Below are 126,199 nucleotides of genomic sequence, written 5' to 3' on the forward strand. Positions count from 1 at the left end.
AGCTTCTGAGCCTCATAAACATTTATAAGACCCTGCGTCACAACAGGAACTGGACAAATTGTTAAAATCTGCTTGCCCAGAGGAAACTGTTTAATTCACAAAGACAATATTGCATGCCTGTGAGATCTCTGTTTTGCTAATGCAGTGCAACACAAACCAATAAAAAGCTGCTTGCAAATCACATTCATCCATAACCTTTCCTGATAATCTCAAAGGAAATTTTACACACACCTTGTTGTTCTACCTATTCTGTGCATATCATGCCACTATCCATTGTATTTATCAATTTCCAGGTCTTATTAATTTTCTGCATATGCAGTAAATGTTCTGGTTGGATAAATAGTCAATGTATGAAGGTTAGATTGATTATCACCAGTCCAGGAGAGACAGGCTTTAATCACTTCACAGTAGACTATTGAATGCTGTGCAACATAATCACCTGCAGAGTTTAGTGGATTGTGTAACAACTAGTTCGGATTAGGCTGATGCCTCAGAGGCTGGAATTTGTGCAAATTTGTGAGATTCAATAAAAGCCTTTCCTTATTTTTCACGTTTTGAAATAATCACCTTTGACATTGCAATGTCTTGTCAATATTCTTGAGCAGGAATCTAGTGGAAGCACTGCATGCAAATAGGTCTATGTGTTGACAGCTTTAGTTAAAAGTGTCTTCTGTTTTTAGGTTGACGTACTGTTGTTTACCTTGTGTTGTTGCCTTGTGCCATCTCTGCTCTTGGTGATAATAGCGTCATGTCTCTCATTTTGGATATCACCAGGGGTTGAATGGGAATTCAAATGTGGAGGAGCCATATTTGGCTTATGCCAAGATTAGGGTTAGGGTTATGCTACACACTTAGAAAAAAAGGTGCTATCTAGAACCTAAAAGGTTTATTTGGTGGTCCCCATAAGAGAACCCTTTGAAGAACCCTTGATGGTCCCAGGTAGAACCCTTTTGTTTCTAAGTAGAACCATTTGGGGTTCTATGTAGAACCCTTTCCACAGAGGGTTCTGCATGGAACCCAAAATTGTTCTACCTGGAACCAAAAAATGTTTTAACTGGAATCAAAAATGGCTCTCCTATGGGGACAGCCAAAGAGCCCTTTTGGAACTCTTTTTTCTAAGAGTGTAGGCCTGACACTAGCCTTATGTTCAACCCTAATCCTAACAGTAGCTTAATGTTCACATCCCAGTCAGTGGAGACTCCTCAGAGGAGGAAGGGGAGGACCATCCTCCTCAGTGAATTTCATAAAAATATAAATTGTAAAACATTAAAAAAGTTATCCTTTTTAGATGAAACTATATTAAATATAATCACGTAACCAAATAATTTATTAAAACACTATTTTTGGCCTCCCCAGTGGCACAGTGGTCTAAGGCACTGCATCACAGTGCTTGAGGTGTCACTACAGACCCGGGTTCGATCCCAGGCTGTGTCGTGACCGGGAGACCCATGAGGCGGTGCACAATTGGCCAGCGCCGTCCGGATTAGGGCAGAGTTTGGCTGGCTGGGATTACCTTGTCCCATCGTGCTGTAGCGACTCCTTGTGGCTGTCCAGCAACAGCTGGACAGTGTTTCCTCCGACACATTGGTGCAGCTGGCTTCCGGGTTAAGTGAGCAGTGTGTCAACAAGCAGTGCGGCTTGGCAGGGTTGTGTTTTCACCTCTCCCGAGTCCGTAGGGGAATTGCAGTGATGGGACAAGACTGTAACTACTAATTGGGGGGTAAAAAATAAATAACACACTATTTTGCAAAGAAGGTCAACAGTAGCCTCAACAGCACTCTGTAGGGTAGCACCATGGTGTAGTCCGAGGACAGCTAGCTTCCTTCCTCCTCTGTGTACATTGACTTCAATACAAAACCTAGGAGGCTCATGGTTCTCACCCCCTTCCATAGACTTACACATTAATTATGACAACTTCCGGAAGACGTCCTCCAGCCTATCAGAGCTCTTGCAGCATGAACTGACATGTTGTCCACCCAGGATCAGAGAATTAATCTAGTACTACAGCTAGCTAGGACTGCAGTGTATAAAATGTGGTGGTTAGTTGAACAGTTTTGAACATATTAATTTCTTCCAAAATGAAGGAGAAGCAAAAGGGAAATAGAGAGAGAGAGAGAGAGATTTCCTCATTTTTTCACTTTCAGTTTCACTTACTTAGCTAGCAAATGCAGCTAGCTAGTTTAGCCTACTGAAACACCCTGCTCAAACAGAGGGATGCTATGTTAGCTAGCTGGCTATGACTTTCCAACACAACACTGGAACTCTTCCAAGTCAAGGTAAGCTTTTGGTATTACTAATGTAATGCCACTGGGGCGTTGCACGAATGTACCTAACCATAAACATCAATGCCTTTCTTAAAATCAATACACAGATGTATATTTTTTTACCTGCATATTTAGTTAAAATAAATTAATGTTAGCAGGCAATATTAACTAGGAAAATTGTGTCACTTCTCTTGCGTTCATTGCACGCAGAGTCAGGGTATATGCAACAGTTTGGGCCTCCTGGCTCGTTGCGAATTAATTTGCCAGAAATTAACATAATTATGACATAACATTGAAGGTTGTGCAATGTAACAGCAATATTCAGACTTAGGGTTGCCGTCCATTCGATAAAATACGGAACGGTTCCGTATTTCACTGAAAGAATAAACGTTTTGTTTTTGAAATTATTGTTTCCGGATTTGACCATATTAATGGCCAACGGCTCGTATTTCTGTGTTTATTATATTATAATTAAGTCTATGATTTGATAGAGCAGTCTGACTGAGCAGTGGTAGGCGGCAGCAGGCTTGTAAGCATTCATTCAAACTCTACTGCGTTTGCCAGCAGCTCTTAGCAATGCTTGCTTCACAGCGCTGTTAATGACTTCAAGCCTATCAACTCCTGAGATTAGGCTGGTAATACGAAAGTGCCTATTAGAACATCCAATAGTCAAAGGTATATGAAATGCAAATGGTATAGAGATAAATAGTCGACGCGTCATAATTCCTATAACTACAACCTAAAACTTCTTAACTGGGAATAGAAGAAGTGGGAATATTGAACCACCAGCTTTCATATGTTCTCATGTTCTGAGCAAGGAACTTAAACGTTAGCTTTTTTACATGGCACATATTGCACTTTTACTTTCTTCTCCAACACTGTGTTTTTGCATTATTTAAACCAAATTGTCATTATTACAAATATATATATATATATAACATTTAAAAAATCATCTGATTAATCGGTATCGGCTTTTTTGGTCCTCCAATAATCGGTATCGATATCGGCGTTGAAAAATCATAATCGGTCGACCTCTACTCTACACACACCCTCACATTATTATTCTTTAGTTGTATTGCTTCTGAAATGTGTGTACATTTGTGTGTCTTTAGTTGTAGTTTTTTAAATGTTTTTTTTATATACAGTGCCTTCAGAAATTATTCACACCCCTTGACTTTTTCTACATTCTGTTGTGTGACATAAATTGAGATTTTGTGTCACTGGCCTACACACGATACCCCATAATGTCAGTGGAATTATGTTTTTAGATTTCTTTTAACCAATTAATAAAAAATGAAAAGCTGAAATGTCTTGAGTCAATAAGTATTCAACCCCTTTGTTATGGCAAGTCAAAATAAGTTCAGGAGTAAAAATGTCACATAATAAGTTGCATGGATTCTGTGTGCAATTATAGTGTTTAACATGATATTTTGAATGACTACCTCATCTCTGTAGCCCACACAATTGTCTGTAAGGTCCCCCAGTCAAGCAGTGAATTCCAAACTCAGATTCAACCACAAAGACCAGGGAAGTTTTCCAATGCCTCGCAAAGAAGGGCACCTATTGGCAGACACAGGTTATCCCTTTGAGCATGGTGAAGACCACTGTATCAATATTTTTATTTATTTCACCTTTATTTTACCAGGTAGGCCAGTTGAGAACAAGTTCTCATTTACAACTGCGACCTGGCCAAGATAAAGCATAGCAGTGCGACAAAAACAACAACACAGAGTTACACATAAACAAACATATATTCAATAACACAAAAGAAAAGAAAAATAGAAAGATCTATGTACAGTGTGTGAAAATGTAGAAGATTAGGGAGGTAGGCAATAAATAGGCCATAGAGGCGAAAATAATTACAATTTAGCATTAATACTGGAGTGATAGATGTGCAGATGATGATGTGCAAGTAGAGATACTGGGGTGCAAAAGAGCAAGAGGGTAAGTTATAATATGGGGATGAGGTAGTCGGGTGTGCTATTTACAGATGGGCTGTGTACAGGTACAGTGATCGGTAAGCTGCTCTGACAGCTGATGCTTAAAGTTAAAGAGGGAGATATAAGACTCCAGCTTCAGAGATTTTTACAATTCGTTCCAGTCATTTGCAGCAGAGAACTGGAAGGAGAGGCGGCCAAAGGAAGTGTTGGCTTTGGGGATGACCAGTGCAGTATACCTGCTGGAGCTCGTGCTACGGGTGGGTGTTGCTATGGTGACCAGTGAGCTGAGATAAGGCGGGGCTTCACCTAGCAAAGACTTATAGATGACCTGGAGCCAGTGGGTTTGGCGACGGATATGTAGTGAGGGCCAGCCTACGAGAGCATAGAGGTCGCAGTGGTGGGTAGTTTATGGGGCTTTGGTGATAAAACGGATGGCACTGTGATAGACTACATCCAGTTTGCTGAGTAGAGTGTTGGGGTCTATTTTGTAAATGACATCGCCGATGTCAAGGATCGGTAGGATAGTCAGTTTTACGAGGGTATGTCTGGCGGAATGAGTGAATGAGGCTTTGTTGCGAAATAGGAAGCCAATTCTAGATTTAATTTTGGATTGGAGATGCTTAATGTGAGTCTGGAAGGATAGTTTACAGTCTAACCAGACACCTAGGTATTTGTAGTTGTCCACGTATTCTAAGTCAGAACCGTCCAGGGTACTGATGCTAGTCCTGTGGGAGGGTGCGGGCAGCAATCGGGTGAAGAGCATGCACTTAGTTTTACTAGCATTTAAGAGCAGTTGGAGGCCACAGAAGGAGAGTTGTATGGCGTTGAAACTCGTTTAGAGGTTTGTTAGCAGCACAGTGTCCAAAGAAGGACACTGCTTTCCACCAGACACTGGGAGATGAATTCCCCTTTCAGCAGGACAATAACCTAAAACACAAGGCCAAATGTACACTGGAGTTGCTTACCAAGACGACATTGAATGTTCCTGAGTGGCCAAGTTACAGTTTGGACTTAAATTGTCTTGAAAATCTTTGGCAGGACTTAAATATGTCTGTCTAGCGATGATCAACAACCAACTTGACAGAATTTTTTTTAAAGAATAATGTGCAGATATTGTACAATTCAGGTGTGCAAAGCTCTTAGAGACTTACCCAGAAAGACTCACAGCTGTAATCACTACTGAAGGTGATTCTAACATGTATTGACTCAGAGATGTGAATACTTGTGTAAATGAGATATTTCTGTATTTCATTTTCAATAAATTTGCAAACATTTCAACCCTAACCCTAGCTTTTATGTCAACCCAAACCCTAACCTTGGTTTATCATACTTTTTATCATACTTTTCTCGTTGGAATTGTAAGTGCTAGAGCCTAGCTCTCTCTGTGACCCAAGGTGCAGGAGCCTGGCTCCAGGTAGCTCCTGCACAATTTAAAAACTGAACATCACTCCAAGATAAATGAGACGTTGTCAAATGACGAATGCTGTGATTTCACTTTCTTCTGAGTTTCCTGTTGTCGATTAGGGCTGAAAGCTAAAATGAAGTACAGTAATCAGTTAAATCAGAAAATTATGTAAAAAGGAATGCAGTCCTAAGGGTCGGCGGGATTTTTCTGGGCAATGGATGTGGCCACGCAGGCCCAGTGACTCACAAGCAAACCACGACTTGGCAACATCTTTGTTACAAACTGAGATTATTACAAAGATGTCCCTTGGCAACTCATTATACCATCAGCTCAGGCCATTTTCTCCCCCAGTCTTTAATTAAATTTGAATTATTACAAAAATAAAAAAAGAATCAACAGCTACATGGCTGCCAGCTAGTCTTGTATTGCGCCAGAAGGCAGGTGCCTTATCTTTTTAATTTGTCTGTTTTTTTCTGTCCATCTCTACAGCTCATTCTTATGCTCAGTATCATTTGCCATGTCTCTCCACACTTTCCTCTTGTCCGAAGCCCATAAACCTGTCCTTTGCTTGTTTCTTTGGATGTGGGGGTGGTGGAATCTAGTAGGAGCACACACAAACCTCTCAATATATCGCTCATATGTCTCTAATCACGCAGTCTCTCGATTTCAGACTGTCAAACGAGAAACAGGCCAAATAAGTCCTTTTGAAGAGGCATCTTACAACACAAAAGAACCAAGCCTTCACTGCTAACTGGTGACAGTTTTGCACTATTGTATACAGAACATTACTCAAGATAGTTGATTATAGTGGTGCTTTGAATGTAATCTATTCTTGTCTTGTAAAACATCTCATTCCACATTGTGGAAAGAAAACAACGCATTTGACTCATTAAGAGGAAAGAATTGACAACGTATTTAATTGAGAAATAAATAATTGTTACAACTTGTCATCACACTGATAAGAAAAGCATCCAGACAAAGGTTTGAATGTTCCAAAGCAAAACAAGATGTTGTCAATAAGACGTCTCTCTCTTTACCTTCCTGAGCATCAGCAGTGTGGAAACACTGGCTGTCAGGCTTTGTTCCACAACGAACCCTTTGTGAATGGCTCTTTACTCTAATAAAAGACAGTAATTGCTGCAATGGTTGAAAATGTTGAAAACCATGTAATGTCAAGGTTGCATTTGAATGGTTGTTGATTAATTTCTCCTTTTGTGTGTCAAGCTCGTTATGAAAGCTGGAGATTGAAGGAGGGAAAGAAGTACACAGTCCTCCATCTCTCTCTCTCTCTCTCTCTCTCTCTCTCTCTCTCTCTCTCTTTCTCTCTCTCTCTCTCTCTCTCTCTCTCTCTCTCTCTCTCTCTCTCTCTCTCTCTCTCTCTCTCTCTTTCTCTCTCACTCTCTCGCTCTCTCTCTCTCAAGGATGTTGGGTGCACATGCTTTCCACTGTGGTACACAATAACCAATAACACAATGTCCTAGAAAAAGGAAAAAGGATGGACAATTAAAGATTTCAATTTACTTCAATAGAAATAGACAACCATATAATACCTTTCTGTTTTATTTCCCCTATCATTTAATTTCAACCTGAGTTTCAGTGAAATAAGTTTTAGAGAGTCAAGCTAAGAGATGGGGAGCTCCACACATGACAAGTTGCCATCTCTACACAATACCTAGTAGCATAGATACGTTGAATAATCAGACATTTTAATAGTGAATTAATATGATTTATATATAGCAGTTTGTTCAATAGTAGTAATGTAGGCTACAATAATGTCAGGATAGAACATGTGAGAGAATTACTGTAAAATGTGCGTTGGTCAAAAGCTACGCAGACAATTTACAGAATGTGTGTGTATATTCCAGCGGTTATAAAGGAATACTATAGGCCTACACAACACATATTTTTGTACAAAGAAACCCCATTTCAAAATCGATATGCTTATTGTAGGAGTGATCTTGACCGCATAGCCAGTGTGAAAGCCAAGCTTACGAGCTCACTGGGGGGCAGACCTTTCCCTAGGCCTAACCCATACTATAAAACCATCCCAGTGACACCCAGGAGTGCAGAAACACTATTCATTACACTGATGAACAGGAACCTGTGATTTATTCATTAAATCTACATCTGGAGCAAAGATAGCTGGGGTTCACCTCAGACAAAACAGCAATATAGTGACACATAGCATATGAAACACACTGAATATAAGAAAAGCATGCATATTGTATCAGGGCAACCATTTTTTATTCTTACCATCATTAGTGATTTCTTTATTACTCCGTATCCTGACCTATTCATGATATTATGTATGTTTCATCTCTACTATGTTAGTAAAGCATGAATAACCTGCTCAGGTTGCATAAAACCCAGCTAAAATTAGAATGTTGGTGTACTGCACTACTCGCTGCAGAAAAGGAGACGCAATCGTCAAGGTCAAGGAATGAATTGAAATGTTAGAACTACAAATGAATGGAGAAGTTGCGGTCTTACCAGCCAGGGGCCCTCTCCCTGAGCAGGGCCCTGTGCTGCAGTCAGAATAGGAAGCAGAGAGCAGAGACAAGGCTGTGTGTGTGGGAGAGTGAATTATCAATCTGCTTTACATTTGAAGGTAATTCAAATTCTTAATTTCTTTTGAACAGGCCCCGCAGAAAGACGTGGGACATGGTGGGGTGACAGGTTAATTGAGGAATAATACCCTTCAGAATGATGGATTTTGGTGACTTGAGATGTCAGAATCCATTATAGGAAATTCAAATTTGCAATTAAAGTGGGAGGTGGGGTGCAGAACTCCTTCATTTTAATTTCCCCCTGCTCCTCCCCTGTTATTATTAATGTTCTGCGTTAAATGTCCGGCCCCTCTCACCCATTTTGTATCCTTCCCAACACGTTGCGTTCAAATGGGACTTAATTAATATTCTAATAAATAAGTACAACAGCTTTTACAGAACAGGGACATTGGACAAGAGGGACAGGCATGAGGTAATTTAACACATTTTACATGAGTAAAAACACATGGCTACCATTCCCTACTCTCATTCTGGGTCACACTGTAAGCTCTGTGAAAGTATTCCTTGTTTGTGTTGATATGACAAGCCTTTATTTCCCATGTTATATACAGTAGTGTGGGGGACTGATACTGTGTGATATTTGATCCCCAACCTGAGTGGAATCTACTCAGGCCCTCTGTACATTGGTGAGTGGTTAGGGAATTGCTGTCATTGGGCAGATTTTTGTGGTTAGGAGCTGGCATATAACATGTACAGATGTAGGATCTTAATTTGATCACCTTGATGCAGGAGAACTTTCCTGAAATGCTTGATTTTCCCTTACGAAAAATGTACAGTATCAACCCCTACAAAAATGTTCATTATATATAATCTACATAATAATTCAAGGTGACTCAAATTAAGATCCTACATCTGTAGTGTAATGTGATGCTGGTCGACAGGATCATATCTCATCAGAGCTCACCTGTTTACATATCTCATACCCAGAGAATGTTGAGCTCCTGGAACAAGTGACTGATGTCAACAGTTGTGTCAGTAAATTCTTCTATAAAACTATCTCCGCTCAACACACTCTGAGAGTAGGATTATTTTTAGACGTGATTGATGGTTAATGAATAGCATTATAAAGTTGTTTCATCCTGAATTGCATCATTTCAAGCATGTAATAAGCATGTTAAAAACAGACATGTAAGCTATTATTGACATAGAGTTGCTGAGGTTTGGAGTGATAAGTCTTAAATCGAACTGATCAGCTTATCAAATAACAATATAGCTAGTCTTACTTTGTGTCATCACATGTCTTCCTCCCCTACACAGGTAAGAACTAATGGTGGACTAGTAACCGACACACACTTTTGCAGCAGTTAGATTCAACCAAAGCTGTTGTTAGAGTTATCTCAAATATGATTATTGTTCATCCAGATAATTGCACTATATTGCCTCTTCTGTTACCTGTATACATATTCTTTTCACAGAGCACCATACAATTGGAAAGTGCTGCAGAGATGATTTTCCTTATGTGTGTTTTAATCGCCTGGAGAGGAAAAGGACTGATGATGCACAGTATTTGGGTGACTGCTCTCCGAAAAGAGGAGTGGGGTGAATAAATGCAGAATGTCTCCTGCGAAGGCAATCTCCAGCAGCAGCACACTAACGCAACGGCTAGTGTCAGCTACTATTTCACTAGTCAAGATGACGAATGGGAGACAAGAGCCTCTCAAATATTCAGGGTACACAGCAGCAGAGGGCGGGGGACTGTTCAAATGAGATAGAAGATGGATACATACACTTTGTTTTCCTCATTTTGAAGGGAGCTGGTGGGAACAGGAGAGATGGAGTGAATAACAAAGAAAAAATATATTTTGTGTGTGTTTTGGTAAGTGTATGTTAACATGACAGTGTTTTTGGATCGGGAACAAATGCATATTTTATTGTCTCACCCCTTCCCTGCCCATCCCTTAGCCAACCTCCCCGCTGCTACTGGCCCCCAACACACATCACCCCCCAACCCCTCCCCCCACCCCCATTCAGACAGCTGGAAACAGAATTCATCCGATTCGTTCTGCTGCTTCTCTCTCTCCCAACTGCCCCTTCTCTCCCCCCAACCCCTTCCAACCCCCTCCACCCCCTCCTCACTGTCGTAATAGGATCTGCAGGAATCATTCAAAGGCTAGATATAATTTACTGCTCGCCGTGCACAATGCCCCCTCCCCTCTCACCCCCTTTCTCAATCGCACAAGGTGCCCTGCGGATGAACTAATCATACTTGAAATATTATTTCTGCTTCTTATTCCTCCATTTTATGAACAGCTCCGGTTTTATGGTGCAATGGATTTAACCCCTATGTGGTTACACTCATACCAGTCTGTGCAGGAGGGGGGGTAGATGAGGGAGATGACAGAGGGGACCTATTTAAATAAAGATCCTTGTTTATATGTATCCTTTCCGCTTGTTTTGACAGCAAGGTCTTCTCTCTAATTTTTGTTTCACCTAAACCATGGTTTCCCCAGATGATGCTTCTATCTGTAATGAAAGCACAGGCGTTACACAGTGAACATGGAAACACATAGTCCCACAGCCAGGAACCATAAAACACAACTCCTCAGGGCTCTTTACCCACAATCCCCATTCTCTCTTTATACAATCCACATATTTAGACTGTTAACCTTTCTTCATATATAATATATAACAGCTTTCATGTGAAAAAGCTAGTATTAACATATGTACTCCTCTTTAAAAAAACATGAAAGTAATACCCAAGACACATTTGTAAAAAAAAATATAGCAAAGTATTCCATATTTCATGTGCAATATGATTTAATATTGTATTTTGTATGCAAACCTTTTCTTTTCCTTCAATGTTTTCTGGTTGTCCCTCTCATTAACTAAGACAGAAGTATGTATGTGTTTACCATTGTGAGTGTCTATTGGAGTCAGCTAGCCTGCTTTGCCCTGCTGTGGAAGTTGGCTTGGCAGCTGGCAGGGAGATAGATCATGTGCCAGCACAGTTTGGTGGGAAAGTGACATAGATTTGTATGTAATGCTATTGATCTGGCACCACCCCCATTGATGTCCTGTGGGACAACGGAGGTCTGGATTAAGAATAAAGTCTTCTAAACCTGTATGGGGCATTACATCATCAAAGCGCTCCCGGGGCCTCATTCTCCAAACATGGTAAATGGATTTGGAGAGAATTGACTCGATTACAGGAACATCATTTGGAGAAGTATAAATCAGCTTTATTGTTTTGATTTTGCCTCCAACGTATGCTTCCTTCGCTTTGGCACATTCACAACTACGCCCACATGCCCGTTTCCTTCCCACACTCTCTTATTTGTTATATTTCTTCTCTGTTGCAAAAGGTGCCTTGCTGCTAACTCTAAATGATACGTTTGAAAATAATTGATATCTGTATGTGGCCCTTTCCTTCTGAAGGGGAGAGGAAAGCAACACAATCAGGCTCTAGGGCTCCTCTCCCAGATTGAACATAACCATTGGATATATGCTTTTAATTGTAGGCTATATTATGTTCTGTGCTTTAAATGGTAATTTTAAGTATACTGCAATTGTATACTGCTGAAAACACCCTGGTTTCCGAGATCCTTATTATTCTATAAGATTCTACTCTCTTCTGTTTTGTTCCATTCTATTCTGAACCATTCTTTTATATCCAATTAAATCTGTGGTTTTGATGGTTCATCTGAGTGGTTGTATAAATTATCCAGCCCAAAATTTGCCAGGAGCCTCGACAATAAAAGCCCATCAGAGCAGATGTCAAGTGCATACGCCCTGTGCCTCAGGCTAAGAGGTCCCCAGATGAAAGGGTTAAATGGCATTAGGGACTGCTATTCTCTTAACCATCTGGGACCCAGTGTTCAGAGACCAAGGTTGAACTGAACTAACCCAACACATCATGGCCGTAACGCCCCGTTCTCTGTCAGACAGATTCTTTGGCTACCTGTACTGAGCATCTCCTTTAAGGTAAACCTGTGACTTAAAGATGCACTCTCAAACTTTTGTATAATTTCAGCCAATAGTTTTGAATGTGGTGCTCATGAGCCAAAACGTGTCCCCGTTTTTTGTTTACTACATCATCCAATTGTGTACTACGTCATCCATTTTGTGTGATATGTTACGAATTTTGCAGTTTGTATGATATCATATGAATTTTGCAATTCGTGGGATATGTTACGAATCCAATTTGTGCAATATGTTAGAAATGTATTATGCTTAAGATCCCGGAGTGCATCTTTAAAGGAGATGGCTGGTAGGCCTACATGACCTATCCCTCATCACAGTAGCCAATCAGAGCAACGTATGGCCAAGCACAGCTGGAAGTACTCCCTTGGCACTTCCTCTGCATCCTTTACAATGACCTGGCCTCCGCACTGGGGAATAGATTGTCTTTACTGCTCCATTTGGACGGACACACACACACACACACACACACACACACACACACACACACACACACACACACACACACACACACACACACACACACACACACACACACACACACACACACACACACACACACACACACACACACACACACACACACACACACCAGCCACTAACAAGCCGTATCAGCTATCTTTTCTCGACTGTGTACAGGTATTGACTCAGCCTGAGACAGAGATGGAGGGAGTGAGATAGGGAGTGTGTGTGTGAGAGAGGGAGAGAGGGAGAGAAAGGTAAAAAGGAGAGAGGAAGGAAGAGATAGAGAGGGAGAGAGAGGGGTAGACATAAGGCCGCTCTCCGCTGTTCACTTGTACTTAAGGAGCGCATTTACTTTCCATTGATTTCCAATGTTTTAGTCAATTTCCTGTCACTTTTCATTGCAAGTACATGGGATCTCAGTTTAGTTCCTTACAGGAAAAGGGAGAAAGTCCAGAGGGGAGATGTGGGAAAGGTTTAAGAGAGTCCTTTTCATTTTGACACACACACAAAACAGGATAATTCTGCCATACCCACAGACCTAATGTGTTTTTTAATCTGTCATTAATCCTTACATTATTCAGATGAAGTGTGATATATTGGGTATGCAGTTGATCGAATTGATACATCAGTGACATTGTCTCTATAATCCAAGCAAAGCATTATAATTCTCTATGATTGTGTTGCTTGTGGTTTGTACCAGTACTACACAGGTCACAGAGTTTGTTTCTGCCAGTGGAAGCACTGTGAACAGAAACCTGAGATAGACCTGTGTTGTATTCATGTAATAATGGTCTTCAATTGTGGAAGTTCTTATAGCAAATGCCAAAACTCAAGCCATATAAACGTTGCCGCACATATGTTGCCAAGACAACCACTTCATAGATCTCCTGTCCAAAACTAACATAGATGCCTCAATGGCCGTGGCTGTAGGGCAAAATTATTTTACCTTGTCTGTTAATGTATCTCTCTCTCTATATATATATATCTCTGTTTCTCTCACTCAATTTCTCTCACCTAATTTTCTTTCTAGTTTTCTCTGTCTATTCAAGTCTTCAGAGAACAGAGCCAAGAGAATATTTCCTTTTGAAAAACAGCACAACTCCAAACAAAGGCCATTTTTTCCTAACACATCTGCCTGTGAGCGAGACAGGGCCTTAACACCTGGAATAAATAAAGTAGCAACACAGAGAGAAAATAAGGTAGATGAATGTTTTGTGTGAGGAAGAGATTATGTTCAGAGAGAAGACAGGGAGGAATGCTGCTACACTTTCACCCCGAGACAACAGGACTAGAAAGCAGTGCCTGATTAAAACGGAAATGAGGGGAAAGGGAACATCTGAAAACACGGCACATACTTTCATCCCAAGACAACCAGACTGAACAACAGTGTCTGATTAAACCTGAAGCAAAGAATAGAGCATCTGAAAGCTACTGCACCACTGGCACTATAACTACAGTATTGTTACCTGTCCACAGCCAAAAATAATCTCAGTGCTGAAAAAACACCAGTAGATTTTCTCATTTTTGATAATATCCTTCTATTGCATTTCACTTCATGATTTTTCTTGTTCAGTACCTTGCATATGAGTTATTGTTCAATTTACTTGGTTAGTAGAATACTGTAGTTCATATTCAGCATATCACCAACCAGAGATCTTTCACCATTGAACACCAGAGGCAGACCAGTTCAACAGTTCACTCAACGCTTATGAGCATCTTTCTCTGATGAATATTAACTAGTTATTGAACATTACAAACTCTTTTCACTGTCCCTGAACATTTATCCAGTCTTACTAATTGTCTACAGCAACTGGATTGCACAGTACACCTATATATTGTTTTCACTGTATGTACTATGCAATGCCTCCTACACAATTGTATGTAACGGGAACAGTCCAAAATGTTTCATACAGAAATGTCTGCTACCATATGTTAAATTGTGTCAATGTCCTTTTGTTTGTATACCAGAGGTGCGTCTTGATTTCCTCGACCATCTAGAGAAAATGACCCAATTGTTCCTTAGAAGCAGAGACGGACGAGACGGTGTAGAAAGGGAAGAAAAGGACTAGAGAGAATCACAGGAACAGGCAATTATTTCAAGACATCCTGACTCATCTGCAGTCCTACCTTGAATCATTGAAAGGTTAGAAGGAGACAGGGTAGGAGGTACACACTCCATTCTTGCTATATATTCTTCCCAACTCCCCCGCCCTGAGCACACCAGAAAGGGAATGGAACCAAAACATTATATGCAGCAAGCCATTTTCTCACTGAGGAGCGGGAGAGAGATCCCAGCACACACACACTCTCTCCCTTTCTCATCGCTCTCCCTCATGTTGACTGGAATGACATTAGATGCCAGTGCTTGTTTGTGCTCTAATGACAAGTAACAGGGGAATGGGGTCTCCATGGCAACAGCCAAAGCTCAATACATCATACCTCGTTACAGTAGTCAAGAGGGGACATTTGGTCAAAAATTCATATATCAAGGGAGGAGGGGAGGGAGGGAGGGGGGGGAGGAATTGCCCTGCATTTGTTTTATGAAGCTGATAACCCGGCATTTAAAAAGGTGGCCTTATTAATTTCAAACAGTGGCCATATACCAAAGTTAAATTAATGTGCAATAACCTTGGTTTGATTTTCCTGCATGTAAGTGTGTGTGCATGTGTGTGTGACTGTGCATGTGTGTGTGTACGCATGTACAGTATGTGTGTGCATCAGTGGAGGGTGCTGAGGGGAGGACGACTCATAATAATGGCTGGAACTGAGGGAATGGAATGGCATCAAAGTTTGATGTATTTGATACCATTTCACTGATTCTGCTCCAACCATTACCACGAGCCTGTCCTCCCCGATTAAGGTGCCACCAACCTCCTGTGGTGTGCATGTGACTGAGAGGTGTGCATGTGACCCAGAGGTGCACTTACAAAGAAGGTGATTGGCTGCTCAGCAGGGCCATAATATGTTGGGTATGAAGCAGGCCAAAGCAGTAACAATAACAGACCTTGCTAGGAAGCATGCTCAAAAACATAACAGCCGTGTTGCAACTAACATTCTATTATAGAAGAACAATAAATTCATCACATAGGTGGACGTGCTTCATGTCGGTGAAACAACATTTTGGCTCTGAGGAGATTTTCAATCTCTGTACAAAAAAGGACTATGATCAGAGACACATCTAGAGGGTTACATTATTTTTTACATGATATAAACATCTACTTACTCATTATAATATTATCTTCAGATGAGTGTGAGCAAGATTGACTTACCACGCACTCATCATATCAGAAGAGAAAATGTTTGTGTAGGAGTGTTTGCCTTTTCATTGTTTGAGCCCATATGGGGAGGAGGAGAGAGGACCAATGTGCTTCTTATTAGAGTTGTGTTTAAATATCTCTCAACAGTATTAGTCAGAATGGAGACTGTAATGGGAAGGGCAGACAAGGCCAAGGTGTGTTCCTCCAGCAAGGAGACAGAGAGACAGAGAGACAGAGAGACAGAGAGACAGACAGACAGACAGACAGACAGACAGACAGACAGACAGACAGACAGACAGACAGACAGACAGACAGACAGACAGACAGACAGACAGACAGACAGACAGACAGACAGACAGACAGACAGACAGACAGACAGACAGACAGACAGACAGAGACAGAGAGACAGAGAGAGACAGGGACGTTGGGACAGACAGGGGCCTGGGAGGAGGCCCTGACTCCTGGCAGCACAGAGCCAGACCCATAGACCTCAGCCTCCTAATCTGCCTGCCCCAGTCAATATTTATTCTATCAGTGCCAGTCAGGTGCACCAAGAGCAAGGGAGGGGCAGAGAAAAAAATGTAATATCAGCCACTCAATTGGCTAACAGAAAAGCTCACTTTTCTACTACAAACAACCTTATTCACAAAGTAATAGGGATCTGTCTCTGAAATCCTATTTGCCTGTGTTCAAACTCTCAGCATGGCTACCCCTGTCAAAGTGCTTTTTGCAAGAATATCTCCAAATGTCTGTAAACAATTTCATGTCAAGATGATACTGTGCAGTGGACCTATTCAGAGTGGGTCTGTTCGCAGTGTGACAGTAATCTTTCATTAAAACAGAGAGACACCTACTGACAAGACCTCACCACCTCCCTTCTCTCCATTCTCTCGCTGTCTCCTCACCTTCTCTCTCTCTCTACCTTCTACTCTCTTCCCCCCCATCTCTTGCCAACACATAGCCCCTTTCATTTTCTACTGTTCTGTATCATTTCAAATGTTTTCTCATTTGGAGGAGAACCATGTTTCTCTCCTCTTTATAATTCTACAGTAAACACAATGCCAATATTTGATTTATAAGGTATAAAACTGACACACCAAAAGTAGAATTCCATTTTATCGCACCAGATAAGCAACCCTGAGCGACAGGCCTTTCAATAACCAGACCAAATGAATCAAATAGAAATCTGCTTCTGCAATATTCCCATATTCTTCTGACTACTTCTGATTACTGATTACTTCTGTATCTGTCAGCTCCTTGTCCATGTGACTGAGAAACTGATTGGTGCTTTTCCTCCTGGAATAATCAAACTGTCTCCCTCTTAAATTTAAGGGCCTATTTGCCCTCCTATTTGAATGAATTATGTGATAATCTGGTGGAAACTATAGCCACTGATGATGATAAGGGTCATAATCAGTCTCATATTTATACATAATCAGAATGTAATATTTATCTGAGATGGATTGGGCTTTTATGGAGGAGGTCCAAATGAGGACTCATTTTCAGCCGAGTCCCTCTTTAGGAATTTTAACTCTCTCCAATTGACATTTACTGACCTTATATGGAAAAAAAGGAGGTAGGGGATATCCAATGTGTTCACTCTAGCATCTGCTTCTCTTTGGGCTGTGGAGTACATGTTCTTTGTAGAGCGCCTGTGAAGGGTTAAATTATTGATGTTAAATGGCATGCCGGATTCTGTCTGCTGCCTGCTAATTAGATTGTAATTACAGCGGAGCTTTGCAAGCCTGTCTGCTCTGATTAGAAACACTTTTGCGGCCGATCCGCATGACCTTTCCTTTAAAACTTCACTACTTCAGATTAACAATGGCTACAAGGGGTAAACGCTCAACAAGTAAACTTGTTCTGATTGAAAGATAATGCAAATGCTCTTCTTTATGGTACCAACACCCCACACATGCACATCCATGCTCTCTGACCAAAAATCACTGTGTTCCCATGCAATCTAAAGATCGGAGATTGCTTCCCACCCGTATTATAACTGCAAAACCAGATGTGGATTGAATTCATTGCATTAGCCCCCGCCTAACAAGACATAATTCCCAGTTTTAATAATTTACATGCTGGATTTAACACTTATTAAGTTAGACAAGGCTTCCTACTTCCAAATGAAGAAACAAAGGAATATCTGCCAGCATTGCACCACTGGGGACTGAGGAGGTGAGAATCATCTGTTGTAAGGTTTGTCATAATTCCCTTTGACTGGCTGGTCCTACAACCATGAGGAAGGAGCGGATAGCTATGCTCAGGCAGGGGCAAAATCTACAGACACCTTATTCCTTCAGTGTCAATGTAATAGTGTATTAATGTTTCTTAAAACAATTATGTATAGATTATACTGTACATTTGCAACGTGTAGTCCACTGGTCAGGTGGACACACACACAACAAATTATTACACTGCATTACTTTAAATACTGAGTGTGTGTGTGTGTATGTGTGTGTGCGTGCGTGTGTGCGTGCGTGTGTGTGTATGCCAGTGTGCCAGTGCCAAATACATTTAAACTCTGTTTTTCACAATTCCTGACATTTAATTCAAGTAAAAATTGAACCTGTTTTAGGTCAGTTAGGAGAGAATTATTTATTTCAGCTTTTATTTCTTTCATCACATTCCCAGTGGGTCAGAAGTTTACATACACTCAATTAGTATTTGGTAGCATTGCCTTTAAATTGTTTAACATGGGTCAAACGTTTCGGGTAGCCCTCCATAAGCTTCCCACAATAAGTTGGGTGAATTTTGGCCCATTCCTTCTGACAGAGTTGGTGTAACTGAGTCAGGTTTGTAGGACTCCTTGCTCACACATGCTTTTCAGTTCTGTCCACAAATTTTCTATAGGTTTGAGGTCAGGGCTTTGTGATGGCCACTCCGATACCTTGACTTTGTTGTCCTTAAGCCATTTTGCCACAACTTTGGAAGTATGCTTGGGGTCATTGTCCATTTGGAAAACCCATTTGCGACCAAGCTTTAACTTCCTGACTGATGTCTAGAGATGTTGCTTCAATATATCCACATAATTTTCCTGCTTCATGATGCCATCTATTTTGTGAAGTGCACCAGTCCATCCTGCAGCAAAGTACCAACACAACATGATGCTGCCACCCCCGTGCTTCGCGTTTGGGATGGTGTTCTTTGGCTTGCAAGCCTCCCCCTTTGTCCTCCAAACATAACGATGGTCATTATGGCCAAACAGTTATATTTTTGTTTCATCAGACCAGAGGACATTTCTCCAAAAAGTACGATATTTGTTCCCATGTGCAGTTGCAAACCGTAGTCTGGCTTTTTTATGGCGGTATTGGAGCAGTGGCTTCTTCCTTGCTGAGTGGCCTTCCAGGTTATGTCGATATAGGACTCGTTTTACTGTGGATATAGATACTTTTGTACCTGTTTCCTCCAGCATCTTCACAAGGTCCTTTGCTGTTGTTCTGGGATCGATTTGCACTTTTTGCACCAAAGTACATTCATCTCTAGGAGACAGAACGCGTCTCCTTCCTGAGCGGTATGACGGCTGTGTGGTCCCATGGTGTTTATACTTGCGTACTATTGTTTGTACAGATGAACGTGGTACCTTCAGGCGTTTGGAAATTGCTCCCAAGGATGAACCAGACTTGTGGAGGTCTACAATTATTTTTCTGAGGTCTTGGCTTTCTTTTGATTTTCCCATGATGTCAAGCAAAGAGGCACTGAGTTTGAAGGTAGGCCTTGAAATACATCCACAGGTACACCTCCAAATGACTCAAATGATGTCAATTAGCCTATCAGAAGCTTCTAAAGCCATGACATGATTTTCTGGAATTTTCCAAACTGTTTAAAAGCACAGTCAACTTAGTCTATGTAAACTTCTGACCCACTGGAATTGTGATACAGTGAATTATAAGTGAAATAATCTATCTGTAAACAATTGTTGGAAAAATTATTTGTGTCATGCACAAAGTAGATGTCCTAACCGACTTGCCAAAACTATAGTTTGTTAACAAGACATTTGTGGAGTGGTTGAAAAACATGTTTTAATGACTCCAACCTAAGTGTATGTAAACTTCCGACTTCAACTGTATGTGTGAGTCTGTGAGGGAGCTCCCTGTCAGTGTTCATGAAGCAGAGGCAGTGTGGCGTCCCTCTCAGACAGAGGACTGAGGAGCAACTCTGGCCCCCACTGCACACCTGGTCTCCATTATCTCCCCATTTCACAGGCCTGCACCCCCTAACAGGGCAGCCTGGGAATGAGCCTGGCTCTTTCATCCTCCCATCATTACTGCTGCCTGCCCAGGGTCAGGGCCCAGTCTGACAGGAATTCCAGCAGCAACAGACAACAACTGATTTTGGTTAAGGAAAAAAGGAGGATGAAAAAAACCTTGAAAAAAGCTGGAGTCAGAGAAATATTAATAAGAACAAGTCTCAGAACAATTATTGCATTAAGAATTTCTTTCGGAGCCCTTTTCCCTAAGCTATGCGTAACTTGAAGCCGCACCTCAAAGGCTCTGGGAGAGAGAGATCCCTCCCTCCCTTTGCCCACAACTAAACCTGGTTCTGCTCACACACACACCCTCCACCTCACATAGATACACTCAGAGTACTGTAAACTGTTTCACACACACACACACACACACACACACACACACACACACACACACACACACACACACACACACACACACACACACACACACACACACACACACACACACACACACACACACACACACACACACACACACAGGGAGTGTAGATTATAGTAAAGCATACAGAAACCTACATATGCCACAGATATTTAATGTAGGAATGGTGGTCCGATGCTGAGTGTTAGATTTATTCTGTAGGTCTATCCTTCTTAAAACCTCTCAACAGTACAATGACTAGAGACATGTGGATCTACGTAAAGGCAGGATTCTCTCCTTGACTTTTTAACTGTTAAAGTGATTTAGCAGACCCCATCAGACCAGGACAACCTGTGAAACACATTTATGGAGGAAAAGGATAGACCAAAAGACAGTGGAGCTCTTACATGGTCTAGCCATTATCATTTTTACATACAATAATAAAATGAGGTGTGATAATTTATCTCTCATGTACTCTGACTTACTTTCTCATGACTTTAACATCAACGCAGAGCTGTGATTTTCAGGGGTTAAAACACTCTCAAGCAGAGGTCTTGAAAAGCTCTCGATGCATAACATTACTTTGAGGTTACAGAAATGACACCTAGGGAAGAACTTTGAAATGATTTATTGGATAAAGGAGAAAAGAGGGTGAAGAGAGGGGAGGAGAGGGCAGGAGAAGGAGAAGGAGAAGAGAAGGACAAACACATTCCCAGCACATATTCTCCTCATTACGATTGAGGGGTGAGCCTATCACTCAATTATTGGCTGCCGTCACAGGCTAATATTTCTGCCTGTCAGGCCTGATTCAGGCTCAGTTTTGGTCAGAGTTCTTCTGATGGACCTCATTTCCTGTTAAGCAGAACCAGAAGGTGCTGTGAAAAAGGCGACACCTGATCCTGTGTCCAGGAGATGGGAAATACTCCAGCAAGACCCAGTGCCTGCCAAGGCACACTCCACACCTTCCACATGGCTCCCAGGCTAGTGGGGGGCTAAGGGCCACTAGTTTGTCCTGCACAGGATGGGGGGTAATAGACTGATATGGGTAAATGTCTATGCAAAAAACAATTTCTCAAGCAACAATTTTGCTAGGACTGTCTGGGAGTGGTCTGAGTGGGGAGGAGAAAACTGAAAACGAGCTTTTTAATGCCAGAGAGGTTTGGAACGCTCTTTGTTATTGGTCTATTAACCAATTTACCGCATGGTGATGTCACCATGGAAAGCTGAAACTCCCACCCATGCAAATCTACGGATTAGAAGGTCCTGTGTAGATTGTATTTTTTCAACGAGCAACTATCAGAAAATAACACTGATTACATTTTTCTTTACACTTTTATAGTGTTAGTTTTATCAGCTGTTGTACAATATGATATAAAACACAGGATAAACTGAATTTTGACTGCACTAAAACAGTGTTTAATAATGGCATGTATTAGGCTGATACATTTACAAATCCTGCATAACTCTATCCATTAACAGTGTCCAGTTAGAGGTCAGGACTGCCAGCACTGACCCTCAGAGCCCCTCCCACAGACCTGTGTGTCTGTAGGTCACATGACATTGGTCTGCTATCAGTGATGTGCAGAGTCTGAGCCTCCTGATAAGGTCTTCCTTCCTCTGACATTCTCGTCTATCCCATCAGATTCCCTGGAGGTGGGAACCAGGCCTCACCCAGCTGTCTTCAATTTAAAAAAGGAACCAGTCTTTGCGTTTTAAATGTTTTATCACATTCGCCTTCCCTCGGATCCCCCTCACCCATCATTTCTCCTGACAGATGAGATTGAATTAGTTTGACCTGTCCTCGCGGCTCTGGCGTAATTTGGCTTTGACATTGATAGGGGAGGAAGACATTGTGGCACTGCATGGATGGAGATCCAGGGAGGTGGGGAGAAAAGGGGGAGAGCTCACTGGGCTAGGATGTGGATGTAGGATGTGGTAGTCCTGTGGTTTTTAGGCCTGGCAGTGAGAAGAATCCTTAGCCTCATGGTGTACCCTGTTATTGTCCCAGACTGGCTGTCAGAGGTAAGCCCTCAACAGCAGAGAAACCTGTTCATGTGTAAAGCAGCCCTGCTTAGCCAGGGCTTTCACTGGTGGAGCCACAAATGCATACAGTATGTCCACAGTCTTTGCTGGTGACATACTATAATTTGTTCTTTCGATACAGTTCAGAACAGTTTACCTGCAATTCCAAATGTAACATGTTCCCAAAACCTCAAAAGGTTTGATAGCAGTGACAGTCCTGGCAAAGGATCCAGAACTTTGTTCCAATTCTCAACAAATTATTACACTGCCTTACTTTAAATACTGTGTGTGTGTGTGTGTGTGTGTGTGTGTGTGTGTGTGTGTGTGTGTGTGTGTGTGTGTGTGTGTGTGTGTGTGTGTGTGTGTGTGTTTGTAGGGTGGTTTCATGGCATCTCGTTATGGGTTTGGAGTCTTTAGGACTTTGTGTTAATGTGACAGAGGTGAAACACCACAGTCGGATGGGTTGGTTGGCAGCAGGATGCCCTGACCAGCCCAGCGTAGGATTGAAAGCCATGCTGGGATGTTTGGTAGCGTGGTTTCCCTTCCAGCTTCTGCTCCTCATTTTCTGCCTTTGTGGTCTCCAGGGCCGGTGCCAACTTCAAGCCAAACAACCATTTAAGAGCCATGTTTCTCATTTAAAACAATGCCCGCGATTACATAGTCATGCTATGTACAACCATGCCTTTTGTAGTCACTTTGGCTTCAGTTGTCCAAACTTCGTACCCTTGATTCACTGCAAATGTTGAAAGCAGATCCTAAAGAGCTTAAGAAACCCCACAGAGACATTAGTGGGACCAGGCCTTAACCCTCTACATGGCATTACCACCCAGCTCGAGCCATCCAGTCATACAGAGCGACAGAGCTCTAATCTGCCTGTAGGGCCTGAGAGGGAGTGAGCTCTGATACATCAGAGGCCATTTCTGGGATATGTACAGGGCAGACAGGGGTAGAGAGAGAGAGGAGTGGCAGACAGGATCCTGTGGAGCTGTCACTCAGATCTAGGCCTACATACAGACCCCCTCTACTCACTGTGGCCTTCTGACAGGCTATGTGAGGGGCAGTTGGGATGATAATTAAATATTGGGCCCCTACATTTTGTAATGTGGGGCCTGTTCCTCCAGGCCAAGGGAGTATGAGATTGGGAGCTCCCCTTGCCCATGGCCAGTGTTAGACTCAGGCGCTAACCCAATTTCACACTCTTGCGACTTGGGCCTGGGCTGTTACAATGCTACATGTGAGTGTGGGTGCCATCTGGTCCATGGCTGGGGAGGAAGCGGCCTGGTTTTTCACTCTGATCCGATTAGGGTGTTTTTAATTCATTCGGGATGTACCCTTGCGTGTTAATTGGCTCAGCATGGCCGATGAATCAGGCTCCTTGCTCTAGACAGGATGGCCCCTGCTTCCAACTCTCTCTCTCTCTGGGGCTTCTCGGGAACCCTTTACCCCCTTTCCTAGAACCCCATCGTGCACCGTAGTTAATTCAGCATGCATGTTGTATGAACACACACGTTCACAGCACACTTCTCTTTTATAATATTCAGTTCAATACTCAAATCATATTTCAATGAAAATCCTTTAGAAACTTTCAAGAATTCAGTAAGGCTCTCAAGGACTCCGCCCACCCTCTTCATCCCTCTTTATAGTAAAACAGACAGCAATTCAATCAAATCTTTTCAGACTGGAGCTCACTAAAGGTCACAAGGCAATAATAGCGTACTCCTTTATTAAAGGAAACTTCCAAAGGGGAGCGCATGCCCTCGTGTGTCACACCGTTCCTGACTGGGGCTGGCTAGGAGGGGGCCCCACTATCAAGGTCCTCCCTTGTTATTTCAGTTTGGTTTCTCACAAAAAGCATCTCGTTTCAAAAAGTCCTCCAGCATTACAATCAAACCAATATGGTGGAACCGTGTCACGTTTGTGCATGCAAACCTTGCAAGGACAAGAAAAATGCAAAGAACGCATTGGAAATGTGTTACTAATGCAAAAGGCCCTTTACTGTTAATATTGTAGGGTGAATCGTAATGGCCCCCTAACCTCTGTGACTCCTGTGCATAAAGTAAGGGAACAGCTTGGAGCCTACTGCATGCCAAAAACTACACAGGATAACACTGAATATGATACCTACTCTAACACTAAATCAATGTCAGATTCATAAGTCTGATGTCATGGTGTTAACAATCCCTGTTGAAAGTGTTTTAGTGCTGATTCCAGAGTGAGCAAATAAGAGGCAAATGCTAGGAAATGTATGTTTTTTGTGAGCTATATGTGGTAGCAGGTTCCTGGCCTATGGTTGGCTACAGGAGTTACTAGGTCTACTTGGACCAGAGTGAGTCGTCTCTTGGCCACCAGGTTGCTCATTAGGAATCATAGAACATCCTGTCCCTGCAGCCATTTGAAAGGTCTCTTTCAGAGTCACATATTTAGAGAGTTGGGACAACTTTTACAATGTTGAATAGTGTTCTAATTCTAGACATTCAGTTACATAGCATTGTTTAAATCATAGAGATCATACCAAATTACTATTGAAATGTAGCATTCTAATTCTGTGGTTTAAATATTCCCCATGTAATGTTAATGGGAAGCTAACATGGCTGCCATAGAATGTTGTAGTGTCATGTAAATGCATCATAATGCAGAAACCACATTGGCCCAACTCTCTAAATACATGGCTCTGGTCTCGTTGTGCCATGTGTGATCTGGCTCTGGTCTCGTTGTGCCATATGTGATCAGGTACAAGCTAATTTGCCTTTCATTCTCACAACCTCATTCCAATAGTCATCAAAACACATGTAAAACAATGACACACACAGACACTCACACTAGCAAATACTCCATTCAAATGCACACACAAGCACCAATAATTAGAAATCCAAGCTTCTCAATTACTTAATTTTCAAATGAGTGCCCAGTAGTAGTACACAATGCACTTGAGTTTCAACATCAGTCAAAAGGAATTAAAAAGTACTGCTGTTCATAACATACTTCACTTGGAGTTATCATTTTTCTCAGCCTTAATCAACTTGAATTAGTCACAAACAGCCACTTCTAATTAAGTGAGATCCTGCATTCGTTCCTTAATATGTTTTAATTAATCATGTCCAGAGAGCATCCCTACCAGGGATCTAAATATGAAGGATGATACATCTCAGGGCATGGAAGATTTAGAAGAGGCTAAAGGGATTTGACAAGATCACACTTTTACGCATTAATTAAAACAATGACGATGCAAATGATGTTTTAAGATCATTATTACCCTTAATGAGATACAAATGTGAAGGATAAGGTTTGATAATAATAGATATTATGGAGAATACTGCTAAGCTATGGCTGTGTAAGGTTACTGTATTTCAACTCTACACTGTAAATACAGAAGAAAGCATAAAGGATCAAATGTTCATGGTTGGTACAGAGAGTGCAGCTATAGTAGTATCAACGTATACAAATCATTCATGGCAGGAAAGGCATTCTGATTTGAGCTAAATGTACAAACTGCTATTCAGTGTTCAACATTCTCTCTCTCTGTATGTGACACTTGACTTTTGCACTATTCATCTGCCGTCTTCATTCATACAATACAACTGAATTCAAACAAAACACACAAGGATGAGGCACACAAGTAATGCATTTTATGCTCATACTTTTTTAATGTATCACAATGAGCAAGAAACATACTTGATGAAATATTTTCAAAGGAGTATATTCAATTACCATCTACAATCAACTTAACTAGGACAACAAGGTTTTTGTGACAAAAGTTTCTTTAAAAGTCTGAAGTTCCATGTGGTTTTATGTATGTTAGTTTCCATGTAATTTGGTACAGTTTGGAAATCTTCATCATATAATTACAGTAACAAAAAAGCTAACAAGACTACAGTATAGAAAAGACATCAAGAACAACATTTTTGGTTTAACTTGCTCTTTTTTGTACATTGCAAGGCTGTTTTTTCTACCCTCAGTGGGCTGCCTGGAGCCACGGAGCCATGCTTGTGAGGCTCGGAGGAGGAATAATTCAAGGAAACAAAAAGAAAAAGAAAATGCATTAAAAAAACATTGTGGCACCAGGAGTCACAAAAGGAACAGAGAGAGCTCCAAGTAACAGTTCATCTTTGAAGTTGGAGCAAATGGTTTTGTTTGGTTGTTTGTTAGTTTGGTTGTTAATTTTGGTTGATTCGCTTTTTTTGTGTGTAACTGCCTCTTTAGGAATGGCAGCCTAGAAAACCCTTCCCCTTTCTCTCTGGCTCATTTCTCTTTTTGGTTGGTGTGATGAACAGAGAGAGGGGCGAGCCGCCATCTGACTGGAGAGCTTATACTTGTCCATCAGCGAGACAAGCTGGAGGAAATGAAACAGGTAGCAACAACATGAACCGGGAGAAATGAAGCGAGCATCTCTGTCCATCCCGTCCAGAAGTGCGGAAACATGTCCGTAAAAGAGCAGAAGCAGAGGCAGAGCTGGAGAAGAGAGAGAGACAGACAGAGCAACAAGGAAGCAGCTGGAGCCACTATAGTTCAGCTTCTTTATCTAATGTCTTTCCTCTCTGTGTCACACATGTCCACTGGTTCCAGAGTCCATTCCCATCTCAGAGATGTAAGCAAATATGGTTGCCGCCTTGAGCCTGCCTTTGGCTCCCATGCCCAGTTTTGGTGTGCCCACAGCCTCTCCTGTCCTCTCAGCAAGATCTCCAAAGTTTCCCAGAGTTCATTTCTTCTTTTCATTCCTTCTTTATCATTTCAAACAAAAAAGTTGATGTCTTGTTTTAAATATATCTATATCTGTATACATGTTCATTTTCACAGTGGGCAAAAGATGACCTCTACAGCAAAACCTTGTCTTTTTCTTTCTTTGTAATTGTCCATGAAAATCAAGTATCCCAATGTGAGTCAAAGGATCTCAGTTATCTATTGTTTTGTGCCACAATAAAATATACACTTATCTGGGGCACAAATTGTAATTTTAAATTTTGTTTTTAACTGCATAAAGCTTTGGCCACATTCATATATTCAATCAAAATAAAAACTGCTCAGTGCTTCGGTATCGTCGTTCTCCTCTTTTTGATTTTTGTTAACTTTAAAATTCAAATTTCTAAAACTTCACCACTTTATTCATAATCCAGCTTTCGGTTCAGTACGTTTTGGTGCGTAAATAAAAGTACAGTATAAAATAAAATGTATAAAAACTCAAAACTGATGCTGGCTCTTATGAAACACACTCACTCACTCACACGCACACATACAAACTCACACACACAGTCCATGCTGGCTGAATCTGTTGTGAAGAAGACCAGGACCGTCTTCCACAAAAGAGCCCAAAACAAAGATTACACTTCAGAAATAAGAGATCAAACAGTGTCAAAAAAGACAAACAAATATAAGAACATTATTACACCATAAAGTGGCCAGGTCATAGAATAAAGTTGTTTTTTAAATTCAGCAATTGAAATTAAAGCTAGTGTTAATTTATATGAGGAAAAGTAATATACATAAACTAAAATAACATACAAATAGTTATAAGAAAATAATAATACATGTCTGACATCTGAAAACCAAAATAAAGCAAACGCATTCAAGAATAAACTGTACAACATTAGAATTCTCAAAAATAATCATATGAACAATATTCTAGAGAACAGGACTAGAGGAGTGGCAAGCTTACAGACCAAATCAACCGAATTTCAACAGCATGCGTAAGGAAGTATTAACACCAAATCACATTGCTCTGCAAGACGTAACACTTTTAACACACTTCCTAGATTGCAGCTTGTATCAATTGGGGCAAATACACTTGCTATACACTAGTGGCCGAAAACCAGTTATTCACAAATTTAAATATGCCTTGGTTTTGGTGTAAAGGATTTAAATAAACGTTTTTCATCTATGAGAGAGTGGGGATAATTAAGCACATCCATTTCCACTGCAATAAGATGGAGCGAGTGACCTCTTTGGACATGAAGGCATGACATACCTCTTAACTACAGTATCTGAACACAAGGGACATCTTCAAAAAAACTCCTGCTTTTTCCAGACTTATAACGCTTTGGAATGAAGACGTCCCTTAGAAACCTGTAATCAACATTGTGCGTGAAAATGGCTTAACACCTGGGGCAAGTCACAATTGGATGTCCCAGGAAGTTGGGCCGGCACTCCAGACTTTATTTCCTTCTGAGACTTGTAAGTTGAGAGGCATGATGATGTAACCTAGGAGACGCGTCAGTACCAGATGTATTATATACATGTATTGGTAACCACTATTACTTGCTGATCAAGTGAGTAACAAACTTAACTGGAAGGAGGGGTTCTTATCAACTTTCCATGCCAGACACAAAATGACAGATCTAGGTAATTTTGTTCAGCAAACAGAATGCTAACTTTACACAATAGCTTACAGTCACCTTAGAAATAAAAAAAAGGGGAAAAAAATCAAATTAATTCAAATGAAATCAGTCCTTGCTTAAGAAAAAAAAAAAACTTTGATGTGATATTTGGAATGCACTGTTCTATACTAATGTTATATATCATTGGCTTTAAACATTGGTCTGTTCAAAAAGAAAATCGGCAAAAATGTCCTTTGGAACATATATTCACAGTCTTCAAAGTTCCGTTTTTGCAAGAAGAAAAAAAAAAAGATGTCGCAGAGGCAAGAAAATGGTTTATTGTTGTTTTAGTTAAAGCTTAGCCAAAAAGCAAAATGAGCATGCATCTAGCTAGGTATTCTTTTTTCAAAATTCTACATTAGCAGCAAAATGTATGTCCTTGAAGACCAGACATACATTTTCTTTAAAAAAAAGAAATTTTTGTGAGTGACAGAAAAGTTAAAACAAAGATTTATAACCTCTATCTTACAAACTGCAATGGCTCTGTAACGGTGCTACTCCACAATGCAAGGACAAGGGCCCTTTTTTGGTTTTTGGTATTCTTGGTATTTTACGTAAAAAAGCCACCTGTCTGCTTGCAAAGAAGCAAAAACGGCAACTCTGATGCGTACTCCTTTATTTTAAAACTTTGTTTTCTTTCCTCTAAAAACAGCAACAAATTCTCAAGTATAAAGAAGCCTCTTTTCTCATCTTTATGCACCAATGGTGAAAGTGTTTAGTCTTTGGATTTTCTTTTTGTTTTAAAGCGTGAGAATTATTATTATTATTATTATTTTTTAATTTTCATCTATGACAACAACAACGTAAAGTCTAAATGAAAATAAAGCCGAAAAAAGACTGTAGCCACACTACATGAAGAACAAAAGGACTGCTTCGTAGTGCACGAGGAGGAGTAACTATCTCCATATCTACAAATGCAGGGGAGGAGAAAAACAAAGTGAGGAGAGAGAGGAACAAGTAAAGTGAGAATTATGAGTCAGACAGTGTTAAGTGCACAAAGGTAACAGAAATAAAAGTAAATATTGTTTAACATTTCACCCCAGGTCTTTTTTTCTTTTTTGGTTAGAACCATACCAACCAAAACAGAGAAAAAACATTTTGAAAGAGAGGATCCTGCCTAGTGGGAGAGTGGCAGTTGGGTGAACGTTAGCCAAGAAGCCGAGAATAAGACAGAAATAAAGTTTAGATAAGTTACTGCTCCATAATCTAGTCTATCGGAATGACCAAGACAACATCAAATGAAGCGCCTTAAAGTTGGACGATACAAAAGCTAAATGTACACAAAGTTTTTTTTCAATCTACCATACTGTTTAAATTCATTTCCAATGCAACAATCTACTTAACACCAAAAATGTTCATATCTATCATAAATACAGAAAGTTTTTTTTATCAAAAAAATCTTTTTTATCCCCCATCAACATGTCTGCAATGCTCTCCGTGTCTGGGTAAAATGGGATTGCTAAATTTCCCCCTTTAAGAGTATTTCAAATTTTTAAAATCAGCAGATCAGCTACCCTTTTAAATGCCCAGAAAGCTATGCCTTTATGATATTTTCACTCATTTTAAAACTTTCTGTCGTTAAAATCAATTTCTGGAGAAAAAAACAAATGTTTTTCCTGTTCGGAACAAAAGGTGTAAAACAATGAATTTCTGTAACAGAAAAACGTCTGTGAGCTGTTGACCTGAGAATAAAATAGACATTACATTATTCTTTTTACTTTTGCAAGCCATTGGTATTTGAACGCTTTGACAGCAGAAAACTGTTAGACTATTCTCCCATACAGTACATACTGGCTTTTTGTGACTGTGCTATTAAGTGGAAATAATTACACAAACAAGGGACAGCTTGTTGACTTTGTCAAAAGGGTTCTTGGGGCATTTAACAACTTTGAGGCAGTCCATTGCTATACAGCATTCCTCTATCATTACCCAAAACTTAACTGCAGTGATCTTTTCTATTCGTATACATATATATGTATATATTTCAGTTGAAAGAAATGAAAACCAGCATGTTGATATGGGAAAACAATCCAGTAACATTTAAATTTTTGGTTACAAGCTTTGGAATTGCAGTTAGTCTTTACACATCTTTTTCTGAAATTGTTTTGTATACTTTTAAACGTATTTTAACATCGCTGCTTTTTTGTTTGTTTTTTCCCATTTGTGTTTTTTTTTGTCTTTTGCGTTTTTAAAATATTGTCCATCACCGAAAGCTCTTTTACAATCTGATGGAGTCCGTTCCTACACTAGCAAGATTACTACTACAACTACTACTGTCTTTGAGACAGCCGGGCTGTTGCGGCACCTCCGCCGTCCTGCCCAGCCTGTCTGCTGACTTCTGACTGCTGTCAGAGTCAGACTCGTCGGTAAAGACGTCTGTTGGTATCGAGGTCTGAACTCCTGAGGTGCTCAATGAACTTGAGGTAACCGTTGAATGTGAGGATACTGGAGGAAAAGAAGAAGAAGAAGAAGAAGGAGTGGCATTGGGCTTCCCAGCTAAAGCTCTGGAGAAAGGGGCCTGGGGCCAGGGTTTGCCGGCAGCTGTGGTGTTGAGTGGGGTGGCAGAGGAGGAGCACAAGGATGAAGAGACAGAGGAGGATGGCATGGTGGCTGATGTCGTTGGCGGGGGAGGGGGGGTGCTGATGAGATGAGTGGCAGACTGCGAGGTAGATGCGGTGTTAGGATCGGGGAAGCAGGCTGAAGAGTGAGGTAATAAACTAGTAGCGTGCTCTTTGGCATTTCTGGCTGATCGCTTGATTGTTCTGTGTTTGTGCAAAGCCGAATCCAGGTGTTGACGAAGCGCTTTGTCCCCATCCAACGTGGTGTCGCAGGCCAGGCAGTCGTAGAGGCTGCCCACCCCTGCACCTGTGCCACTGGGGACACGCAGCAACACCTCTTGCAGGTTTGCCACAGACTGACCGAAAAAGCAGATAGACTTCAGGTGATTGACGGCCGCTTCTTCCTTGCTGAAGACTGCTTGACATTTGCGACACGCCAGCCTGTACTGCACCTTGGGGACGATGTACTGGTCTAGAAGGGGGTCTGCGACTTTGCCATCCATCTCGTTCTGCTTGGAGGGTAGGTTATTGTGAGAGGAGGAGGAGGAGGAAGAGGTCTCTCTGTGGGGGTTGCCTTTCTGCTCCTCTGTTTTCGCTGGATCTTTGGCAGATTCTTTGCGGTCCCCCAAAGGTTGAAGGGGAACTGGAGTTTGGCTCGCTTTGGGTTGCTGGATCTGCTGAAGCTGCTGCTGCTGCTGCTGTAGTGCCTCCTGCAGGCTCTGCTGATATTGCTGGTAGTGCTGAAGCAGGGACCCTGGGGACAGGCCCATCAGCGTTTGGGACAATGTTGGGTTGTAGGGGAACATGCTTTCCATGCCGTACATTGGCTGCAGATAGCCGCCTTGGAGAGCTCCAGGTATCTGCGGGGCGTAATAAGGGGAAAATCCAGGCATGAAGTAGGGCAGGAACTGACTAGTCAGTAGAGCTGTAGGGTCCGATGCCAAGGCAGCCTGCAGGGCCTGGAGCTGGGCAGGGTCCACCACATACTCCATACCCGGTGTGGGCATGGAGGTGGCGGGCACAGCTGCGTCTTGTTTTTCTTTCTTGGCGCTGGCAGCAGAGGTGGATGGGGCTGGGGTGCCTCCTGTGGAGGATGGCGTTGAGGGCTTCTCTGTCTTCTCCTTGTGGTGGGGCTTCTCCTTCTCTCTTGACCTCTCAACATTACGCTCTTTGGGATGTTCAGGCCGGGAGCCTGACTGGGTTGTTGTGGTGGTGGAGGTGGAAGTAGGGCTGGAGTGGGCGACAGATGTGTTGGCCTGTGCTGGGCTGGGTGATGCCAAGGAGGAGGAGGAGGGAGGCTTGTTGGGTAATCCAGATGTAGGGAGGCTGGGTGAAGGAACACTGGCACCAGGCATGTTCAGGAGGTTTGGAGGTTTGGGAGGAGTTAAAGCTAGAGGAGATGAAACAGAGAAATAGTAGAATTCAGAGTTAGAGGGGGATTCAAGACATTAGTTATTCATAGATGCATGTATGTGTTTTTCTAAGGTGTTCCAGAGAGCTACTGTACACACTAATTATTGGAGCTCAGTGCATTAATAACTGAGCACTTTATTAAAGATAAATGTTTTTCACCAGAGGTAATTCATTTGATTGCATTTGCTGATTCAACGTTGGCCAATCAGAAACTCAGCCTTTCCAGGAAGGCCCATGAGAAGAGGTCTCAATCACAATATTTACTAGAGTTAATCAATCAAGAAGTAGCTGGGCAATAACAAAGAAAACAACTGACAAACTGAAGATTTAGATACATCTTAACATAATAAGGACTCCAGTATCTACTACTTCAAACATGTGCAAATGGTTTCTTTACATAAAGTATGACACTGACCTTTAAACAAACTTAGGAAATCAAAACATGTCATTTAAATGATAATAAGGTCAAGTACTACTAATGTTCCCAAGGTCAAAGAGGTTAGAGAAGGAGGTGACCTATTAGTATTCATTTTAGGACTTTGTTTAATGTTCTCTAACTGAGTGGTAACAGTTCAAGTAGATCATAAAGTTGACAGCAGATGTCTGAAGATGCTCATTCAGATTTTATATTGTATTTGTTTGTTGTAGCAGCGTCTCTCCAATAACGCAGGCCAACACTGTCAAATGAACAAAATGAATGACTTTTACTAGAATGTATGATTCATTATGAAATACAACGTTATGTAAAAATAACCTGTTTACAGGTGCCTGGCAAATCCAGATTAAAATGGAAGGTGCCCTCACACTGTTATATTGTATTACATGTATGTATTCCAATGTGAATATTTCCAGATGACAGATTGATTGATGACAAGGGTATTTCATCTGAAGAAGGTCGAAACGCTACATACTGGAAAATGTAGGAGAAATTCAGAGCCTTATTTATTCCAAAGTGCTTACTAGTTTTCCCAGTAAAGACCTAGTTAATGGTTTTACTTGAATGAGACCCTACATTTCCCTCTCCATACTGGTACAGCACTTCTTTTCAATTATGGATATGACAAAATATTACATTTGATCCAAGAGTGCTTCATCGGTTTAAGACAACTCTGATGAAACAGTGATCTATGTGACGTCTGAGCGATGACATACCTGAGTTTGATGAGTTAAAGCCAGGTAGGGAGGTGCTTCCGACACCTGGCAGAAGTCCAGGGGGCATCCCTTGCAGATTTGAATAGGCAGACTGAAGGTTCAGGGCCTGCAGGGCGGGGCTATCAAAGATCCCCTGCTGCTGCATGGCTTGCTGCTGTGCCAGTCCCAGGACCTCATTGGCTTTCTTGATGCGATCCATCTCCTGCTGGGCCATCAGCTGGCGGACAGTGGCTGGGTCAAAGTACTCCTTCTCCTTGTCCAGTTGGCTCCCAATGGTGTCCTTTACCTTGGTGATGTGTTGCGCAGAGAAGATGTGATCTCGCACGGAGAGACGGGAACTGTACTTGACACCGCACAAAGAGCATTCCGTCTTCGGCCCCTCGTAGGATGTGTGGTTGATCCCGAAGTGCTTAGCCATGCTGAGCTTGGCCTTTTTCTCCTTGGCGCGAGCATTCTGGAACCACACCTGAACCACCCTCTTTGGAAGTCCGATATCATTGCCAAGTACCTCACACTCCAGCATGGTAGGTGTCCTGTAGTCATTGAAGCAGGACTTGAGCAGCTTCAGCTGGAGGTTAGTCATCTGAGTTCGGAAGCGCTTTTGGCCAGGACGGTCTCCACTGTCGATGCTCCTGCTGCCGGAAGCTCCGGGGCTTGGTGAGCAGGGATCAGCCAGACTGGAGGTCTCACTGTAGTCAATTATATTCTCATTTTCATAGTCTCTAGCATAATAGCTTGTCGCAGGGCTCACCAGCCCTGAGGACATCTGGTCGTCATTTTCAAGGGAGGGGGCTGTACCCACAGACTTAGATAGATAATCACCACTATTTTGACCATGCTTTTGATCAGCACTGTCATTGTCAGCATTGGCCTCATCACCAGTGGTGGTATCTGTGATGGCCGTATTCACTGAAGAACAGTCGTCATTATCAAGTTTGTTCTGGTCAAAGCTAAGGTTGACAGAGGACATAGATGGACTCTCAAAGTCCTCCATTCCTCCTTCAACTTTAATGGATGAAGGGCTCAAAAGGGCCCTTGGAGACAAGTCCATGTTTTTGCTCACTGGTGACAGAGAGGAGCATTGTCCATCATTGTTAGAAGGGGCAAGCTGGGAATAGCTGGAGATATCCAGAGGATCCATCTTCATTTGCATCCCTTCCTCAGTGAACATGCCAGAGAGAGCTAAGTTGTAACCGGCACGTTTGGCTTCATGCCAATGGCGGGAACGGATATGTGCCTCTAGTGCAGTTTTCGCCTTGAAGAGAGCACGACAAAAAGGGCATCGCCGGTGAGCTTGAGCAGGCCCTACAGCCCGAAACTGCCCCTTCCTTTCCCTGGCTCTGGTATTTTGGAACCAAACTTGCACTACCCTCTTCTTCAGTCCCACCTCATGAGCGATGTGGTCAAGCATTTTACGAGTGGGGTTTGAGTCCAACAGGTATTTCTGGTAGAGGATCTCCAGCTGCTCAGGTGTGATGGTAGTCCTTAGGCGCTTGTCTCTTTGTGGCTCCTCCCCACTGTTGGTGCTGTCATTCTCTCCTGGGCTAGTTCCTGCTTTCTCCTCCAACTTCCTCTTCAGGGAGTTCATGGTGGAGGTGGGTGTTGATGGAGAGGTGGCAGAGCTGCTTGGGATCTGTGGCATAGCCCCAGAGAGCAGTTGACTGGCCAACAGGGGATTGCTAGGATCAAACAACATGAAGGGCATGTCCATTGGGCGGTCCAAGAACTGAGGGTGGATGAATTGGTTTTGCACAGAGAGGAAGTGGAGTTGCTGGTGCTCCTGCCAGTGCTCAAAGGATGGGAAGCCAAGCTTGCACTGCTCACACTGGTATTGGATCATTTGCTGTGCCAGCTGTTGCTGTGATGCAGAGCTCATGTGAGGGTTGAGGCCCATGTGGGAGCTCTGAGAAGCTCTCTCAGCCTGGCTTGTCTGAGAGGCTGAGGGACCACACTCACGTTGCTGCTGAGAGAGGGAAGGAGAAGAATGCTTGTTTGTCTTTGGGGCTGTTTGTGGCTTCTCATCTCGTGCTTCTCTTCTCTGATGTTGAGTCTCAGATTGGGGCTGATGCACAGTCTCCTGTTTGATGGTGGTCTGGTGCTCACGTGGATCTGAGGACATTTCAGCCAAATGTTTGGGCTTCTCATCATAAGAGTTTGATGTGTTAGCTGGTGAGGCTTCCTCCTTTTCAGAGGATGAGAGGTGGGAAAAAGCTGAGGTGGAGGGAGGGAGAGGGCAGAGGCTTGAGGAAGAAGGCATAGGGGTGTGACAGGAGGACCCAGAGGGGGTGTAGTATTCATGAGAAAGATCCATAGAGTCCTCGTTTTGGCTGTCGTATTGCCCGTCATCGTCTTCATCTTTGTAACACAGCTTCTTTTGGTGCTTTATGAGGTCAAATATACGCTGGAAAACCAGACTGCATTTCTTGCACTGGTAGTTCAGGTTGGTGGTGCGAATGTAACGGTCATTGGACAGTTCTCTTCGTTCACCATCTTTACTTCCATCCCCCTGGTTTTCATAATTCTTGCGTGCCTTCTGACGAGCATTTTGGAACCAAACCACAATGACACGAGTGGGGAGGCTCAGAAGGTTGGAGAGCTGTTCAAATTCATCATCTTTGGGGTAGGCGTTAGCATCAAAGAAGTCCTGAAGCACCCGCAATTGGTAGTCTGTAAACCTTGTTCTTGAGGATCTTTTACTCCCATAACATTCCTGTCTTTGAGGCTCAGGGGAAGGGGGTTTAGAGTCAATTTTGATATCCTCCATAGTGGTAATGGGTGGGTTGTTGAAGTTGTAGGGTGAGTCTTTGTTGCGCTGGCGCTCTTTAAAGAGGGTGTTGCGGAACCAGTGTTTGATGACTTTCTGGGGCAGCCCTGACTTATCTGCCATCTCCTTAATATGCTCCTCATTGGGGGAGTTGTTGATGTCAAAGTACTGCCGAAGGACCCTAAGCTGGTCATCAGTGATACGTGTCCTGGGCCTCTTATTCTGCTGCTGCTGTAGCATGGCTGGTGTAAGTTGCTGTTGGTAAAGCTGGGCCAGATCATTAGCCAGTGACTGTGACTCCACAGATGACATCTGGGATTGCATTTGGGAGGGCATGGACTGTAGAGACATTGACTGCATCATGAGTGGTGAGAAGAGGGGCATATCCATTGGCATGGAAATTTGAGCCATTTGAACAGGAGGCTGTGGGGTCGACACAGTTGGGGGTGTGATGGAGGGAGCAGAGACAGGAATATTTGGTGTTGGGGCTCTCTGTGGAGGGGGTGGAGGTGGAGGAGGAGGAGGAGGAGGAGGAGGAGGAGGTGCAGGAGCAGGAGGAGCAGCCTCTGGTGTCTGGGGTCTGAGTGGATACAGTTTGTCATACTGCTCTCTATATTCCTTGGCAAATCTCTCCAGGGAGCGGAATGGGAAGAAGGCCTGATGGATGTGCTCCTGATGACTCTTCAGAATTAGTATGTTGGAAAATAGTTTTCCACAGGCCTCACATTCCAGCTTCTCCAATCCCTCGATGGGGTCCACCACTCTTGTGATCCCACCAGGCGTGCTTGTTCCAGCTGGTCCAGGCCCCGCTGGCTTCTTCTGAGCTTTCTGCTTGTTTTCATTGTATTGAATCACTAGCTCAAACCCAAAGTTCTCCAGAAGGGCTTTAGTGGCATTTCCACGAGCATCTGAAGCAATCCTTGGTGGAGGAAAGCCAGGATCGTGGTTGGAGTTCATTGCAGTCTGTTGCATATCCTTTTTTTCGTTTGACTTGTTGTCAGAGCTGTCTTTTGTGACATGTTCCTCAATTTTCTCTCTTAAGTCTTTTTCTCTTTGTATTTCCCTTTCTCTCTCTTGCTTCTCATTGTGGGCGGCAGCGGCCTTCTGCTTTTTCTCAGCCTGGTGAAGGAGATTGGCACTCTGCTGAAGCAAAGCCATCTGGCCCTGGGCCTGAGAATGGGCTTGGGCCTGCTGCTGTTGGTGCTGCTGCTGAAGGTGGTGGTGCATCAGCTGTTGTTGCAGGCAGCTCTGAGCCTGAGCCTGCTGGGCAGAGTTCTTCAGGTCCTCCAACAGAGAGTTGGCAGTGGAGCTTGACAGGCCAAGTGCAGAACTGTTGAGGTTCATCTCTGGATTCAGTTGGAATTCTGCTCCAGGGATGTAGAAAGGGAAGAGCAGCTGCTGTTGCTGCAGTGAGTGAAGAGCATCAGTTGTCATGGGGAAGTGCTGCAGAAGTGCTGGGTTGAAAAGCTGGGACTGGATGAGGGCAGCTTGCTGCTGGAGCTCTTGTTGAAGCTGGGCCTGGGCTTGGGCTTGGGCCTGAGCCAACTGCTGTTGCTGTTGCTGCTGAAGCTGCTGCTGCTGCTGGTGCTGCTGTCCCCTTGCAGAGAGCATGTCTGCAAATTTCTTCTTTTTTGATTCATGGTTTTCAGACGGATGACAAGTCATTGAGGAGTTCCCAAGGCTTTCAATGCTGTGAGACTGGCTCATGTGGTTGCCTCCAAGAATACTCTGTGTAGTCTGAGCCCCAGAAGAGCTGTGGTTGCTGGAGCTGGTTGTTGAGTTAGTAGCTGGGCTTGGGCTTGGAGTTGAAGTGCTGATGGAGGATCCACCGCCACTTAATCCAGAACCACTGCTGGAGCTGGTGTTTCCTCCTGCTGCTTCAAGCTTGGCTGCTCGGGCCTTGGTCTGGTGGAGGACAGAGCGCATGTGGATCTCTAGAGTAGAGCTCTGGCTGTAAGCCACGTTGCAAGTGCTGCACTTGAATGGTTTGTTGTCAGGGCTGCTGGTGGGCTCTGGTTGACCAGTGGTGGACTCCTGTAGGGCCCGCTTGACCTTGTGCAGGTGTGAGACAGAGTTGTAGTGAACCAGAAGAATGTTCTTCTGTGTAAATGACTCTTTGCACACTGTGCACTTGAAAGGACGAGATGGGTCCAGGAACTTTTCCATGGTAAAGTTAGGACCTTTCCTGAATGGCAGGGCACGCTTGGGCTCTGATCCAAAATCTTCTAGCAATGAGCCAGAGTCGCTACCTGTTGGGCTTTGCTTCTCCTCTTGGTCACTGTCCTCTCCCTCTTTGTCATCTTCTCCCAGTCCACCGTGGTCCTCTCCAAGTGATGGATCTCCCATCACCATAAGGTCTCCGTTCATCAGTAAGCCTCCATAGAGCTGTTGGATGTCAGCCTCGCTCAACTCTAGGTGGCTGGTCTCCAAATGTTTCTTCAAGGCCTGCAGGGTCCTGAAGCTGCGTTGACAGAGGCAGCACATGGTGGCTGCTCTGATGACGTGGTACTGCGAGTGCAGCTGCAGTTTCTCCACCGTCTTGAAGGCCAGGCTGCACTGGTTGCAGCGATACTTGTAGACATGCCGGTCTGAGACAGGCAGCTGAGGCCTTTTGTTGTGAACCTCGTTGAAGTGCACCTGGAGGGAGTTAGAGGACTTGAAGACCTGGTTACAGCCTTTCTTCCAACACAGGAATCCTGTGTCTTCCCTCCCAGACTGCTGATCCTCCAGAGGTGACTTGCGAGCTTCAGCTATTTCTGTAGGCAGTGAGACCCCTTTCTCAGGCTCAGCATCTAAAGGTTCTGTCAATAAATAAAGAGAAAGAAAAAAATGAATTAAAGAGGCTCCCACATAAGCAGAGTCTTCGTGCAAGAAAATGTAATTTCAACAGAGGACATCTTATCTCTACTTAGGAGTCCTTGACGCATGTATCATTTCAGAATCCCCAGGGAAGGGGGAGGTTGCAACACACAGAAGTAATAACTAATTCAGACTCCCGCAGATACAGGAATCATTATTTTTCCTTTGTTGTCAATGACGGCCTTGGCATGATCTCCTACATTTTCATTACATTGTCCAAAGGGAGAACCGTGCCATCGCTATCCTTCACATATAAATGAAAGTAGGAACAATTAAAGCATAGGAAAATACATGGTGCTATACTGACCGGCTTGTTTCTTGATATCTTCAGAGCTGGAGTTAGCCGTGGCCTGTGGGGTGCTGCTTTGTGCCTCTCTGTCTGGGCCTGGTACTGGTATGAACATGCTTTCTGGCAGAACCTCTGATGCCGTCACCTGGAAAATCAAACACAAGACACGTCCCATGTTAATTACTGTCTGGTTCTATTATACAACTGAGTTTCTGTAAGCTCACAAAAAGATGATGTTGTTATATATTCTTTCCACTTAAAACTGCACACATATTTTCCTGATGGAATTGATAGACATCTTAAAAAATCGTGGAAACCCTTGCACAAGGTTTCTCTCTCACATGCACTAACTCACACACTCACAAATAATCATATTACTTTTGACTTTATTTGCCATCCCTGGAATTTGCACTTTGATCACTGCTGGTGTTTTATCATGCGACTGGAAAGTTCTGCTGCAGCCAATTAGTGAGATGGCCTGAAAAGCATACCTTGGCCAACTGAAAAGCTTATTAGGCCACCTAATTAAATAATTATTCCATGAAAAAAGCACATACCATTACAATGATAAGAACCAGAGCAGACAAGAGGCATTCTGGGTAATATAAGCACTATCAATTTGGGGAAATAGTCTGTGCCTTCCAACCCTGCATAAGTCACAATATAGTGGTTTAATGTCAGTTACGTTAGAGTTATTTCAGGTGCATTAAGAATACAAAATTAGAGCTACTATGGATAAATCCAAACATGAACAGGTTCAATAAAGATTTCTGAAGAAATACGCAAAGAAATGACGTTTCAGGAGAAATGCTATGCATTTTTCCACTATACAATGGTTTAATTTGTTTCTACCATTTTAATTAGAACATTTCAAGGAGCAATGAATATTGATTAAAAAACTGCAGAGAAGCGACCAGGTTTTCTTTGCTCTCAAAAGGTTGAAGTCAATCATGGGTGAATGACAGCCACCTCCCTCCATATTACCTCCCCCCACCCCTCCTCCTCTCCCATATCTCCCCCTCATAGCCCCTCTTTCCCCTTACAGAAATGCAACAATTCATCAAATGCACTCATTAAGCGGCTCCTATTTAACAATAATCAGTGATTGAGATTGGAAGAGGCCGGGAGATGAGGCACTGTCTGCTTCACCTTCCTTCAATTAACTCCCCAAACAGAATAATCAGCCTCACTCCCCACGCTGCATTTCAATTCACAGTACCCCAACACACGCCACCCCTCTCCATACTCCCCACAGTCTCTCCCCACCTCTCTCCCTACAGTCCCTCCCCACCCCTGTCTCTACTCCGCACAATCTCTCCCCACCCCTCCACCCCTTCAGGTACTCCTTACTGCAATGGACCACCCTTCTTCTCTCCTATCACCCCATAATGGTCATCCTGGCTTTGCCTCTTTACTTACATGTGGATGTGTGTATGATAACATCAAACGAGGCTAAACAAAATGAAAAGGAAGAATATCATTCAAATAGCTGTTTTGACCTTTACTATCTAACACAATATTCATATTCTTCAAAAATAATCAGTCAAATCTTATCAACATATATTTAACCTTAAGTCACCAGGAGTAATGTATAAAGGCATAATGGATTCACCTAGTCATATGAAACATAAAATAAACTGTTTACTCTGTCTACATTTGTGTGTACCTTTGGTCTGGCCTGTGCTTCTAAAAGGAACAAACTCTCTGTCAGTCTGCAACTGGCAGTGTGTACTGCAAATAGTGACAATGAGGACGTGTCTGTAAACAAAGCATGGCACACAGCTCCAAACAGACCCGCTCTAGTTCTACACAAGGCCGAGTCCTCCTCAAGCAACAGCGGGTTTGCATAGGGCTCCAGGGTTAAGTGGAACAGTAAACATTCTCTAGTCCATCACTGTGCGATTAGTCTCATCAGAAATTCACTGGAAAATATTCAGATACTTTCTGTTTTCTCCTCCCTGCTCTCTCTCTCTCCTCCAAACAGAGAGTGGCAAATTAATGCAACCAGCATGGAGAATACCACAAATACAAAACACAGCAGCGATTTACATTACAAAGTGGACTGTTTCTAGACAACTGCTTCATTAGACAACGAGAGGCAAGAGCAGAGAGTATCCCAAGGTCACTTTTAATTTGGACCGCCTAATTGGCAAACATAGTTCAAAATGGCTATCATCTAGCCAGACTCAGAATTAATGAAGCACAATTATTTTCATTACCCCTATCTTAGACAGACAGAAAATGAGACATAGAATGAGAGAGGGAGGGGAGGAGAGAGGAAGAGAGGGAGTGAGAGAGGAGAGAGAGGGAGGGGTAATGGAAGGATGGGGCTGCAGGAGAGAGAGAGAGAGAGAGAGAGAGAACATGGTGGATAAAAATGAAGGTTGAGAGAGTGTGTGCATCTTTATGCATGGTCGACATGAAATAAAAGTCTCCTATTTCAGAATTCATTAGGCTCGTCTGCTACACATGTGAAAAAAATAGAGTACCGTTCCATCTATATCCACCAGTAAAAATAAAAAAAAAGGTGCTGGTTTTAATGTGCATTATATTACCTATGGTTCTCTCCTGAGTCTTTGCTCAGTGCATTATTATCTCTATAAAAGATAAATACTGCTGCCTTCCATACTAAAGTGTTCGCCATTTGCTTTCTAGCTGGGCCAGAAAGATGGCTAGGCAGCTAGGCAGAGCACCGTTCTCCTGGATGATTGTCCAGCGAGCAATTCTGTTCCACAGGCAAGAACAAACGTCAACATTTGCACAGTCATTTACAGGAAATCAAAGGAGAGAAAATAAAACCATATTTCCATTTGATGCTGATTAAAACAAAATGAGCTGGGTTATTTCGCTGGGGTAATGTAGCAGAGGTAGACAGAGTCAATGTTGTAAATACTGATATTACATGTGTGTGAGTCTATATCTAACTTCAGAACGTATATTAATGCTTTAGGCTTTACGTTTTTTGTATCGCTCTGGGTGGAGATAGTTCCTAGATAGTGGTATATGTATAGGAAACGTTAGGGGTGATTGTACAGACACACAGTCCCTATTGTCTCTTTGTGAAATTGGTGCATTCATTATTCACGTGAGATTTGAGTTTGGCACGCTAGATTAAAGAAATAGTGAATAATAATATTTCCATTGCATGAACTTGCATTTCATTAAAGGGAAAAAAGTATTCATTCAATTTAAATTAATCTGTGTCACAATAACTTGAATATATTATTAATAAAAGCCTTTGTTTTGAATAGCGCTAAGGTGATCACAGACACTGAGAGAAGATCAATGTGCTCCTGAGAATAAATGGACTGGGAGGTAAGAGTGCAGCTCATCTAGCAAACAACAGACTTATCTGTCTCTCTCTCCCCCTCACTGTCTCAACTGACTACGATAACAATGAGACCGAAAAAAGGGCTCATTGACCATAGGCACATTAGACAACGCCACATTAGAATATGGCTAAAGCATCTGAACCTAACCCCCATAATATGTGACTGGCAGTGAGTCAATGGGATGCCTTGGAGCCATTTCACAATTAACAGTTTCCTTTGTATTTTGATAAAGCTTCAAATGTCATCAATTTGGAAGAGAGAAGACTGGAGAGACATGCTCCATTACAAACAGCCAGCCAGGCAGGCAGGCAGGGTGAGTAACAGTCATCTCTGGGTTGCAGAGAAGAGACACAGCTAAGGCCTCCGTTGACCTGATGGGGCCCAGCCGGCCTGCCTACATTGCCTTTTGTGTACAGACATACGCTACATGCGCTAAGCTCACACACGCAGAGCAACAAAAAGGCTGTGCGTATTCCCATGGCCTCTTCATCACTTCCCACAGAGAAAATAAATGACTAAACAGACACAATGGTAAATATAAATGTGGTAAAGGATGTATACTGTACAGGATGGGCTGGGTATTAAAGGCTAGGTGGCAGAGCCATGACATCCTGTGTTGTGCTTTCCTCTCAATGTATTCAGTGTGTTTAAAAAGGCCCATGAAAAAAAGATGTCATGAAGTACCCATGCAATCCAGTGGCCATGGATTAGGAGGATAACAGTAATCAATGTACACATCTCAGAGGCAGGCGCCTACCTGTATCTTCACAAACAGAAAGACCACAATGCACCAGGAGAAAGGGAAGGAAAACCCAGCAAGAGGATTACGGACTGAACTGTTTAGCTTATAAAACACCATATTTGTATTTGTACAATAGCTGATGTGTGGTGAGCCTTCTGGTATTAAATGGTTGCAGTGCATCCCCCAAGTGGGTGGAAGAGGTGATTTCCCACCCTACTATGTAAAGCTCTTTGAGCACCTACTGTAGGTGGAAAGGCGCTATATAAATGCAATCAATTATTATCATTATTATTACAACAACAGTTGTGTTCACCCTATTTTACAGAGATGGATGTGTGCAGGAGGATTGGCATTGATATTTTAGGATGGTTTCGTTTAGCTTGAGGGAATGTGCATTCCCTGTTATAATTGAGCTGACTGTTGGTATGTAACAGCATTGCAGGGGCAATGGTTAGATATTTCTGAAGAATACAGTACCTAAGGATGAATGTATACACATACTGTATCCACAGTCCACACAGACACACACACAAACACACACAAGTACCGTGGCGATGAGCTTTTCCACGCAGTCGGGCGCCACGCTGTGGAGGTGTGTGAGGTGGAACTGCAGATGGATCTTGTTGTTCAGCATGTCCTGGCAGAGCGGGCAGCGGAACATGGGCTGGACAGAGTGCTGCGTCATCACGTGCATTCTCAGGCGGTTCAGGTCCGTGTTGCTGAACTTGCAGTAGGGACATTGGTACATCTGGAGGAGAGGAGGAAAGGGGGGAGAGAGGAGGAGAGGGGGGAGAGAGGAGCACAGGGAGGCTAATGAGGTGAGATGGAGAGCTGTAGGTCTGCTTTGTGAGAGAGAGGAGTTGGAATGGGAGGATGGAGGAGTGTTGCCCCCTGTGTCTCTACCAGGCAGGTCCCTCTGATCATGGACCATTGGGCAATATGGAGAGCAGCAGTCCTGGCACACACTTCAAAGCTCTCTCATCTGTCAAATACTATATTGATTTTCCACCTTTTGCACAATTAGCAATGCAACTGCAGCAGGAAAGCAAAACTAATTTTAAGGAGATTTCCAAAAAATCCGTCTTTATTCAAATGTCTTTAAGAAAAATGCTTAGAAGTAGCTACATCTTTACATTCCTTTTCTCAATTAATGTGTAAGTTTTACTGCTTATAATGAGGGCATGGTAATTGGGGATGGGATAACCTTGAGTTGATTGGCAAGTTCAAATAGTTAGAACAGTGAGTCTTAATATGACCATCCTCTATAATTTAAGAAACCAACTTCTGGAAGTGGTAGCAGGCTGTGTGTTAAAGATAGAGCAGAAGGAGTGGGCTGTTACCTGCTCCGCAGCAACACTCTTCTCAGCCGTCCTGGGACGCTTGGAGGAGAGGGGGCTCCCTGTGGCCCCTGACCGTGAGGAGGGCCTCTTAGAGGGGTTCGGGGAGTCTGTCTGGTCCCTCTCTGACTGGCTGGATCCTGCTGCACGCACGCACGCACACACGCACACGCGCGCACACACACACACACACACACACACACACAAACACACACACACACACACACACAGGGGCAAAGAAGAGAAGCAGACTCATCAAAGCAAGGTGAAGACTTGGCAGCCAGAGAACAAGTCAATCAATAAGTGTGGATAAAGGGCTTTGAAATGTCTTTCTTCAATGTGATATAACCGCGTTTAATGGGACTTGGGCAGGGAAGCAGTTGATCAGCCAACCCACAGCTCCCCATCCAAACCACCAGTCTGTATACTTCTCCTCCCATGCCAATGCAGCAACACACAGCCAAGGTACTTTGACGGCCTGTCTCTCCCCATGTTGGATCGTTAGGACATCAGACAGCGCCACAGATGGCTAATCAAAACATTAGTTTGCCACATTGTGCAGCTTTAGGTTTCTCTCTACCTCCGATTTGCAGTTTGAAGTGGCGCTGGAGATAAGGGATTCGCCAAACTTGAGACGAGGCAAACATCTCCTCGCACTCCAGCATTAAGGTAAAGAGATCAGTCCTCAGTTCAACTTCAAATGTGACCGTTTTCTTTACTTAGTTTCTCCCAGGTACTCCTTTACAGCTGCTCTTATACAGGTACCCAGCTCTGACTAACAGAGAGGTGTGTATTCATTCACACCTCTTTTTCTATGGTTCCATTTACACAGCTATGATAGAAATAACACCAACTATAAATAGTTGCATAACATTATTATTAGATTGTTATTGTCTACAATGATAGATAGGTCCCCATTGATACAGTACATCCAATTAGCTAGCAAGAGTGCCTACTATAAGTGAGTGAATCTACTGCCAGACTTTCATCAAGAGGTGTAAACCTCAGCAATTCCCAACTGTATTTTCAATTTCTCCAATTCACACAATTATCAAAACAGACTGTCATGCTAGGCAAGGCCATGTATATTGCTGAGGTGGCTGTGGACTGGTTGAGAAGGGAGCAAGAAATTGGATTTTCACTTTCAAAGCACTCATGACCAATGACCACATAAGCTTGCTCCTCATCAAAATACATTTCAGTTGAAATTGCTACCAAAGAGGGGTGAGGTCCTTGGATTCCTCTGCCAGGAATGAAATAGGAACAGTGACAGAGGAAGGAGAGGTGCAATTTGGCTTGGCAGTTAGAGCTTTAGAAGTTGTGGACCCAATATCCTCTGAAATCCTGCTGGAAACACTGACCTATAGCTTGACCCCGCTTGGGTAAATCCTCCTGCTCTTTGTGCCTACACAGCAAGTGAGTGCCAGTGCAACTCTCGACTTAATTGGAATTTCTGTAACCAGCTAAGCCTCCTCCAGTGGTTTGTGGGTCGGGCCAAGTGGACTGTGACAATGAGAGAGTGGATAGAGAGACTCATTCACACCCCAGCCCCTCAAAACCCAACTGTGGGTTCCCCCCTTCACAAACCAACACGGGCACCAGGCTTCACAACCACAACACGCCATTCAGCTCTTAGAAAGAGCAGGAATTTTGAGGAGAAACAAAACTTTTTTCCCAAAACTCCCTTGGGGGGTTCAATAGGGAATTAGCCTACTGATTAGTATCCATATGCACCACAGGATGTACAAGACAGCCATGCTTTGGTACACACAGTGGGCTGAAATGTAAAGAGCGGCTAATTGTCAGGTACCTGCCCATCTCAGGCAGGAATACCCCCTCTCTACTGTCACTGCAGGCTCCAGTGTGCTCTGCTCTACTAGCCGGCTGAACGTATCACACAGCTAATCCTTTTAATGCAACCTGCAGCAGCATTAACAATGCAGCCAGCCTCTCCTCGCCTCCCGCTCCCTGTCTCTCTCTGTCTCCACTGAGCCAGGCCCCACAACAAGAAGCTTCTGCTCAGCTAACCAGAGAGGAGAGCACTCCCTGTTAGAAAGCCAAAAGAGAGGGAGGGAGAGAAAGAGAGGGAGGGAGAGAAAGAGAGGGAGGGGGGTAGACAGAGAGAGAGAGAAATAAAGCCAAACAAAATGGGAGCGGCAAACAGAAAAGAATCACAGCTGAGTAAAAATACTCAGCTAAGCCGGCGCTCGTAAAGGAGCTAAATCCACACGGAGCCGGTGTGGGGGAGCCAGAGCACCACAGTGCCCCGCCGCCAGCGGAAAGAATTCACTGTGAAACATAAGGAGGTGTCTTGCCGGCCCTTAACAAGGCCATAAAGAGTTAAATTTGGCCTGATTTGTACAGTCCTGGAAGGGCAAATTGAGAACAGGGGGCATTGGGAAAGGGGGCAAGGGGGGGTCAGGTTAAGCAGGGCTGACCATGCTCCTGCTCCAGACATTAAAATGTCAGCTCCAATCAGGCCGGGGGCAGCTGAGCTGATTACCCAGTGGGGGCCCTGCCTTGGCTTTTCTCGGAGCAGCCTGCTAGATCTCCCAGAGACACTGGGATCGGCCAGGGAGGCCCTATTTGGTCCAGTCAGACACAATCCCATTAAACACATCAACCAATAAACAAAGGAAATGTTAAACAAAGGCACCTCCCCATTCCCTGACATTAACCTCTCAGTCATGAACTGTCCTCACCACTTCCTCCTCCACTTCACTACACTTCACTGCCTCTTCACTCACTGCCCCCTGTCCTCACTCCTCCTCTCTCCCTATGTCTCTTTCCTGGCCCACTCACTCTCTGGTGGTAGTCCCCCCCTCGTGTTAAAAGACTATGAGGTAAGCCCTCCTACCAGATCAGGTCCTTGCTGCCTTGCTAAGCGGTTAGTTGTCTCAGAAATCAGACTCTAACGGCTCACTATCAGGGTGGAAATCAGGCCCATAAATGCCCATATGTGGCCAGGCCTTCAGCACAGGGCAAACAGCTGGAGAAGTGCAAGCAGCTGAAGCCTGCTCTGCTCTGACAGAGGCAGCGTTACTGGACAACAGTCTTCAATGAGGCTGATATGATCAATCAGGCCAGAGTAATGGACAACATAATGCATGGGCTATGGAGTCCCGAGGCCAACACACTTAATACCTATATTGAACAATACACAAGAAGCCCTCAAACAACAACCACCAGCTGCCTGGGTCTACCAGTGTATAATGTATGTGGGTGTACATGTACAGTGTGTTTGAGTGTGTGTGTCTGCGTGTGTGTGTGTGTGTGTGTGTGTGTGTGTGTGTGTGTGTGTGTGTGTGTGTGTGTGTGTGTGTGTGTGTGTGTGTGTGTGTGTGTGTGTGTGTGTGTGTGTGTGTGTGTGTGTGTGTGTGTGTGTGTGTGAGTGCGTGCATGCGTGCGCGTGTGTGTGAGAGAGAGAGTCAGAGAGCGGGGTGGGAAGGCTTGTTCAGGGTACAGCCTTACCTTGTCACGGCCTGTTAGGAGTTCATAAATCTGATCAATCACTCTCTCCTAAGAATCCAAAATCCCACTCCTAACACCAGCCCTGTGACTAAAGTCCAGCTACCGTATCCTGTTTTCGTTGTCAAGTGAAGAGGAAAAAAAGAGAGACCAACACAGAGCGAGCCTGGGAACATACCGGAACGAAAAGGAGGCTGATAAAAACAGAGAGTGAGGGGATTTTAGCAGCGTGTGAGGTCTGAGCGTGGCATGGTTGGGCTGGTATCAGAACATGGCCGAGCATCGGGGCCGACCAGATCCATTAACAGGGGCTAGAAGCAGAACATTGGCTCCTGATGGAAGGGCCTCTGCCTCCTCCAGGACCCACACTGTAATTCATGTGCACTGGGCTCAGCACACAGCCACATTCTGGCTATGAAAGGCTATGAAAGGCAAAATAAAGACATTGGGTTCAGTTGGAGGGAAAGCGTACAGAAAGGTGAACTCTATTGCTCTCTAAAGTCTCACTTCTTTTGGCCTGCCCTTGGGAGGCAATTTGAAGTTAAATATGCCGCATAAAATGGCAATCAAGGATATCAAGTTCCTTAATATTCAAATCTCGCTGTCTCTCCTTGTCAAATTAGCATCGGAGGACATTCTGAGCTGTGCTTTCATATATGGAGTCCCTGTGTGACCTTGTCCTGGAACTGTCTGTGTAGCTCACTTGTGATAAGGTGTGAATCAGTTTGTCATCAGAGGGGCTGAGCTCATCTTCATGGCTTCATCCATACATGTGGATCACTGTGGGGCCTCCCCAGTGACCTCTCTGACTGGGAGGACCCTGTGTGTGACCCTGACCTCTCCTCTCCGCACATTACACACCCGCCTCACATCCAGCCCAAAACAACTCTGACAGATACACAGAGTGGACTTTCATCTGAGAGCACAAAAGGTATAGCAGGAGGGAAAGAACCCTTAAGAGTCAATTAGGTGATTATTAATTCATGGGCCTTTTCCGTAAACCAGGGGCTTTTGTGCTGTCGAGTCCCGTAAGTGAATTGGACTTTGGCACCTTGTCTCACCTCCCTGGGCTGGGCTGCATTACTCAGGCTGCAGCGAGGGGGCTGTCAGCACACAGCCTGGTCTCTGTAGCAATCACAGCCTTGTTGTGCTTTCAAGGGGGGGAAAAGATGGCAGCTGGAGTGAGTGACCGACACAAGCCAGGCTGAATTAACACAACAGGTCTTCTGCCATTGAAATCTTATAGGAATGCAATCACAGCTGCCATTGTGTCATTGATCTGCCTCTACGTCCTTGGGAAGGGATATTCCACGAGTTGGAGCTAACAGGATGGAGAGGAGAGGAAAGGAGAGGAGGGGAAGAAGAAAGGGGGAGAGAATGATTTCCTGTGGCGGGTGTCTGGGTCTGGGATGGTAGGCCTGGTGGTGCCCTCTTCTCTCACCACTGGCTGAAGAAGCCTGACCTTCAGTATGGACACTGTCCCTCAGGAGGCCAGGGAAAAGGATGCATGTGGTCACTAGCTCCTCAGTCTCCTCCCCTCCTACCGACTGGCCCTATCCTGTCTGCAGACCCAGCCCTGCCTCGGAACCCAGAAGCCTCCGGTCGTAAAAACATAAGCCACAGTTTAGGCTCCGATGGAGCCAGGCCATATGGCCCTACTGCCTGATACCCACCACTCTGCCCTGGGCCCAGGCCCAGCCGCTTCCTACCCACAACCACCCCTCTCACAATCCCTTCCCACAATGGCCTGATCATTCAGGGACAGACTCACAGCCATCTAATGTACTGGAACTCCCTCCATTCAGTCTCCTCCTCACCCCCTCCCCACTAACCCTCCACACACTCCACACTTCACAGGGCCAAATTACTGAAGCTCTCTCTCCCCATGTCCCTCTGCTCTTCACTCGCCTCTAGTCCCTCAGCAATTGAACCATTAATATGGAGAAGCAGGTTCAACTCCCCAGTGCTACAAGTCATTCACTTTTAATGCATATGCTAACAATAACTGAATATTATCTCTCTTTTCCCCTCCCCTTTCTGCCGTCTTTTTTAATCTACAGGCCATGTTAGAGCCCTGAGCGACAAAGGGCTATATTCCACTTCACCTCATATTTCTCAGGTAATTACTCTGCATCAATTAATTTCAAATAAAGAAAATTACAACCAAAGCCTAACGCCAAAGCGACTCTATATCGAGGCTCATCATTCCTCAGTATCCTTGGTGGATAACCCTGACTTTTATTAAATGAAAAACCAGCTCCACACTGCATGGGAAAAGAAGAGAGTGGTTTATATAGGCCTACAGGCATGACTGCAACAAAGACACATTTAAAATGAAGAAATTAAAAGGAGATAGTAATTAGTGTCCGCGTTATTAATCTTCAGGCCACTGAGCAGCCGGCTGACATGGCGTTCACCTTTAAAGGACACTCCTCCCCGCCCACCCGGCCGGCACAGCGGCAGTAGCAGCAGCAACATGGCTGGCCCATAACACTACAGCAATAAAACTCAAACACTGATCTTTCAGGGAGTTGGCTCACAAACAAGGACAATTTATGGTCTATAATCTTCAAAGACAAAAGGAATTATAATTTGAGGGATGACAAGCACTCAAAGGACATGATATGAATATGTTTTTAAAAAATCTGCTCTCCTCTGACTTCATGGGATAACAGTTGCACATTATTAGAACTCAAGGGAGACCATTGGTATAATACATTCCTTAGGCTGAACTGTTAAAAAATATGAAAATATGAGATATAAAAAATAATGAGCACTGTCCATTGCTAACCTTACCCTACTGGCCAGCACAGCATTTCTGACAACTCATGAGACTATTACTAAACCTAGAGGTGAAAACTACCACATCCCCATATGTGTACGTTCCAGTGTGAGCCACACACCACTCCCAAGACTAGAGAGCACAGACCATTATATGTTCAGCCTGCAGTATCACTCCTCTGCATCCAGGGGCTGCTAATGTTCACTGCACTGACAGAGACGCATCCATCGTCTAATTTCCCTTCACTCACACACACAGACACACACAAATCTACACATACAAACAAACCCACACATGCATACACACATACATAAACAAGCATGCAAGCACACACACTCACAACCATACACACACTCACAGCACCGGGCTCCTCCACACTCATCAAATCACAGAGATTCATAGGTAAAAGTAAATATTTAAGGGAAAAGAGATGGGACCAATTTGGTTGGGTGCTCTGCCGGTGACAGAATGCGGATGACCCCGCGCTGTAATATCATTTTCCCCTCCCTCGCTCCAGCTCCCATAATTTGAAAGTCAGGAAGGGGGTATGAGAGGAATTATTCATAAACCTCAATTGCAAAAGATTGCAACCCCCCCTCCCTCCCCACACACACACACTGCACCCTTCCCTCCCATTTCTCCATATAGACCACCTCAATACAAACCCTTCCCATACATTTATGTTAAGCATGTCAAATCATATTGTGGCCATTCCTCCTAGCCCTTAAGTGTATTAACAATCCCTCTTTCCTCTTTCTGCCCCCTCCCCTGTCCTCTCCCCTCCTCCTCTACCTTTCTCCTACCTCCATCCCTGTGTATTCACCCCCTGCATTAATACTGTCCTTCTCTAATCTAGGTACAGCTCCCCTTGCCTTCCGGACCCGAACCCCTCCATTTCACTAATGCTGCCTCAGCTAGGTGAACAAGGCGTGAGTAGAAGGGGAGCAAGGCTCGAGGCTGGCCATTTATAAATATTTCATTGGCCACATTATAAACGACCCCTGGATAGCTTATTGGGGAAGTTGGCTAAATCGCAGCTTCTGCCAACATTCACTTTATTGTTTAAATAAGTAATGAATTCAATATACAAACTAAACTTGTGGTTGTATGTCATCCCTCTCTCATGGAAAATAATTACAAAGTCTGGTGTGTGTGTTCACCTGTGTGAGCGGCATATTGCAGAAATCTTTCAGCAGGAGTAGACATGCAGAATACACATGCATTTCTAAATGGCTTTAATGAATTTTGAAGCGCTGTGGCACTAAAAAGGGAAAATAAGATTGACAGTAGCTTTAAAAAGGAAGACTCCTTTCTTCTGCCTCCGCTAATGCCGCCTGCCTGATAGTGACTGTCATTTGTAAAGGGAACAACGTCTCCACACCAAGTTCCAATGGTTGCATGACAAGGATGAGACGAAACACTTCAATAGTTCTAATGACGGACCTTAGGAGAGCGGCACACCATCAGACAGCGGGAGACAGAGCACTTTTCAGACAGTCCTTTAAATAACAGGTTAGCTCAGTCCCTCACAGTCTAGTCCAACAAACAGCATCAGTGTGTTGTCTGCCTTCTCAGACATCCTGAGACAATCATCAGCCACAACAAGCATGCCTCTGTTTACCAAATGCATTCTGTGTTCCTCTGTGCTGTTGTTCATACAGGGTTATAGAGGGTCTCTGTATAGGCGCTGTGTCCATCAATCATACAAACATAGAGTAGAAAAAGCGACCTTCCATTAAACTAGCGCTCCCGTCTCCTTTCTCAGCTGACAACACACCCGTCCCCCCATCCCTTCATCCCTCCATCCCTCCACCTTATCCACCCACCCACCTTTTCACTGACATCAAACAGAAACCCAGACCTGGTTTCCTAATGCACACGCTATTTTTAACTAAGCGGTTCTAATAAGCTGCTGGGAAGCTGTACATTTTTCATATGCAAGCCCATCTTTCCTTTGTGAAAACACAGAAACACACTTATTTGGTGATTAGTGACTGACAGAGGGGAGGAAAGGAATTGAATATGCTTGTATCAAATGGCATGCCTTTCAAAAAACAGGACTGCTAATGCGAGGACTCTTCCTGAGCACCACAGGTATGAGTGAATTATTAATCGCTTGACTCATTTTAATGCTTTTTAAAGTGCTATATTTTGATGTGTTAAAATGTACTTTCAGCCATTTTTCAGGCAGGCATGCATATCATTACTTCTCCCATCAAAGAGGAGCGTCACCCTTTCAAAGAGCACAAACAACTCATTTAAAACAAAAGTTAGAATATCAAAGACCTTTTTACAACGATGGGGCTTCAAGTGGTGTGATGAACTTTTTTGTAGAACTTTCTTTAAAAAAATGTAGGTATGCAAAAGGTCTGGATTGTTTTCCAGCTTTTAACCTCACCAATGTAAATGAAGACATCAGAACTCTAACCATCCCCCAGATCCAGGGATGGAGCTGGTCTAGTTAAAATGCCATCTCTCACTCTGCCTGCTAGTCTGTGATGTTGGCTTTCATTACCACAACTCTGTCTATTGGATGGGAGGAGATTACAAGAAATCCCCCTACTCGCTTCCATCCTTGTCTGACAACATGAAACAAATAGCTAGATCAAAACTAATTACTGATAATACTTATTCCCTTTTCTACTTCATAACAGTAAAAACTCAAAGTATAAAAAGGACCTTCCATTAACCCAGTGCTGACAAGCAGGATTCTACCCTGAACATTGTCCAGAGAACCATGCTGGTGCTCCCTGGTGAAATATGTGCGCCAACAGTGTTTGGATGGATATTTACACAGTATCTGTCTCAAAAAGGTGTGTCAACGCTCCCCACACCCCACCAAGAACCAATGGAAAAGCACCTCAGGCCTCAACGCTCTATGGGCTCTCTTTTATTAACAAACCTAACACAATGGTAAACCTAAGCACAGGCGGTAGCGCTATAGGTTCAGGGGTGTATCAGAACTATTTTTGCTATTTTCACTATCACAATTATAGGCTTACTTGCTGGCGTTGGTGCGAAAGGGCTGGGCTTTGATGAATAAACATTCAGAACCAATCAGGCCAATCAGAACGTGCTCCCTGGTGAAATATGTGGTTGCTTCAAGTTTTGTATTTACAGCCTTTTATGTATTGCCTTGGAATCAACTCCAATTCCAATGCTAGTCCATTATAGTTTATTAAATGGCTTACAGAAACGAAATAACAAAATGTAGACCTAACTTTGCTAAATACGTTAACTTGAACCCATTTGCAGTCCACATTGTTTTAAGTAATTGCATGTCTTCAATAGCATTCACACTGATATAGGAGCTCGGCCTACTGTACATTACATTATGGCTGAGCAGGGACATGCCAAACATTGTCAATAAGCAAGATTACATTCATTATTGATAAGGCCTAAAAGAGAACAAACAATTCTAATCAAATGCTAAACAAAACAACAAACTTGTTTTAAATAGGCTATGTCACACTTACAGGCACCATCACTTCTCCCCGCGGGCATATAATATTAAAACAACACAGAAAATGGAGGGTTTTATGCACATCCAAAACAGGACCTGCATGGCTAAAATAATGTGGGCCTGCCTACAATGCAGAGATAAAAAGTGAATGTCAGCTCACTGTTTTACTCCTCTCAAACTTTATATTTCAGTAAAGATTTGGTGGATTAAGATTTATTTCCAAGCCGTCTCAGGAGACAAACCCTTTATCTGCAGTCTTGACTACTTCGCAATTGCATAGGGCAGGACAAAAAAAGCCTAATTGAGAGGAGGGTAAAGCTATGCTTGGTTTTTAACCAAATAAAATGAAATTGGAAAAAACGGAATGTTTTTTATGTTTCTAAAGGCCCCAAAAGCACATGAGGCTACTCTTGTTCCATGTGCTTATGGGCAGTGTGCGTCCCGGCTGGATTGGCTGTGTTTCCACTGTCAAAGTTCATGCCATAAGCAACTGCGTTACCATCTTTTGGTTGGTCTTAAATATCCCTACCGGCGCTGAAATTACAACTTTGGATCATGTTTTTAAGGACACGCCTCAAATATTTCCACCCTGCCCATCTGAGCCCAAGCGAACTGATATAAGAAAGGTAAATTGCCGAACCTGGTGTTAGGGCTGAAAAACAAAAAACAACGGCAGTCGAAAATAGAGCCCTATATAGTTTACTGCTATTACTAATGACTATTACTGTAACTATTACTAGATTGTTACCTAACTATTATTACTATAACTTCTAACTAATTCTACCAAGGAAGTTTAGAATATTCCTGGTCTAGGAGTGCTGTGATTGGATATCCAGGCCAAACCCCCAACAGGGCTTGACACAAACCCTAGCTATGCTCTGACGTGAACATATGGCCAGGTAGGCCAAGCAGTGGGGGGCAGTCACAAACACTTCCTGTCTGTGAACCTCCTCCTCACACTCATACACCCACACACGTTCAGCCTGGACCTGCTGACCTCAACTAGCAGCAGAAATCAGCTAAACCATTTCTAATGCACGCTGATGTAAACCAATCACATTAAAAGTTGATAGGATTCACCCTAAAACCTACAACAACAAACAATCATGGACTCTCACCAAAACACAGGCCTTTAATCTGCAGATAAAAGTAGGCCTCAGGTTAGAATAGGCCCGAACACTAATGTCTCGCCTCAGCTCAAGCCCCACCTCTCCATGGAACTCAACACCTGCACCTGGCATCAGAAAGCCCATGGAGAGAAATATCCCTATCTGATAACATTTAACACAGGTGTGTGTTTCTGTCACACACAATCAGTGCAGTGCAGGCGGGCAGGCAAGCCCGCCATATGGGCACACACACGTGGCTGAGCTTGAATTATGCGCCCAGGCCCCTCTCCATAAAATCCACTGACAACTGACAAAACATGAGTCACCTGACCAGATTAGCTCAATTGACAATTTGGCCTAATTCATCAGATAGGATTTGATGTGAGGAGACCTGTCTCCCTCCTACAGTAAGAAACAGAAAGGCCTCCTTTAAAAAAAATCACTACAAACTGATTTGTGGATTTGTAACAGAGCAATATTAAAGGGACTCTGACATTTGTGTAGAATCTCTATAATTATTTGATACAAAAGGCCTTCTGTTGAGAACAAATCAGGTGCAATAGCACATGATCCCTGAGGGCAGTGTTGCCTAAATGTGTGTAGTGTAAATATAGGCCTTACCTGTCCCTTTGGTGAGCTCCTTCTCCCCCCCACCTTCTCTGTCTTTGGTTTGGTCCTCCTGCTCTGTGGTGGTCTCACTGGCAGCCTCCACATCCTCGCTCAGCTCTCCTGAAGGGGGAGGAGAGGATGGGATATGTAAATCAACACGCCATCAGAATTGGTGGAAGCACTTAAAGGGACAGCAGCGTTTTTTTTCTATAGGAGCTTACAACAATTACATTCGCTGACACAGTTAAAAGGTTACCAGACAAAGAGGGAGGGATCTGCTTTCTGTCCTGTGCTGCTTGATCACCATGAGTGCATTTTGCCATTTATTTTCATTAAAACAATAAAATTAGAGAAATCGTTTTCGTTCATCAAAACAGAGATAGAGGAAATGTATTATATTTTCTCATCTATTTTCTCTGCTGTATCCACACTACTATGAACACATTTAGAAAATAATTACAGTTCATTCGAAAATATAATAATAATAATAATAATAACCATCATCATTTTTTATACAAGTCCCAAAGTTATAATTCTTAATTTATTCAAGACCATGACACAAATATCTTTATGGCTTCCTCTCTTTAATGTGGACATAAAACTGCAGAAAACCGCACACATGTGGTAGAGACATACACACGTTTTCCAAAGCGGTTTGAAGTATGCAGACAGGAAAAATAATTGTGTGAGGAGTGTGTTTCTAGAGAAAGACCTCTCTCTCGTTCTCTCTCTCTCCCTCTCTCTTTCTCTCGCTCCCTCTTTCTCTTTCTCTTCTTCTCACTCACTTTCTCTCTCTCCACATGCATTACTGTCCCCAGCTGCAGTCTGCTAGGCTACTTACCAATACAGGGCTCATTTCACCTCTACTTCCTCGCTACTGCGAAATAAAAAAATCATAAATATTTAAAACTTTCAGACCGGCAATTCATTAGATTTTTCGACCAAGTCAAATACAGAAATCCCCTGTAATGACCTTAAAAGCCTCAGCTCAATATATCAGCCCATTTAAAAGCATTGAACTCCAAACAATGGATATCTGATAATGCCATCTGTAAGTAACGCAGAGAGGGAAATATGGCATAAAACTGATAATAAAAAGGGCATCAATCTTCTTTATTTCTCTCCAGTGCCCCCCGAGCAGCCCCTCGGCCTGTTAAGTTTGTTTAAAAGTAGTGCGACTAGCACGCAACAGCATTGATTTGACAACAGTAAACTGGGCCGCAGTCAATAAGGCCTATCAGTTACTACACAAGTCAGCTAATTCTCAGCAAATGTACTTAAATGTTCTTTTGAAAATGCTTCCACTCTCAGGTCTCTACTCTACAGTCTATTGATATATTGACAATGCTACAACAACAGCCACTGAAATATCCTGTTCACATATTCAGCCCTGCAGTCAACACACATCTGATCTGAGCTCACCACTAGACAAGCCACTACGTACACGACTTTTATGGCCTCATATGATCTACTACAGCACTTACACCCCTATACTGTAGTTACCAACTATGTAACCTGGACCGAAACACAAACCCAAAGCCCCATCAAACTTCACTAGCACAAATAGCCTCTAAAAATGGTTTCTTGGTAGAACATTTTGAATTAAATCAAAGATGTACATTTCACTACCAGCACGGTATGGTATTATCTCTATTCATTCATGACTGGCAATCCGTGAAGTACTTCAAACATTTCAATCTCCTTCAGTTCTCATGGTAAATAGATATTTCCTGTGCTTCCATATTCACATGTAAATCAAAGAGAAATGAAAGCTATACGACGAGAGACACATGATAGCGTGTGTAAAGTGATTACACATTTAGATCAGGCTGAAATTGCGATGATAATGTGCTATTGGAGTTCTGCTATCCTAATCACTGATGCACCAAGACAAACACACTCACTAAAGACAGCAATAATATATAGCTCAATAATAGAATAGAAATGTGTGATTTTCTCACTAACTTAACAAAAGGTTGGATTTAGAGGCCTGAGAAGTGCTTCTTACTGTAAACTGAAGATACCATACAAGCATGCATCATAATTGCAATAACTATAATTATTCCAGTTATGATAATAACTACAGAATTGAGGAGATTGTCATTGACAAAGCTTTAACTCAATAGAAAACACCTTTGTGTCATGAGGCAAGAGCAATATCCAGGCGTTCCTGACTGTTTCCCAAAGTAAGAAGCCCCTCTCCTCACAACAGAATGATTGGTGTATAGATTATGTTGTTAGACATTATTGCTAGCAGCAGATGGGGATCCTGTGTATAAATGAAGGTATTTAACAGGGATAACTGGCTCCCAGTAAAAAGCACATTTAAGTGATCCCCAGATCCCACTTGCATAAATACATTTTTTCATTATTTTATTATTGACCATGTTTCTGTTACGTTTCCAAGGCAACCTGCAAGTTCCGTCCAGTGTAGCCCATCCTGTGCTGGCGAAGCGGTCCTAAACCGTTGCCCGGTAAACCAGAGGAGAGCCGCAGCCTAGCTCCAAAATCCCATCTAACTCCAGCCTGCACAAATCCACACAACTCCCGGAGAATTAGAATACCATACAGCCGCACAAGTGCTCAGATTACAAAATAATCCCCAGGTAAATTGTACACCTTTAAAATGGTCTGCATGTCATTCTGAGCTGTCCTACTCTTACAGTGTGTCTAATTCCACACCTCCACACTTCAACATGCTTTTTCAGAAACATTGCAGTGATCCACAGTCCAGATTTTAACTCTATTCAACGTAACTGAATACAACAGCTGTCACCTCAGCATTCTCCAGACGGATCTCTTGTGGGACATAGCAGAGAGAGCTCCCCCCAGCCTCTGCTGCCTGCCTGCCCCCTCTCGCTCACACTTCTTCATTTTGGTTTTTAATCAAGATGTATGACACTTCCACCACACACCGCACAGTAACCCCCCATGATGAATGTAGAAATGCAGACATTTAAATCCACGAGCGGCAGTACATCTTTAAGTGGCAAATGACTGTGTCTATTCCTCATCTCATCTCCAACGGTATTACACAATGATTAAAGCCGGATCCAGCCACAATTAATGAAAGGTCACAAGTGGCCTAAGAGTAGGATGCAAATGGAAGAGCCACTAAAACGGACTCATAGATTAGGACTGGAAATAGACGGGGAGAAACACTCAGAGCTATGGCAATAGGCTATTTCTAACCTCAATCGTTCAAATGTAAAGGACAATAGCCTGGAGGTTGTCGTCTATTGAATTGTCTTCATTAACCCTCCTCATACAGCGATATTAAACTGTTCCGTTAATCTAATCAGGCAAGCTGAATAAGCTTCCGCTGCAGACACACAGATTACACCCATAAAAATATCAGCCCTCCACTGCATGTCAACGGAGACAGTCCACAGTCTCTCCATCCTACCAGCTCTCTGTCTGCAGAAGGCATCACAGACACAGCAGCCAGGTGAAATGGTGTGACATGGAGATGAAAAAGACAAACTGAAGCATCTATTTCCCCCTGGCACAAACACACGCTCCCACATACATTTGTGCGCGCACACGCACAACCACAAGCGGCTGCTGCTCTCCTTCCCTCGCTCTCCCTCTGCCTGCCTGTAAGTGCAGGGGCTTAAGCAGACCCATAGGTGTCACCCTATACAAGCCGGGAGAGAGCGAGGTACTCACACACATTAATGGGGGGTGGGTGGATGAGGAGAGAGAGAGAGAGAGCAACAGAGACACAGGGAAGGAAAAAGGAGAAAAAAATATGTGGAGATGTACAAAGCAGATGCTCTGCAGGAAGCGGCCGGTGAAGATGAGACGGGGAAGACAGTGCGATAACCTTCAGATGAGGCCGAACAGCCTTCCTTCCCCCAGAAGAACAGTGATTACACTAATACTAATCCCACTGACAGGCACAAACGGACTAATAAATAATGGATGGTAACCACTGCACTTTCCAGTACTCCTTCTGAGTCTGAAATAATGATATATATATATATATATATATATATATATATAGACAGTGTACATAGAAATCAGCCAGTCAAACTCCTCCTCTGTTGCAGCTGAACACATGCTAAACTAATAGCCATTCTATTAACACATAATCCAAACCTACCTGCTGCAAATGGCTCCAGTGCTCCTCACACACAAGTGAATCCCTGCTCATTTTTTGTATGTCTGTCTGTCTCCCTTTCATGCTCAGCGGCAGACTCCTCTGCCTGCCCCTGTCTATCCCGTTCTCCTCTCCCCAGTCTTAGAGTACCAAGAGCGGGGGTTGAGCTGTGCCTCTCCCTCTCCCCAGTCTTAGAGTACCAGGAGCGGGGGTTGAGCTGTGCCTCTCCCTCTCCCCAGTCTTAGAGTACCAGGAGCGGGGGTTGAGCTGTGCTAGTCACTGGTGCTCCTCTGTGGTGTGGAGCTGGCTGTGTGTCGGAGCTCTCATTACTCTCATTATGATTATTGAGGCTGTTGTTATCATTTTAACCAGGTGTCACAGCGCTTCAACTGGAAATCAGGGGTGCACTTCCCCCACTTTATCCAGCTCTGGACAGCTTCCTTTTCTTTAACGCCGCGCTGTCGGATAAAAAGCAATCTTATTTCACACCTCACAGACTATCTTTCTCCTCTACCTCTTTCTTTTAAAACCCCCCCTGCTCCCCATCAACCCTTGCACCCCATCCCCATATCAAAGCTGGCCTGACTCCGGACTGGGGGGTGTCAAATGAAAGTGACAGGAGGGTACCATGGGACAATGGGACACAGGCCCCATGCTGGGGGCTTTCATGCATTGTCCGCTCCTCATATCAGCACCTCTCTGCCCCATATGCAAGCCCCCCTCCTCACTCCCTTAAACCACAACACAAGGAAAAACACTTCCACCCCCCCCAAAAAGTATCCTTGCCCCGGCCCAGACTCCTCCTCATGCCCTCCCTGATGAGCTAGCTGTCAGAAAACCACGACTGAGTAAAACACGGCCCACTCCCTAACCAGAGAGGTGAGAGGTTAGAGAGGTATGGGCCATCACTTAGTAATAATAGTCAACCACAACATATGATACAACCACAGTACCACACAGCAACTACACCGCCATTCAAACAGTCCAACAAACTGCTGATATCAACATAAGATATAAACAAAAAAATATATAAAAGTGATATACAAAATATAAGTGATGAATGCCGAATTTGCTATTAAAAAAATATTCAAATGCGTATTTAATAATATTTCACACTTAGTGGATGTCGACAGGAAACCTCCAAAGTAATTGTAAATACAAGCATAAGATACAAACGGAAATTAAGCAAGTCAAACATGTGGTGAGGATTGGGTGATTCCCCTGCTATCATAAACACAGTGTCTGACTCATGCGCTCTGAGACCTAGCGTCACACCAACACACTGCACAAGCTGACCAACTGACTGCCCAACACTCCACTAGTCTTACACACCCCAACACACACCAACACACTGCACAAGCTGACCAACTGACTGCCCAACACTCCACTAGTCTTACACACCCCAACACACACCAACACACTGCACAAGCTGACCAACTGACTGCCCAACACTCCACTAGCCTTGCACACCCCAACACACACCAACACACTGCACAAGCTGACCAACTGACTGCCCAACACTCCACTAGCCTTGCACACCCCAACACACACCACACACATTCAAAGAGGAGTGTCTTGTATTTCTAATGCTCTTTCAGTCTCTCAAACCCCTCTCTCACACACACATACACACACATACATATACGCTCCTCACATTTAGGAAGGAAAGAAGAGTGCCTTGGTTAAAAGGGCCGCGGTGTCTCTCTGGCGGTGTGGGACTGAGTTACGTGCTAGATTCCTGACCTGTCTAAGGGAGGACATGGCACTCTCTCCCCACTGGCCCTGCCGTGACCTCACCATCTAAATGTGAATGAATACTTTGTGTCTCCATGGGGCTGGGGGCAGGGGGGGAGGCGCAGGAGGAGCAGGTGGAGGAGGAGGGGTAAAGGGGGTCCGGGGCTAGGGCAGCTAATAGCTAAAAAACTTTAAACAGCAAGTTAATCACAAACAGCAGGGATAGCTCACACTGCCTTAGAACAATACCAGTGGGCCCCATCCCCTCTCTCTCGCTCCCTCTCTCTCTCTTCCAGCACCCCCCCCCCCCCCCCCCCCTGCCATGCCCGGCCAACCCCCCTAAGCCTTCCAAGCAACACTTAATTTGATCCCCCTAGCCTTTCAAAGTCACTGGTCATTTCAGTGGACATTCAGCCCTTATTCAGGTCACCGAGGGTCACGCAGACAAAATAATTTTATCTGTCCGCAACGGCAGCAGCGTCTAATAGGGGGAAATCTAATTTACACATGCCACCGGAATATCCTGTTATTCTAAATAGACATCACGACACCGCATCGCAAACATGACATGTCTAATGCAATGGATGCTCTGCATGTCCAATAAGTAGGGAGCTGTAAACAGGACATCAATCGTGATGAAATAGCTCCTCTCCCTTCAAAATAGAGCTCACATAAAACCACATATGACTATCTAATTGGGCAGTATACTACACACAGCATATGCCAATTTAAAAAATAGCATGTAATATTTTCCCTAAAGTAATTATCTCATAGGAATTAGTACTAATTAGTAGAATTATTGCTTGTGTTATTGATATTTAGACACATTATATATACATCTGTGGAGAGTGGTGTTCTATTTCTCTTCTCTTTTGTGTTTTGGTGGAGGAGAGGAGGAGAGGAGCGGGGGATGTAGGTTAATGTGCCTGCACAGGGACTGAGCATTCAGGGATCACTCTCTCCAGCTAACCTCTACACACACGTATACAGACAGAATACACACACGCAAACAGCTCTGACCGGCCATTACGCGGTGTCCTGTATGACGGTAGCCTTGCCTATACACACATTATGGACAAAGGAGGATGCAGACTGTGCTTTTCCCTGGCAGGCAATGAGCTAAAAGCCTGGGCAGGAGGCAAAGACATCACCGGACACACTACTGCTCTCAAGTCTCTCATCTCCCCCAGGCCTGGGGGAGATCTGTCCTGCACAAAGACAGCATAGACACAAACACTCTCACTCGACTAACCCCCCACTCTCCCTGTTACCCACCCACCCACCCACCCACCCACCCACCCACCCACCCACCCACCCACCCACCCACCCACCCACCCACCCACCCACCCACACTCACTCACTCACTCACTCACTCACTCACTCACTCACTCACTCACTCACTCACTCACTCACTCACTCACTCACTCACTCACTCACTCACTCACACTCACACACACACACACACACACACACACACACACACACACACACACACACACACACACACACACACACACACACACACACACACACACACACACTCACACACACTCACTCACTCACTCACTCACACACACTCACACACTCACACACACTCACACACACACACACACACACACAGATTAATCTTCCACCCCTTCCTGTCTTTCTTTTAAAATCAACCCTTTTCTTAATGCATCGCCCCTTTTCCGTCATCTCACACCACAATAGCTTTGCCTATTTCTAGACTATTGAAGGGGGCTAGCTAAGCAGGATCCAGAGGGAGGGGGGTTAGGAAAAATGCATCACCGCTGTCATGAAGGGCAATCACATCAACTCTGAAGTATTCACCAGTGGGTCGGAAAATGCGATGGTACAGTTGTGACAGGCGAGTAGCCTCCCCTCATCCTCCCCCTCCCTCTCCCCACTCCCCATCAGGGAGGAAGCATGGCGGGCACTCTGAATATGTATAACCCGGAAAAAATTTATTGATTTTTCATTTGGCAAAAAAGGGACATAAAAATCACATAACCCGAAACTGTCACAGCTCTTTTGTTCATAGCTCATCTCTCCCGATGTCTGGCTTTTGCCACAAACTCCCTTTAATTACCAGGTACAGCACAGACACACACAGAGCCACACAACACAGACACACACACACACAGCCACACAACACAGCCCGCTGTGCTTAACAAGACAGCACCTATCTTACAATCACACATGTATTAAATATGATCAACACCAAGCTGCTTTTGTTTAATATCTGACAAATAAAGCAGACTGAATGTGAATATACACACTGCAATGTTATATACACACAAATTATATCTGCTGTAGAAATTGAATGCTAACAATATCCTTGATTTAATATACTGTGTGTGAGTATTTTTATATTTAAGTTGATGCTACTTTACATTCACATTCCGTAGCCTAGTTTACTAAGGGGCTTCATTTCAATGTGGAATTATTGAAACAGGTTTCTTCAGTCCCACCGCGCAGCAAGCTGGCAGGTATGTGTGCATACACGCGTCTGTGTGTCCATTACCAGGTACTTATCTGTTTACGCCTCTTTTTAGAACTACCGACCCACCAGTACAGCGGGCCGTCTGAAAAAGATCTCTGCCTGTCAGTTTATCGAATGCTCCATTTGCATATCTTTGTAGTGCATCCATCTGCCTGTGGATCGCTCTGTGGAGGCATCAGCTGAGAAAATCAATGTGGCCATGGTTGGATGTATGTAGCACCCACCTCCATGTGTTAGGAGTCCAGCTCACAGCACACAGCCCCCACATGGCTCAGTCTACACCAGTCCTCCCGGGCCTGCCACGTACATAAACATACACAAACACACTACCCACAAGCCCTCTCTCTCCAGACTGGGCCGCTCCAGCCCTCCCGCCTGCCTGCCTCTCTGGCTCGGAGCACGCGGTCAGCACCGGGCTTGACGGGCTGCTTGTTTATAAAAGCGTACGCCTAGCTAGATAAAACAGAATTGACTAGGCTTCTGAATACCAATATGGCTAATCAATTTGATTAAAAATATAAAATATGGGGGCTATCATTGATGTGTTTTCTTTCTAATACTATCTGTCTGCTATGCCTGCTAAATCAAATGTGTTGGAGGGATATCTTACTGGGGAGAGGATGAAGAGGGGGTTCAGCACTGAACTGAACTGGACAAGTGTTTCAGTTGGGTCAATGTGACAGGGTGTCAGCCAGGCACTGCCAGGCCAGCCCACAGTGTGACAGCAGTGTGTACTGTATGTGTGACTCACGGAGCACAGTGACAGGTCCACCTAAATGTACCATCCCTCAGGATAACACGTACACTAAAGCTCAGTCCAAACAGTAGCACTGTGGCCAAGTACTGAGGATATGATGCATTACTGTAGAGGAGAATATAGTGGATACACTGGGTACCTTCCTTTCCATTACTGGATCTGTGTCATCAGGATTCAACCCCAGTTGGCTGCTAATAGCAATCCGCTAAAGGAATTCAATGAATACATTGTGGAGGCACTTTAAAACATCCACAAGACTGCCACCACTTATTGAGAAAAAAATTCCGCTCCTTCTTCCCTCTATCAGGTCGGTTTCTAATACAAATCAAACACGGGAGCTTACTTTCTCCATTTGTCTTTCTTTCTGGTCCTCTTTGCATATCCCATCCATTACTTTCACATGAAATATGAAAAGGCAATATCCTCTCTGTGTTTCTACTGAAGCGTAATGCGATTGTGTTGTCATTTATAGGAAATAATCGCAAACCTCTCTTTCATTTTCCAGTTCAAATAACCATGAAAAATTAGCCTGCAATGTCAGGGGGGACAACAAAGGGACGCACACAGACTATCGCTTCGCCACCGCGCTTGACATTTCTCCTTAATAGGAAAACGGGCGGTTGTTTCTAGCTTTCTTTTTTTAACCTCTCCTTTTCGTAATTAAAAAGTTCTGCACTTTGATCGGAATAAATCTCTCCTTGTTCGTTACTTGTTGTGAAGGGGAGGTAGGTTGGGTTTGTATGACGGGTTGCGGGTGAAGTGGGGGGTGGATTGGAGGCGGATCGTACTCTGGTCCCCCTCTGCCCCTCATCAGCACCTCCACCCCTCTCTGCTAATTGTTGTCCGTCCGTCCATCAGGAGGAGAGATGTCGCCAGACAGCCACGGTGGGGCCTTGGTCTCCGTGGCTACGTGGCTGCAGCCAGGATAAATTATTTAGCAGCTATCAGACTCCCTGGCAGCAGAGCAGAGCCAGTCCCAAAAACACACACAAACTCAGGATGTCATGTGTCACAAGGCCTTCTCCACCCATCAGCATTTAGCCCTACAAGTGATAACAATCCACCAGATCTCTAACTGCACAAACACTCAAACAATTATCCCCTATCAGCAGTTAGTGGATCATTTCTAAATAGAGAAATCTTTATTTCCAGTGTGAGAATCTATTGGTAATTGGATTGCTTTCTGTATTACTGCCATTCGAGAGCAGCTTAATAGGCACTGTTTTTTCCACAGTAATTATGCACAACATAATCAACCCATCTCGGTTTAACAGTGCAATTATTACAGATAGGTCTTATCAACTCCGCTTATTTTGTGTTCACAGCACCTGATAAAAAAAATAAACAATGATATGCAACATATTGTCGCTCGTGGATTGTAAATAGGTACTGTCTAAACAAAACTGCTGTCAGTTAAGTGAAGTCTTTCACTGAGAGCCACACGTCCCTATCATCTACCATCGCTTCCAACGAGCCAATCACGTCTGCCTCTCTGAAATCATCCACGAAAACAAATACATTACTTCATGAAAAGTCATTTAGCAATCCTAAACCCAAATCTCAAAAACAAATGTACCCCCAGAATCTATATGCAACTACGCAGCTATGCAACTTTTCAGGGAAGTTAGGAACCAATATACACAGTCAGTTAGGAAAGCAAAGGCTAGCTTTTTCAAACAGAAATTTGCACCCTGCAGCACTAATTCCAAAAAGTTTTGGGACACTGTAAAGTCCATGGAGAATAAGAGCACCTCCTCCCAGCTGCTCACTGCACTGAGGCTAGGAAACACTGTCACCACCGATAAATCCACGATAATCGAGAATTTCAATAAGCATTTCTCTACGGCTGGCCATGCTTTCCACCTGGCTACCCCTACCCCGGTCAACAGCTCTGTACCCCCTGCAGCAACTGGCCCAAGCCACCCCCGCTTCTCCTTCATCCAAATCCAGACAGCTGATGTTCTGATAGAGCTGCAAAATCTGGATCCCTACAAATCAGCTGGGCTAGACAATCTGGACCCTCTCTTCCTAAAATGATCCGCCGCCATTGTTGCAGCCCCTATTACTAGTCTGTTCAACCTCTCTTTTGTATCGTCTGAGATTCCTAAAGATTGAAAAGCGGCTGCGGTCATCCCCCTCTCCAAAGGGGAGACACTCTAGACCCAAACTGTTACAGACCTATATCCATCCTGCCCTGCCTTTCTAAAGTCCTCGAAAGCCAAGTAAACGAACAGATCACCGACCATTTCGAATCCCACCGTACCTTCTCCGCTATGCAATCCGGTTCCCGAGCTGGTCACGGGTGCACCTCAGCCACGCTCAAGGTCCAAAACGATATCATAACCGCCATCGATAAAAGACAGTACTGTGCAGCCATCTTCATCGACCTGGCCAAGGCTTTCGACTCTGTCAATCACCGTATTCTTATCGGCAGACTCAACAGCCTTGGTTTCTCAAATGACTGCCTCGCCTGGTTCACCAACTACTTCTCAGAGTTCAGTGTGTCAAATCGGAGGGCCTGTTGTCCGGACCTCTGGCAGTCTCTATTGGGGTGCCACAGGGTTCAATTCTCGGGCCGACTCTTTTCTCTGTATATATCAATGATGTCACTCTTGCTGCGGGTGATCCTTTGATCCACCTCTACGCAGACGACAGCATTCTGTATACATCTGGCCCTTCTTTGGACACTGTGTTAACAAACCTCCAAACGAACTTCAATGCCATACAACACTCCTTCCGTGGCCTCCAACTGCTCTTAAATGCTAGTAAAACGAAATGCACGCTCTTCAACCGATCGCTGCCCGCACCCACCCGACTAGCATCACTACTCTGGACGGTTCTGACTTAGAATATGTGGACAACTATAAATATCTAGGTGTCTGGCTAGACTGTAAACTCTCCTTCCAGACTCATATTAAGCATCTCCAATCCAAAATTAAATCTAGAATCGGCTTCCTATTTCACAACAAAGCTTCCTTCACTCATGCTGCCAAATATACCCTCATAAAACTGACTATCTTACCGATCCTTGACTTCGGCGATCTCATTTACAAAATAGCCTCCAACACTCTACTTAGCAAATTGGATGCAGTCTATCACAGTGCCATCTGTTTTGTCACCAAAGCCCCATACACTACCCACCACTGCGACTTGTATGCTCTCGTTAGCTGGTCCTCGCTACATATTTGTCGCCAAACCCACTGGCTCCAGGTCATCTATAAGTCTTTGCTAGGTAAAGCCCCGCCTTATCTCAGCTCACTGGTCACCATAGCAACACCCACCTGTAGCACGCGCTCCAGCAGGTATATTTCACTGGTCATCCCCAAAGCCAACACCTCATTTGGCCACCTTTCCTTCCAGTTCTCTGCTGCCAACTGGAAGGACTGGAACGAATTGCAAAAATCACTGAATTTGGAGACATATCTCCCTCACTAACTTTAAGCATCAGCTGTCAGAGCAGCTTACCGATCGCTGCAGCTGTACACAGCCCATCTGTAAATAGCCCATCCAACCAACTACCTACCTCATCCCCATGTTTGTTTTTGTTTTTCTGCTCTTTTGCTCACCAGTATTTCTACTTGCACATCCTCATCTGCACATCTATCACTCCAGTGTTAATTGCTAAATTGTAATTATTTCGCCACTATGGCCTATTTATTGTCTTACCTCCTTACTTCATTTGCACACACTGTATACAGATTTTTATATTGTGTTATTGACTGCACATTTGTTTATCCCATGTGTAACTCTGCGTTGTTTTTGTCACACTGCTTTGCTTTATCTTGGCCAGGTTGCAGTTGTAAATGAGAACTTGTTCTCAACTGGCCTACCTGGTTAAATAAAGGTGAAATTAAAAACAATTATCACTAAAAATTATTCTTACTCCTGCAGACTGAACCACTGGTGGTCTGAAACACAGAGGGGTACAGGGTACAGTAGAGGACTGAACACAGGTGGACACGTTTTACTGAGTAAACAGGCATGTCTCTGCACAGCCCTAGGGACCTGGGCAGTACTCCGTGTGTACAGTGCACTACTAACTGCACAGTGTAAACAGAGAGTGTTTGAGACTACAGCTGTCTCTTTGGAAACTGGGGTCGTCACTCCACTCTGGTTGGTAGTTTTGCTACCCGCTTGTGATTTCCTTCACTCAACAGAATGTTTGCTAATTTACATATTTCTAAAGCAGGATTTCATCTGGCATTATAGTTTGTGATGCATATAATGAGATTTCCCCTGAAAAAGCTCATGAAAAAGACTCATCTCATGCAATTAGCTGCTGCTTGCTTTCTTCACTTCTTGTCATGTATTAATTCATTATCACATAATTCTTACACTATTTATTTATTTGATTATGCACACACCTTAAAACCTTAATTACAAAAGGGACTAGGAGCCAGAGGAAGGGATGCAATGCACCAACTCATCTATCAGTCAATCTATTTATCTGTTTAATCTGAACAGTATATCCATCCAATCTCTTATCAGCCTGTAGTAATCTGAAACTCATCAGTTAACCAATTTGCTGTATGGGCGCAAGCTCATCTGAGAAAGAAGAGAGACTCAAAAATGCCCTGAAAAGATAATCTTGTCAAAGTAGGCAGAATTTGGCCTCCATATTTCCCTTGCCCTCCCATCCGAACCCTCTCTCTCTCTTTTCATCCTCCATCTCGGTGCATTTCCTTTGGAAGTACTCATAATGTAAACTGACTGCAGTTCCACAGCCGGTTCAGCTGCATTCAGCTACACCAGCTTGGGTCACATGTGTCAAGTGAACACACTTAATTTCTTTTCAATTTTACCCTTGCTCACCATCTGGCTTTTAACAGACTCCAATTGAGACTTAATTCTTAACTGAGACTCCCAAACCCTACACATTTTACAGTAGTTTGTTGTAATTTACACGGGCTAAGTTACTGTCACGGCCTGCTGTCACCTAAGACAACTACTTCCTGTAGTCCAAGACCAGGGTTTCCCAGACGGTCTGTGTTCATGCTAAGTGGAATTGTGTCATTGTGTATTCAGGACCCCTTTGATTCCTCATGCACGTGTCATAACAGAGTGAAAGGGGGCTGAGATCTGGTGGTGGTGCAGAGCTGGGTTGCTGACTGAGGCGATGCTCTCCTGAGGAGGGGAATTGAAGTGATTACAGTCACACACAGCTACTCAGTGAGTTATCTTTGGCTCCTCGGCTCGGCGAGGGGAGAGGAGAGGAAGGAGCAGAGCAGTGAGTGATCACACCGACATGGCCAGAACATGGAACAGCTGCTTTACAATAACCAAAAGCAAAAATACCTCTGACCCTGTTCATGTAGTATTTACTCCTCCATGTTACAGCCCCTCACCTCCTGACTCTGTCATGTCCATCACTGAGCCCAGGACAGCATTCTCTCAGTACAGACCAGAACAATGACTCTCTATCACTGGGGCGAGCTACAGGTTTAATACTGTAGTTAGAAACATACACTACACAACCACAGTTAAGAAGTGCACTACTACGGGAAAGGAGACATTATTAAAGAGCCATTCCCAACGCCCTTGGATACTAAAATGGAGGCCAATTAAATGGCTTGGCGGCATCCATTTTGTGCCGAGTGAACAGGTATGAGCAGCGGAGGGGAGGGGAAGGGGGAGGAGGAGGAGGAGGGGACAGCGGAGTAGCACAGACAGTGCTGTGCGCTCGGCCCATCAGCGGGCTCTGCTAAATAGGCTTATTAATTTATGCAGTGTGGAGAACATTATGAGGGATGCACTGCCACATAATTTAATATTACTTTCTAACTTTCAGAGGAAACTGTTAGCCTAATGGTCTCAGGATCACATCAGCAGCATTTGTGAAATGAAAGGTTAGCCAGCGTGTTCCCTCCTCCTCGCTCCTCCGTTTAGTGCTGACTGTGCACACATGCATGGAAATGAGAGGGTGGGCCAGAGCCTTCGTTAGTCCCTGGTCTCTCCCAGGCATGGCCAGGGATTAACAACCCCCTGCCCTGGCCCTCTGAGGCCACGGCCTGCACCGCTAAATTGGTCCTGTGGTACACCGCTCGCCTCCGCTAGGCTAGGTGCCCCCACATTCCTTGTGGCTTGGTATGCATATAGCTTTAGCTGTTAGCGCTGTTGTTGTTTGTTGTTGTTATTGTCCCTGCTGCAGAACACCCTTCTCTTTAATTAGCAAAAGGGCTCGTTGAGGAGAGTCGGGCAGGTAGGGCATAAATTATTCATCCCAGAGGCACCATTTGGGTGATAGCTGATGAGGACACCAGTGAAGGAACTCTTAACTAGCAGAGGCTTCTCTCCTGAGGCCCGTTGAATAAACTACTGAAAAATATTCTGAACCGTGTGTCAGTTATCAAGAGAAATGAAACACAAATCCCTAAGCCGAAGCAACACACCGCCCACAATAAATAAGGACCTCTGTGGATTTGGGGTGCTTTCCCTCTTTTCCATTCCAAAATATTGTGGCCTTCAGTTCAAATCTAGGCCCTGGCTTCATAAGGCCTGGGCCTCCCTCCTACGCCGTCCCTTCCCTCCATCCATCCAGCCCAAGCCTCTCCTCATATGGCTCCAGCCAGGACCAGCAGCCTCCTGAGAAGGCTGTGATAAGAATTCATTTCTTCCAATTATGTGCTCTTGTCTACTGCCTCAGTTCATCAGTTCAGTGCAGCCAAGTCAATGAAAAGGCCTGTAATGAAGTTATCAGATGCAGGCTGGTTCCCTGTGCCAGGTGCTCTGTTCTCTGCTACCAGACCCCAACTCCCAGTGCAGGGGGCGGAGGGGGCAGAGGGGGGGGCATATGGAGACAGGCTGCACACTGGCATTAATTCATGGCCCTGTCTTCATAGACTGAAGGATAAGCAGCTCTCATATGTGCTTCAACCTCAGGTCTCCTGTCTCCTGTGGGTTAAGAGAGTCGAACAGTTTCACAGACTTCCATTATTGTGGCTGAACTGGCCACTAAACCGGCCAATCGAGTTTGAGCAGGAGGGTGTGTTGCTGTCACCTGTGGAGGTGGGTTGATGGAACGGTAGCTGGAAAGGCTGTGCCAAGGGCTCTCTCTCACTCTCTCTCTTGCTCTCTCCCCGTCTCACTGTCTTTTTCTCACGCTACCCGTTTGCCTCTCTCTCTCTCCCGCCTCCCACCTCCCGCCTCTCACGTCTTTCCCTCTCCAACATGTGGAACCCATTATGGGAAGTTTGAGAGAGGAATGCATGTGTTGAATCTTAATCTGTGCCTTAAAGTGGAGGATTCTGGTTCTCCTTTGTCTCCTAATGCTGTGAAAGTTTCATCTCAAATTAAAAAGGACCCATTTGATCTACCTAATATTGTTTTCGCTCTCTTCGGGAGATGGAGAAAGTCCAAGTTATCTCTGATCCCACAACGTCCTGCCCCCCCTCTGTCTTTTTTTCCCTGGCTCACAGGCGGGCACATGGCTGTGCTATTTTACGAGCTATTGCTGAGTTTTTAAATGGTCAGAGTTCAATGTTAGGGCACAAAAAGCCTACGGTGGTATTTTCTTTTATTAACTCCACAAACAAATACAAAATACAACGATTATTTTCAAATTAGGCAGCTTAGTTCCAAACTAACAGCACTTAAAACCACTATGGCAACAAAAACTCCTGAATCGTTAGGAGTAATGATAATAATGATAATATTTTCTGTTCAACACAATCATCTCTGGAGGAGGTAACTATGCTATTTTCATTGAGAAATCTTGGCGGACGAATCTATTACCCCCAAAAAAGATCACAAAAACATATTCCATAATGCCTGCTGTTTGTCGTATGGTATTCAACTCTAAACAGGAAGTACATATCAACGTGATAAACAACAATACCAACACGAGAGTGGATGTCTACCTGCATGACAACTTTTAAGATTTACCCAAGAGTCTACTCTCTGGAAAAAAACACATCTACCCTTCTCAGTGGGTGATGCAGCAGTGATGCTTTACCATCCTGCAAGTAGCCTCAGTCTATACAGGCTTCAATACAAGAGCAGAATGTAGCTCCATCTCACCTCCAAACACTGCAGACAAGGTGCCCAGACCCCCCTCACTCCTCCTTCTCTACCCTCCACCCCCGCCTGCTGCCAGGGTTGGGTTTGGCAGGGAGACCCCTGCGGCCGGATTCCACCTGACAGGAGCTCCTTAACAAGCGCCAGTCATTAACCTCCGGAGCAGGCAGCTGCCATGTGATGTAGTACGCCGGGCCCGCTGCAGAAGGCCCTATTGATCCCACACATACTTGGTGCCTTCCTGGATGCTTATAATCAATATGCAAATGGCCCGCGGCATTGATTCAATATTAATTTTCAATTAGGCAGTTCTCGGGGGTCCTGAGTGGTCAATACAGAACCATTCAGAGCAAAGGCATGAGCAAGTTGCAGTTGCATTGACTTTCTTCTACCCAAGACAACTTACTTACTGTTTATTTAGCCTGCCTTGCTGTAAGCAACGATTACGGCTCTGGCTAACAGGCAGAGAGACAGATGGGCCTTTCTCCACTTCCACAACACACACTAAATAAACTGGATTCTGGTGAAAATATATTGTCCAAACTAATCATCTTACACTTAGTTCAATTTTTTGTCCTTTAAAGGTGGGGTAGTTTCAGGAACAGTCTGAGTAGATTTCCTCAGTATGTTATCAGTTTCACCTGTTCATATCAGCTTTCAGTTAGGAGCTGTTTGATGAGTGAGAAAGGAGAAATGACTCACTGTCGCCTGACATTACTTAACCATGCAAGACATCACACATTTAACGTGTATCATACAATTCCTGATAGGCCTTGCAACAGCAAACAAATACATATTTAAGACCAGCCTCCATAATTTATGAAAAACAATTACAGTGGGCCAAGTCACCATGTTAGTACTCTCACTGAGAGAAAAGCCACATTTACTCAGCTACTTACTCAGACACCAGGGCTTAGGAGCAACGACTGACCAAACACCATCACCATCAGTCTTCTTTCCTCGCTTTCTTTTGTTTCCAAGTCTTCAATTAGATTTACCAGGTGTCACCCTATCTTCAATATCAGCTCCTGTAGTAATAACCCTGCTCTGGAATGAGGAAAAAAGTACTTTGTTCACATCAGTCAAGAATGTGGAGGGAGAAAGGGAGGGAGAAAACATTTTCTCTGTTGAAACGTTGTTCTCTGATAATGGATTCCAGGCAGGACTAGTCCTGCTCTTCAACGTGAAAACAATAGTATTGATTTATAAGCGTGTTGTATTTCCTGTACAGACTGCGTGTCTATCAGAGGTCATTTTATTGAGTGCTTGGGCTTGTCGCTGCGCAGCCTCTCACTTGCTTCCAGCTGTTCAAAGAGGCAGGCGCTCACAGCTGGGCTCTGTTCACTGGGGGAGACATTCTGTAGAGATAGATACCACACTGTGACTGCACCAACCCTCTTAGCCTAGCACCCACTGCCTGCTAGGTAAGATGGGTGACATTATCAGAAAACAATGTCTGTAAAGCAACACTTCCTGCACAAAGGGAGTAGTCCGGTTCGAGGACAGGAAGTAGCACTATATAAATGACAGAAAATGAAACACAGGAAATAAGGCCCCTTACAATACAGATAAACTGTCAGGTAGGGGAAGAAACCTAAAAGTCCAAACAAACTCCAATCAGTCAACAGAATAGACCAGAATGCAGTCACATCTAATCCAACAGCAACATAGAATGACGAAGAGAGGATTTCAGGGAGGGAAGTACACAAAAAGAGATAAACCGGTAGGGCCACTGGCTGTGCTCACCAGTAGCTGCACTGCCTGCTCTAATTGGTTTAGGGATAACATCAATTACCACATTTCTCATTAACGGATGAAGCCTTTATTGGTTCCATTGATCAGCAGGACTTGTTAGCCATCATCCTACGCAATGGTGGATGTAACAAGCTTACATATTGGCATATCAATTAATGCAATCAATTCCTGCCTAGCAGCTGACATCCCCCCCCCCCCCACACACACATTCTCCTCGGCCTCTGGACGACCAAGACAAAAGCAGACTTTATAAAGAGATTTTCAAATTATTGCTTAAGTTGAGAGGTGCACGTTCAATCGACTGGGCGGAGGTGTGGCGGAGGTGTGGCGGAGGTGTGGCGGAGCAGTTGGGGAGGCAGAGCGGAGTGTAGACGTCTGGTTTGAGTTCAGTAACACACCAGTGTTGGGGGCGTAGAAGTCAAAAGTCCCCCTGCAACAACAGGAAGCTAGAAGATTCCAGTGGATGAAAACAGACTGATTCAAAATGGGAAACACTACAGGAGATTCCACTACTCACTGACTCTCCACACCCCTCGCAGACAGCTGAGGAAATTCAAATCGGATTATCTGCCATACACACCATGGCAAGTGGCACATCTCAAACACCCGTCCCTTGATACTCCCAAGCAGATCACAGCAAACTGCACTCAGCCCCTGTTCTTTAACTGTATAAGTCTGCTTTGACTGGCTAAACCGCCTGTTTCGTTTCAAACTTCCTTTTTTAAATTGAGATCAATGTAGCTTTTTAAGACTCATTGATTAGCACTTAGAATCCTCTTCTCTGTCATGGCTGTTCCACAAGGATGGACGACTTTAAATACTACTATGTAAGTGTAGTGTCGCCCAAGTAAAACGTGGGCAGAGTCGGGGAGAACATGAGCGATGAATGAGGGAGCAGGGTGTGATAACTGAAAGCACACCATGACAAAGTGGAGGGATTTAACGTTGGGCCCGCAGCACTTCATTTGCTTAATAACAGATCATTCTGTAAGAAAGTGGCTGCTCTGAGGGGGATATCGCCCAACGAGGATGTCTCACTCGCAGAAATCCTATTTGAAGACAACACCTTGTGAGGGCTCATCCTCCTCCACACCTAAGACGATCAGTGCGCATGACAGGCCGTATTAATATGACGCTCCATCTAACTTAAAAACCAAGATGATAGCCAGGGAGAAGGAGGGGCCGTGGGTACTGACTGTGCATGTAGCAGGGTGAGGGTGTGGGGAGTCAGAGCACTCAGAGGGGGGTGTGGGGGGTGCTGAGGATCATGTTGGACCATCACTGCACTCTATGATGACCACGCATGGAGCGGAGGGGCGCAATCACCCCCCTTGAGTCTTGTTAAAAAACAAAGGCCTCCATTTGTTATGGGTACAGCCAGGGCTCATTCTCTCCTATCTGGCTGCTATCTGCCAGACTCCTCCATCACATCCATGACTGCCTGATCAAAACACCTCACCCCGAAAGGCACATCCAACAATGCCCTGGCCTGCATCCACATATACTCATCCAAGACACATGCTTGACTGCACCCACGCACAGGCTAAACAGGCTCGAACGTTTTTCCTGTTTAAAGTTGACTTTTTGCCTTTCCATACTAAAGGCAGAGGTTATAGTGTTTAAGGGCTTTTTCAGGGTAGAAGAAACCTTTTGACCAGTTTTAACATCACTGCCTAAAACCTTGTCTTAACTGTCTTTCAAACAACCTTGTAGCAACGTTAGTGAGATAACTCAACATCACTGAGGAGTATACTACTGTATATAAATGCGACAGGAACATACATTTGTACTAAACTGTTGGCTAAAATATATTTCTAGACTGTAGTACAGATATTAAAAGGTGCCTCTGGTAACTGCATTTCCACTTTATGAATGCTGTGAAGGTCAGGGAGAGAGGGAGGGGCTGGCTGTTTGTTTGACAGTGTTATTGCTGTGCCCTATGCTGAGGCCAGACGTGCAGGCAGTTAGTCGGGCACCCCACGCTAGCTGGATCCGAGTCCTCCTGAAGGCTCTTTCAGTCCCTGTCCCCAGAGCAACACAGAAGTGGGCTGAGCAATTAACAATTTCATGCTGATTGCCTGAAGCATGTTTTGCTATGCCATAAAGATAATAGCATGAAGGGTGCAGTAGGCCCCCTCCTCCTCCTCCTCCCCGGTGTTCCTCCATTGCCTCCATCTCTCAATTCTCTCCAGCGTGATTCACATCCCAGATATTAGTGTAATGGCTGCTCTGCCTGCCTGTCTGCTTTATTAAAGACGCTGGTCGTTTAGAGGAGGGCATTTAAGAAAAATATCCAGATGACTCCCTGAAGAGTAAACAGGTATGATTATGAAAGGCAGAGAGAAAACTCTGTCTCCCACTGGCTTCTTGATTTGAAAGTCTAATTTTGCAACAGCACAACAGGTGGGCAGGTAGACAAAACAAACAGGATCCCTCTTCCTGAACACAATGAGCATGCTCTGTAGTGGGCGCTGGTGACAGCAATATTATACATGAGCAGTCAAAGAGTGATAAAGACTGGAGGCATGTAGGTAACATTCTTCCCATGGTAGCATCACATGCCAAACTGAATAAAAAGCACACATCAAAATGCTAGCTAGTGTATGTACATATACAGTTATAAACCACATGGGGTTCAAACAATACCTTCCACATCAGTTTATTAGGTTCTGGAAAACAAGCAGGGAAGCAGCCATCTAATTTCATTAATTTCTGATCCACTAGCTAGCCTTTTGCAGAGCTGTCCTGCTTTTTCAGAGGTCATATTTCCCATTTTCTAATGCCTCCACCTGCACAGTATGCACACTGCATACATGAACATGGGTTAACGCTAGACACATGAATACACAGAGAGACAAGCAGACACCCACTCACACACACCAGGGAAGCAACCGGCCACTGTGGCGTTGCTAATGAGTGGACAACACCTTCAGTAGCACATTGTCCTCAGCCCAGACAGTTCACGTGACCCACATTGCACATAGAGGGCATTGAGCTGCCTCATTTTTAAACTAAAGTGCTGCCTTCATATCACTAATGATATTTCTGTGTTAATGAGTGCATGTTTTCAATGCAGCGCCTCGTCGGGCTGCATTGGAAAACTGAAGATTTATTTATTTCATGTTATGACCAGGACAGGGAAATTAATGAACTTGGGAGGTGGTTTAAAATCGGAACACAGCGCCGACGTGCATTAAACAAGTAAAGGCTTCCAAAAGCCCGTGATTGATTTCTCATGTTATTTCAGATTGTACTGACAAATCTCCCTCTGGGTACAGACTGTGTGTGTCCCTATATTTTTCTGAATCTGCCAGCGAAAGGTAATGAGGTAAATAAATTCACAATTTGATTAAAAATATAATAATAAATGCTTGATTGCATTTCCCCCTGATGGAGTGTGAGTCCCTGAACCTCTTCAGTATTCAAATGACTACATTTTTAACAATCCCAGCTCTCGCATGATCATCATTATACCAGGAAAAAAAACAGAGCAGATCAAGAGACAAAATAAATGTGGACTTGAGAGAGATGGAAGTGGACAAAGCATTGCAGCACCAGCCCCACTCCCAGGCCCTCCCACCCCCCGGCTGAGTGTGAAAGTCCAGCTGGCGTGGTGACCTCGGCTCCTCACACAGGCATTAGAGGCCACATATTGTTTATGATACGGGGCCACCATCAATTTGCATCCTGAAGTGATCATGACGATACAAAAAAATAAAGAAATCTGCACCACAACCTGAAACTACATTCCCCCCACCACTACCACACACACGTACCTACTGCCCCCCCCCCCCCCCAACTAAATTGCAGTCACATTCCGCCGTTCGTAGGCGATAATAATTGCGGACGGCCTATAAATTACTACTGCCTCCATATCAATTATAAGCATCACGTCTGGCAATGAGGAAAATTAGATCTTGTGACAAATTTCATGAGGCTTCGCTGCCCAGCAGCCTTTCTTAACATGCTACAGATAGCAATCCCTTATCTAGCCTCTGTAATGGGGAGCTACGGATAGAGAGATGGAGCTGCAGCCATTTAATTAAAAAGCTATGGGGGGGGGGGCAGTGTAATTCATTGAAGAGGCCCAGGAAGGAGACAAAGCCTTTGTCTCCAATACATATTTTGCTCTACATTGTCACTCATCAGGGACTGAGCTTTCTGTATTTCGTTTGATAGCCATTCGAAGCATTTCCCCCCTTCTTCTCTCCCTGACATTTTCCCCTTCATTTTCTCCTTCTCTCTCTTCCTCTGCTTTTTTATTTCCCAGGAGTCCACTGGACTGTTTTCTTCACAGGGACTGCTCCAGCGTTTTTTACGAATGACTGCGGTGGACGGACAGTGGCCCTGAATGAAATGGCCCCTGCGCTGAATCATATTCCCACCTGCGGAGCGTGGGTGACGGCACTAGCTTCAAGAGCTCGGCGATGAGGATTTATGGCGGACAGGGAGTCGACAAAATAAAACAACAAAAGGGATGGCCCTTAAATCTCATTCCCTGCCCAATATTCATTGCAGTTGCAATCGGGTGTCCTGATAGAGCGTTGACAAAACGACTGCTGCGTTCAAATTATGGCTTTACTCTCTACTAATATTTAACATCATTAGAAAATCATTAGAAAACCATCATAAAACCTGGGATTGTGACTAGAGCATTAAACACAATGATTATTCAGTGTGTTCCTTCCCCGCTTTGCCTTGGAAATGAGATTTGCTTCACCGTGGCTATTTAGGGGAAAGCAAGAGTATTTCTCATAATTACTATAACATTTGAAAAACATTGCCCTGCATGAATAACTATACCATTTATGCGATTGTGTTTTCTTCCCCAAAAGCAACTTTTTTCAAGATGCTTATGATACCACAGAAGGGCATTAATGCAATTCTACAGAAGCATTAGCAGACTAATTCAAATATCTCTCCATACCTCCACCTACGAGGCGATGGCCGATCATATATAGCTTTTTTGCATTGCCAGACAGACCTAGACAACATCCCTGAATACAAAACCAGATGCTAAATAGCTCAAATGAATACACACACTGCATATCTTATTGGTTGTTGAAAAATTAATCATCATTCAAACACCATCCGTTGTCAGCAATATGGAAAAGGGAGGGGGGCGTCACAGTTGTTCAGCGGGAGGGGTTGGGGTTACGGGGGGTGGCTGTAGAGTGTTAAGGCAGCTGACACCAGTGCTCTCGCTGCAGCGATGGCTGCCACTGCGGTCAGGCCACAAACCATTAGCAACACAGCACGCCACAGCAAATAACATTCACAATGCTGTGTAGTATTCTCTCATTTAAAAAAAATACACCCCAACACATTCTCATAACCATATGGCTTATTCAGCATGGACTAATCTGTACACGGAGGATGGATGGATGTGCTATTCCACTTATAGGAGGAGGAGGGCTGTGTGTTACTTTTTGGGGCTTTTCTCGGCAGCCCCATTATCAGCAGCAGCCATCAGCACAAAGATAAAAGATCCTAATGGAGCAGACCCCGGTGGAGATGAAAGGTGCAGAGGATGGCACACTCTGTTTCGAACCCCTAATGCGGCCCCATGTTTCTAGGGGAACGGCCGTCTCTCAGGCCCCTTTCATAGGGCTCCCCGCCGGGGGCCTCAGGGATAAAGGGCTCCTCTTCCTTGTCACGGAGCACTAAGGTACTGACCCTCTGACCCTGCCCTCAAAGGCTCTTCAAAACCTCCTTAGGAGGCACGCAGAGTTCGGAGGGGAGCATATCCATGTCCTCCAAGAATCAATCTAGACACGGACAATGGAGACACAGCGTGGTAGGGTTAAACCCAGCAAAATACACCCTGTGACATCACCAATATTAACCACACATGACCAATGATTGGTACACTGCATATGAATGGAAGGCTCAATGATCACAATGAGGATCGGCAGAGAGAGAGAACTTGACTGTGCCAGGCTATCCACCATCTAACTAAATGAGCTAACATTGCAGAAAAGTTCAGAGTAAAAAGAGAATAAAACTTTTCTGTACTTGGAGATAAAACATTATCTTCTTGTGTTCTTAGAGATGGGGTAGACTGTTAGCTAACTCTCCTTGCAGCTACACATTCTTTTGGGGGCAGGAGAAGAGATAGGCTAATATAAGAGCAACTCCTTGTCAAGCCTTTGAGAGTAATTCAACTGACACTGATGAGAATCAATGTTCCTTTGAATGCATTACTTGGCAGAATCGGGGGCTTTTGTCCCTTAAACTTAGCCGGCGAAAAATGATGCCCTTCGAACAATGGGGGGAGAGGTGAAAATATAGAGAGTGAGTGAGGGAGAGAGAGGGGGGGGGGGAGAGAGAGAGAGAGAGAGAGAGAGAGAGAGAGAGAGAGAGAGAGAGAGAGAGAGAGCAAGTCTTCTCTCCCATTCCCTTTCACAGAGCCAAATGGATTCCGAGCACTTTATGCATTAATCAATCAATATCTCTCACTGTACATCAACGGTGCGACCAAGTTATGAATGACCTTTGCAACAAAAAAAGGACACTTTAATGCACACAAGATAGCTCGTAGCTTAGTAACTTCAGCCCGGTTTTTATCACGCATGATTACACCTTCACAAGGCACAGGGCCATTAATAGTGCACTAAATATGACGAGGTTAGTCGTTATTCAATTTGCACATGGACAGGGTTGGGGGTGGTGCCACTCACCAAGCTCACATGTCTGCCTGCCCCCAGCTCTATGCACTATGCTTTTGTATAAAGAAATATTATATTAACACAGATTTTCTCATTATTTTTTGCTATTAGATTTGTCTAGTGCTTTAGAATATGATAATGCAACAAAATGAAAAAGGTAGACAGTCACCAATCACAGGGGATTTGTATTGGGGCTCACATAAGCGTTAAGTGCACTTCTTTGTAGTGAGGCTCAAGTGCTAATTTAAAGACGGTTCCTATCTTTAGATGAAAGAAGACTAACCACCATCACACTTGAGAGAAATCACAGTAAGTGCAGGGGTGCACTCCAAACCTGCCTGTTGACAATCAGATACAATGTCACCCAACAGTTTGGGTCGATTAGATACAACAACTACAAATGTTTCTGCCCTCTACACTACAACAGAGAAACATTCCAATGAACTATGAACACTAATATATTGTATTGGCAGGTAAGCTGAAGTAACAACTTCTAAGTCGTAATGTATCACAAGCAGCCTCTCAATCAAATGAGTCACTGTCCAGTATTCTCATGATGTTAGGAATTTAAAGTATTTTCTTCTTTTTGATGAAGACACAAATCTTTCATCGTGAATTTGGTCACCCCTCATGGCAAGTACTGACTCTTAACTTACTGAGCAATCAATTCCAATAATGTCTCATTGAATGACTGAATTCTTGAAATCAGATAACATGCACCAGGAAATGTAAAGATACTTTTCCGGAGGCGGGAAACGGAGGGCAGACAAAGAAGGGAAAGAATTAGCCTTTTCTCCATTTCTTTTTTTTAATGGGCTGGAATAAGAAAACGGGGCAGGCAGGCAGGGTAAGGGCTGTGGTGGGGGTGGGGGGGGTATATTGGATTGGGAAAAGAGTAGTAGTGGTGGAGGGGTCTCTGTGCCCCGTCCTCAGCGCTGTTGGAGCGTGGAGGTGAAGCGTGGAGACAGAGTGGAACGGACAGGAGCTGACTGCACAGAGAGCCACAGAAAGGAAGAGCTCAGGCCAGGAGCACACATTAATGCTATTGTGGGCCACTCACAATGGGGCCTGGAAAGTGACTGCGGAAGGCCCTTAAACAAAGGAGACATCGTTCTCTCTCCCCCACCCAATTAGATTTTCTCGCCCCGTTTTACATGACAAAAACACGGGCCATTTTTCCTAATTCGCCCTGCCATATTGGGCCCCGTTGACACAGGACCAGAGGAAACCAAACAAACGGCAGATTAGCGCTCCGTCTGGCTGATTGACAGTGACCTGCACCGTCCATTCAGACACCGCCGCTGTAACGCCATTCTGCTTCTCGCCCCCAAATATGTGCCCCGTCTCAACCTTCCCACGTGCCTGAGATATTCAACATATACATGAGAGAGACACTCATTTCCAAAACACACCCCATAATCATTACTTTTTTCTCACCAGGTCCTCTGAAGTAATATTTCACACAGCCCAACAGGAACTAAATACATTATCTAGCTCCCAAACTGTAGCAGATGTGTACATATTATCTCCAAACAAAAGGGCTGCTCTTGCTTGGGGTTAGCCCCTTCCATCTCTCTACAGCAGGGTTTCTCTAGTCTAGTTATTTTAACTGTGTGTGCTGGCTGTTTAATAGCCATTGACTTGCCTGTTATTTCCAACACAGTTCACTATCCGTGGTTCATTAAGGGAACAGGGAAGAGTGACAAGGACCTGGAAGTTAATACTACTCCCTGAGTGCCAGGCCACCCTTCTCAGACACCATTAGTCCCTGTTTTAAAATTCAGATGACCACAGACCATAGACGCTTCAGTGTAATCCCTCTCCATTTCTATTAAGAGTCACACAGGGGAGCAGCACCAGCTCCATCCCCTACAGAGGGCTGTGGGGCCTGGGGAGAGGAGAGGCCTTTAGCCTGTCTGGTGCACTGGGCTATGCTTCCTGCTGCACACTGACCTCTCTGCTCTCTCTCTCTCTCTCTGCATCTACATCATCATCAACGTGTTACAGCACTGTCTAACCTGCTCCTGAATAGACAGAGGTTGCTCTCACCTGCATTGACACCGGCTGTGGGCACACTGGCTAAAGGCCCAGACTCTCTCTGGATGCTGCGGGTTTATCCTGTACCTTATGACTCTGAGTAAGGCTGTTGTTGTGCATTCTGAATCTCAGACCAAGGACTTATATAAAGGCAAATGTTGTCTTTTTTGGGTCCAAGTTAATAAATTATTTCTAAACTGGCCATCCAAGTCGACATGTATCACGGCAGGGAGAGCATTAAAACTTCAAAAACAAGTGCATGAGACCATCAGCCTGAGTGAGCGAGGCAAAAATCTTTTTATAGCAGCACTTGGTCTAACATAGCGGCACAACTCTAAAGTGGGCCTGAATTGCGTGTCCTTTCCTCTTGACTGTGCAGCGTGGCTGAATTGACTCGATACGCCGGGCTCTCCTGTATGCTTACTGAGCAGGTAGCGTGAAAATTGACCTTTGCTTGGTTTCTTAACAGTGGATTATTCATCTTAATGGTTCAGATTGGTCAGGGTGGTTTTTCTGCTGTCTTCCAACATATTTTCCTCTCTCTCTCCCATCTTTATGTCTTCCAAATTCATTTTTAAATGAAAGAATATGCTTTACAGAACTCTGAGGGCTCAACAAATAACCATGCCAGAAATCCCAGAACAATACAAAAGGAAAAAGCCTGTATAAACTGCTGCAGGGATTGGAAATCAACAGGCAATGATTGCATATGCAGTAACCGTTTTATAGGCAATGTGTGAAACAAAGACAATAGGAAATTCAGAAAACAGATCTGCGCATGATTTTATCTGAGTAGTTTATTTCTAATCATGAGTATAAATGAGGCACTATTTCACGAGGAAATGCAGAGCTTTAATCTGAAACCAATGAGTGACACAACAGAGAGAAACACACTTGTCTTCTTGGCCGTATTCATTCTGGGTAGTGTTTGAGAGGCAGGCCTTTGTCTCAGTGGCTGTGCCCTGCATACTGTAATGTAAGTAGACACCAGGTCGAGAGGATGGCCAAGACACATAATACAACACGTTTAAGAAGCAGATATAATCCCTCAGATGGGAGCTATGTCTTTGATGCAGTGCTTCTGCTCTAATGACTGGTGAATCTCCTCTCCACCGACCCGCCCTGTCTGAGGGGCCCGCGCCCAAACACTGCGCTAAAATAATACGCAATAGTCATTTTTCTGGGAGTTTTTGCACTTTAAATACCATCCATCAGTGGGCCAGGGCGGACTCCTCTGGCCCATCTAAACAGGCTTGTGGGGGACTCTGTCTAGTAGCAGCAAATAAAATAGCAGTGACAAGGCAGCGGGCACAACCAGACAAAGAGACAGTGTGAGGGCTATGCCTTCCACCGGATCAGGAGGGACGCCATAAATCTAGCCCAGTCAAACAGCAGGAATGTCCCAGTTTGTCAAAAACAAATACCATCTTGTCTTGGATCGTCACTGTGCAGAAAAAGGGCCTCACATCTGGTTAAATAGAGTCAGCCAGAGTTCCACCCAGCCCAGGCCATGGGCATAACTGACTTCCAAATCCAGACTTCAGCCCTTCTTTAACAAACAGGCCTTCACACGGAAACGGCTGTCCAATCAGCAGCCACAGAGCACCACCACACTCCCCCTCAACACTCTGCATCTAAACATTCATCCTCTATTAGGGCCAATGTTAACACTTTGTTTGAATCGGGGAGGGAGATTCCCCTGCAGTATGCAGACACTGGGCCAGGAGCTGAAGGTGTGCTGTGATCAATAGCCTGTCCAGTGTGGGTGGTGTATAGGTGAGGCCAGAGTGGTCCTTTGAGGCCGGGGGGACAGTGTGAGAATCCCTGTCTCTGTACTGTTGATACCCAGCCTATCCCTGTGGGGGGAAAGGTGATGATGGTTGCCGGGGGTAACAGGAGACATCCCGAGCCGAGCCAAACACCTGCTCCCCCCTACGGACCGCTGATAGAGTGTACTGATGTCACCACCATAACAAACCTGGACTCTCTCTCATATTTCCCCATGTATTTTTCTCCTCACTCATCCATACCCTCCCTCCCTAGAGAATAATCAGACGCAGGCTGAATCAATGGCAGGAGTGCAGGCCCACAGGTAAAGGTTAGCAGGGTTCACTATTGAATTATTCCTGCTCCTCTCTCATCACTGCCATCTGCCTGGCTGCTTTTAATTGATGAGGTGGAGGGACAGACAGCACAAGGCTCTGACGCCAACGCACACACACAACGCTGTATGTGTGTGTATGAAAGTGTGTGTCTGTGTGAGAGAGAGAGAGAGAGAGAGAGAGAGAGAGAGAGAATATGGTGAGTAAGAAACACACACACATTCAGACACCACAGTGGTTCTCTCTGCCAGTCATTCACATCTATCACGGGGCAGATAATGAATCATCTCTTGCTTTCAGCCAGTGTTTGTTTCATCTGCCTTTATTGTAATGGAGCCTTCAGTGTGAGGGCAGGTTGGCTGCTGGAGAGGGCATTCTTTACTCTCTGGTTTTGTTCTGCTGTCAGGCTGGGAGAGTCAGGGCTGCTGAGCTGAGACTGAACTCATCCAGAGCAAAGATCATGGCCTTTGATCTGCCAGTGCTCTCTGGGGGGACAAACAGGCCTTATTAAAAAAGACTAAATAAAGCTTTCCCTGCCTCCATTCTAAACTTCCCAAACTTCTCCACTTCTCCAATCTCTCATGTTGCCTATGGTCAAATTGAGCTGCCTTGATTCTGACAGTGAGTGAACTGCTTGGTCTCGCAACACCAAAACATAGCAACAAATAAAGCGATCTAACGGCGTTTAAGAATTTATTGGCTCTTGTTCCCAGAATACCTGACATAAACAAACAGTGCAATCAATAGCAAATGTATCCGAACAAGGGCCTACTGGGCGTGAGATCAAAATGTGTGTCTTGGGGGAAGTCCAAGTAAGCTACAAAGAAAACTTATCTGCTTATGTCAAATGAAAAGTTACAAGTGCTAGTGATCGGCAGGAGAGGTAGCCACATTACAGACGTATCGTATAGCGATCAAATGTTAGGCTGTGATGGATTTATGGATGTGCCTATGTGTGCTGTCCAGGATTGCCCTAAAACAGAGCTTTGATTGGATGGGATTTATATGGAACACTTGGCGTTATTGGTGTAGTGTGATTACAGAGCCAGTGAAATGAGTCACACTGGGGAAGTGACTGTGATACACTTACATTACAGCATTTCCTCTAAATAAACCAAGATGGCTGCCAAGCCGCTGTCTGCACTAGTGGAACAACAGCCAGCCATGTTGCACATCTGCAAAGACGCTGCAGTAGAATCCTATAAACACTCACCTTGACTAAACTCATAATAACCTAGTCACTAAAAACTCATAGTACACAAGGTATTTTCAAAGAAATTATCAAATGAACTCACTTCTCTCTCAGAGGCTTTTCCTCTCCTCCTCTTATGCTTCCTGTCTGACACTGTTGCTGCTGGTTTAATCAAACCCATCAGAGCCATTCTCTGTACGTCAGCGCATCTATTCTCAGTTCCCCTTTCTGCAACCACAGAGCCAGCAGTCCTCCATGCCCTCAAGCCAGACTGACAGGCCCACAGGAGTGTCTGTGGTCACTCTCTCGCTGAGTGACAGGTGGGCAAGCAGGGCTACTGCATACCCCCCACCCCCCCCACCCCACAGACCCCTCCGGAGTGTGCAACCCAGCACCCTAAACCGCTGCTCCCCACCTCTGCTCAGATATGCAGCAGCAAAGCCTCAGGGCCTGGAAATGGAACTCATTAACACGGTTAGTAAGTACAAATAAGAAGACTGTCTCCTGATGGACTGTCTATCTTTTGGATCAGCTTTCAAGGAGAGCGTCTGGTAATGACGGGAGCGAGGGAAACCAATATTATAATGCGCTGCCTGTCTCCTCTCTGCTGACGCGACGCACCTTGGCGGCGGCTGAAATAAAGGCCTGAAAACGGGCTCGATGACAGGGAGCGAGGGCCTCTCTCACCCACACATCCGCTAACTCTGTGTGTGTGGACACCTATGTGTGCACTTATTTATGAGTATGTGCAACATAAAATCCAGCTCAGGTTTACACCCATGTGCCATCCCTGATGCTGAAAAGCACACACAGAGCACAGCACACATAGTGAACAAACTCAATAGGGCCTAGTGTATCTATGTAGAAGGCTCATTATGCAAAAAGGTTTTTATGTTAAAAGTTCAAGCTGAAAAGTAGACTGAGTATATTTTGTCCAAACTTTGTTTAGGAATAAAATATCTTTGTAGTTTCTGAGTTCACCCTTCATTTGGCCTCCTCTCACTATCCCTCTCTGTTTCTCTCTTCCCCCTAAAGCCTGGTGCTCTACTGCATAGGCCATCTATTGGGTTGACTGACAGACACACAGTGGGCCAGTCTGTTCACCTGCCAGGCAGAGAGAGGCTGAGGCAGTGCAGCCAGTGGTCAGTGCCATCCAGCCCAGTGCTTAGTGCTCTGGGGTACAGTCATGAAATGCAGGAAGAATGAATATGGACACAGGACGTTTTGATTCATAGTCTATCCCAAAATAGGATTGTGGCTTTCTGGTCAATTTGCTATTGCAGGATGAGCCAGCAGTGGAATTTATACAGAGGCATCTATAAACCAGGGGGAAAGAAAATACTTACTTGTGTGAGTTTGGACAGCAGGGCCATATGAGTGCGACTGCGTAATGTGCACAACTGGAAAGTCTATAAAGTCATTATTTCAGCTTTTTTAATAATAAAAGGCTAGTTTTTTTGTTTAAAAAAAAAAGAAAGGTAATGTATTTATGAAATTCCTGCCACGTTCTGCGGACAGCAAACAATTTCCTCTGCTCTCAGTGCCCCTGGGTCCTGGATTAGAGGCCAGCCGTCTGACAGGAGCCAGACTGGGCACTGGGCCCCGGGCCCTACAGGGGCCCCTCCTCACCCTAATAACCCTCCTCACCCGCCCTCGCCCAGACCTCATCTCCACTCTGCATCACCGCAATAACAGCCTTTATTAAAACAGCATACAGCAAAGTCAATTTCAGATTGGACATAATATGGCGTGGAAGAAGGGGCTGGTGGTTAGGGGCTACAATATCCTGTTTCTGGGAAGGTTTACGTAGCATTTTAACAAGCATGAAAAAAGGAGGACATTCCATGGATGGCTGCTGTCCGTCTCCTGTGCTCCTCCCGTCTGTGGGAGGGAGCTGTGCTGCATGCCGCCCCCGCAACGCCATCGGAGCGTGGCCAGGCTCACCCCTGCTTTCCCCTGGCTTCTGCTCTCACAGCCCCGCCACAGGACCCGCTCTTTCAGGAACACTGTGGGAGCTGGAGAAGGTAAAGCTCCAAGCCCAGCTAATGTGCAGCTCTCAGGGGCTATAGACAGGCAGGGGGCGAGAGGAAGGGAGAGGACCTGGCTTCTATACTGCATGAGCGTGAGATATTCCAGCCCAGTTTAGGTGAGGATGGTTTGAAAGCCCACCATTTCCCCCCCACTGTTGACATATCCTGTCGGCTGTCCCAGAGCCTCCGTAAGGGCTGCCAGAGAGCTGAAGATGAGTGAGGATCCTGCATTTGCCTTATTAGAATATATTTTGGGGCATGAAGCTCTTTGCCAGCTTTTTTTGGATCATAGAATGATGTATGAGACGGAAAGGGAAAGAGGCGCGTGGGGATAAGAGGGGTGCCTCTGTTGTCAGGACAGGGCTTGCTATTAAGTGTGTGACCCTGGAAGCGCACCCCTTTTAGTGAAACAAGCAGCGGGTTTCAAATTGGATTCCGCCAGTATGCAGTAATTCCACGCATCCTTTGGCCTCATTTCCATTTGCCCATGCAAACAGCCTGCATGCTCCTCTGCCCACTCGCTAAGCCACACCCACTGGGATGTGCCGGCCAGGCTCTTGTTACTGCGCTTCCTGGTTAGAGACCTGAGTAGCAAGCTCTGCTGGTGGGGTGTTTACCATGGCTACTGCAGTGTCACTATCCAGCCCACCCGTCACCCCTCTATACCCCCCCTCTGACTGCTGCTAAACCGCTGACTGGCCAGGCAGGCCCCTGTGTCCTGAGAGACTGGAGACAATGAGTGGAGGCTGCTCTGACGGGCCCGGCCCGGCCCCAGCCTCCCTCCCAGCCACCTCACAGACAGGGATTTCCTCCTGCGATGAGAGCCAAGCCGTCACAGACCAGTGATCAAGGGCCTGCCATCTGTGACTGAGGCAGATTTACAGCAGGGGCTAATCCACACCGTCAGCCCTGTTTGTTCTCCTTCTCAGCCTCCTCCGCACACACACACACACACACACACACACACACACACACACACACACACACACACACACACACACACACACACACACACACACACACACACACACACACACACACACACACACACAAGTGCAGGCACACACCTCAGACTCACACTGCTTCCCTCCATATCTGTGGCCTGCTCCCCTCCACCACACCACTAGGACCCTAGTCACTGGCAGAAGGGCACCCACCATGCAGTAACCATTTAACTTTGCCCTTTTTAAAAGGCATGATCTAATTCTGTTCAGTGCTCAAAAAATAACTTTAGTCCATTAACTGTTATGAAATGAGAAACCCCAATGTGTCAGTGAGTTATATGCCCTGGTGAACATCACTCATAAGAAATAGTGTCATCCAATGCCCGAGTGTCACACTAGCTATCAGTCACCATACACACAAACCCACACACACACATACCTGGAACAAGAGTTTCTCCTCTCGTCTCTTCTCCCCTCCCTCTCTCTGCCAGTGTATCCAGTGAGGTGTCGGTGTCTGGGCTGTGTGCAGTGTGTTAGTACAGGGCAGCAGCGGGCTGTGCTCTGTGGCCTCTCCACCCAGGGACAGGGGCAGGGCAGCTGTGTGGCTGGGGTGTGGGTGTGGCTGGGGTCCCTCTAAGGCCTCCTTTGTTCCCCCCCAGCCAGCCAGAGAAAGGGTTAAAGAAGACAAATGGAGGCCGAGCCACAGAGGAACATGCTTAAGCAGCACATTTTCAGAGCGGGGGCAGGAATTAAAACAATGGCTGCCTTTTATCCCAGCGTTGGTCTAATTGGACAGGAAATTCATCTCTCCCGCCTTAGCAGCACTCTCCCTGGACGCTCTACAGAGGGGAGACATGGCACCAAAAACCTCTAGGCCTTCGGATTCCGCCTGCCCAGCCGCCCGTACACCACAGCTTCCTAAAAACACAGACCTTTCACCCAGCAAGGCTTTCTGTGTGAGTGCATGTGTGATTACACACCTTGCAAACACTGTCCTAGTCTCTGTGCTGCCTGCATCTGTTTGCAGACAGAAGCCTTCTTGTGTTGTCATCTGTCCTTTTTCCTTCATGACATCACTCTGGTCTTTGATACAGTGGTCAGGGCTCCTGGGGCTGTTGCAGGGAGGCTGCTGATTGGGGGAAGCCTAGTTCCTAGCTAGCTCCTGTGGAGACTAGTAGCCCAGCACCTAACACCAACAGAGCAGCGCTCCAAGCCCAGCAGCAGTCAGGGGAATTACTGCCTAGCTGACCCAGAAATCCAGGGCCAGCTTTGTTTTAACAAGCAGGGGAACCTTCCACCACTTTAGCAACTGTGCCTCGACCACAAGAAATGGTCCTGCGCCTCCGAAGAGCTAGCGGGGAGGAAATTAAATATTACACCAGGAGGGAATGGTTCAGCTCTAAAGGGGGGGGGGGGGACTGGGTCATTCGCTGGTGCTGGGACAAGGCATTAGGAGGTGAAGCGGTAGTTTGGCAGAAGGGGGGTGGAGTCTAGGAATTCACAACAGTTCATTCTCGCTGATGAAAAGGTATGTTCATTATCAGCGTAATTCGATCAAGATGCTCGAAGGGGGGGGGGGGTAGGAGAGCGAGAAAAGGCAGACATTCTTTATTACACACTTCATTTCATTTAACAGACCTTTAAAAACTATATATAAAGGAAAAAAGAAAGGGCGAAGGAGAGAGGGAAAACTTTGCCCTGGCTCTTAAAGGGGATGTGGCAGCCGTTCCAGACGCTCTTGGTCTGCGCCCAGTCTTTTCCTGGCAGAGAGTGTCCGCTGGCCTGTAAGGCGGGAGCGAGCAGAGACTGACTCTATAGCACAATCAATCAGGCCTTCAGCACTGAGCCTCGCAGAGCTCTGTTTGGTAAACATCAAGTCACAGGCTATTAAAGGATCCTCTGGCTTTCTAAAGTCCCAGAATGCCAGACTGTTCAGGAGCATGATAACAACGGCCCTTAGCATGGTGCATGGCCGCTAACAGAGTCACTAACACAGGATAGGGACTGGGAGAGACATTAGGAGATCTCCATGCTTATGGTTAAATTACCGGATCATAATGATCTCTGGATGTCTTGATAAAACAACGCCCTGTACACATGAGCAATTGCACCCTTTGACCTTGTGATACATTTACAATGGACTCCCCTTGCCTTTCATCAGTGTGTTAGAATCAGCCAAACCTAGTGATCTAATTCCTAACAACCATCCCGTTCTATTTCCTAACCTCTTAGGTCAAAAGTGAATTACTTTCGGGAAAAGATGAGGTGATTAAATTAATCAACTGAAGGACCTGACAGCAAGGCAATCAAGTCATCTTCAAAGTACACACCTTGAACTAAACCCCACTAGCGGCCTAAACAATTATCACACAGTAGAACGTTTTTTATCCACCATCTTGTAGTGTTTGACTTGTGTTTACTGTGGGATAATGTGGTCTGGAAGACTGTAGTTTGATGTATCTCCGAAGGGGGGCTGGAGAGAGCACCCCCAGCGTATGTGTACAGTGTGTGTGTGTGTGTGTGTGTGTGTGTGTGTGTGTGTGTGTGTGTGTGTGTGTGTGTGTGTGTGTGTGTGTGTGTGTGTGTGTGTGTGTGTGTGTGTGTGTGTGTATTGCTCTGCCCACACCACCCCTGTGCAGGAGCCCTTACCTAACCTACAGCTAGCCTCATTCAGTTTCTTACAAACGGGGTTATCCATTAACGCACATCAAAGGTTAGGAAAGAAGATATATAAATAAACAGAACCTCAAGCAAAAAAAGAGAAAATGAGACTTGTTTGTGAAGCACACCACAGCCCCCCTCCTTCCTCTAACACAAAACCACCAACCCCCCACCCTTTTAACCTAAGTGGGCTTCCTCTTGCTTTTACATGTTCACTTGTCCACTGTACTGTAGTCATTAACATATTTGGAGTGCAGTGAGCAGAAAGCTTAATTGTCCTTAATTGCTCGTCTAAATGTGTTCTCTAATGATTTGCCTCAGATCTGTGACTGCCTTTTGCGCAATTTCCCGGCCGCTGGCTTCATTATCCCTGCCTCCTTGGAACAAAGCGTTTTCAGAGGCCCGGTCTTTTTTTTACATAACAATACACAGAGTGAGTGTGAGGGAGGGCAGTGACGGCACTCTGCGGGGACACACAATGGAGGCCCTTTGTCAGGGTGCAGAAGTTAAAATGATTAGAAAACCAAATCTGTGCTAAGACACAGTGTTAATTGACCGCAGCTCACTCTTTTTTAATCGGCCCCCAACAAACGACCAATCCTGGCTTTTGTTTGTGCCTTTTACTGCTGCTGCTGTGGGTGTATCTGTTGTTGCTGCTTTGCTCCTCCTACCTCCGGCCTGATGGCATCTCTGAATGTGTCTTTATTGGCTGAACAGCAAGGCCCTGTAGCCTCCATTAACTGCAGGCACGGCCAGGCCTGATCTCAGAATTATTATTATTATTTCTCAGAAAGCATCCAGCTGAATTGTGCAAATATAGGAAAAAAGTCTGCATTCAGAAATAATTAGTTACAGTTCATTTAGTTTTGATTAGAAAAAAAGATGTGAATATACATTCTGAATACATGCACTATTCTGAACTGAGCCTGTTCAGTGTGTGTGTGTTCAGGCTGTGTGTGTGTGTGAGTGTATGTTCAGGCTGTGTGAGTGTGTGTTTGTATGTTCAGGCTGTGTGAGTGTGTGAGTGTGTGAGTGTATGTTCAGGCTGTGTGAGTGTATGTTCAGGCTGTGTGAGTGTGTGAGTGAATGTTCAGGCTGTGTGAGTGTATGTTCCGGCTGTGTGAGTGTGTGTTCAGGCTGTGTGAGTGTGTGAGTGTGTGAGTGTATGTTCAGGCTGTGTGAGTGTATCTTCAGGCTGTGTGAGTGTGTGAGTGAATGTTCAGGCTGTGTGAGTGTATGTTCCGGCTGTGTGAGTGTGTGTTCAGGCTGTGTGAGTGTGTGAGTGAATGTTCAGGCTGTGTGAGTGTGTGAGTGAATGTTCCGGCTGTGTGAGTGTGTGTTCCGGCTGTGTGAGTGTGTGTTCCGGCTGTGTGAGTGTATGTTCAGGCTGTGTGAGCCTAAAATATATAAATAAACGTAGAGTGTAGGGTTTGTACCTGACAGAATGGAGGCACAGTAGCTACTTCCTGCCTTCTACCTGTGTGGGAGGAGTTACAGAGGGCAGGTGGCTTTCCTGGTAGATATGCTCTTTGTGCGAGCAAAAGTAAAACAATCTAGAGCACACTGTATTTTGAATCTGAGGTGCCAAAGAAAATAAATTGTGCACCATTTTATCATTGTTTTACCTGCTTATATCAATATCATAGCACAGACTCAGTGGCATTGGGAGCTGTTTGTCTTGTTTGAATACGATACGGCACAGACACTTACTCACATTTCAACCACTGTTACTTTTTAGAATCAGTTTATCAGTTTATATGTTTTTGATTACATTTCCCTTGCAGGGAAAGATAACAACAGCAACAGCAGCACAGTCACTGTCTAAAGGTGTCTGGTTCCATGAAAGTAGTCAAATTATCTTTGATAATTAACATAAGCACTACTGCTCATATCTATACCGCAGAGGACATAAAATAAAGCCCTCTTTAGTCCCTGTGTGAAGTACTATGAAGCAGCTACAGGTACAGCCAGTAGCTGGTGAGTGTGTCTGTATCCCCTTGTAAAATATAGTGGAGAGTAAGTCCTCTGTATCTTACCTGTATCAGCAGACGGACACTTGCGGATGGTGAAGATGGCGCTGAGCTCCTCGTCATCCTCAGGCAGGCCCTTCTGCAGGCGCTGGAGCTTCCTCAGGCTCTCGCTGCGCTGGTGCTTCATGGAGCGCACATGCTGGACCAGGTTGAGCTTGGCCTTGGTGGAGTAGTTACACAGCACACAGTGGTAGTAGCAGGCATCTCCCTCCACCGCGTTCTCCTGATGCTGCAGGTGCTGTGGGAGGAGAGCGAGAGAGAGAGAGAGAGAGAGAGAAAGAGAGAGAGAAAGAGAGAGAGAAAGAGAGAGAAAGGGCTTTTAACTGACGGCAGACAGCTAACCAGGCACCACTGACTCACTCACTCACACAGTTCACAAATGAACAAATCAATTACCAATCACGGCCCTGTTGTTTAACACCCAGTCCTCTTCCACACTGTTCTGTTTGGACTGAGCCCTGTATCTCTCTCTGTTTCTGGCTGTATCTGTCTGTGGACTAACAGGACAGGAAAAGAGAGGGGTGGGAGCCGGGCTGGTCTCAGGGGCCCAGGCGCGGGCGAGAGGCACACATCACGCACCCCTCAGAGGACCACAGGACCACAGCCCTGGCAGACGGAAGGGAGCATTGATCCCTTTCACTCAAGAGAAGCTTCCCGTCTCTGAGAAGGAAACTCCAAACATCTGCCTGTTTCATGCATGGGATGCTAAATATTGATCAGGGCCAGTGAAATCCTCCCTATCACAGCAAGCACCAGGGAGAGAGAGGGAACGCGGAGAGAGAGAGAGAGGGGGGGGGGTACATTCTGAAACGAGCTTGAACATTCCTCAACAGGGTAGTGACCTTCAGGGGACAGAGACTCCACAGTATTGACCTATCAACCCCATCATTTCCTCTAAGTGCCCCACACTGACACTCCAACTCCACTGTACCCCACACCCGACACATACCCTATAATGACACAGAACACCACACCCCACAGTGACACCATCTCTCCCAACACCACACCCCACTACACCACGGACTCACACACTAATTACCCCCTACAAGGCCCAATCAATGGCACAATGCCAACACAATATGGCCCTGACTAGGGGATCGGTAGAGGTATTGACAATTATCCTATAAAACAGGGTCCTGATCATTTCATGTTTACAATGGAAAGGCCAGACTCAGTATGGCCACTGTTCTCACTGCTTCTCATGCCTGTCATGTTCTGTTCATACGGCCCACTCTGGAGTCTAGCTGTGGATTTCTGGGGCTGCAATCAATGTCAATCATCACAAGATGTTTCTTTCTATTCTAATCTTCATGGCCTAGTCTCTTGTGAGATTCAGTGGCTGAGTGGGTGAAAGGACTGAAAACAACAACCACTTCACTGCCAGATGGGGACTAGATCAGATAATGAATCCAAATAAACATCATTAATGCTCCATTAAAAACTGCCAGGAAAATAAATACATGTAAAAATTGTAACAATGGCTGGGTTTTCCATGCATGGCTTTGACAGCTTTTGAGAATTGCATGTATAGACAATAAAAATAAGGCAATTGGAGCTTAGAGGAGGAGATACTATTGGATGCATTTGATAGGTAATTATTCATCCTAACCAAGACAATTGCTACTGCAATTTGTCATATCATGTAAAAACTGAAAATGCTATGATAAAAAAATTACTTTAATTCACAATGCAAGCACAAGCAGATTGTAAGAAAGATTGCTACGTTTTCCATATCGGTTTATTTGAAACAGGTTTTCATTTTGAATGTGTGGCTTCATGCTGAGAGAGGAAAAAATGGCTGTTATCCTGTATACATCCTGTATCTGCCTCCCACCACGACTCTCTTAATCTCCCGTACAGGCCACCCCCACACTCAGACAAAGGTTGGGAAAAACAAATTGATTAATTAAGAGGAGCCTGAACCGGCTTGCCCTGCAGTGAGGCAACATGTTTAGATGGCTGGGAAATGCAAAAGCAATGGAAACATTACATTTTTAACCACATTACATCTGAATCAGGTGTTGACAGCCTGGGCTGAGAAAAAATCATAACAATATTATGTTCCCAGAAATGCTCCCGTCCTTTTCTTCTAATGTTTAATTTTCTGGTAATATTGTAATATCGCTATGGGCTTTTCTGGGCAATTGTATTCCATTCTCCCTGGTTTTATATTTCTCACTTCTACACCTAAACGTACATTAGGACACTGCTTCCAGGAAAAGGAAGGGAGTTTTTATTTTTTGCAAGCCCCTCAGCTCTGTGTAATAGAGATATTAGGTGATTCTAAAAGGGTCTGTCTCTCTCTCTGTGCTCTCCCTCCTCGCCTCGTTTGAAGCCCTCCATGATGTCATTGAATAGGTGCTGCTGGATATTCTGCTCGTGTGAGCTGTATCCCTCCTTTCTCCTCCTCTTCCCCCTCCTTCTCTTCCGTCCACACATATTGCATCAGAGCTGGTACAGAGAAATCTGACAGACAGATTTACTCGTAGATAACACCAAATCCATTGTGTGATTGCTGAGCTGAGAAATGGCACACGGTTTTTAGGCATAGCAGATGTCGAACAAAAAAAAGGGAGCGAGAGGGACTGCATTAAGATTCAAGGCTGCAAAAATCTACAAGGAGACAGTGAGTTCACACAAAAAAAACAGACGACACCTGACCTAAACTTCAAAGTTAGTTTCAGGAGGTAGAAAAAAAATCCTGGGAGTTTTACAGCTTCCCATAAAAAGGACAGGATTTATGCAGGAGTGAACCTGAGACTGCCTGGCCTAGAACAGGCCGTATATCACCTCCAAACTGACTGGGCTGTAGGCAGGGCCCGACTCAGTCCAAACCAGACCTCACCCCCCTCTGTATCACCACCTCTTACAGACCACAGACACCTGTAAGTGTGTTAACAACCACACTTACTCAGCACCGGGCTGTGTGGAGGTGGTGGAGGACTGTTGTTAGAGATATGGAGCCTGGTCAGTACAGGGCCAACACAGCAGTGCACCCCCCTCCCCGGACCGTTCCATCTGACCAGTTGTAGGCTGGGAGCTCTATATGAGAAACGGGATTAAACACTACCCATGGGGACAGGGGCTCTCTGATACACCCCCATGCATGCGCACGCTCACAAACACACAGGATTCCATCAACATTATAGATGTGAGAGAGTCTAGTGATGCTATCTAGGAGCACACACAAACGTACACACAAACGTTGGATGTGAAACACAGTAATGCATTAGACAGGGCCTGTGTCTGTTTCCTATGATCCTGCAATGAAGCCCCTAGCTGATAAATCACCTCCAACTGGAGTGCAGGAATTCGGCGGTTTAATTAAAAAGTCATGTTGGGAGAGAGAGCTGGGAGGAGCTGGCCTGGCCGCTCCAAAGGAGAGGAGAGGAGGCTGCCTGGGCTGCCCTGCACCGGGGCCCCAGAGCACCAAGCACCCCACTGAGGCCCTGAGAGGAGCTGAGCTACAGAGTTGGGTGGAGGCTGGAGGACGGCTGTCGGCCCCTCCTCAACAGGCCGCATGGCTTCAATTTCTCTTCAGTTCCATTTAATTGGCCGAGAATTTACGACAGCCGTACACCAGACAGGAGTTTTAGCCGAGCATGGATAAGAGAATGGGAGCATGGAGTGCTGGAGAAGGATGGGGCGAGGGAGGCAGAATGTGTGTGCTGTTCTGTAGCCAGGCCTCTGTACTCTACCTCCTCTCTCTGTGGGGGTTGAAGCAGGGCTCTGTGCTCGTACAGGTAGAGAGGGACAGGGGCGGTGTGGGCGCCACCACATCATCTCTCTGGCAACTTAACACTGCACCCTGGCCTCTCAGTGGGCAATATAGGGGCAGATCAGTTACAACACCCACCCAGAGTGCTGCATACACCTGCATTTCCATCCACTTCAATGGGATGTAAAAATACACCTTTAACCAAAACAGTAGCTGGGAGAGGAGAAGAGAGGAGAGCCAACGTGACATGGACGTGGGTATTACTGGAAGGGTGGAAGGCAGCTAGAGTGCCAACACAAGCCGGTAATTCCACAGAATGGCCCCCAATGGAGCAGTATAATACATGCACACACATAAACACACACGTGCAAACTAAGGCGCGTGCACACACACACACACACACAGAGACAGGCACGCACACACTCTCCATTATGATCATACCCCAATTTCCACCATTACATTTGGCAGTGCTGTTAATACAAAATTAATGCATTAAAACAGATGACTATCCACGGGCTAAATGGCTATCAATTCAGCGAGAGCTGCCAAATTCGCTGTGTGAACGAGCCAGTGAGTGTCTGGCTGTGTATTGCTTTGTAATTATCCCAGTGATTCTCAGCACTTAAAGGTAAAGCTGGACGCTTTCCGGACGGCTCTGAGTGTGTTTGTGTGTGTGTGAGCGCTGGGGACAGGAGGTGAACATGGGACAGAGACAGGGAGAGGGCACAGAACCTACAGGCCACAGTGTGCTGCCATTTAAACCTGATCCATACTCTTTACCATATCAATTTCGGATACCATATCCGGTGATATCATAGCGCCAGTAGTCATGGTTTCTCCATTGACCGAGGGGCAAAATGATGAGCTGGTTCCAGGCACAAGGCATGTTGATGAATAATGTCAAGTAGCACCTGTGTTATTCACACACCCTGATGTCATGGCAGCAATTACATCCAATGAGGTCATTGTATTTCACTGTGAAAAGACACAAAGAAGATGGGCTGAAAAACCCACTCTGGGCTGGGTGTAGAATAAAACACCACTCCTGTCTTATATCTCAGTATGTGAGTGACTGTGCCGTGTGCTGGCACAGGTAGCCCTAGGGTGGTGTGTGTGTGTGTGTGTGTGTGTGTGTGTGTGTGTGTGTGTGTGTGTGTGTGTGTGTGTGTGTGTGTGTGTGTGTGTGTGTGTGTGTGTGTGTGTGTGTGTGTGTGTGACTTGGTGGGTTATATGGGGTACAGGAGGCTGGGGTCTTGTAAAGAGGGGCTCTGGGATTCCCCTGGAAGGAAGGTAGGCTGTTTAGCAGAGAGAAGATAGGGAGAGCGGCTGGAGTCTGAGTGCTTGCAGCTTTGCCTGTGATTCCCACTACGCCGGCAGCAGCAGGAACAGCAGCCACGACCACAGAAGCCGCTGCGGGTGCCAAGTTCAGCGGCTGGTTCGAATTAGCCACTGCGAGCGGCGACATGCCCAGACGTTGTGCTGTGGCTGGGGGGACTGCATGTATCCGCCCCAAACTGCATACCTACTGCTTCCTGTCCACCTCCCCTTCCCCTCTCTCCTCTCTCTCCCTAATCCCTCTCTGCCCAACCCTGGGCTCTCCCCCTTTGTCTAAAAGCACACCAGACAATTAGTGACTCTCCCTACAGTCAGTGGGGCGATGATCAACTGCTACAAATGAATAAACAATAGGCTGCATATTTGTTTAAGAGAGAGAGGAGGCCTCTTTGTCATCGCGGAGGGCAGCGAGGTAAAGATGGATGAGAGTAGCTCTCTACAGGCTGGGCAATACGTAAACACAGGCCGCTGGGAGCACAGTGCCTTAATACAATACTGCTGCTGGCTGGCCCTCGGCCTCAAGCAGCCACTCAGCCTAACTTTAACATTAAATAAAGCAATAATTGTTGAATTCTTTTTAATAAGCATGCCACTGGAAAGTAAACAATGGGAACATAATTGCAGAGGGAAGGCAATCAATGCAGCCAGTAATTTGGCCCATGTTGATTGTGTATGCTGCGGTAGCATGTCTCTTTGTGTGGCTGGGGAGCGAGGGGGGGGTGTAGTGACAAGCAGCCGAATAATACATTCTCACATACACTGGGCAAAAACAAGAGTTGGGTAATCCCTTCTTCAATATTGACCCTGGGCTCGAAACAATGGCTCTCAATCAGCTGATCAATGTGTTCATATAATTCATGAGTGAGTCACTCTGCTCTAAGAGAGGAGGAGGAAGCTGAGCGGGGAGAGATCAATGCCCAGCACGGTGATAACGAGCCTGGGCCTATGCCCACCGGAGCCCCACGCAGGCATCCCGGGTCCCTCTCATTAACAATATTTGGATAAGCATGGCCATACATACATAATGTGCACTTCTAATAGCAGCCAGATAAACACATTTCCCCCCTCTTAATGAGACGGGACCCTACTTTTGCGACACACTGCAAATGACTCTGAGACGGGCAGGAAATGATGTCAAGCACCGGAATAATACGAAAAAAAAGTATGGCAAATGAATAGCGAGCCGTCGCCCTTCTCTCTGAGCAGCTAATTAACAGTTTAGCCTCCTGGTGCTTTTATGAATGCTAGCCTGGGCGAGCCGAGCAGAGAGCAGAGCTGCAGTACAATAACTCTGCCTGCAGGAGGCGACAGCTGTGTTGCGCCACAGGGGCACGAAGCAAACAGCTGTTCCAACCACTCAATGACATCTGCACCGGCTACATGCCATCTGGAACATCAGGAGGGCAACTCTGGACCTGCCCTTGTGCTGCTCTTCCCAGCAACCCACTGCCTCCCACTGCCTCGTCAACAACACAACCCTCCATTTTGGACAGTGGTGATGGTAATTATTAGGACAGGACTGACTGGGGAAGAATGTGTTTCTCTGGTTCTCATTACAGCTCCAAATAGGAGACAGACTCCATCAAACCCAAGCAACAGAGATGTTCACATGCATTTCAAAGGCACATGCATTGTCTCGTCTTCTCTTTGAATAAAGACAAGACGTCAGGAGGCATCAAGGTTTTACTAACACATGTCATATCTATCCTAATGAGAAATACGGGCTTTCAGGATGAGGGAAAACAATCGTCTGGTTGGTGTGTCTGGGATAGTCTGGTAAGTGAGCCAGCTGGTCAGAGCTGAGGCCTAGTACAGTAGTTTAGGCTGGGGTGGTGTGGAGTGGTGTTCTGGTATATGCCTGTTCTAGCCAGTGATGAGATATTGTCTCACCAGCCACCTCCTATGAGCCCCATGCAGGTCAGGCCACATGGACGTTTTCACAGGAGGGAGAGAGAACAAGCAGGTCTGTGGAAAATCCACACCTGCACTTGGCAGCCACAACACAGAACACCCCTCCTCCCTTACATTATCTGCCCCCCTTTCCAAACAAACTCTGCTGACAGCACCTCGTAGGATTCTGACAGCAGGATGTACCCAGACCACTCAGCCTCCCTGCTAGGACTTGGCCTGTAGGCAAGGCTTAAAGCCCAGCCATGGTTATCATGGTAAGCCGGCTACTCTGCACTAGGCTGGGGGATAGGGAGGGGTTTGGATATAGTCTCTGCAATGATATTCTCCTCCCTGCTTGAGGCAAATGTTTATTTTACAAACCTTAGAGGCACTTCCAACACACTGCTAAAATGCTACACTAAAGAAGCCTAGAGCCACGTATAAAATGAAATCCTTCAAAATATCTGCGAATTCCATGCAAGTCAGCAGGGAATCTGAGGAATGCATTACAACACATTGTAATAGGACTAGTGCTCTTGAATGGCAATGCATTGACTAGCTGAATAGGGACGTCTAGGGTTTCTGACGTGTGTGGATGCTAAATGAGACAGATGACGGACTTACTGTGGCTGTACATGAGAGTACTTGGTTTCATCGTGGGTTTGCCTGTTACGGAGGCAGAGGTAGAGGCAGCCCTGGCCTGGCGACCACACAGGTGACAGAGACCCTGACACCCATAGTACCCCATTTCTCACTTGCCAGCCAAACAATTGCAGCATGGCCTTGTGGGCCGGCTAGAGGTGTGGGCCACAGGCTGCTTGTTAGGTGGATGGGGAGCGAGTGGGGGTAGTGGGGGGTACGGTAGCAGAGAAGCCGTAGGGGCTTGGGGGTGAGGGGTACAGACAAACGGCACTTGGGATGATTAATGCAGTCAGTGAAAATTTTATTCAGAGCCAGAACATTACCAAAACGCCATTAGTCTATGACAACAAACATCCTAGTCGCCCCCGCTCAGATCCGATGCGACCCCTTTGTGACTGGGACAGATGACAGATGCGTCACCAGACCCAGTGCTGCACCCCTGGGGTCGAACTGGACTGTCTGTCACAGTGTCACCAAGATGGCTGCCCTTCCTTTTCTCTACCAACCTCTCTAGCTACCATGACCCAGATGAAGCCCCTAGATGAGCCAGTGTATCTTGTCAGAGGAGAGGAGAAAGATAGAGGAGGAGAGGTGTCCATAGGGCTGGGCTGTAACTGACCCTATACTTTAGCCTCTGGGCTTGGTGGTGTCATTCGTTTCTCTCCTCCTGTTCCAGCCTGGCTGGCTGAGATGAGAGATGCTGACGTAACGGGAGGAGCGATACAGAATACAATCTCCTCCAGGCTTGTATTATCTAGCTTTCACCTCTGGCATTCCCAGTTTGGCTGTGTAAATATTTCATTACCACATAATTGGTTGCTGCTTCGGGCTATGCAATAAGGCAGTGAGAGTGTAATGCTGTGTGTTTTCTCTCATTACTTTCCTGTTCTTCTTTATATAAAATTCACTATGAAGTAGTTGGAGTGTGGGTTTGAAATCTCTATAGGGGAAGTGTTTCGCTCGCTCTGCCTTGCCCTAGCCTGCCCCTCTTCAGTGTCCTACCCTAGCTACATCTCTACACTGGCGAGCTAATTAAGACACCAATGATGGGACTGAGCCAGAGTCAATATTTAACCCAGTCTTAAGGGGACATCTTTCATTAGCAGCAGCGAGCTGACAAAAGGAGCAACAAGGCCACCGAGTGGTCCCCTTACTAAAATGCAAATGAATGAATGGGGGCGGAGCAGTTAGATAAGGTGCTAGTGTAAAGAGGAAGGCTTGGACTGTGATGTTATGTATGGAGGTTTAAGTACCCTGTTGGTGGAGTGAAACTACTGTTGAGAGTTCTTCTACCAGCTCCGTACACCCACCAACTGGTCCATGCCAACATCTACTATGAGGACGATAGAACTTCAACCCTGCACCTCTTCTACACATCACAGTCCAAGACTTCCTCTTTAGCACTTTATCTAACTACTTTGAGATAGAACCCAATAATAGCTAAGATAAGCATACAACCCTCAAATAGGGTGTTAAAAACACTATAGGTTGTTACCACCTGTATGCGTCTTCATACAATAAAATCTAATTATTTTCCTAATCACCTGATACTCATTCAATGTTCATATAATGAGTCCTGTTCTCTTTCAGTAGAGATACTATCTGATGAAAAAAGCATGCCCTGAAGCCTTACTACTTCTGCCCCCCCAACTAGACATGAATTTGAAATGAGTTCTTCCTAAGACCCCCAGCAGCCTCTAACCCATGCCCAACGGGAGTGTGTGCACTTGTGTTGAAAAGTGGTGCTCTGTGAAGGTCTAACCCCTCTATCCCATAATATCATGGAATACACCAGGGCCCTGCTAACACAAAAAGCCATTCTGGCTTTATAGGGTCATTCTGCCCAGCCTGCTCATTAGACATAGAAAAAAACATAACCTCACTTTCCATAAAAAGACAAACAAAGTGCTCATTGATCAGGGTGATCAATGGAGGATCAATAACCTAAACCCTCATCATTCCCAGCGCAGCATAATTACAGCTGAGATATGGTGGTCATCACAAAAAATCCAACACAGCCCGGTCTAATTGGAGGCAGCCTACTGCTTTAGTCACGCTGGCAGAAGCTTTTCCAGAGCAGAGGAGCCTAGTGCTGAAAGACCTCTGCCGGCCTGGCTGGGCATTGGAGCTTCCCAAAATAACCACAGCGAGCTCACGCCATTAGCCCCAGTGTCATCACGGAGGTCGTTGGAGATGGCTGCCCATTAAATGTTCGGGATATTTAACACAGGGCACAGCAACCTCCTGCTCCCCATCGCACAGGAAAGCTTTGTATCCCTTTTAATGTAAATTCCTCACGTAGGTTGTAAGATCGCATTAAACCACTTTTTATAGGACAACTTGTGACCTCCCTTGTTGTTGACCTCCCATGTTGTTTTCCATTCCAGTGACTGTGGTGAGGAGAGACGCTAGAGGAGCAGGCACAGCTAAGCGGTGAGCTCAACGTACCGCTCAGGCATCGGGCAGGCTGGCATCACAGTCCCGCTGCCCTGTCCACCTATACACCCTGCTTACTGGTGCACAAAGTCACAAACTATACCTCAAAGGCTACCACTTTCTCCCCTTCCTGTTTATTGATTAGGTAAACCTCTGGTTCAGTTATTGTGCAGTAAATCAAGCATGGTGAGCACTAATCTCAACCCGGGAGGAAAGTGGTAAAGATAAAACCTGCTGAAAAGCGCATAATTAAGGAGCCGTGTTCAGCCATGAGTGAGGACATACTCCTCCCTCTCAGCTTTCTGCCCTGTTTCTGTTTTACTCCGTTCCTCTCTGCTGTGCTGTTGCCTCTGCCTGCCTGTCTTCCTGCCTCTCTGCCTGACTGACTGCATGACTGTGCAACCAGAGGCTGGAGGGAGTGGGCTTGGCAGAGGAGCCACGGGAAGTATATACAGTTTCTAACCACCTTACCCTATCCTTTTCTCTGTCTCTCCCTCCCACTATTCTCCACCAAAGCGCCTGGGGCGCCATACTTGTAAAGTAACCACAACCCTTTGAGTGCCTCTTGTATTTACAAACAGAGATATGTCGGAATCAAAGGAATTACATGACATAACACAAACAGTCGGCGGATTGAGAATTTATAGCGTGGATATGGCGTGGGTGGGGCTGCACCCAGGAATTCTGCAATTGTTGGATTAAGCTACACTCAGTAAGAGAACTGAATTTACCTAGAGGAGAGAGCAGGGCAAGAGTCCACTGCAACAGCACTCCGCCCTTTTCCCAGACAGACAGGCAGGCAGACAGTCTGCTCCAGGTGGAGAGAACAATCACTTTCCCACCAACTTCCTGGTCCTGTTGTTTCTCCTCCCTTTCTCTCTCTCTCCCGCCTCTCTCACTGGCTCTTTTAATGAAAGCGTATCTATTGGTCTATGCCTCCATGAGGTCTCTACAGTATGTTTCTGCCGTAGTTAAATCTGCCGTTTTTCCTCTTCTGGGTAGATCTAAAAGCCCCTTTAATTCTCCCTTTCTCCCTTTCCCTCTCCCTTTCCCCTGTCCCCTCTTCCCCCAGCACTTCCCCTCTGTTGCTGTTCTGCCCAATCTCACCTCAGTTTTTATTTCTCCCTCATCAGCAGGGGACTAAAAATAAATGATAAATGGAACATGATATTTTAAAGTCTTATCTCTTATCTGTTCTTATAAAGGAATAATGGGCTAGTTAATCCTGCAGATCTCAGATTGATTAATCAGCACATGCAGACAATCAAATAAATGATTAATATTCGCCAGACCTGCGGTCAGACAGTTACCCTGAAACCATCAGTAATAATTCAGTAACCCTTCCCAGACCACGGGCTGGCTCGTCTGACTCACTCTGCCTCACTCTGCCTCACTCAGCTTCAGCCCTGTGATGTTTCAGCAGGGCTTTGAACTCAACTCTCACCATGCTGGAGTCAGACACACTGGGGAGAAGCTGTCTGCTATCCATTCTCTCTCTCTCACGCACGCACACACGCACGCGCATACTGTTCACACACGCACACACCCCTATGCAGAACAGAGAACACCGGCCTACCTGGGCAGACTCTGCAATAATCTCAATCTTCTGCATAAATACAAGGCGTAACTATAATAGAATATTCACTCACGGGCTGTGTCCTCCATGTCCACAGCAGCGCTGCTGTGGTTTTCCTATCAAACATGTCCTCACTTGGAGGTTTCCACTAAAATAACTGGTTCCTCCAGTTTGAACTGTTGGTAGTAAACAGTTATACAACCAAACACACACATACATACAAACCCTCTCACGTCATAGTAGCTGCTATAATACACAGACAAAGCCCAGTGGGTAAAGAACATGGGCAGAGCTATTCTGTCTGTGAGTGAGTGTTCACACATGAGAGAGACAGAGAGCGATAGAGGGTGGCAGGTAGCCTAGTGGTTAGAGTGAAAGGTTGCTGGATCGAATCCCTGAGCTGAAAAGGTAAAAATCTGTCGTTCTGCCCATGAACAAAGCAGTTAAGCCACTGTTCCCCAGTCGGCCGTCACTGTAAATAAGAATTTGTTCTTAACTGACTTTCCTAGTTAAATTAAAAATAGAGAGGCTGGCTATGTGTTATGTAAGGGATAAGGTGAGGTGTGCAGTGTCACCATGTTCCCTGGGAGCCAGGGGGCCAGATGTCCTCAGACAGACAGGCTGTTTAGCATGAAGCCTAGCCCCATCACCACCACTGTCACCCTTCCTGGCTGCCTGGGCACATGTCCTGGTGATGGATCCCCTGTTTATTCAGCTATTTTAGGACAAAGGGGGGAATCTCCGTTGAGAAAGACTTTCTTTCTCTCCCATTACCCACCCTGCTCTCCCTCCCACAGAGGTCAACTAGCAGGCGTCCTCACGGCCCTCCCTGCATCTGCCAGTCTCTGCTGTTATTAATCTGGGAGAGGGCCGGGGTCAGCAGAGAGAGAGAGCAGTGCCTCTCCTCTCATACCCCCACACACCCTCACTCCCAGGGGTGCTGATTCAGACCAGGGCCAGGGAGGTAAACACTGTCTGTAGGTGTGGAATGTCTACCCTACTCCACTCTGCTCCCTGGCCAATGGGTCTAGGGGGTGTTGCTGTGTATCATACTGCGGATCTCAGTCTCTCTCTCTATCTCTGTCTAGGCTTGGACCCATAAAGCTGTCCCACGACAGAGCTGACCCCGAACCCCCTCCCCTTTTCCCCCACCCCTCCTCCCTCTTCTGGAGATGGCATGGCCTTTGTGTTGGCTGACCGGCTGGCTGCCTGAACCAGCCTGTGCAGCTGTCTACTCCCCTCTTCTGTAGGACACACTGACTCCTCTTGTTAAACTGCTGTATTACACGATAGCATATAATTTACTGGCTACAGACATTTACAAAATATCAAACGTACCACTGAACTCAGACAGAGTTTACAGGCTGAGTGCAGGAGAGTGCTAGCAATAGCACATACCTACAGCCTTTTAGCAGTGTGAGCAGCTCGCAGTCTAGCGCTGTGAGACCTAGAGTCATAGCAGGGGCAACATCAAGCTTTAAACTGCACGGGGCCACTCAATAGTCTTGCCAATATGGCGTGTGATATATGGCTTTGTCTTTAATAGGTATAAGCATGGTGTGTTGTAGGGCAGTGTCGTGAAAAGCCCTGGTTTTATATAACCGTTACAGTTCACTTTGATCTTGTCTCTTGCTCCGCTGTTTATAAATCAGCCGCACAAATATTTATGAGCAGGACGAGGAAAATGGCTAGTCTGGTTTGTATCTTGCCCTCCCTCTTTCCCTCCCTCTGTCTCTCTCTCTCTCTCTCTCTCTCTCTCTCTCTCTCTCTCTCTCTCTCTCTCTCGCTCTCCCTCCCAGGCTGATGTGTCGATGAGGCCACCACAGAGGAAGAGCGAGGGCATAGGCCCCGGGCCACATTCATCATGCCTGATTCCTGCCCTGGATCTGGCTATTGTGTGGCCAGAGGAAGACCACTCAAATGGGAGCGAGAAAGAGATACGAGGAAATAAATAAGAAAGAACATTAGATATTTGGGCTACTTTGAAATCTTAAGAGTACTGACGTAGGTAAGCAAAAGGTAACAATAACAGTGCAAAACACTGAATGAGTGCATTATGTGTACTCCTATTAAAGATAGTGTGAGCATGTCCCTAGTGCAACTCCAGTTCATTTGTAGCATGGCTCAATACATTTATAAAGCCATGTTCAATATGCATTGCCTTTCCCTTACTTTCAGCTCACCTATCAGTTGGTGCCTGCAGCACACACAATGGGACGGGCCCTGGATTCCTGGATCCATACACTTTAATTGCTCCCCCCAGCCCTGACCTCTGCTCCCGATCACTCCCTGATACACAGCATCTCTATTAAGCTGGGAAGTAGGTAAATATTCTTCTAATGACCCTTAGTCCTAACGACACCATTGGAAATGGAGGGAAAAAATCAATCCCCCCTTTTTTCCCTCTTTTGTCCTTGGCTGACTATTAGTTTTCCCTTTTTATCTGATGTCGGACTCCAAAAATGTTGAGGGAAACGGATGAGTGGTGGAGTGTCTGCGCTCACTTAGACATGGTGGCAGAGTTCCTTTGGGGTGATTTTTAGATAGAGAGAACGCAGGGTTGTGTTTTAAATTGAAAATATCCTATATGTTGTCTGACTGACTGTTCTTCAGACAACATAGACAACAAAGCCAAGGTAAAGAGACAACCTTTGTCTTACGTGGAAGGTAGCAGCAAGACGATCTTTAGATCATTTGAAGGGTAACGCTTAGACAGAGAGCAAGAGAGAGGAGAGAAAGGCGGGGAAAGGAGTGTACTTTCCTCTGATGAGTAGCCTAACCTCCACATTTTAGACCAACCTGGCAGTATGAGGGAAGTTTGTTATGTGACTGAATGTGTGTTTGTATACAGTAAGTGCTTATATGTGTGAGTCAGTGAGTGTGTGTGTGTGTGTGGGGGGGGGGGGTTGATGGTAGTGGTGGACTGGCTTGTCGATCGATACAGTGATTGGCAGTTAATGGCTTTTCCTGTTGTGCCTTCGTAACCCCGGCCTGAAGGCTGTTGCCTCTGATCAGAGATGGCAGATGGCGTTTGATTTTCGTATATAAACCCCTGACTTTGCGGAGATGGCTTCATCATGTTTAATGATTTAAAAGTTAAGTTGAATACGGGGAATACTCTGTTGCTGGGGCTCTTCTTTGAAAGGCACTAAACACCTCTCCAGATGTACGGGCAGGGCGGCTCTCACACCAAACTGCACGACTTACAGGTAGTAATCTAGAGTAATCTATCCCTAGAATTTACTGGTATATCCTTCAAATGAACTTCAAAACTCAGACACGCCATATTTCCATTGTTATTTACTCTACATGTGCAATATGCTGTGTATATATGTGGCCTCTGAGGCCATGCAGCCTACAGTATATATAATATCAGCTAATGGTGTTACAGCCCACTCTACCAACACACATAAAATGACCAATCAAAGAATGCCAATGATCAAAAGTGATTCTAGAGGGATGTCACAAATTGTTCCAACCTGTTCTTTGTCAGTGAGTCCACCATGATAGAGCAAACTGAAAATGAGGCCAGAAATAGCCGGAAATTGAGGAAAATTGAATGATAAGCCCCATTTGAAGTGAAAGAGACGAGGTGTGTTAAAACCCACTCTCCGGCAGGAAATCACTGTACAGACAGAAGGTCCTGAGAACGATCAGCTTTTTGGAGGGTTGTTTCATGTACTGAGGGATTTGTAATCATTTGTCTCGTCACTCCTAGAATTCCGACTTTATTCAATTTGATATTCTGTTTTGATCCCATAAACTCCAGTCATTTTGACATTTCATATTTTCTAAAGTTCAAAGGTGCCTACTACAGCACTATGAAATGGAAGAACTGAGAAGAAACCCCGTCAGATTTGTCTAAGAGGAATAAAAAGGAGGTACATTTATTTTTCATGAAGAAGGAAAAACATCTAATGTAGAGAGAGAGGTTCCTGTTCCCAGCCATTCAGGAACAAAGGCCGTTCCTGCAGGGACCATGGAGGCCAGTAACTGGATCCTGACTTAAAGGAGGGGGATATTAGCTGGCAATATGGAGGGAATCATCTCCAACACAGACCGGTGCTCTCATAACTCATCTGTGAAATGATGTTGGGAAGACTAGTCTGGAGACACAGGAGGTGCATCAGAGGAACAGTGGAGAGAACAAAAGCAGGGATTGTGTTCGTGGAGATCTGGGCCCATTTGGACACACCACTGCAAGAACTAATATACACTACTCTCCCGTGCAACATAAACAAATATTTAATAAAGCCTGGTTCATATAACTCATTAAACTAGACTCTCCGTTCAGTTGCTTAAATTAATGTATCGACGATTTTGAATAATAATTTGCAAAACAGATTTAGCAATCGACTCTCATGGCACGTAAACGTACTGGCTCCAAGAGACCCCGTTTATACAGTAGCACAGAGTCCTTATGGTTCTAATTACTCCAACAAATCCATTCCAACCGTACAAGCATAAATTAAGGACATTCCTAAGTAGTGACAGAGATAAGCCATTTGAAAGAAGGATCCACGTTTGAATCATTCAGCGGGCCCTAATTTTAGGTCTGGTGTTGATTGAATGTGGTGGCGTTATAAAGTGGGGTTTGTGGGCCTGGCACGGTGACTGGCGAGGAAGGAGATGAGGAATAGTTCTCAGTGATTTGGAAGCGGTCCTGGGATCTGGGAGGGAGCTGAGAGGAGAGGAGCTAAGAGGCTGTGGTGAAGACTTCCTCTGCTGTCTGTATTTCTGATCTGTGCTCACAGGGAACAGAGAGAGAGAGGCCCTCCAACAGGACAGCACAGCTCCGTAAATCACCCAGCGATTGAAAAGTGCTTTATAAAACACAAATGTGTGAAACCGGTTATTTTGAACAAAGGTCCAATCCCTCTCTATCGCACTTTCACCAGCTGTGACTAGTAAAAAAAAAAACACTCACCTCAGAAGGTTTGACCCCTAAGTTTGCCACATAAACGAAAAAAGGTGAGGTGGGGGTGACTGATGATGATGGCAAGAGGGTGGGGCTTATGGGGAGTGAGGGACAATCGTTTCTACAGTGTTCTTTATTCCAGGCATCAGTTTGTTATGAGGGAATGTGAAGGCTATAAACTAGCGCTGTCATTGAGAAGTTGAACAGCGTTCTTGTCCCTAACCCGTAACTCTGTGCACTCCCTCCCTCCCTCCCTCCCTCCCTCCCTCCCTCCCTCCCTCCCTCCCTCCCTCCCTCCCTCTCTCTCTCTCTCTCTCTCATTCCTTTAATGAGTTTAAAGTAGAGCACAGGTGGAAACAGAGACACCAGGAGGAAACGATAACATTTGGGAAAATTCTCTGTATTCTAATTGAATCTTTTTATTTCCTCTTACTGTTTTCTGTCTGAGAAAGTCTTTGATTGGCCCCTGTGCTGCCCCCTCCCCTTCCCACCTCTGTCTCCTAAATCAATACCCAGTCATTTCCATATAGGAATTCAAACAGATTTTATTTTCCTTCCTTTCCTTCTTAAAAATCTCCTCTCTCCCTTCTATCCCTCCTTTTATACAAGAATAAAGGGCATGATGAGAAAACAAGGTGCGAAATGATTTTTCCCAGAGTGCCCCAATAAAAACCATATGACACCCTGGGCTGCACTGCTTAATTACAAAGGGATGAAATCTTTCGTCTACATCTGGAGAAAACATTGCCCCCATAACACTGATAGATTTACAACTCCCAGTCCTAACGCTGGACTCCAGAACACGGCAATTAGGCCAAACATACGCCACCTGGATGGACAGTCATCGCCATGGGGGAGGGTGGGGTTGACTTTTTATCCCCACACTATGGAACTAAGGCCTTGAGGATCTCCAGGTTAGGAGTTCTCCCTAGCAATTGTGTTTGGGCTATGGGGTTGGCTCGGTGAGTTCCCATCTTTAAAGAAAAAATGCCCATAGAGAGAATTGTTTAATGTTAGACTAGTTCTGAATATTAAAGGGACACTTTGGGATTTAGGCAATAAGACCTTTATCTACTGCCCCAGAGTAAGATGAACTTATGGATAAAATGTTTAAGTCTCCGCATCCAGTATGAAGAAAGTTAGAGATAGTTTCGAGAGCCAATACTAACTAGTGTTAGCGCAATGACTGGAAGTCTATGGCATCTACTAGCATGCTAGCGTTAAAGTAGACTTCCAGTCATTGCACTAACGCTATTTAGCATTTGTGCTAACACTAGTTAGCAACTTCCTTCAAACTGCATGCAAAATCCTGAAGTATCCCTTTAATATAGCAAATAAAATGCATACCACCAGCATTAGACTTAACCCATCAAATAGCCATTTAAACTCACTAGTAGGGCGTTACAAGGTAATGGGAGTGAAATTCAAACAGCTAGGTCCACATTTCCATTGCACTCCTGTTATTTATCTGTCCCCAGACTCTCCTCAACAGCCCAAACCTAAACAGACAGGGGTCCCTGTGTGCTCATCCTGATGACTGAGATCCCCCCTCTCCCTACTCCCCCTCACCCCCCTGCCCGCCCCACAGCCCCACTGAATAGAGAGGCGAGTGGAGCAGTTTTGTGGCCCTGACCACTCGCAGGCTGTTAATCTGGTCGCTAAGCCACTGATGTATTGATGGTGGTGAGCCGGTAAACCAGCCTGCCTCTCTCTCCATCCCCTCAGCTTAGGAGCCACACAGATCCAGAGGAGCTCCGGTCCAGGCTTCATCAAGGCAGCATTTACCTGCCCATCGACTGCACTTACTCTCCTGGTCGTCCTGACTACGGACTGGCCAGCCAGATGGCCCCAGGAGAGACTGGAGAGGAGAGGCCACGATAGACAGAGAGACACCATCCACCTGGCCTGTCATTTCACTGCACTTTGACTTGCAAATATGTGCAAAGTTAACACCAAATTATAGAGCCTGCTGATAAAATGTGTCTCTTATCTGGTCTTTTTGAAGACAAGGAAGGGGATGCAATCTCCCTGTTATCTCTGGGATGGGATATGGTGTGGCGGGGGGGGGGGGGGGCTGAGGGGGGCCAGAGATAGGACTTTGGCTGATACGTCTGTAATATCATCTTTACAAGATTGAGGATGGCAGTGGCAGGGTAAAACACTGATTAGATGATAGAGAAAGAGACCCTCTGGTCAGGCTCGGCACAGGAAGTTGATTCTGTAAGATGTAATTGCGCTCTCAATAATTCCTCCTCTCATCAAGTTCTTACGGTTGGTCCGTCATGGGGAGTAGAGGAGAAACGCAGCATTCGAAAAGTTAGATTTGTTTGCTCTATTTTTATGGTGAGACCCTGTGTTTATCCTTTATAAGCTGTTTTATGAAACCCTGTTGAGTGAATAAATTAACTAGAGCATAAACAACAAATGTCTTGCTCCAAAGTGAAGAGTGAGCAACTATAAAGAGAGAGAAGACTAAGGGAAGAATAGAGAAAGAGATGAGGGAGGAGTATGAGGAGGGGTGGCGGTGTTGGGGAGTGCAGAAAGAGGATTTGGCTAGGGAGAATATTTAGTTTTCCAGCCTGGTTGGATTAAAGATATTTAACCTTAAGCAGAGCCCCATACAAGACCACCCACTGGCCTACAATCTGTATTGGTTTGTTTTGTGGGTGAAGGGTACCTGCATTGTTTATTCATTTTCAGGAGACAAAGAATGGAGAGGAATGGAAGGGGGGAGGAGAGAAACAGACTGGAAAAAAGGAAAAAGAATGAGACAGAGGGAGAGTGAAAGAGAGAGGGATGTGGGTGTGTTGGTGTGTGATAGGGGTGTCAGTAAGTCCTGTTTGTAGGTGGAAGGGAGGGAGGAGGAGGGAGGGTTAGATCTGTAGATCTAGGTCCTACACTTACAACACCAAACATACCTCCCAAAACTCTACTAACTCTCCCTCTAGTATACACTGACAACACCAAACATACCTCCCAAAACTCTACTAACTCTCCCTCTAGTATACACTGACAACACCAAACATACCTCCTAAAACTCTAATAACGCCCCCTCTAGTATACACTGACAACACCAAACATACCTCCTGAAACTCTACTAACTCCCCCTCTAGTATACACTAACAACACCAAACATACATCCCAAAACTCTACTAACTCTCCCTCTAGTATACACTGACAACACCAAACATACATCCTAAAACTCTACTAATTCCCCCTCTAGTATACACTGACAACACCAAACATACATCCTAAAACTCTACTAACTCCCCCTCTAGTATACACTGACAACACCAAACATACCTCCTAAAACTCTACTAACTCCCCCTCTAGTATACACTAACAACACCAAACATACATCCTAAAACTCTACTAATGCCCCCCTCTAGTATACACTGACAACACCAAACATACCTCCCAAAACTCTACTAACTCTCCCTCTAGTATACACTGACAACACCAAACATACATCCTAAAACTCTACTAATTCCCACTCTAGTATACACTGACAACACCAAACATACCTCCTAAAACTCTACTAACTCCCCCTCTAGTATACACTGACAACACCAAACATGCATCCTAAAACTCTACTAACTCCCCCTCTAGTATACACTGACAACACCAAACATACCTCCTAAAACTCTACTAACTCCCCCTCTAGTATACACTAACAACACCAAACATACATCCTAAAACTCTACTAACGCCCCCCTCTAGTATACACTGACAACACCAAACATACATCCTAAAACTCTACTAACGCCCCCTCTAGTATACACTGACAACACCAAACATACCTCCTAAAACTCTATTAACTCCCCCTCTAGTATACACTGACAACACCAAACATACCTCCTAAAACTCTACTAACGCCCCCTCTAGTATACACTGACAACACCAAACATACATCCTAAAACTCTACTAACTCCCCCTCTAGTATACACTGACAACACCAAACATACATCCTAAAACTCTAATAACTCCCCCTCTAGTATACACTGACAACACCAAACATACATCCTAAAACTCTAATAACTCCCCCCTCTAGTATACACTGACAACACCAAACATACATCCTAAAACTCTACTAACGCCCCCTCTAGTATACACTGACAACACCAAACATACATCCTAAAACTCTACTAACTCCCCCCTCTAGTATACACTGACAACACCAAACATACATCCTAAAACTCTAATAACTCCCCCTCTAGTATACACTGACAACACCAAACATACATCCTAAAACTCTACTAACGCCCCCTCTAGTATACACTGACAACACCAAACATACCTCCTAAAACTCTACTAACTCCCCCCTCTAGTATACACTGACAACACCAAACATACATCCTAAAACTCTACTAACTCTCCCTCTAGTATACACTGACAACACCAAACATACATCCTAAAACTCTACTAACGCCCCCTCTAGTATACACTGACAACACCAAACATACATCCTAAAACTCTAATAACTCCCCCTCTAGTATACACTGACAACACCAAACATACCTCCTAAAACTCTACTAACTCCCCCTCTAGTATACACTGACAACACCAAACATACCTCCTAAAACTCTACTGACTCCCCCTCTAGTATACACTGACAACATCAAACATACATCCTAAAACTCTACTAACGCCCCCTCTAGTATACACTGACAACACCAAACATACATCCTAAAACTCTAATAACTCCCCCTCTAGTATACACTGACAACACCAAACATACATCCTAAAACTCTAATAACTCCCCCTCTAGTATACACTGACAACACCAAACATACCTCCTAAAACTCTACTAACGCCCCCTCTAGTATACACTGACAACACCAAACATACCTCCTAAAACTCTACTAACGCCCCCTCTAGTATACACTGACAACACCAAACATACCTCCTAAAACTCTAATAACGCCCCCTCTAGTATACACTGACAACACCAAACATACCTCCTGAAACTCTACTAACTCCCCCTCTAGTATACACTAACAACACCAAACATACATCCCAAAACTCTACTAACTCTCCCTCTAGTATACACTGACAACACCAAACATACATCCTAAAACTCTACTAATTCCCCCTCTAGTATACACTGACAACACCAAACATACATCCTAAAACTCTACTAACTCCCCCTCTAGTATACACTGACAACACCAAACATACCTCCTAAAACTCTACTAACTCCCCCTCTAGTATACACTAACAACACCAAACATACATCCTAAAACTCTACTAATGCCCCCCTCTAGTATACACTGACAACACCAAACATACCTCCCAAAACTCTACTAACTCTCCCTCTAGTATACACTGACAACACCAAACATACATCCTAAAACTCTACTAATTCCCACTCTAGTATACACTGACAACACCAAACATACCTCCTAAAACTCTACTAACTCCCCCTCTAGTATACACTGACAACACCAAACATGCATCCTAAAACTCTACTAACTCCCCCTCTAGTATACACTGACAACACCAAACATACCTCCTAAAACTCTACTAACTCCCCCTCTAGTATACACTAACAACACCAAACATACATCCTAAAACTCTACTAACGCCCCCCTCTAGTATACACTGACAACACCAAACATACACCCTAAAACTCTACTAACGCCCCCTCTAGTATACACTGACAACACCAAACATACCTCCTAAAACTCTACTAACTCCCCCTCTAGTATACACTGACAACACCAAACATAACTCCTAAAACTCTACTAACGCCCCCTCTAGTATATACTGACAACACCAAACATACATCCTAAAACTCTACTAACTCCCCCTCTAGTATACACTGACAACACCAAACATACATCCTAAAACTCTAATAACTCCCCCTCTAGTATACACTGACAACACCAAACATACATCCTAAAACTCTAATAACTCCCCCCTCTAGTATACACTGACAACACCAAACATACATCCTAAAACTCTACTAACGCCCCCTCTAGTATACACTGACAACACCAAACATACATCCTAAAACTCTAATAACTCCCCCTCTAGTATACACTGACAACACCAAACATACATCCTAAAACTCTACTAACGCCCCCTCTAGTATACACTGACAACACCAAACATACCTCCTAAAACTCTACTAACTCCCCCCTCTAGTATACACTGACAACACCAAACATACATCCTAAAACTCTACTAACTCTCCCTCTAGTATACACTGACAACACCAAACATACATCCTAAAACTCTACTAACGCCCCCTCTAGTATACACTGACAACACCAAACATACATCCTAAAACTCTAATAACTCCCCCTCTAGTATACACTGACAACACCAAACATACCTCCTAAAACTCTACTAACTCCCCCTCTAGTATACACTGACAACACCAAACATACCTCCTAAAACTCTACTGACTCCCCCTCTAGTATACACTGACAACACCAAACATACATCCTAAAACTCTACTAACGCCCCCTCTAATATACACTGACAACACCAAACATACATCCTAAAACTCTAATAACTCCCCCTCTAGTATACACTGACAACACCAAACATACATCCTAAAACTCTAATAACTCCCCCTCTAGTATACACTGACAACACCAAACATACCTCCTAAAACTCTACTAACGCCCCCTCTAGTATACACTGACAACACCAAACATACATCCTAAAACTCTACTAACTCCCCCTCTAGTATACACTGACAACACCAAACATACATCCTAAAACTCTACTAACGCCCCCTCTAGTATACACTGACAACACCAAACATACATCCTAAAACTCTACTAACGCCCCCTCTAGTATACACTGACAACACCAAACATACATCCTAAAACTCTACTAACGCCCCCTCTAGTATACACTGACAACACCAAACATACATCCTAAAACTCTACTAACTCCCCCCTCTAGTATACACTGACAACACCAAACATACCTCCTAAAACTCTACTAACGCCCCCTCTAGTATACACTGACAACACCAAACATACCTCCTAAAACTCTACTAACTCCCCCTCTAGTATACACTGACAACACCAAACATACCTCCTAAAACTCTACTAACGCCCCCTCTAGTATACACTGACAACACCAAACATACATCCTAAAACTCTACTAACGCCCCCTCTAGTATACACTGACAACACCAAACATACCTCCTAAAACTCTATTAACTCCCCCGCTAGTATACACTGACAACACCAAACATACATCCTAAAACTCTACTAACGCCCCCTCTAGTATACACTGACAACACCAAACATACCTCATAAAACTCTACTAACTCCCCCCTCTAGTATACACTGACAACACCAAACATACCTCCTAAAACTCTACTGACTCCCCCTCTAGTATACACTGACAACACCAAACATACATCCTAAAACTCTACTAACGCCCCCTCTAGTATACACTGACAACACCAAACATACATCCTAAAACTCTAATAACTCCCCCTCTAGTATACACTGACAACACCAAACATACATCCTAAAACTCTAATAACTCCCCCTCTAGTATACACTGACAACACCAAACATACCTCCTAAAACTCTACTAACGCCCCCTCTAGTATACACTGACAACACCAAACATACATCCTAAAACTCTAATAACTCCCCCTCTAGTATACACTGACAACACCAAACATACATCCTAAAACTCTAATAACTCCCCCTCTAGTATACACTGACAACACCAAACATACCTCCTAAAACTCTACTGACTCCCCCTCTAGTATACACTGACAACACCAAACATACATCCTAAAACTCTACTAACTCCCCCCTCTAGTATACACTGACAACACCAAACATACCTCCTAAAACTCTACTAACGCCCCCTCTAGTATACACTGACAACACCAAACATACCTCCTAAAACTCTACTAACTCCCCCCTCTAGTATATACTGACAACACCAAACATACATCCTAAAACTCTACTAACTCTCCCTCTAGTATACACTGACAACACCAAACATACATCCTAAAACTCTACTAACGCCCCCCTCTAGTATACACTGACAACACCAAACATACATCCTAAAACTCTACTAACGCCCCCTCTAGTATACACTGACAACACCAAACATACATCCTAAAACTCTACTAACGCCCCCTCTAGTATACACTGACAACACCAAACATACATCCTAAAACTCTACTAACTCCCCCCTCTAGTATACACTGACAACACCAAACATACCTCCTAAAACTCTACTAACTCCCCCCTCTAGTATACACTGACAACACCAAACATACCTCCTAAAACTCTACTAACGCCCCCTCTAGTATACACTGACAACACCAAACATACATCCTAAAACTCTACTAACTCCCCCTCTAGTATACACTGACAACACCAAACATACCTCCTAAAACTCTACTAACTCCCCCTCTAGTATACACTGACAACACCAAACATACCTCCTAAAACTCTACTGACTCCCCCTCTAGTATACACTGACAACATCAAACATACATCCTAAAACTCTACTAACGCCCCCTCTAGTATACACTGACAACACCAAACATACATCCTAAAACTCTAATAACTCCCCCTCTAGTATACACTGACAACACCAAACATACATCCTAAAACTCTAATAACTCCCCCTCTAGTATACACTGACAACACCAAACATACCTCCTAAAACTCTACTAACGCCCCCTCTAGTATACACTGACAACACCAAACATACCTCCTAAAACTCTACTAACGCCCCCTCTAGTATACACTGACAACACCAAACATACCTCCTAAAACTCTAATAACGCCCCCTCTAGTATACACTGACAACACCAAACATACCTCCTGAAACTCTACTAACTCCCCCTCTAGTATACACTAACAACACCAAACATACATCCCAAAACTCTACTAACTCTCCCTCTAGTATACACTGACAACACCAAACATACATCCTAAAACTCTACTAATTCCCCCTCTAGTATACACTGACAACACCAAACATACATCCTAAAACTCTACTAACTCCCCCTCTAGTATACACTGACAACACCAAACATACCTCCTAAAACTCTACTAACTCCCCCTCTAGTATACACTAACAACACCAAACATACATCCTAAAACTCTACTAATGCCCCCCTCTAGTATACACTGACAACACCAAACATACCTCCCAAAACTCTACTAACTCTCCCTCTAGTATACACTGACAACACCAAACATACATCCTAAAACTCTACTAATTCCCACTCTAGTATACACTGACAACACCAAACATACCTCCTAAAACTCTACTAACTCCCCCTCTAGTATACACTGACAACACCAAACATGCATCCTAAAACTCTACTAACTCCCCCTCTAGTATACACTGACAACACCAAACATACCTCCTAAAACTCTACTAACTCCCCCTCTAGTATACACTAACAACACCAAACATACATCCTAAAACTCTACTAACGCCCCCCTCTAGTATACACTGACAACACCAAACATACACCCTAAAACTCTACTAACGCCCCCTCTAGTATACACTGACAACACCAAACATACCTCCTAAAACTCTACTAACTCCCCCTCTAGTATACACTGACAACACCAAACATAACTCCTAAAACTCTACTAACGCCCCCTCTAGTATATACTGACAACACCAAACATACATCCTAAAACTCTACTAACTCCCCCTCTAGTATACACTGACAACACCAAACATACATCCTAAAACTCTAATAACTCCCCCTCTAGTATACACTGACAACACCAAACATACATCCTAAAACTCTAATAACTCCCCCCTCTAGTATACACTGACAACACCAAACATACATCCTAAAACTCTACTAACGCCCCCTCTAGTATACACTGACAACACCAAACATACATCCTAAAACTCTAATAACTCCCCCTCTAGTATACACTGACAACACCAAACATACATCCTAAAACTCTACTAACGCCCCCTCTAGTATACACTGACAACACCAAACATACCTCCTAAAACTCTACTAACTCCCCCCTCTAGTATACACTGACAACACCAAACATACATCCTAAAACTCTACTAACTCTCCCTCTAGTATACACTGACAACACCAAACATACATCCTAAAACTCTACTAACGCCCCCTCTAGTATACACTGACAACACCAAACATACATCCTAAAACTCTAATAACTCCCCCTCTAGTATACACTGACAACACCAAACATACCTCCTAAAACTCTACTAACTCCCCCTCTAGTATACACTGACAACACCAAACATACCTCCTAAAACTCTACTGACTCCCCCTCTAGTATACACTGACAACACCAAACATACATCCTAAAACTCTACTAACGCCCCCTCTAATATACACTGACAACACCAAACATACATCCTAAAACTCTAATAACTCCCCCTCTAGTATACACTGACAACACCAAACATACATCCTAAAACTCTAATAACTCCCCCTCTAGTATACACTGACAACACCAAACATACCTCCTAAAACTCTACTAACGCCCCCTCTAGTATACACTGACAACACCAAACATACATCCTAAAACTCTACTAACTCCCCCTCTAGTATACACTGACAACACCAAACATACATCCTAAAACTCTACTAACGCCCCCTCTAGTATACACTGACAACACCAAACATACATCCTAAAACTCTACTAACGCCCCCTCTAGTATACACTGACAACACCAAACATACATCCTAAAACTCTACTAACGCCCCCTCTAGTATACACTGACAACACCAAACATACATCCTAAAACTCTACTAACTCCCCCCTCTAGTATACACTGACAACACCAAACATACCTCCTAAAACTCTACTAACGCCCCCTCTAGTATACACTGACAACACCAAACATACCTCCTAAAACTCTACTAACTCCCCCTCTAGTATACACTGACAACACCAAACATACCTCCTAAAACTCTACTAACGCCCCCTCTAGTATACACTGACAACACCAAACATACATCCTAAAACTCTACTAACGCCCCCTCTAGTATACACTGACAACACCAAACATACCTCCTAAAACTCTATTAACTCCCCCGCTAGTATACACTGACAACACCAAACATACATCCTAAAACTCTACTAACGCCCCCTCTAGTATACACTGACAACACCAAACATACCTCATAAAACTCTACTAACTCCCCCCTCTAGTATACACTGACAACACCAAACATACCTCCTAAAACTCTACTGACTCCCCCTCTAGTATACACTGACAACACCAAACATACATCCTAAAACTCTACTAACGCCCCCTCTAGTATACACTGACAACACCAAACATACATCCTAAAACTCTAATAACTCCCCCTCTAGTATACACTGACAACACCAAACATACATCCTAAAACTCTAATAACTCCCCCTCTAGTATACACTGACAACACCAAACATACCTCCTAAAACTCTACTAACGCCCCCTCTAGTATACACTGACAACACCAAACATACATCCTAAAACTCTAATAACTCCCCCTCTAGTATACACTGACAACACCAAACATACATCCTAAAACTCTAATAACTCCCCCTCTAGTATACACTGACAACACCAAACATACCTCCTAAAACTCTATTGACTCCCCCTCTAGTATACACTGACAACACCAAACATACATCCTAAAACTCTACTAACTCCCCCCTCTAGTATACACTGACAACACCAAACATACCTCCTAAAACTCTACTAACGCCCCCTCTAGTATACACTGACAACACCAAACATACCTCCTAAAACTCTACTAACTCCCCCCTCTAGTATATACTGACAACACCAAACATACATCCTAAAACTCTACTAACTCTCCCTCTAGTATACACTGACAACACCAAACATACATCCTAAAACTCTACTAACGCCCCCCTCTAGTATACACTGACAACACCAAACATACATCCTAAAACTCTACTAACGCCCCCTCTAGTATACACTGACAACACCAAACATACATCCTAAAACTCTACTAACGCCCCCTCTAGTATACACTGACAACACCAAACATACATCCTAAAACTCTACTAACTCCCCCCTCTAGTATACACTGACAACACCAAACATACATCCTAAAACTCTAATAACTCCCCCTCTAGTATACACTGACAACACCAAACATACCTCCTAAAACTCTACTAACTCCCCCTCTAGTATACACTGACAACACCAAACATACCTCCTAAAACTCTACTAACGCCCCCTCTAGTATACACTGACAACACCAAACATACATCCTAAAACTCTACTAACGCCCCCTCTAGTATACACTGACAACACCAAACATACCTCCTAAAACTCTACTAACTCCCCCTCTAGTATACACTGACAACACCAAACATACATCCTAAAACTCTACTAACGCCCCCTCTAGTATACACTGACAACACCAAACATACCTCATAAAACTCTACTAACTCCCCCCTCTAGTATACACTGACAACACCAAACATACCTCCTAAAACTCTACTGACTCCCCCTCTAGTATACACTGACAACACCAAACATACATCCTAAAACTCTACTAACGCCCCCTCTAGTATACACTGACAACACCAAACATACATCCTAAAACTCTAATAACTCCCCCTCTAGTATACACTGACAACACCAAACATACATCCTAAAACTCTAATAACTCCCCCTCTAGTATACACTGACAACACCAAACATACCTCCTAAAACTCTACTGACTCCCCCTCTAGTATACACTGACAACACCAAACATACATCCTAAAACTCTACTAACGCCCCCTCTAGTATACACTGACAACACCAAACATACATCCTAAAACTCTAATAACTCCCCCTCTAGTATACACTGACAACACCAAACATACATCCTAAAACTCTACTAACTCCCCCTCTAGTATACACTGACAACACCAACATACCTCCTAAAACTCTACTAACGCCCCCTCTAGTATACACTGACAACACCAAACATACATCCTAAAACTCTAATAACTCCCCCTCTAGTATACACTGACAACACCAAACATACATCCTAAAACTCTAATAACTCCCCCTCTAGTATACACTGACAACACCAAACATACCTCCTAAAACTCTACTAACTCCCCCTCTAGTATACACTGACAACACCAAACATACATCCTAAAACTCTACTAACTCCCCCTCTAGTATACACTGACAACACCAAACATACCTCCTAAAACTCTACTAACGCCCCCTCTAGTATACACTGACAACACCAAACATACCTCCTAAAACTCTACTAACTCCCCCTCTAGTATATACTGACAACACCAAACATACATCCTAAAACTCTACTAACTCTCCCTCTAGTATACACTGACAACACCAAACATACATCCTAAAACTCTACTAACGCCCCCTCTAGTATACACTGACAACACCAAACATACATCCTAAAACTCTACTAACTCCCCCTCTAGTATACACTGACAACACCAAACATACATCCTAAAACTCTACTAACTCCCCCTCTAGTATACACTGACAACACCAAACATACATCCTAAAACTCTACTAACTCCCCCCTCTAGTATACACTGACAACACCAAACATACATCCTAAAACTCTACTAACGCCCCCTCTAGTATACACTGACAACACCAAACATACCTCCTAAAACTCTACTAACTCCCCCTCTAGTATACACTGACAACACCAAACATACCTCCTAAAACTCTACTAACTCCCCCTCTAGTATACACTGACAACACCAAACATACATCCTAAAACTCTACTAACGCCCCCTCTAGTATACACTGACAACACCAAACATACCTCCTAAAACTCTATTAACTCCCCCTCTAGTATACACTGACAACACCAAACATACATCCTAAAACTCTACTAACGCCCCCTCTAGTATACACTGACAACACCAAACATACCTCATAAAACTCTACTAACTCCCCCCTCTAGTATACACTGACAACACCAAACATACCTCCTAAAACTCTACTGACTCCCCCTCTAGTATACACTGACAACACCAAACATACATCCTAAAACTCTACTAACGCCCCCTCTAGTATACACTGACAACACCAAACATACATCCTAAAACTCTAATAACTCCCCTCTAGTATACACTGACAACACCAACATACCTCCTAAAACTCTAATAACTCCCCCTCTAGTATACACTGACAACACCAAACATACCTCCTAAAACTCTACTAACTCCCCCCTCTAGTATACCACTGACAACACCAAACATACATCCTAAAACTCTACTACTCCCCCTCTAGTATACACTGACAACACCAAACATACATCCTAAAACTCTAATAACTCCCCCTCTAGTATACACTGACAACACCAAACATACATCCTAAAACTCTACTAACTCCCCCTCTAGTATACACTGACAACACCAAACATACATCCTAAAACTCTACTAACCCCCCTCTAGTATACACTGACAACACAAACCATTAACAAATACCATCCTAAAACTCTAA

At 44.7% G+C, this 126,199-nt stretch overlaps 1 protein-coding gene across 1 annotated transcript; it reads right to left on the minus strand.

The window, feature by feature from the left end:
- Positions 1 to 29,074: 29,074 nt before the first annotated feature.
- Positions 29,075 to 98,743, minus strand: LOC120052516 (zinc finger homeobox protein 3-like). Its single transcript, XM_038999479.1, has 8 exons — positions 98,636 to 98,743; positions 95,228 to 95,459; positions 56,706 to 56,813; positions 45,266 to 45,402; positions 44,473 to 44,673; positions 39,870 to 39,996; positions 33,940 to 39,504; positions 29,075 to 32,764 (listed from the first exon to the last, which is right to left on the minus strand). Exons 1-8 carry the CDS (start codon positions 98,741 to 98,743, stop codon positions 31,035 to 31,037), a joined length of 8,208 nt encoding a protein of 2,735 aa, XP_038855407.1. The 3' UTR covers positions 29,075 to 31,034.
- Between the last annotated feature and the right edge of the window lie 27,456 nt (positions 98,744 to 126,199).

The sequence above is a fragment of the Salvelinus namaycush genome, chromosome 1, assembly GCF_016432855.1.
Source record: "Salvelinus namaycush isolate Seneca chromosome 1, SaNama_1.0, whole genome shotgun sequence".
NCBI lineage: Eukaryota > Metazoa > Chordata > Actinopteri > Salmoniformes > Salmonidae > Salvelinus > Salvelinus namaycush.

Excerpts from the sequence above, each read along its gene's own strand:
- LOC120052516 (XM_038999479.1), bottom strand. The coding sequence starts at position 98,743 with ATGCGGCCTGTTGAGGAGGGGCCGACAGCCGTCCTCCAGCCTCCACCC. Across the intron at positions 95,460-98,635 it reads CTTGGTGCTCTGGGGCCCCG|CACCTGCAGCATCAGGAGAA; the intron begins GTGCAGGGCAGC and ends CTCCTCCCACAG. Across the intron at positions 44,674-45,265 it reads AGAGTGTTGCTGCGGAGCAG|ATGTACCAATGTCCCTACTG; the intron begins GTAACAGCCCAC and ends CCTCTCCTCCAG.